The 116,315-nt window shown below is 40.1% G+C and overlaps 3 protein-coding genes across 12 annotated transcripts; 2 read left to right on the top strand and 1 right to left on the bottom strand.

Annotated features, from left to right (window-relative positions):
- Window positions 1-2,533: 2,533 nt before the first annotated feature.
- Window positions 2,534-16,170, bottom strand: POGLUT2 (protein O-glucosyltransferase 2). The gene is made up of 10 exons (XM_003413971.4): window positions 15,572-16,170; window positions 14,158-14,363; window positions 11,885-12,090; window positions 11,631-11,708; window positions 10,332-10,504; window positions 9,973-10,210; window positions 8,023-8,232; window positions 6,292-6,381; window positions 4,432-4,539; window positions 2,534-2,784 (listed from the first exon to the last, which is right to left on the bottom strand). Exons 1-10 carry the CDS (start codon window positions 15,751-15,753, stop codon window positions 2,767-2,769), a joined length of 1,509 nt encoding a protein of 502 aa, XP_003414019.1. The 5' UTR covers window positions 15,754-16,170; the 3' UTR covers window positions 2,534-2,766.
- Window positions 16,171-16,217: 47 nt separating this feature from the next.
- Window positions 16,218-60,828, top strand: BIVM (basic, immunoglobulin-like variable motif containing). Of its 10 annotated transcripts, none has more exons than XM_064275240.1 (11): window positions 17,713-17,838; window positions 24,257-24,430; window positions 25,065-25,662; window positions 32,866-32,992; window positions 39,959-40,054; window positions 40,333-40,437; window positions 40,658-40,752; window positions 52,477-52,609; window positions 53,104-53,190; window positions 56,537-56,633; window positions 58,132-60,822. In XM_064275240.1, the coding sequence occupies exons 3-11, from the start codon at window positions 25,185-25,187 to the stop codon at window positions 58,423-58,425; spliced, it is 1,512 nt and encodes a 503-aa protein (XP_064131310.1). In that variant the 5' UTR covers window positions 17,713-17,838; window positions 24,257-24,430; window positions 25,065-25,184; the 3' UTR covers window positions 58,426-60,822. The 10 variants fall into 10 exon arrangements, with proteins under 10 accessions (XP_064131314.1, XP_064131306.1, XP_064131315.1 ...); XM_064275242.1 differs by having other exon boundaries at window positions 24,257-24,454; XM_064275239.1 differs by lacking the exon at window positions 24,257-24,430 and adding an exon at window positions 19,892-20,186 and having other exon boundaries at window positions 17,714-17,838.
- A 1,297-nt stretch (window positions 60,829-62,125) lies between these two features.
- ERCC5 (ERCC excision repair 5, endonuclease) lies at window positions 62,126-98,052 on the top strand. The gene is made up of 15 exons (XM_064275235.1): window positions 62,126-62,733; window positions 67,633-67,808; window positions 70,361-70,476; window positions 70,979-71,065; window positions 72,454-72,514; window positions 75,361-75,504; window positions 78,879-79,086; window positions 79,584-80,699; window positions 83,348-83,610; window positions 83,954-84,073; window positions 84,237-84,450; window positions 85,924-86,068; window positions 93,199-93,401; window positions 94,031-94,113; window positions 96,225-98,052. The coding sequence occupies exons 1-15, from the start codon at window positions 62,646-62,648 to the stop codon at window positions 96,810-96,812; spliced, it is 3,612 nt and encodes a 1,203-aa protein (XP_064131305.1). The 5' UTR covers window positions 62,126-62,645; the 3' UTR covers window positions 96,813-98,052.
- The last annotated feature ends 18,263 nt before the right edge of the window (window positions 98,053-116,315 follow it).

Below are 116,315 nucleotides of genomic sequence, written 5' to 3'. Positions count from 1 at the left end.
AGTCAGTTCTGACTCATGGTGACCCCACATGTTTTTGAGTAGAACTGCGCTCCATAAGGTTTTCAATGGCTGATATTTTGGAAGTAGATAAGATTGCCAGACATTTCTTCTGAAAAGCCTCTGGGTGGATTTGAACTACTAACCTTTTGATTAGTAACTGAGCAGATTTTCTGCATAGTGAAGCATATTATCTGCTTTTTAATGACAATTTTATTTTTCATTTTTCAATTCTTATACTTTTTATTTCTTTTTTTAATCTTACTTCTAGCTTAGACCTCTATCACTTTATTTCCATGATGGCAGGAATTCTTATGTTGTTTATAATATCAAAGGGAATGGTTTTGGAATATAGAAGATTGTCTTAGTGACCTTGAGATAGAAAAGAATTTCTTAAACAAGACACAAAAAGCATTAACAAGAAAATACTGACAAACTCATTGACGTTAAAATCATAATCTTTTGAACATTAAAAGATACCAATGAATTTAAGACGTGCTAAAAATCAAGAGATTCTTGCAGTATATACAACACAAAGCACCAGTTCCAACATACATTAAGGACTTCTATGAATCCACTAGAAAATTAAACTTAATAAGAAAAATGAGAAAAAAGGAATAAAAATGTTATACAAATGCAACTAAAAGAACAAAAAAGCCCACCATTAGCTCATAACTGTATGAAAAGATGGTCAGCCTCCTTTAGTAAACAGAAAGTTATGAGTTACCATTTCATATCAATCAGATGGGTAAAAAATTTAAAAGCCTGTCAATAAGTGAAGCAACCAGAAATCTTGTATACCACTAGAAGAAGTGAAAACTGGGAAAATAAATTTGAAAACTCAGTTAACATTATCTAGTAAAATTGCAATTTAACTGGAAGGTGGGATGGAAGGAAGAACTGTTATATAAAGGAATTTGTTGTTGATAGCTGCCACCAAGCCTTTCTTCCTAGTCCATCTTAGTTTGGGAACCCTGGTGAAACCTGTTTGGCATCACCCAGACCCAGTGCCTTTGAGTCGATTCCGACTCATGACGACCCTATACTACATGCCAACCCTCACTGACAGATGGGGTGGTGGCTGGGCATGAAGAGCACTGAGCGGGAGTCAAACCTGAGTTTCCGGCATGGAAGGTGAGAATTCCACCAACGCCTCAATGGAATTTGGAAGACATTATATTATTATTTTTTTTATATTATAGCTCAGTGTTAGACTTTCTAGTTCCTTTTTAATTCTTTTAATTACATTTGGAAGTGATTTTCATTCAGTCATTCATCCATCCATCCACTATTTATTGAGTGTTTAGTAGTTCTAGGCACCCTATTAGACCTTAGGACTACATAGTAAAAAAAAAAAAGAAAAGTGTAATTCTTGCAGTCAAGTCACATAAAATCAGGTCAGGGAGACAGACAACCAAATCTGTAACTACCACATACCATGGTAAATACAGTGACACGAAGATACAGAGAAAGTGAGAAGAGAGAATTCCTGAAATGAGTATTGAAGGATGTCTAAGCAAGACTAAGAAGAGAGGGACAAGACATTCCAGACCAAAGGAAAAACTCATACAAGGAAGGTAAGAAAACATGGCATTTTAAAGAACGGTAAGGTTGGAGCCCTGGAGGCCTAGTGGTTAAGCCTTTGGCTGCTCACCAAAAGGTTGGCAGTTCAAATCCTCCAGCCACTCCTTGGACACCTTATGGGGCAGTTCTACTCTGTCCTATAAGGTCGTTATGAGTTAGAATCAACTGGATGGCAATGGGGTAACAGATAAGAAGATTGGTTTTGCTGGAGTATAGGGTATATATTAGGAAAAGGTGACTAAAGATGCAAGCAGAGGCCAGGTTATGAAAAGCCTTATATGACATATTTAGTTAGAATCAAGTTTGGCTGAGTTACCGAATATCCAAAATAATAGGGGCCTAAACAACTAACAAAACGCCTAAACAAAGGTGAGGATGGCACAGGACTGGGCAACATTTTGTTCTGTTATATGTAAGTTGACTTGATGGCAACTAACAACAACAAATGAGACAGAGTATATTGCTTTGTCCTATAAAACAAGTCTGGGGAGGTGGCTTGAGGCTGCAGTGGTGTTCGCACAATTCAGGACCCAGACTTTGCCTCTTTTTATTGCTCTGTGGTCCCTGGTGGGATAGTGGTTAAGAGCTCAGCTGCAAGCCAAAAGGTCAGCAGTTTGAATTCTCCAGCAACTCCTAGGAAACCCTACAGGGCAGTTCTACTCTGTCCAACAGGGTCACTATGAGTTGGAATCAACTTGATGGCAATGGGTTGGTTAGGCTGGTATGGTCCAAACAAGAGCCCTGGTGGTGCAGTGGTTAAGTGCTCGGCTGCTAACCGAAAGGTTGGCAGTTTGAACCCACTAGCACCTCCATGGGAGAAGGATGTGGCCGTCTGCTTCTGTAAAGATTTACAGCTTTGGAAACCCTATGGGGCAGTTCTACTATGTCCTATAGGATCACTTTGAGTTGGGACCACCTCAACGGCAATGGGTTACAGTCCAAACACAGCTAATAATTAGCAAAACATAGGGCTTTAAAATAAAGGTGGTTTTATTATAAAATTCTAAATGTGTACTTCAAGGACAGTCATAGGAATATTGCATAATAAGAATACATATCTTCGGAATCCAAACAAACATAGTAGATTTTATATTGTCTGTGGAATTAACATTTAAAAAACATTCTTCTTTTCAGTTAAGAAGAGTCTTCAGAGCACCATGATTTGAATGGAAGGTATTTTCCATTTTAGAGTTCATCTTTGGTCTGCAATTAAGAAGCAAAATATTTAGAATCATCCAGAAGTCTTTTATGACTACTTCATTAATCTATTTACTATTTTCCTATATAGATGAAATGGGGAAACAAGCCAAGTTACTGCTAGAGACTTTTACAACTTAGGACTATTTCTAAAGGATTGAAATCACCCAAGGGTAAAATCACATTGTGTTTCAAAGGGCTGATGGGAAACTTAAACATCTAAGGGCCTATACTATTGTAAAGAGCTTTGTGTTAGGAATAGTAGCAGTGAAGGGCTAGAGTGGGCAATGACTAAAACAAAGCTATCATCCAGGACCCTAACTTCTACTAATCAGGGTGGAAGGTACTGACGTGGTACCTCCTCAAAATCACTTAGACAAAGATAAAAAATAAAACGCAGGAGAACGGAAGCTGTCCAGTCTCCTTGGAGCCAACACAGATGTTCTGATACCAAATACTAACTTGGTGACGGAGTACCTTTCAATTTTGGTAATTCCTATTTTGTTATTGATTTTATCAGGTTTTATGGCCTTTCGGCATTGATAGGGGTTAACAGTGATGTACTATCTCCGAAGGCTAGCTAGTTAGTAGTAAACCAGCTTTCCATACGCACACACACATACATCCCATCCTGATTTGCAGCTCTGCTGATAACGATGGTGTAAATACTCCCACTCGGCTGACTGCAAGCTACCAAAAACTTAACTACTGTGCAAAATTCCTGAATATTTAATAATTGGTGAGTGTGTACTAGTTGGCTCCATCACACCACTGGGGCTAGTGGTTACTTTACTCCCTTGAAGCCTCCATCAGAGGTAGACACAATAACTGTCAAATTGGCCTTCTCGTCTTTGGTTACGATACCACAGTTTTGAGTTTGTCCATTCATAAATGTAATGATGTTGCCTAAAATAATGTCAAGCCAGAGCATTATATATAATACATATATATAATATACATATACCACAGTTCATGTAATGTTCCTTCAAACAAAGAACTACAATCAAAACAACCCTTCCCTGCCACACTGTGTCTTTATATACAAACACACACACCATCTGATGCCAAGACGCTAGTTTTTAATTCCTGTTTTGCTATAATCCAACTAGGTGATTTTGAGCTAAATTCTTCAGTGGGCTCAGTGTAAAATGAAAGCCTTTAGTAGATGATCTCTTGGGTCCTTTTCAGCCTTACAAGTGCATATGTGAATCTGACTTTTGCAAATGAAACTATAATGTAGTGGCATTCACAGAGATTGCTTTTAAATGAATAATCTGATAAAAGGGATAATCACGGTTACCTGTTTATTCATCTCTAAATCGGGATAATGAAATCTGCCAAGCCCACCTCAGAGGGCAATGAGGATATCAGAATACAAATGCCATGAGATCTGAATTTTCACATTAAGAAAGGGTTTCTTCACCTTTGCCAAGAGCTAGCTTGTCTTCTCACTTAGCTGCATTTTAGCGCCCTTTCTTTTGCACTGTGTTTATCTGTCTATTCCACCTGTCTCTCTGGTAGACTGAATTCCTTGGAGGCCCCAGGGGAAACTCAAACATTTCTTGAGTGACTGAATGATGGAAGGAAGGAATATGCTTTTAGATCAATGCTTGTTCCTACTTGGACGTTGACCAGCAGGTCAAATCTGGTTACCTGTTGTCTATGGCAAGTGCAAGGAAAGAGGTCGTCCTCATTCTGCGGCTCCACCCTCTTCATGCCCTCTCGGATTTTGGGCTCACTCACTTGTAAACTGGCATACTCCTGTGTAAGCAACACCACCACAGCGTTACTTATGTATACGGTGCTTTACGACGTCTGTACCAAATTAGATACACTGAAATTTGCTAGCATATGGTTCAGCTCGGAAACCCTGGTCGTGTAGCGGTTAAGTGCTATGGCTGCTAACCAAAGGGTTGGCAGTTTGAATCCGCCAGGCGCTCCTTGAAACCATATGGGGCGGTTCTACTCTGTCCTATAGGGTTGCTATGAGTCGGAATCGACTCAACGGCACCGGGTTTGGTCTTTTGGTTTGGTATGGTTCAGCTAACTTATTTATATATGTCAAGTCTGTGATATGTAAAATTCTCCACTTCCCTCTAGATACAGAGCTTCTGAGAGGCAGTTCACCTTTGAACACTGGCTGCCTATTCCTGACGCGATTTTCCTATTCCATCCTGAATTTATATGACTCACGTGGTTTTTACTACCTTCTGACTTGCAATGAAAATAACTGCGTACGCAATCTTCCTGATCATCCCTACCACACTGAGAATTTGAGGACAGAGACTATTTCTACCTTACCCTCCACCATGGCTTGCACAAACATCACTACCTTCATTTATTACGTGTTTACCTTGTATCGGGAACTGTGCTACGTTCAAGTAAACATTAGTTTAATGAATGAGCGTTATCCTGTGGGTCTTTAGAAATTCAGATAATTCCTCCTAGTTTATTCAGTTTACACAGTTCACTCTCTACACCTTTATCATCCCTTACCTATTGCTGTCAAGTCGATTCTGACTCATAGCGACCCTCTATGGCACAGAGTAGAATGGCCCCATAGAGTTTCCAAGAATTGCCTGGTGGATTCGAACTGCCAACTTTCTGGTTAGCAGCCCAGCTCTTAGCCACTGCATGAACAGGGCTCCTTATCATCCCTTAGGGAAGGTTAAAAAATTGGGAGCCCAATGTAAATCATAAATAAACCAATTTTGTTCTATAGCAGAGCCTAAGCTATGAGGTTCAATACCTGCAATTCCGAGATAAAAATCTTAATCTAGATCTGGTACTGTTATTAGCAAATTACTTTTTTAACTACTGAATTCTATCTTAAAGTCTTTTAAACTGTCAGATATGCTTCGATTACAATCCCGACATGGTTAGGTCCAGGAAAGCAATATCCAGGATAAATCATGGTTCATATGGGGTCAGCACGACAGGTCCAAACATATCTGCTCTGTTCAGACAAACAAATGGTAGGACAGGAACAATACTGTTAAGAGAAAAAATATGAACCTGTGCACAGTAACTCTGCGGATCAGATATCAATTTTCTAACCATATACCACATAAACCAAGGACCAAACCTGTTTCTGTTGAGTCGATTCCGACTCATATCAACAGGGTAGGACTGCCTGCCCCATATACTTTCCAAGGCTGTACACCTTTTTGGAAGCGAACTGCCGTGTCTTTCTCCCACGGAGTGGCAGGTAGGTTCAAATCACTGAACTTTTGGTTAACAGCTAAGCGCTTAACCACTGCACCACCAGGGCTCCTATATACCCCATAGTTCTAATAATAATACTTTTCACTTGATGTTGTAGCTTTCTCCATTAGCTAATCTTTGCTTTACAATAATTTATTACTATTCAATATTTGTCTCTGATTTTCATTCACAGAGATGCATATATATCTCCTCAAATTAATATACTTTTAGAAATTAAGTGAAATATTATTTGCTCCTGAGGACATGTCCAATTACAAGTTAGATGTTATTTTCTGGGAAAATACTCACCTCAAAAAGTTTAAAATAATAACAGAATATGTCATCACCCATGAGATTATTTCTTGCAAATTCTTGTCCGGCTTTTGCTATATTCTTTGCCTACAGGGGAAAAAAAAATTCTTTAATGAAACATAATTTTTCCCATGGAGACCAAGGTTGAATTGTACCCGCCAAAAAGACCCACTGAAGTCCTAACCCTAATATGTTTCCATGTGACCTTATTTGGAACTAGGGTCTTTACAGTTGCAAATAATTACTGTTAACGTGAGGTCATACTGGAGTGTGTGTGTGTGGGGGGTGGTTCTAATTCAATATGACTGGTGGTGTGGCGCTGTGATTAAGAGCTCAGGCTGCTAACCAAAAACGTCGGCAGTTTGAATCCATCAGACACTCCTTGGAAACCCTATGGGCAGTTCTACTGTCTTATGGTGTCGCTAGGAGTTGGAAGCAAGTCGACAGCAATGGGTTTAACAGGTGGCTTTATAAGAAGAGGAGAAAAGACACACAGGGAAGGATGCCAGGACCATGGAGGCAGAGGCTGGAGTGATGTTGTCATAAACCAAGGAATGCCTGGGACTACTAGAAGCTGGTAGAAACAAGGAAGAATCTTCACCTAGAGTCTTCAAAGAGAGCACGGCCCTGACGACACCCTGAATTTGGACTTCTAGTCTCCAGAACTGTGAGAGAATAAATTTCTGTTGTTTTAAGCTACCCAGTTTGTGGTAATTTGGCGGCACTAGGACATAACATACAGACATATGCAAACTGATCCCCTGAGTAAATAAACACCATATACAAAATACACTTTTACAATTTAATAACTCTACATCTTTATTTTATATACAAACGTAAGCGTATATATATGTGTATATATATATAAATATAAATGGGACAAGAATGGAAAAGATATCTTTGGGGGCAGTCTTATGGAGTCAAGGGAACACTGAATACAGTATATTTGTCCCAACCAAAGGGAGGTTTTTAAGGCTGGCAAGTTTAGAAAGTCATAGTGGACAGTAGAACAGAAGTGAATCAAAAACCCTGTAGAACTAAGCCTGGCTTGGAGAGAGAAGGTACACACTAAGTGAAGCAACATAGATGCAGGATGATGCTTAATTCTCTGCCCTGACAATTTCCCACAGATGCCTAGCTTGAGGATTAGTTTCACACAATCCCTTATTACAACCTCTAGCATAAGAAATACTTTTCCTGACAGACTGGTCATCGTAATTTTCATATTTGCAATTTAAGGCGGTGCTTGAGGCTCAGAGCAACCTGACTGAAAGAGAAACAACATATCAAGGTCAAGCTTTAGCTTTTGTTTCACACGCAGAGTGGACAGTTAATTAAGACCAATTGCCCTGTGTTCGCTCTGAAGAGAGCTGATGTGATTTTTATTCCACGGAAGGGCGGCTTCCCATTTACAGGTAAGATTCTATATTTGAGGATGGTGAAAGCTTCCCAGTGCAAGACTTTTAAAATGAACCCCTGATATTAGGTTACTAGTGGAATATAGAAGGAACCCTGGTAGTGCAGTGGTTAAGTTCTCCGCTGCTAACTGAAAAGTCAGCGGTTCAAACCTACCAGCTGCTCTGTGGGGGAAGGATGTGGGAGTCTGCTTCCATACAGCCTTGGAAACCCTATGGAGCAGTTCTACTCCGTACTAAAGGGTTGCTTTGAGTCGGAATCTACTTAATGGCAATGGGTGTGAGTGTAATGAACCAGGGAGACTGATCTTACCTCCTCATCGTGATCTTTTGCCCACTGAAGTTTTTCTAGGAGATCACTCAGGTTGCTTTTAACTGGAATATAGTGTTTCCAGGGCTGCAGCTCATTGTAAAAATGTTCATAGTAGATGGAGTCCTGCTTCAGCACAACACTGTCGCCGACCAGTAGATACGGCAGGCGATATGCTGCCACGGTGCCATCAACATTGATTTGATACTTATGCTGCAAGACAAGCAGTAAGGTACAAGAACTTCAGTTAAATTTCCTTTATTCCACTCTCTTCCTCCTCCCCTTACCATGCATGAACCGTCACCATCCCTAGATACAAACTGGCCAGATTTTGCTCTCTGCCTTTGTGTTTATAAATGTGATTGTATAACATGCGATCCAAAAGCTAAATACTCGTTTTGATGCTCCCTAAATACCACAAAGGAGGCAACGGTTCTAACACTGACCAAAAACCCGTTGCCATTGAGTCAATTCCGACTCATAGTGACCCTATAGGACAGAGCAGAATTGCCCCATAGGATTTTCAAGGAGCGCCTAGTGGATTTGAACTGCTGACCTTTTGATTAGCGTCGTAGCTCTTAACCACTACGCCACCAGGGTTTCCTCAAACATTGAAGTAGGCAATAAAATAATAAACTGTTCTCCTAAGGCTACAACATATGGAAAGATATATTTACTCCTGAGTTTGTAATTCCTCTACTACTCTATGGAATGCACTTGTGAACCTAATGATGTCATATTCTCTGCCATGATAACCATATCTTTTCAACACCAGATGGCTACACATATGTCTTAAGGAAATTAGCAAGCTCTGGGGCCAGAACATCTGTGAATATAAACATTCACAGAACTGTGATACACAATAACCTTTAAAAAAAAAAAAAAATTTTTTTTTTTTATAACCTTTAAAAAAAAAATTTTTTTTTTTTTTAGTTATAGAAAATTCAACAGGTTGGACAAAAGCAAAGAAAGCATGTAGTGCAACACACCTCAGAGAAGGTGTGGTCAACATCAGCTCTCTTTGGCTGTAATCATTTCTTTCAAAAATCTTTGAAATAATGCACGCAGAAAAAATACTGACAATTTATGGCATTATTTAGGTCCATACATTGCCATACAGGAGCCCATGGATTAAGAGCTTTGGGTGCTAACCAAAAGATGGGCAGTTCGAATCCACCAGCTGCATCTTGGAAGCCCTACAGGGGCAGTTCTACTTTGTCCTATAGTGTCTTATGCATCGGAATTGACTCGATGGCAATGGGTTTATTGCCGTATAATCCATCAAAAGAAAACCTGAGCATCTGCAGAGCAGACAGAGGTCACTGAACACTGGATTCTAACATACTGAGGGCAGAGAACTACCTTTTGCCCGTCTTTCTCTCCACCACTCAGTGGTCTAGTGAGCAGGGCAATGTCTCGCTGCTTGAAAAAGGGAGTTGTTAGAAAAAGAGTGCTCCCGAGAACACGAGTAATCCACATTCTAGACACAGAAAGCTATCCCTTATCTCCAGAATCCCCAGGCAAAACATGTGGTTGGGTTTCAATTTATTCCTCCACCAGAAGGCCTGATAAGAGATACTTGGTTTATATCTTCTTTAATCTGTTGTGTTGGAAACGTGGTTGTAAAATACCTTACAGGTACTTGTTAATTGAAGAGTATTAGGAACTGAAATTTGTTTATCTTGAGAATTAGTTGGAAAAAAATTATTGTGCTACCCAGGTCCTAGGTGCCCTCCATGTGTATTTAACATCAGTGCTGGGGACAGATGATAGTGCCAGGTTGCCAAACAATCCCAGGGATCCCCATGCCTTGATATTCATCAAGTTTTGTGCTTCCCTTATGCACTCCCTAGAGTTTATAGGCTTCGATTTCCCTCCCCGCAAAATGCTATTTATACATAAACAAAGGTATCTGGATATACAAAAAACGACTGGCCACCGGTGATGTCATACCTTGAAGAAATCAAAAAATGAAATGTGTTTCACAATGGGACCATACAGGCTCTCATCGTGCTTAAAGAAGAAAAAGTTGGTGAATGCAGCGTCTATGAGTTCTGGGTGTTTCCTACTGAGCTTCACCAGCTCAAGTCTCTCTTTGCGGCTATCCCGTCCTCTCCAGACAGCTGTGGAGTTTTTGCTTTCCCAAGGAGGACCCGTGTTAGCTTGCACAGACATCATATCCAGGCTTACTCTACAAGACAGAAAGTCCAACAGATTTGCCTCCCAAACCTTCACATCACAAATGTTGTTAGAAAAGAACTCACCAAGGAAAGAAAACCAATGCTCTGGGTCAACTGTAACCTGTCTCTCACCGGCCCATGGTTTCTAGAACAGAGTCAGTCAAGTCGTAGGTAGGCATCACGATATCTCTGGAATCTGTGGAGCCACACCAGGAAAAGATGGGATGGATGTTTGAATTGGACTTCTTTTTTTCCAAAGGCCAGTCTCCCAAATTAACAAAAAACTCAACATCTGGCATCTTCACCTAGGAAAAAGAAGAGTTCATTCACATTTTTTTCAATGCAGACTACTTTGGATTGATCAATTAAAATTAGAAATTAGCACCAAATGGCAGGCCAACCTTACAAGCTTCAGGTAATGATAATTGCCTCAGTTTGACTAGTGGGCAACTTTTCAGAATACAGTACCCAAGTGGCCAGTATATTTGCTGCCAAAGAGATGAAATGGCAAAGGTAATCTCTATTCTAATACTGCCAAGAGACGCTAAAATGGTCAGGCAAAGAGAGAAAGGAAATAATTACAAAAAATAACACTTGGGACTCTAATCCTAGTGTTTTGCTAATGATGCCTCCATTTCAAAAATGTGCACCTGGTAGATGGTGGGGCCAGGGTTTGACCGCAGGAAGCTCAACACCAAAGCCAGCGCTATTAATTTTCAAGGTATGCTGTCTCTACTGACAAATGACATGAGTATGTTGAAAGAACTTGTTTTATTTAGCCATGAAAAATGCTTGGAGTATTCGTTAAACGAGAGATTTATGTTTTAGGCCAAGAACTATATTGGTCAGTCTTTGGAGCCTCTTGAGAAACCAGAGTCTTGAAGATCATTTTTGTTTTTTATAGACACAGATGAGCAAGAAAAATTTGCCAGCACTTTGGCATTTCAGCTTCAAGGAGATATAATAACTGATGGTCTATAGCTGCCTACATTCAGAATTCACTGACTGAAATGCCTTGCAAGCTTGGGAAGAAACTATTATTTTCTACGGGTAATTCAATCAAGATGTGTACACCGATTATTCAATAAATAGCTATCGGATAATTGGTAAGAATACTGGTATAGTTTTTCATATCACTTTAAAATTACTGTATAAGTATTCCATCAGAACTGCTAAAGTACATTTTACCAAGAAACGAGGTTCAGTGTAAGTCTTCTTTGGACTCAAAATAGGTTTGGTACCAAAATAATTTTATTATTAATTATTTTCCTTTATAAGGTATCCTACATGACACAAAACTTCAAAATAGTAATACAATAAGCTTCCAGAATAGAAAACCATTTATACTGTTGTTATTGTTATTTTGACAAATTGTATCGTAAAACGGGCTGAAACTGTACATTACACGTAAGAGAAAATATATATACTTACCTTTCTAGTCAAAGAAAGCAGTATGGCATCCATGAAAATTCGAAAACCTACATGTTCACCATGAGTCTTGATGTAAACCTAAGAGAGGATTTACATTTATATTTAGTCTAAAAGTACTGCCAGGCCTCACTGAAGAAAAGCTCGTCATAATGATCACCATTAGAAGGGTTTTTAACAGAACTATTTAGCTGGTTGGATCCAAATGGTTCAAAAACCACCTGAGACAAACAAGTAACCTCAGCCATGTACTGTACCTTGTTATCCTTCAAAGTGTAGTGACACAAGCTCTGTCTTTGCCCAAATCTTTTGGGGATTTCTGCTGCAATCTTTTCCAGATCAACGGTAGGAAAATGGGCCAGATCTCTCTGAATCTGAGGAATGGTTTCTGGGCAGTTCATCTCCTGTAGCCAGGCTGCACTGTCTTCTAAAGGGCAGTCACAATTCTCATGGTAAACCGGCCCTAATCACACACAAGTAATGAAGTGTAGCAGTAAGAATTTCGCCGAGCAATTGAAACACATAACAAATCTCTGTAATAGAGATTCACAGATTTTGCCCAATCAGATAGGAAGAGTATTTTGATTGAGAAAATACTAAAAAAAAAAAAAATTCTATTACACTCGGGCTTTGCTAATAAGTCAGCTCTCTATTCTAATAGATCCTCACAGTGAAGTCTTACAATATTTTCATCACTGGGCCCACTTGGCATGAACTTTAAAGAAAGCCAATAGGGACACATTGCAGGGATTGCAACCAACATCACAAAACAATTTGTGTAAATTTTTTGAATCGGAAACTAATAGGATCTGTAAATTTTCACCTAAAGCACAATAAAATGTTTCAGAAAAAAAAACAAAACCCTAAAGATAAAGGAAGGGAGGTTTTGCTTGGGGGGGGGGCATTGAGTTTATGTCAATGGCGGCAGAATGATACAGAAAAGGATAGAATAGTTGGAGAACGTAATCAATGTCACTGAATTGTCAAGTAGAAATTGCTGTGATGGCATATGTTTCGTTATGCATATTTTCACCACAAAAAAAAAAAAAGGTAAAGGAGAAAAAAAAAAAGTAAGCCAATAGGTATTCATTTTTGCTCTTCAGTGGATATTATATTATTAATTCAAATATTTTAAGTACTTAGGAATAACCAACCATTGGTAAAAGGATGTCAGAGGAGTAGACCTGTTTTAATGAAAAGACAAAAATGATAGGAAATTAGTATTTGAATGGTCTATTATACAAAGAGCCTTCAAAGGTGTCTAAGGTGCTTTTCTCAAGAGGGTAAATCCATTACTTTGAAATACGTAACAAATACTATGCTTGGTACTTTTTTTTTTTTTAAAAGAGTTATAAAGAAGACAGGTAACCCTCAGAACAGTCCATTTCATTATTATTCTAATGAATTCATTCTATGTTTATAGTAATAACAGTAATATATAACAGGACAATCTGGATTGAGATTTTACTGTCATTACGTTCTAGAAGTCTCAGATATCCACCTGACCTAGGCAGCAGTTGAAAATGGCATCTTTTTAAGGTTTAGCAGGTTACACTGTACCATGTGATCCTGGTGGGATGTAGGAAAAAGGAATCCAGACACTTTAAAAAATATTTACTTTTCTCGAGCAGATGAGGAAGGTTTGTGCCTCTCTATAAACACTATGTCTCCACTCTTTTGGGGTATTTTTTCCTCTTAGGGGGCCCTGGTGGTGTAGTGGTTAAGAGCTTCGCTGCTAACCAAAGGGTCAGCAATTGGAATCCACCAGTTGATCCTTGGAAATCCTATGGGGTAGTTCTACTCTGTCCTATAGGGTCGCTATGAGTTGGAATTGAATCGAAAGCAACAGGTTTGGTTTGGTGTCTGGTTTCCTGTTACAAGGGAGGATATGGTTCTAGGTAATAAAGCTATACTCTCACGCTACGTAAGAGAGAATTCTCTGGAAAAATGGCATTGTAACAGAGATGAAAACAATAGGCAACTTTTCACCCACTCTGCTTCAAGCCCTCTCCCTTCCTCCAGTGATCGACCAAATTCCAACAACACTGGTTACTCAAGGCGCACATTTGCACACACGGCCATATACATAGCTTGATTATTCTCACTAGTGTTTTTCCTAAAGGGAGAAAATTCTCTATCGATACGTTCTTTCCTCTTTTGGGAGCCCGGGTGATGCAGTGCTTAAGAGCTTGATTGCTAACCAAAAGGTCGGCTGTTCAAATCCACAAGCTGCTCCTTGGTAACCCTATGGGGCAGTTCTACTCTGTCCTAAAGGGTCACTATGAGTCAGAATCAGGCAAACGGTTTGGCCTGGGTTTTGTTTCCTCTTTAGACAATTACACTTTCTGTTCAAATCTTGAATTCCTCTCTTTTACCAGGACTCTTAATTTAGCTTTCGAATAAACAACTTCTATGTTTTTCTTTCAATGAGAGAAAAAAAAAAAAAAAAAACCTAAGGTATTTTTGTTGATGGAATAGTATCTGTTATTATATTCAAATATTGTTGTTTTAAAATTATGTTCCAATTTACCTTTTAAAATATATGGAGATTTGGCCACATGTTGACCTTGAAATTTAACTTCCACCTTCATATTTGTGTAGCTTGCATACATTCTGTATCTTACTATGAAGGATCCATCCTTTCGGTCTAAAACCTGGACTCCAACTCTAGTGAACTGCTCATCTGGTGCTGATATTTTCACGTGGAACACCTTTTCACCTGGAGAAGATGTGAACCTGTGATGGGAAGTGATAAAATACAAATGTTATATCAAGAACCAAACTCACAAAAATTATGCTCTCCAGTCTGAGAACCTTTTTACTCCCCTCCAACCATATGCTTGTGTCTTCTCTCTTATGCTTTCAATATCAGAATGCATATGATGGATCGTAGAAGATTTAAAAAAAAAAAAGGATGACAATTGTCAACATCACATAAAGTTTTATTAGAATATCACGAGGGAATATGTGAGCCTACTAATCTATATACACATAAAACATATTTATGCTTTCCATATATTAAAATATTCTTATCAACCTACTTTTTATTTCCTGCCCATCAGATTTAAAAGTCTGTGACCAAATAGTGTCTCCAAAGAAAATGACCTTCTTTTGAAAAATTTAGCTCAATGAATCTTAAAAACATCATAAATCATGCTCAGCTTTGGAAAAGGGCAGCTTAGGTAGATTGTTACCCTAGTGACCCTGCATAAATGTTTTGCTAGTGTGAGTACCCTTCCTGTTAATGTGGTGTTTAGTTTCCCCGAGTGTATTCTATTTATAGCCAAGTGACAAAATTTATAAACTGCTTTTGCTTTAGAAACATAACATTCCTAAGATTCCTTTCATACCAAATATACATGGTCAATATTCACCAATAAAAGGGCAACCATTTCAGAAGTATGTGACTTAAAAAAATGAGTTTTAAGTATAATTTTAACATATCGAACTTATTAGGATGAAAGAAACCTCCGTTATAAATAAGTAGGGGATTCACACTTTGTTAGTTTCCCTCTAAGTTCTAAAGTTTCATTTTTCTTTCTGAGTTTCAAAACATGCTTACCTGCAGATGTCTACCTGAAAAGAGAGGGTAGCACCTGAGTCAGGTGACCAACCGTGTCTCTAATCATTGCATTTAAATTTCTTCTAACAGTGTATGCAAACAGTAATTAGAAATGGTACTTTCAGCAAAGACGGGGGGCTCTGTCTGCCCCCGGTAATGTGAGAATCTCTATCAAAATAGCTAAGAGAAGAGCCATCTCGGAATTATGTCTAAAGCTATCTTGAAAATTTGATCCGGATGCGGGACACTGACACAACCAGAAGGGGACAGCACCCGAATATTCCATAATTAAACTACTGTGTAGAAAGGAGTTTCTGAGAAGAAAAAAATAGCCACTTTTTACTGCAATCCAAAATGATTAGGGCGCCGTTTCTCCACTTACTTATTCCCTGATGTATCCACCGCCTGAATATAGAAATAGCGGGCAGGAAGAACGACATCTGCTTTTAGTCCGGGTCCCCATATTTCGCTCTTCTCGGGGCTCAGTCGCCTCTCTCCGCCGGTTTCGGCAAGTGCTGGAACTGTTCCCAGAAAGAAGCAGTAAAGCAGCAAAATGTTAAACATTTACAACACGAACTGTCGAGATGATTCACGGATAAAGAAAGAAAAGTAAGATGTAGGCAGGACCCAACCGCGGCTTCGACAGGGTCACCCTTGTCAATCACCGCAGCAAACACGGCTCAAAAAGGTGTCGGCTTAATGAGCAAAGCAGGCGTGCAGACCTCCCCGAAAATCACAACCGGAGGGTTGGCATGTTCAGGTTAAGGATGGCAGTCGTTCTGCTGAAACGGACAAGAACCACGCTATTCCTCTTTCGTGGGACAAAGATAAACTTCTGTTAGTTCTGCAACTGGAGCATCTTTTGGGGACGAATCCCTCCCAGGGTCCAGACCAAGGTGAAAGCCAAGGCGATTGGCCTGACTGTCGCGGCCAGGCTTAGTAAGGCCTTCTCCAAGTGGATGGCGGAGTGGACACGCGTCCGGGGCGCCGCGCGCTTCTTGGGATTTGTAGTTCGCGGCTGGGCTGGCGGAAATCCTGCCGGCTTTTACCCAGCTCTCACTGATTTGTTTACTTTTCGCTCACCGGTTTCGGGGAACGGATAAATACTACAGATGCCCGAAAGAGAGGCACGCAGGTCTGAAGGCACTGCTAAGATTTTATTTTTGGTCATCATAGCTTCCGCACGTGCAGAGGGCAGGTAGAAAACATGATGGGAAAAAAAAGGTTTTGTAGAATGTGCTCCGTCGACTGATCGTGGGGCACGGCCAGCCCCGGCGCGTCCCTGGCTCGTTTGGGTAACCGCAGGGCGCGTCGCGGGCGGGCTGTCAGCACGCTGGAGGCTGCAGTGCCGGGACCGTGCTCGGCTCGGCCGCGGCCGCAGCGACCCACCCCGCCGGACAGGCAGCAGAGGTACCCCTGGGCTGTGGGCAGGGTCCGAGGCCGCGGCCAGCTGGAGCGCACTCTGCGTCCCCGACGCGCAGGGCAACCCCGGGCGCATGCTGGCCGTGCCGGGTGCCGCCTTCCTTGTTAGGCGCCTCCAACCCCGCCTGGGCTGTCCAGGGGTCACTTCTTGTACCGTGCCCTGTGTCCATCCGAATGGAGGGCCATTGCATCTGTGTCTTTTCTTCCCGGGAAGGAGGCGAAACGCCGAGTTTAGATCTCCAGAGCCTGGGCCGCAAGGTGGAGAACTGGTAGGAAGAGAAAGGACGAGTCCGCTTGTGAACACAGCTCGACTTGGAGGAGCCCGGATCAATCTCGTAAATAGTGGGGGCTCCTGTCCACGCGCTCGTCTTCAGCCCAGACCCGACAGGGGCTCTGGCACCGAGCAAGCGCACGGTGGCCGTCCCCTCGCCCCCGCACGCCCGCTTCGGGCCAGGGGAGTCGCTAGCAAGGGTTGCGGAGCGGGCGGCCGCCAGAGCCCTCCCGGTCAGCTCTGGAGTCGGACCCGGAGCCGCCGTCTCCCTCGCCCTCTGTCGACCCGGTCAGCTGCCTGAAAACCTCGACGGGCTGTGCAGCCGGCTCCGTGATCCAAAGCGGGCCTGGCCGGAAACCGAGGCAGAGCTTTAATTTTGTAATTGTTGCAGTCATCCTTATTAATGATAGCAAATCGTTTATTAAAAAGCCTGAATCGGGGGCGTCCCTCTGCACCCTGGTGCAATGACTCTGCCCTCTTCACTCCCGCCCAGGCTCCTTTGGTACCAGGGAGCGGAGCCGGGGCAGGTTCGAGGCAGTCCTGCCTCCAGCCTCCCCACTCGGGCCTCCGTCTCCTCGCTGTCGCCGCGAGCTCCATCTTCTGGCCCGGCAATGAAGGAGGCCTCAGCGGCCGCCTCTCAGGAAGAGAGGAACGGGCGCGGCGCGGCGAGGGCGCCCACACCCTGGGCTCCTCGGCACCGCGTCTCCCAGCGCTGCGCCGCCCCGGGGAGGGGCGCGCGGCGGGGGCGCCGCCGGATCCCGCCTCTCTGCGCTGCGCCGCCTCCGCACACCCCGGCTCGGCAGCCCGGGCCTGCGCCGCCTCTCGCCTCCGTGCCCCGGCGGCCTCGGAGCCCGGCCCCGCCGCGGCCGTGCCGGAGCATCTCCGAGGCGCAGAGTTCTCCTCGCCTCCCCAGAAAGCTGGGCTCGATCCTGGCGTCGCGTGCAAGAGCCACCTCGGTATCCTTTCTAGGCCGGCGGCCTCTGCTCTCGGGAGGGAGGCTTTGGTCTGTCCGTGAAGAAACAGGGGTCTTGAGGGCGAGGGTGGGGGTTGGTTGGAAAGAATGGAGGAAAGACCTGGGCGGGGGGCGGGGGGGGGGATCCCATCGGTTCTTCTAGTCCTGTCCTTGGTGGATGTTCGCCCTTAGTCACTTAACTGCCCGTGTGCCTGAGGGGTTTTCTGTACAAGAATATAGCTCATCATAGTTGTCATAGGTGGAAGGCAGATTTTTAAAAATGTTTACCTCTCTAAGATACTTAGAAATATGGACTTAAAATACAGCCTAAGTGATGCTTGTTGACTTTAAAAATGGGACATTTATTTTACAGAATAATTCATTCCAAGGGCTTCTTTAGAAGATGGTTACTCCTGTGGGGCAATTAAAGCTTGCCATTTTATAAAACTTTGCTTTACACACAAACTTGATTAAAAAATATTTCTGTTGCTAGTGATATTTTATGAATAAATCGAGTTGAGACTTAAGTCCTTAAATAATTCTTATCGATAAATTTTAATATAGAAACACCTCATTAACCTGGATTGGGGAATCTCAGTTCTCACAGATGAAAATCAGGAAGGATTCCTGAGTAACCAAAATTTAGACTCCTAATCATTGTTTACAGTAGTGCCTGGCATGGTGTAGGCACTTAAAAAATACTCGTTGACTGAAATGTGTTCAGATACTAGGTCTTGGAGATACAGCCAAACCAAAACCAAACCCACTGTCCTTGATTGATTCTGACTCATAGTGACCCTGTCGGACAGAGCATTAGGGTTTCCAAGGCTGTAATCTTTATGGAGGCAGATTGCCCTATCTCTCTCCCTGCGGAGCAGCCAGTGGGTTCGAACCACTGACCTTTCCATTAGCAGCGAAGCGCTTAACCACTGCACCACCAGAGTTTCTCCTGGCGTACAATAGTCACCAAAACCAGACTTGCAGGAGGTAGCTGTTCATCATATAATCAGCATAAATGTAAAACTGCACCCTGGTAAGACTTGGGAGAGGAGCCCTGGTGGTGCAGTGGTTAAGCAGTTGGCTGTTAATCTGAAGGTCAGGAGTTCGAACTCAGCAGCTGCTCCAAGGGAGGAAGATGTGGCAGTCTGCTCCAGTATAGATTTACAGCCTTGGAAACCCTATGGGGGCAGTTCTGTACTGTCCTATAGTGTGGCTATGAGCTAGAATTGACTTACGGCACTGGGTTAAGACTTGTGAAGGAAAGATACCTGAGTATATACAGGGAGACCTTGCCTTACTTGAAGAGCAAAGGCTCCCCCTCTCCCTCTAAGAGGACATGTGACCTGAGATCTGAAGGATGAGTGGGAAGTAACCAAGTAAAGGCGAGTGAGTGGGTGGGGGGAGGCGGAGGGAACATTTAAAGAACCTGAAGGAGGTCAGTGTGGCTGAATCCAGAGGAAGGGGAGACAGTGAGGTGGAACTGAAATGATAGATCATGGGGCTAGACAAGGTATCAGAATTTTGTTCTCAAAGTTGAAGGGGGACCAGCTAGGGTTGTAGGCAGGCGAGTTACCTGATCAAAAAATGTAGTGAGTATTGTTTTCTAATGTGTATGCAGAAGGCAGATTAGAAATGGCAGACCATGAGGGTGGAAGGGGAGAGTTTGGAGTGGGAATGGACTTGTAAATGGTTTATAAAAATAGGGACAGAAGGAGATACAAAATGTGACAAAACTGCAAGCTGCAGGCTGTTTATTGGAGGGGTAAACTGCCCCTCTTTACCTCCTTATTTCCTGAGCCTATAATTACAGTGTAATAATATCTCATGATTTTGTTATTAATAATAAATATGCTTAGCTCACTTCAAGAAATCCAGAATCTGAGCAAAGCGTACTTGGTCCCTGACCTCATGGACCTTAAATTGTAGTGGGAAGGATAGACACAAATCAGACACTCAACATAGAAAGAAAATAACAGTAGCAGTGTTTGGGTAATGGGATTTTGGGTAATTTTTATTTTCTGCCTAATATCTTTTAGTACTTGACAGTTTTTCTCTAGTATATTTTAATTATAAGATCTATAAATATTACACAAATCTTCAAAGACAACTCTCCATCAAAAATAGTTCAAATGACGCTTCGGAGGCCAGCATAGCAGGGGCGGGGGTTTAGGGACCATGGTTTCAGGGGACATCTAGGTCAATTGGCATAATAAAATCTATTAAAACATTCTGCATCCCATTTTGGAGTGTCATGTCTGGGGTCTTAAAAGCTAGCAAGCGGCCATCTAAGATGCAACAATTGGTCTCAACTCACCTGGAGCAAAGGAGGATGAAGACCACCAAAGTCACAAGGTAAATATGACCCCAAGAGACAGGGCCACATAAACCAGAGACTACAACAGCCTGAGACCAGAAGAACTAGATGGTGCCTGGCTACAACCGATGGCTGCCATGACAGGGAACATAACAGAGAATCCCTGAAGGAGCAGGAGAGCAGTGGGATGCAGACCCCAAATTCTTGTAAAAAGACCAGACTGAGACTGGAGGGACCTCGGAGGGCATGGCCCCCAGACCTTCTGTTAGCCCAAGACCGGACTATTCCTGAAACTAACACTTCAGATGGGGATTGGACTGGACTATAAAACAGAAAATGATACTGGTAAGGAGTGGGCTTCTTGGATCAAGTAGACACACGAGACTATGTGGGGAGCTCCTGTCTAGAGGGGAGATGAGAGGGTAGAGGGGGTCAGAAGCTGGCTGAATGGACATGGGAATACAGGGTGGAGAGAAGGAATGTGCTGTCTCATTAGGGGGAGAGCAACCAGGAATATAAAGTAAGGTGTATATACAGTTTTGTATGAGAGATTGATGATTTGTCAACTTTCACTTAAAGAACAACAAAAATAAAAAAAAAAAAGGTTCAAATGAGAAAGTTAAGCTACCTATCACTGTAAGTTTACTGTTGGTTTTCATTGACAGTCAATAGGAAATAGGTCCTTATGTTGATGAGCACGTTTTTTTGGTAAAATTGCAAACGAGATTATTTTGTTCAGTGACTGTTAAGACAAACCTAAACATAAACAAAACTAGATGGTTATACTTTTTGTTAAACAAATGCTGTGTTTTCTTTTGTCTTTAGCTTTCAGGAAGCTCAGCCCCGACTTTTGTGCTCAAATGCAGTAATTTTCCATAGTCTATGCTTTTGATAAGACTCTTCCCCTATATATGTTCCCAAGTGAGCATAAGTCATAAAATCCCCACACTGCCACGCAGAGAGCTGGTCCCACAGACAGATTTCCATTTAGTTTGAGGAAGGAAGCTATGTCAGTGTGAAAGTTAAATTGAGATAGGAATTTAAAACATAAAAAGGCAGTGCCTGGAACATTTGTTTCCTCCCTCCCCCAGCCCCCGAATCTAAGTCCCACTAGCCTTTGCCCATTGCCCTTCATTATTGCTGTATGCTGTCTTTCATTCCTCATCCTACCCACAACCCACCCACACAGCCCCAACACCACAAATACCTCTATCCACCAGCCGGCTTTTAGAGAAAGAAAGGTAGGAGGATAACAGCTAAGAAGCAGGAAATGCTACTCCAGGACATCTGCTAAGAAGCAGAGAAACTGAATCTCAAAAAAAAAGACCAGACTTTGGTCTGTACCACCTTAGGTACTGAGTTTCCCTTTGCCTTTTCTACACATCGCAGTAGTACCATGAGATGAGTAAGAAGGAGAAAACATAAAAGCTACTAGTCTAGACCGGTGCTGTAAAACACCAAACCCAAGCTCGTTGCCATTGAGTCGATCCTGCCTCCTAGTGATCCTATAGGACAGAGTAGAACTGCCCCCATAGGGTTTCCAAGGTGGATTTGAACTGCCAACCTTTTGGTTAGCAGCCGAGCTCTTAACCACTGTGCCACTATACCTGCTCCTAGAATTCCTTTATCAAAAAAAGAAGTTTCTAAACTGAAACTATTGGAGGTTCTGTCTCTGGTGGTGACTGAGAAACGTCTCTCCTGCAGATAACTGTGATCTCTGCACAGATGATTCTTTTTTTTTTTTTGAATTGTGCTTTAAGTGAAAGTTTACAGCTTAAGTTAGTTTCTCATACAAAAATTTATACACACATTGTTACGTGACCCTAGTTGCTCTCTGTATAATGTGACAGCGCACTCTCCCCTTTCCTTCCCGGATTTTCTGTGTTCATTCAGCCAGCTCCAGTCCCCCTCTGCCTTCTCATCTCACCTCTGGGCAGGAGCTGCCCATTCAGTCTCGTGTATCTACTTGAGCTAAGAAGTACCTCTTCACGGGTATCATTTTATGTCTTATAGTCCTGTCTAATCCTTGTCTGGAGTTGGCTTCGGGAATGATTTTAGTTCTGGATTAACAGAGAGTCTGGGGGCCATGTCTTCCGGGGGTCCTCCAGCCTCAGTCAGACCATTACATCTGATCTTTTTACTAGAATTTGAGTTCTGTACCCCACTTTTCTCCTGCTCCATCAGGGACTCTGTTGTGTTCTCTGTCAGGGCAGTTGGTGGTGGTAGCTGGGCACCATCTAATTCTTCTGGTCTCAGGCTGATGGAGTCTCTGGTTTATGTGGTCCTTTCTGTCTCTTGGGTTAATCTTTTCCTTGTGTCTTTGGTGTTCCTCATTCTCCTTTCCTCCAGGTGGGCTGGGACCAATTGATGCATCATAGATGGCCACTTGCTAGCTTTTAAGACCCCAGACACCACTCACCAAAGTGAGAATCAGAATGTTTTCTTAGTCAACTTTGTTATGCCAGTTGACCTAGATGTCCGCTGAAACCATGGTCCCCAGACCCCTGCCCCTGCTACTCTGTCCCTCGAAGTGTTTGGTTGTATTCAGGAAACTTCTTAGCTTTTGAATTAGTCCAGTGTGCACAGATTCTTAAAGAAACAGCAACAACCAAACCGCTTCCTGACGGCTTTAAATGGAGAGAAAACATCCTGTAAAAATAAGGGAAATTGAACCTTGTCTATGCTATGCAGGTTTTTTTTTTTATGCTATGTAGAACCCTTCTTGTATGGAGCTATGTTTATTTCAGTTACAGAACCTTGTGACTTTTCTCCTCACAGACTCAGGATAACCAAGAGGCTTTTGAGTGAATTCTTTCTGTCCATTATTTCTTACAGAAAGATGGGCAGTCTGCTTCTGTAAAGATTTAGCCTTAGGAGCCCTATGGGGCGGTTCTACTCTGTCCTATAGGGTCACTAGGAGTTGGCATCGATTCCATGGCAATGGGTTTGGTTTTTTGGCTTATATGATCAGGTATTTTTTTATCAGTAAATAGCTCTGCCCATTTGCTTACTTAAAAATCATAAATAAAAATCACTTCATAGGTTATAGAAATATGATTATATAAAAACCATGTATACGTACTGAATAACAAAAACCTATGACTACCAAAAAAAAAAAAAAAAACCCTGCCAACGTAACCTTTTTTGGTAGTCCTATATCCTTTGATGTTGAGTCGATTCCAACTCATAGTGACCCTGTAGGACAGAGTAGAACTGCCCCAAAGGGTTTCCAAGGAGGGTTTGAATTTCTGACTTTTTGGTTTGCAGCTGAGCTCTTAACCACTGCACCACCAGGGCTCCTTGGTAGTCATAGGTTTTTGTTATTCAGTATGTATGTGATGATTTTTATATAATCATGTATCTATAACCTATGAAAGTGATTTTTATTTATGATTTTTAAGTAAGCAAATGGGCAGAGATCTTTATTAATAAAAATACCTGATCATATAAACCAAAAAAAACCCCTTTGCCTAGGAGTCGATTCCGACTCGTAATGACCCTATAGCACAGAGTAGAGCTGCCCTAGAGTGCTCCTGAGGCTGCAATCTTTATGGAGGCAAACTGCCCCATCTTTATTGTGAGGAGTGGCTGGTGGGTTTGAACTGCTGACCTTTCGGTTAGCAGCCGAGTGGGTAACCACTGTGCCCCCAGAGTGGGTTTAATTTCTAGAAGTGCTGCTCTGGGCCTAGAGCCTGTGAGATGGAGCTTCTTTCTCAGGGGCACACTCTGCCCTGACACCTGCGTCAGGTTGCCTCCCAGATTACCTGTAATGATTTCATTGACCAGGAACTTCCTTTTATATCAGTCTTTGGCTTCCTTGAATGCCCTCAGTTGCTATTTAAACTTTTCTCTGTTTTAATAATAAAAGAAAAAATCAGCTTAGACTTGAAAAGCGATTTTTCCTCTGAGACTCTTCAGAAGTTAGTGACTACCTAGATTGAAGCCTACCTGTTTTTTGTCAGGTGATGGATATTTGAAAATTTTAAATTCTATATTATTTGATGATTTAAGCATATGGTCATCATTCATTATGTATCCTTTATACATTTTAAAAATAATATGTCTTATTTTATTTCATAATAAAGACCTTTTTTTTTTTCTTAATAAGACAGATGGTCAGGAATATGGCTGAAGGTATAAACCAAAAAACGTGTTGCTTGTCCAGCCGATTCCAACTTATGGCGACCCTGTGTGTTACAGAGCAGAACTGCTCCATATGGTTTTCTTGGTTGTAATCTTTACAGAAGCTGATTGCCAGGTCTTTCTTCTGCAGCACTGCCGGGTGGGTTTGACCTGCCAACCAAAGGTTAGCCAAACCAAAAAAAAACCGAACCCATTGCCGTCCAGTCGAGTCTGACTCATAGCAACCGTATAGGGCAGAGTAGAACTACCCCACAGGGTTTCCATGAAGCACCTGGTGGATTCAAACTGCTTACCTTTTGGTTAGCAGCTTTAGGTCTTAACCACTACGCCACAAGGGTTTCCAGGTGAGCACAGATGGTTTGTACCACCCAGGGACCACCGTAGGTACGTTGTTGTTGGCTGCTGTTGAGTAGATTCCGACTCACGGTGACCCCATGTGGGTATAAAGTGGTTGCCATCAAGTCGATTTCGACTCAGAACGACTGCATAGGACAGAGGAGAACTGCCCCATACGGTTTTCAAGGCTGTAAATCTTTATGGAAGCAGACTGCTACGTCCTTCTCCTGCAGAGCAGCTGGTGGTTTTGAACTGCTGACCTTTTGGTTAGCAACCTGTGCTCTTAACCACTGTGCCACCAGGGCTCCCCATGTGGGTATAGTACTTGTAAAATATTTATTGGATGAAGGCATGTTAGTAACATTTGATATGCTTTTTAGTGCTGTTCGTGTGTCCAGTAGATTGTTGATCTTTCTTTCTCCTCCCTCTCTTCTTAGGAGCCCACTTTGCAGCTTTCCCATTTTTGTAGAATGCTGTAAACAGTTGTCAAAGTTATTCTTCGAGAAACGAAGAGTTGCAACTTCTTTCTAATAGCAGAACTTCTGTACTTTCATTCAATGCCTAACGTTGCGGAAACAGAAAGGTCAAGTGATTCCGGAAATGATGAGCACAAACCTGAGAGAAAGTCTCCGGAAGAGAACCTACCAGGTGCTATAAAATCTTTCTGCACAAGTGCCTCACCAGCACCCTTGGGTCCTAAAGGAGATGGTCATTATCCATGGAGTTGTCCGGTGACTCATACTCGGGAAAAAATTTATGCCATCTGCTCAGACTTTGCTTTTCTCAACCAGGCAGCCTCAATCTACACAACTCCGAATCCAGCCCGCTCTTCTTGCCTTCCTGATAACAGCTCTTTAGCTGCTGGAAATAATTCTTCAAGGTATACTGGCATCCCGACTAGTGCATCGGAAAGAATCTATAGTGAAGAAAATAGCTTGGAAAACGTATCCAGCAGCCTGGGCAAGCTGCCTCTTGCGTGGGAAATTGATAAATCTGAATTTGATGGGATGACTACGAATTTGAAACACAAATCAGGTGAGGAAGGAGTGGTGATGTTCACATGTGAAAATAATATAGCAAACAGTTTATTTTTTTAAATGTTTTATTAAATGTGTTTTCCTTTTCTAATACTGAGCCAGGAACATTGTTGTCATCTTGTCTTATCATTACAGTTAGGAAAAAAAAAAAAAAAAAAAACTTGAACATTTGGCATTTAACTTGTTAACGTGTTGCCCCTGGAAATGTCGTCAAGCATAACATTTGCATTTTGAGAGCTTTGAAAATCTAAGAATGCTGTAAAATACAGAAGTGTGCTGTAGCTTAGAAGAAGTTAATGACATGGCTAGAACAGCATACTACTATTTTACAGTTTTGTAGGAAAAAGAATTCATATTTCATGATTAAAAATCAAGTTTTGTTTTTTACCATATGACACTGGTTTTTTATTTTTTTCAGCAATTAGCAAGGCCTCCATGTATGGCTGAGTAGGTTGTGTACTGCACAATTTAAAAGAATGCTGTTCACCTACGGTGCAGTGCAGCCCTCACAGTTGCAGTGCGATGGGCCTGTGGCAGATACTGACGCTTTGCATTCTTTATCTTTTGAACTCACAGTATAGAAGAATTTTATGAGGCAGGTACTGTTATCCCCATTTTATAGGTGAAGAAATTAAGACTTAGAGGGGTTATGTAAATTGCCCAAAACTGTACAGTTAGGAGGGTGTAGAACTAGGATTTGTATTTTACTTCTAGGCATCTCAGATCATTTTGTAAAACCTCCATACCTCTACTTACTCATTTTCAAAACAACTTGTTTCACAGAATGTTATGTAAATTTGTAATTTTTAGGAGTGTGAGGGGATTTCACTTTGTGTCTGTTTGAGGGATATTGGTCTGTAATTTTCTTTTCTTGTCATGTCCTTTTCAGGTTTTGGAATTAGCTCTCCTAAAACAAGTTGGGAATTGTTCTCTCTTGTTTTTGGAAAGAGTTTGTGTAAGATGGGTGTGATTTTTCTGAAGTGTATAATAGATTTCATCAGTATAACTATCAAGGTCTGGAGTTTTCTTTGTAGAAAGGTTTTTGATAATGAATTCAAAATTTTTAAAGTAGTTATAGAACTAGTTTGATTTTCCATCCCATCATGTGTCACTTTGCAAAAATCTGTTGAATTGTTCTCTGAAATGGTGAGCGAGGGGTATTAAAATCTGACTGTGATTATGAAATGGTCTGTATCCTGTTAATTCTGGCAAATTTTAGTTTTTCCATTTCATCTAAGTTGTCAGATTTGTTGGCATAAAGTTGTTTGCAGTATTTCCTTTTTATTTCTCTTACTATCTGTAGGGTTTTTAGTGATAATGCCACTTTCATTCCTGATACTGGAATTTATGTTCTCTCTGTCCCTTTTTTAAAAATTCTTGATTAGTCTTGCTAGGGTTTATCAGTTTTCTTCCTGGTTTCAAATTACCAATGTTTAGCTTTGCTAATTTTCTCACTTGTTTTCTGTTTCATTGGTTTTTGCTCTTTGTTATTTCCTTCCTTTGAGTTTACTTTGTTCTTCATTTTCTAGCTTCTTAAGATGGACACTTAGATCATTGGTTTGAGACTTTTCTGATATAAACGCTTAATGCTCCATATTATTTTCTGAGTATTGCTTTAGTGGGAGCCCACAAATTTGGTTACAATGCATAATCTTATCTAAGTTAAAGTATTTTCCATTTTTCCTGGTGATTTCTCCTTCGACATATGTGTTATTTGGAAGTGTGCTGTGAATTTTCAGATTTGGGGGATTTTTCTAAAGATTGTTCTTGATTTCTAATTTAACTCCATCGTAAACCGACCACATGATTTCAGTCCTTTTGTGTCTTGTTTTCTGGCCCAGCATATGGTCTGCGTTGGTGAAGGTGCCCCGTGCACTTGAAAAGAATGTGCTTTCTGCAGGCCTTAGGTGTAAAAAAAAAAAAAACCTTAGGTGTAGTGTTCTATTAACATTCATTAGGCCAAGGTAGTTGGTAGTGTTTTCAGCTCTTCTGAGTCTTTACCGAGTGTTGTCTAGTTCTATCAATTGCCAAAAGAGGGGTTTTAAAAATCTCCAACCATGATTGTGGAGTTGTCTGTTCTCCATTTAGTTCTGTCACTTTTTGTTTTCATGTAGTTTGAAGCTTTGTTATTAAAAAAAAAATTGTTATTAAAAAAAAATTGTTATTAGGTGGGTATATTTATCATTTTTATGTCTTCTTCATAAATTGGCCCTTTTATAATTATGAAATGCCCCTCTTTAGCCCTGGCATTATTTGTTGTTCAGAAATCTGCTTTATTTGATATTAATAAAGCCATTCCAACTTCGTTTTTGATTAGTGTCTGCATGGTGTAACTTTTTCCATCCATTTATTTTCAACCTATCTGTGACTTTATATTTAAGGTGCATTTCTTGGACACAGCTGTTAAATCTCTCCAGTGAATTGCTTATTTCAGATATTGTTTATTGTAGTTTTAGAATTTTCATTTGGTTCTTTTTTATAGTTTCTGTTTCTCTTCTGATATTTGCCATCTTTTCATTTATTACAAGAGTAATTGATCTAATTCATACAGAGAGTTCTAATGTCCTTAGCTGCCGTGGAGTCAGCCTCAACTCATGGTGACCCCGTGTGTTACCTACGTGAAAATTCTTATCGGCAAATTTCAGCAGCGTGGTCATTTCAAAATTGGTCTTTATTATCCTTTCTCTTGAGAATGTGTCACATTTTTCTGTTTTCTTACACGTTCAATAATTTTGGGTTGTGTCCTAGATATTGGTGTGGAGACTCTAGATTCTGATATATTCCACCAGAGAATGTTGGTTTTATTATTTTTTGGTTTTGTTGTTGTTGTTAGGTGCTGTCGAGTCAGTTCTGACTCATAGTGACCCCATGTACCACAGAACGAAACACTGCCTGGTCCTGCACCATCCTTACAATCATTGTTATGCTTGAGCCCATTGTTGCAGCCACCGTGTCAATCCATCTCCTTGAGGGTCTTCCTCTTTTCCTCTGACCCTCTACTTTACCAAGCATGATGTCCTTCTCCAGGGACTGATCCCTCCTGACAACATGTCCAAAGTATGTGAGACGGAGTTTCACCATCCTTGCTTCTAAGGAGCATTCTGGTTGTACTTCTTCCGAGACAGATTTGTTCGTTCTTTTGGCAGTCCGTGGTATATTCAGTATTCTTTGCCAACACCACAATTCAAAGGTGTCAATTCTTCTTCTGTCTTCCTTATTCATTGTCCAGCTTTCACATGCATATGATATGATTGAAAATACCATGGCTTGGGTTGGGCACACCTTAGCCTTCAAGGTGACATCTTTGCTTTCAACACTTTAAAGAGGTCCTTTCTGGCAGATTTACCCAATACAATGCATCTTTTGATTTCTTGACTGCTGCTTCCATGGGTGTTGTGGATCCAAGTAAAATGAAATCCTTGACAACTTCAGTCTTTTTTCAGCTCATCATGATGTTGCTTATTGGTCCAATTGTGAGGATTTTTGATTTCTTTATGTTGAGGTGTAATCCATACTGAAGGCTGTGGTCTTTGATCTTTATCGGTAAGTGCCTCAAGTCCTCTTCACTTTAAGCAAGCAAGGTTGTGTCATCTGCATAACGCACGTTGTTAATGAGTCTTCCTCCAATCCTGATGTCCTTTTCTTCTTCATATAGTCCAGCTTCCTGGGTTATCTGCTCAGCATACAGACTGAATAGGTTTTGACTTAAAACTGTAAATTGTTTCTTGGGTAGCAGCTCAGATCTCATTTCCATTCTTTTAGCCTTAGTTGTGCTGCCTGGGGTCTATTCTGTACATGCCTGGTCCGGGGTTCAACCTGAGATTTGGACCAAATTTATACACACAATTCAAGGCTCCCCGTTCTTTTCACTCTCTTTACTGGGACCCCTCACCACACTTTCCAGTGACTGCGGTTGCCCCGAACTCTTTCCTGTGGTTCTTCATCAGTAAGACTGTAGGTTTTCTACTTCTTGTCCATTATCTTCATACCTTTCTCTAAAAGCCAGTGTGGTGGGTAGAGGTGTATACGTATTTTTGGTGTCGTGGGTAGGGTGAGGAATGGAGGAAGGAGTATAACAATGATAAGGAGCAAAGGACAAAGGGTACTGGAAATTAATATGATGAGGGGACAGAAATGTTTAGGCCTTGTTCTTTTATATTCCTATCTCAAACTTAGGTTCCACTTTGACCTAGCTTCCTTCCCTCACACTGAATGGAACTTTGCCTATGGGATCAGTTCTCTGTGAAGTGTGCAGATTTCATGAAGAAGTATGTTCATTTGGAACATGTAAGCCCATTTATCTCAGGGGAATCATAGGGGTAAACTAGAAGAGAATACAGGGAAAGCTGACATAAACCATAAAGTATGAGTACAGACCGTTGTGGCCTCAGTTGAAGTAGCAGATATCGGTTGGGGCAAAGGATGCTTTATTTGCCTCTAAAATTTTAAATAGCTGGGAAAACTACTTAGGGAATTAAGTTGTGATTGGGCAGTGAGACCATCTTAAGAAATGGTCAAAAGTAGTTTTTCTGTCTTCTGACCCTAGGATTTATTTCATCAGTGAAGGAAATTTGGCGGAATGAGGTTTTGCTAATGTTGACCAGGGGTTGTTCAGCTCTGGGAACATGTACCCTTTGTAAAAGTCTTAGAAAGAATAAAGTGAAGGAAAAATAAACCAAAAAACCCTCGTTTCTTGATTTTATAGTTTTTATTATTATGACATTTTACAAAAACTATGGCAAACCCTTGTGTAACGATAGTTCTTGAGTTCCAGCTAGTTTTGGGCTGCCAAATGGTTTCATGATGGAGCATCTGTTCTTGAGTGAATAAAATATAAAATGGACAGTTTCCCACTTTTATTTTCTAGGGGTCTGTCTATAATATCTGCTTTTTAAAATTTAAAAATGACTTGTAAAAATAAAATTTTACAAAAATTTTGTTAATTTTTATGACAAACTCAGTTATATTATTTAAAGTAGAATATGTACAGAAGATTAAAACATTTGAGCACAGCAGTGGTATCACTAAGGTTGGTGAAACCCAGTGCGGTAACTCACGGTATTACTCCCCCATGCTAATAATGCCAATTACCTTAAGACTGTAGCTAAAACACCAGAAAATTTGACAAAATCAGGGACTATAAAAATACTGAAAACAACAGTGCATGCTTATAGCGCATGCAGACGAAACCACACAATTCGAAGCATCATTGTTAATTGGGTAATAATTACAGCTCTGACCGGAGTGCACTAGAAGGTTCAGAAAGTATATTAGGAGCCTTGGTGGTACGGTGTTTAAGTGCTTGGCTGCTAACCAAAAGGTCAGTGGTTCAAACCCACCAGCAACTCCGCGGGAGAAAGTTGGGGTAGCCTGCTTCCGTAAAGATTCCAAACCCAGTGGCGTCGAATCAATTCTGACTCACAGTGACCCTATAGGACAGGGTAGAACTTCCCCACAGAGTTTCCCAGGAGCGCCTGGCAGATTCAAACTGCTGATCCTTTGGTTAGCAGCCGTAGCACTTAACCACTATGCCACCAGGGTTTCCCCATAAAGATTTCAGCCTTGGAAACCCTGTGGGGCAGTTAGACTCTGTCTTACAGGGTTGCTGTGAGTTGGTATTGACTCGACAGCAGTGAGTTTCGCCTTGTGGGTATATTGATATATGTAAGCTGGGCTTCCGAATTTTTTTTTTGTTATAACTAACTACAGGGATGTTTTTATAAAAAATAATAACTTTCTGCGGAAACACTGCACAAGAATTTTATAGACAGTCATTTTGGTGTCGCCCCCTCTGACTTTGACAGGTTCACCCGGTGTCCCAAACACCCCTTGGTGATGCCACTGGATCATAATAACTACCTGAAATGTTAATAATATTTTAGTGAAATGAAGCTTGGATTTTTATTTATTTTTTAAAAAATTTATATAATTTTTGACTGGGTAATCCATTAGTATGGTTCAAAAATAAAAAGCACAAACACCAAACAGTGTAAAGTCTCACCTTCACTCCTGTCTCCCTTCTGTCCAGCTCCCACCCCAACCCTCACCCATAGGTAACCACTGTCGTTTGTCTTGTGTGTTTTTTCTTTTGGAGACACACACACAGACACACACAAAGGAGGTGGACTTTTTTCCTTTCTAGTTCCTGGAGCTGAAGTTGCATTTTAACAGTGTACACGGGAGCATCATTCGTCGTCCATTTTGTGGTCTCTGTGGGCCTGGACATATTTTTAAAGCATGACATCATCTCATTATTGGATCCAGTGCTTTTACTTCCTTAACCGAGTTGCACTAATGTGGTTTTATTGTTTTACAGAAAGCATTCATTTGCTGGAAAGTGCTCTAGTTAACTATTTTACTGTTGGCAACTCGATTTTCTAGATATAACTTAAACGATTTTGTTATGGATTCCTTTACCGGCTTGGTGACTAGCTCTGGAATGGGAATATATGCATTCCATAGGAAATAATATTGATGGTTGTTTAAATTTATTTTTGTTCTCTCTCTTTTAGGTAGGGGGAGTATCCTTTTTTTTTTTTTAATCGAACTTTAGATTAAGGTTTACAGAACACACTAGTTTCTCATCAAACAGTACACACACTGTTTTAAGACATTGGTTAACAACCCCACGACATGTCAGCACTCTCCCTTCTGAACCCTGGGTTCTCTATTACCAGCTTTCCTGTTCCCTCCTACCTTCCAGTCCCTGCCCAAAGCTGGAGTGCCCCTTTAGTCTTGTTTTGTTCCATGGGCCTGTTCAGTCTTTTGGCTGAAAGGTGAACCTTAGGAATGACCTCATCACTGAGCTGAAAGAGTGTCCAGGGGCCATACTCTTGGGGTTTGTCTAGTCTCTGTCAGGCCAGCAAGTCTGGTCTTTCTTTTTGAGTTAGAATTTTGTTCTCCATTTTTCTCCAGCTCTGTCTGGGACCCTCTATTGTGATCCCTGTCAGAACAGTTAGTGGTGGTCACTGGCACCATCTAGTTATACTGGACTCAGTCTGGTGGAGGCCATGGTAGATGTGGTCGATTAGTCCTTTGGACTCATCTTTTAGGGGGAGTATTCTTGAAGGTACATGTGTCAAATGTGTTGGCAAATATTTTGAAACTAGTGATAGTTGTAAATTCTGGTACATAACTGATTTTGTTATGGCAGTTTACTTTGTTTTAAACATTTTGCTTATCTTATGCTGTTGTTTTCTAGGCAATGTAAAGAAACAAATTTCTAAGAAAAAGACTTCAGATAAAAAAGGAAGACATCAGAGAGAATGTCCTCAGCATTTTCCTCTTGAAGATATTAAACAGCGGAAAGTATTAGACCTCAGACGATGGTAGTGTTGTTATGACAGTTTTTTATTTTTAAAATATGGATAAAGTATATATTTTGGCAATAATTTTGCTGTGTAACAGTAATACATAATAAATGTTTTTAGTTCTAACATTGTTTCTAGGATTTCCAAGTATTCAAAGCGTACCACAAATGACTAAAGTAGATAAATATATTGAGCTATGCTGTTGTTGTCCAGACTTTCCTAATCACAAGAATCGTATGTTTATTCCACGTATCTGTTTTCTGCACTTAATATTTGTAAAAATTTTTATAGTTATGTGTCTTTTTTTTGGCTGAAGAATTTTAAAGTAAGGTACAGATAACACATTTACCTGAAATTACCTAAGAATGCATCTCTAAAACATGAATTTTTAAAACAGTTAGCCACAATGCTATTGTCATACCTAATAAAATGAACACTATTCACTTCATATCTCATTTCCAGGCTATATTCAGATTTCCCAGATTGTACTAAAAATGTCTTCACACTTGGTTGTTCAAAGTGGGACTCAGCCATGAGCCATACATTATATTGCTTGTTGTAATCCACAAGTCTCTTAGTCTAGAACAGCTCCCATTACTTCCCAACCCCCCACTATTTTATTTTGTTTTGTTTTCAGGAGATTGACTTGTTGAAGAGATTTGGGCTGATGTCTTGTAGAATGTCCTACCTTTGGGATTCGTCTGATTTTTTTCCATTTAGTTTTCTAAATTATTCATCCAGCCTCCTATAAACAGGAAAGTAGATACAAAGGCTTGATTAGATTCTGCTTAAGGCAAGAACACTGCTTGGGTGATGCTGTGTACCTCATATAGTATTGCAGCAGGAGGCACTTCATGTCTTGTCATTCAGCATTAGAGATTCTTAGAGTGATTATAAGATTAACATGGTGACAGATAGCCTATCCCATATTTCCTACATTATCCCATATATTTTTTTTTCCTTTTTCTACCATCATGTAATCAGTGGGGTGATAGAGTGGCATTGTGCTAATTATCTCTTCCCCATCAACTTTTTGCCTAATTTTTTTTTAGCAGAATTCAGCGATGATCCTTGCTTGAATCTTTACTGCAAAATGGTGATCTTTCAGAATTTTGTCTTTCCTTCTACCTTTATTAGTTAGCATTCTTCTGATAAGAAGAGCTTGTTAACTGGATATAGCTTTTATTCTAGAGAGTAAATGCTTTGTTCATGATAGCTTGTAAATATTAGTAACCTCTTGATCTGAGTTTTTTTTTTTTTTTCTTTAACTCTTTTGTATGAGGTTTTAGAAATATTAGCTTGAACCCTTTTTTGTGGGCAGAGAATACAGAGATACACAAAGCATGGCCTTTGTTCTCCCAAGGTTTAAAATCTAGTTGAGAAGATGGGACCAAGGAGAGAAAAATATTTTTGGTCATTTCCCAATTGATTGGTATGAATAAATAATCAGCATGAGAGGAGTTGTCTTAGTCATCTGGTGTTGCCATAGCAGAAATACCACAAGTGGGTGGCCTTAACGAGCAGCAATTTGTCCTCTTACAGTCTGGGAGGCTAGAAGTCTGAATTCAGTGCACCAGCTTCAGGGGAAGGCTTTCTCTGTCTGTTGGTTCTGGGGGAAGGTCGTTGTCCTCAATCTTTTCCCAGTCTAGGAACTTCTCAGTGCAGGGACCCCAGGTCCAAAGGATGTGCTCTGCTCCCAACTTTTCTTTCTTGGTGGCATGAGGTCCCGCTCCTCTCTTTTATATCTCAAAAGAGATCGATTCAAGATACAGCCTAATCCTACAGGTTGAGTCCTGCCTCGTGAATATAACTGCCCTTAATCCTGCCTTATTAACATCATAGAGGTTAGGATTTATAATACATAGGATAATCACATCAGATCACAAAATGGAGGACAACCATACAGTACTGGGAATCATAGCCTACCCAAGTTGATACACATTTTTGGGGGATGCAATTCAATCATAACAGGAGTTAATGATTGCCAGAAGGCTTTACTAAGGAGCTGGGTCTTAAGGGATCAAATAGAACTCCTGTGAGGGGAGGGAGAATCAAAAGGTCTATGAACAGATGGTAGGAAATTATATGGCAAGCTGATAATAGTGAGTAGACCAGCTTATCTGAAATGAGGCTCAGAGAAGAAGCTAAAACTTGCCCAACATCCCATGGCAGATATTGAAACTAAAGAGAGTCAAACTCCCAAGTCTTTTCCTTCTTTCTCTCTCTCTTTTTTTTTTTTTTTGGTAACACATCATCATCTATTTCTTGGCTATTAGGCTAAGGATTTAGATTTTTTTCTGAGGTAGATGGCAACCATGGAAGATTTCTTAGCAAAAGGGTATTTTATAAGGGTAAATTGGTAGTAGTATGTAGGGGATATTGGAGAAGAGACACCAGAGTCAGTAACATAAATGTTAATTTCTTTTGAGAAAAACTTTGGCCATTTTTGCTTCTTGTCTCTTGGATTTAAGATTTGTTTTGACAACACATATGAATAATTATATTTTAATAGTGTAACATGTAACATAGTAAGAGTTTAGACTAGGAAGGACAGATGGGAAAAATAACATGAGGGGAAGATCACCAAGATAACAAGCTTATTCCCCATTGAGAATTAGAATATAGGATTAGGATGGGAATGGAAAGAGCCATAGGAGGTAGTAGAATGTCAGTAAAAGTTTAAAGCTGGTATGAATAATATCAGTAAACAAGTCTGGTTTGATGAAGAAGTATAAAAATTCTTGAAGGAAGCCTCCTCTTTTTTTTAACTTTAAGACCAGAGTTAATGTTATAAGAAAGAATATATGTGTGCACATAATACTGTTATTTTTGTAACATATAAAATACTATATAGTAATGGACTTGTAAAACAGTCCTAAAGATTGAACTCTGGCAAATATGTGCACAGCAGAAAAAAAGAGTAAGTAAATGAATTAATTGTCCTTCATTAGGGTGGACCATCAAAACCCATTGCCACTGAGTCGATTCTGACTCCTAGCGACCCTGTAGGACAGAGTGGAACTGCCCCATAGGGTTTCCAAGGAGCAGTTGGTGAATTTGTATTGCCGACCTTTTGGTTAGCAGCTGAGACCATACAGCATGTAATAACTAACTACCTGTCACAAAAATCTCTTAGGTAGGTCGCACTTATATTTAAACAACTAAAGCAGGAGGTTACTTGAATAAGGTCACAAGTAAATTGCCCAGCAGTTTCCTGGTGGCCTTTTTGTTCTCACTAAAACACTGAGGAGTATCCTGATGGATTAGTCACCACCTTGAATCTTAAAAGGATAAAACATAATTGGGGGAAAAACTAGCTTTAATAGGGTATCTAGGGTTGATCCCAAGGATGCGTGAGGTGTTTAAAATGTAAGGAGGGAATTTAAATATGGCAGGATAAGAGTATTTCTTATTCCTTCTCTCAAACCCATGAAAAGAACGCTACCAACAAAATGAAAAACAGGGAGAATTCCATCCTCGTTGAAACGAAGAGCAATGTCTCCAAACCATAGGCTCCAAAACATGTTTATCACATCTGGGCACCCTGGACTAAGAGAACTTGCTAAGAGTGCACAGACTGCCACAGCCTCCAACGATGCAGGGTTCCTTAGAAGTACCTTTCAGGGTCCTGAAAGGCCCATTCAGTGACCCGTAGGATAGAGTGACTACATTTAGGGTGTGAGCAGTCACATCCAGGCAGAAGCAGGGGAGTTTTCTGTACGCATCTAGTTCAGCACAGCAGAAATGCAGGGACAAATTGCAGAAGAAGGCACCGTGCTCATGGCCACTTTATTCTTACCACCTACCTTCCCAGCCGAGGATACTGCCTCTCGTGAATTGGGTGGAAGGTGTTGGCAGCGAAACAGGCTGCCTGTATTTTTGGTGTGAGAACACCTCTACCCTCTTCAGAGTTAAAACTAAGAAAGGACCTGACAGCATTGGTGTTGAAGACAGCAAACCTGAAATAAAGTTCAGGCTGTCTCAGATCCCATTTTCAGGTCTGTTCTCCAAACATTCTTCCATAATAATTAGTTCTGTGTAAGGATGAGTGATACTCAGGAAGCCACTTCATACCTGTGTATAAAAATTATAAACAAAAACAACTCACTCATACATCTTGGAAAGAAATGTAGGCGAGAAAAAGAAAAGTATTACAGATAAGAAAATCACGTCAGAAGCAAAAGAAAGACATTACAGTGATGAAAGCCACATTAGAAACAAAAAGAAAAAAAGCAAAAGTGAAAAACATAAGTCTATGGTGGGCAGGTGTGATGAAATCACCAAATGGTATAAAATAAAGATATAAAAATGATTCTAGAATAGATAAATATGGATAACAGACGAAAGATCCAAGTATGAATAACTGGTATCCCTGAGGAGGAGATCAGAACAAATAGAAGAAAATACGTAAAAGACACACTGAAAAAATGTTCCTGAAGTAAGGCAGGTCTACAAATTGAAAGGGCAGCTTGTGTCAAGGAAAGGAAAATTGATAGAGACTCTTCACTAAGTCGTATTCTGGTGGAGTTACTGAACTTCAACCATAAATAGTTACGGATATCCAGGTAGAAAAATAAATCACACAGAAAGAAAATACCCCTTTGGCCTCCGTCTTGACCATGGCAGCACAAGCTGCCTGGCTACAGTGGAGTTAAATTTCTCAGGGAGAGAAACAGTTATTCAATAGTTTTATTTTCAGATTATTATTAGAGTGTTAAAGTTACAGACTTGTAATCATACAAGCATTCAGGGAATGCACCGCTTACAAGCTCTTAATTACTCAACAAGGAATCTAAACCAACCCAGATATTGGAAAATAAAAAAATATCAAGAATGGAAAAGCCATGGAAAACATTCGATGATGAGCACCAAATCCATGTGTAGGAATTTTGGTTATACAACAGAATGTTTGTTAGAACGGTGAATATATGAGCACTTACAGAAGTTAGCTTCTCAGTCTGAAATATGAGAACTACATAATCAAACACTTTAAAGCCAGGGTCATTTCTGTGAGTAAGAATTCTTATTTAAAGAGCCTTGCAAATAGATATAAACAAAATTACTCAAAAGTGTGCTACTGTTGTTGTTAGGTGCCATCGAGTCAGTTCTGACTCATAGCGACCCTATGTACAACAGAACGAAACTGCGTGGTCCCGTGGCATCCTTAACAATTGTTCTTATGCTTGAGCCCGTTGTCGCAGGCACTGTGTCAATCCATCTCATTGAGAGACTTCCTCTTTTCTGCTGACCCTGTACTTTACCAAGCATGATACCCTTCTTCAGGGCCTGATCCCTCCTGACAATGTGTCCAAAGTATGTAAGATACAGCCTCACCATTCTTGCTTCCAAGGAGCTTTCTGGTTGTACTTCCTCCAAGACAGACTTGTTTGTTCTTTTGCGGTCCATGGTATGTATATTCAACATTCTTCACCAACACCACAATTCAAAGACGTGAATTCTTCCGTCTTCCTTATTTATTTTCCAGCTTTCACATGCATATGATATGATTGAAAATACCATGGCTTAGGTCAGGCACACCTTAGTCTTCAAGATGACATCTTTGCTTTTGAACATTTAAAGAGGTCCTTTGCAGCAGATTCACCCACTGCAACGTGTCTTTTGATTTCTTGACTGCTGCTTCCATGGGTGTTGTGGATCCAAGTAAAATGAAATCCTTAACTTTCATCTTTTCTCTGTTTATCATCATGTTGCTTATTGGTCCATTGTGAGGATTTTTGTTTTCTTTGTGTTGAGGTGTAATCCATACTGAAGGCTGTGGTCTTTGATCTTCATTAGTAAGTGCTTCAAGTCCTCTTCACTTTCAGCAAGCAAGGTTGTGTCATCTGCATAATGCAAGTTGTTATTGAGTCTTCCTCCAATCTTTATGCCCTGTTCTTCATATAGTCCAGCTTCTCAGCATACAGATTGAATAGGTATGGTGCAAGGATACAGCCCTGACACACACCTTTCCTGATTTTAAAGCACTCAGTATCCCTTTGTTCTGTCCAAATAACTGCCTCTTGATCTATGTACAGGTTCCTCATGAACACAATTAAGTGTTCTGGAATTCCCATTCTTTGCAACGTTGTCTTTTTTCTTCTGTGGCTATAAACCAGTTTGTACTCTTTACTACGTGGTTATTTGTATCTTATGTTAAATGGCGATTATTATCTTTTGTATCTCAGGTTCTTAATGATCAGTGTATGGATAAGATACGTCATTGTTGATTTGTGTATATATCAATATGAATGTTATATATGCATATACATAAATATATATGCATATATTTTATAAATATATAATTTTTCAACTCATAGTGACCCTATAGGACAGAGTAGAACTGCCTCACAGGGTTTCCAAGGAGCATCTGGTGGATTCGAACTGCTGACCTTTTGGTTAGCAGCCGAGCATTTAACCCCTGAGCCACCAGGGCCCCTAAATGGACACACACACACACACACACACACACACACACACACACACACACACAACCCATTGCTGTTGAGTCTATTCCAACTCATAGCAAAATGGACATAAAAGTAGATAATAAATGAATTTTTTGAGTTTAATCTCTCTGAAAAGCTGGTACATGGGGGGAGTGAGTTTTGTTTTCTCTAATATTGTTGGTGTTTCAGATAGTTGTGCATGTAGCTCAACTAGGAGTTTACATAAAAATTTAAATAGTTGGTGTCTAAAGTTGCATAGAATTAATTTTTTAAATTGTAGTTTTTAATTATAACATCAACTTTAACTAGGATTTGGTCAAACAGCCATTGTTATTAAAATGCATTATTTATTGTTATGCATGTATGACTGGTATTTAATAAATATGAAAGTATTTTAACTGAATAAAGATTGTACATTGGTTAACATGATCAAAGTTGTAATTATGCTAACACTTTTCATTATCATGAGGTTTAGATATTTCGATTATGTGTAACTTATAATCATTCAAGTGAAGAAAACAGCCTTTTATTTTCTCAGGTACTGCATAAGCCGGCCACAATATAAGACTTCTTGTGGTATCTCCTCATTAATTTCTTGTTGGAATTTCTTATATAGCACAATGGGAGCTGGAAAGTAAGTATGTCCATTTACTGGTATCCCCCAATTTCAAATTCAGAAGTAATTTGGTGTTGCTTTTTTATAATGCAAGATTTTTAAGAATAGATTTTTATAAATTAAGAAACAACTGCTGTACTTTTTAATAAGCCTTTTATCCTAAAATACATGCATGTATTATTTTTGATGAAATAAAATTTAATTAAAAATATTACTGAAGTTGTTTGCAAATCAGACGGACATTCAAGTTGTGTGTGGTTGGAATTGTAAAATGAAAGGCAATGTTTCTTTTGTAGTCTTCCACCTATTACCCAAGAAGAGGCTTTACACATTTTGGGCTTTCAACCCCCATTTGAAGATATTAGGTTTGGCCCCTTCACTGGAAATACAACACTTATGAGGTAGGAAGCCCCGACTTAGAGGCAATACCTTATTTCTGGGTCTATAAAGAAGTAATACTCTAGATATATGTTACATAATACACCATGTATCTAGCTACTGGGGCCCCAACCTCTAGTAGACATGCCAAACTTGGACTATGCCTAAATTTCTCTAGAATTAGAATAGCGCCATCTTCGTTATAGAACTGTTGCTATAAGCAAATCTTCTTCTTATTTTCAGATGGTTTCGACAAATTAATGACCACTTCCATGTAAAAGGATGTTCTTATGTTCTGTATAAACCTCATGGGAAGAATAAGACAGCTGGAGAAACCGGTAGGTAAACATAGGGAAGATTTAATACCCATACTCAAGTCCCCCCATCCATAAAAAAAAATATGTACATACATATATGCTTTAGGATATATCTCAAAGATTGGCTGTCAAGGGACAATATGTAACCCCTAAACATAGTCTGTTACTTTTCTCTCACTTTATGTAAGGGAGAAATCTGTAATCTGCAGGGAACTTTTCAATGTATAGTTTAACAATTTTACCTCTTCTCATCTTTGCATGCAGAACTTTTAGGACTTTAAGACATGTCATAAGCACTACTCTAACACAGTGTTGTTTCGTTTTAACACGTGTGTGCATGTGTAGAATGTTCAGGAAGCAGCATGGAATTCCCTGTAAAGGAGTGGAAGGATTTTAGAATATTTGTTGGTAAACCAAAAACGAAACCCATTGCCATCAAGTGAATTCCATCTCATAGGGACCCTACAGGACCGAGTAGAACTGCCCCATAGGGTTTCCAAGGAGTGGCTGGTGGACTCGAACTGCAGACCTTTGGGTTAGCAGCCAAGTTCTCGTGTAATAACATACAAACAGGATAATGGACTGTGAAAGTGACCGAGTTCTGCTATATAATAATCTGAGATTTATGGAAACAGGTTTATAATGATCTGTTATATAATAACAGAGATTTATGGAGTTGATTTTAAGGATTGTTTTACTTACCCGTTGCTGTCAAGTCGATTCTGGCTTATAGTGAACTTATAGGACAGAGTAGAACTGCCCCATATGCTTTCCAAGGAGTGCCTGTGGATTCGAACTGCCGACCTTATACTTGGCAGCCGTAGCTCTTAGCCACTACACCACAAGGGTTTCTAAGGATTGTTTTAGATAATGCAAGTTATTTCATTAGCATATTTATTTGAAAATTTCCATTTTTTAAACTGGCACAATCTTTTGATTTTATAAATCTGAAAATTGTACTACAGAGAGGGTATATGTTTACTAAGGTTTAGGATTGAACATAGAGTAGGATGTATTTCTGATAACCTATACCTGGCCAGGAAACCCTGGTGGCATAGTGGTTAAGTGCTATGGCTGCTAACCAAAGGGTTGGCAGTTTGAATCTGCCACGTGCTCCTTGGAAACTCTATGGGGCAGTTCTACTCTGTCCTATAGGGTCTCTAGGAGTTGGAATCGACTCGATGGCATTGGGTTTGGTTCTGGGTTTTTTATAGCTGGCCAACCAGTCCTTGGAAACCCTGTGGGGCAATTCTCCTCTGTCCTGTAGGGTCACTATGAGTTGGAATCAACTCAATGGCAACAGGTTTTTATAGCTGGTGTATTACATTGATTAAGAGCTAGGCAAACTTGAAATTTACATCTTGGTTCCTACATGTACTAGTTTTGTGACCTTGAACAAGTCACTTAGCCCCTCACTTGCTGAGCCCCAGTGTGGACCTTGGGTTTCCATATTTGCAGCCATTCCATAGGGTTGCTGTGATGGTAAAAGGATATATATTTGTAATGTAGTTAGCGCCATGTTTGACACACAGTAAGGACTCAACAACAAATGTTCGATATTCTTACTGACTGAATTCTGTACATTTGCACTGGGCCTGTCCCTGTGGAAAGGGCAGCTTTAAATGACATATTAGTATTTTTTTCTGTTTCTGGTGAGACTGCTGACACACCTCTCGTAACTGATCAGGCAGTTAAAAACTGAGAAAGGATATGTTTTCCAGGTTGCTAATTTTTCTCTTCAGCCCTGTCTAGTTTGCTTTTTAAATTGTTCCTTGAGTTTGAGTTAAAAAAAAAAAAAATTGAATATTTTTCATTTTTAGAAATCTCTACTTCTTTTTTAAAAATAGTCTCATGTTCCTTACTCCTGTTTTCATGCCTTTTTTATTTTTTTTCTGTGTTTGATCTAATATCTGAAATTTTTATGTATCTGATTCTGCTGTCTCGAGTCTGTTGGATCTCACTTGAGGTGCCTTTTCCCCTTCCCTGTTTAATTGTTTTAAACTGTAATCTATTTTACTGGGTCTTTTTCTGTAAGACGTCTTTGAGGCCTGGATTGAATTTAAGAGTCATAAAATTCTCCAGAGATTTCCATTTAATTTTGCCTGTTTCCTGGAGTACTTACTATCAATCCGGAAGTGTTTTTGTTTCTCTTCTCGAGGACTTTTTTGTACCACATAAGTAGCATGAGTTTTACTGGCTTATGGTTATGAATTCTCAGGGAAAGCTTTTCTGCCTCTTCCATACCAAAACTCAAAGGGGGAAGATTTCTTTACTCTCTCTTCTGTGCGGTCAGCTTATTTCTCCTTTACTTTTACACTGAAGGTATGTTGCTTTATGGCGTCCCAGCTTTTCATGACATTCTCTGTTAGACTCCATCTCGGATAAGCCCTAGACGTTAGTTTCTGTATTGCATACTTTATGGAGTTATTAAAGTAAAGCTATATTTTCTGGGGTTTGGCAGAGACTTTCAGAACAAAAACCAGCTTTAAAGCTCACTTAGCTCCAAGTATCTCTAGTTTCATTCCTTTGTTAATCTCTGGGGCCTCTTCCATATGTATCTTAACAGGTCTTTTTACATTTTATCCAGTATCTTGTTATTTCCCTGGCAGTGTTACTCAGTGCATTTTAGAGCTTTTTTTTTTTTTTTTTGTAGACTTAACGCACATCATTTTCAACAAAAAAATTATGCACTAATAGAAACATCATTTCTAAACATTTTTTTTTACGCAAAATGCTCTGTCTCTCCTTAGCATAAATTTTATTGTGGTTATTTTATTTTTAGTTTACTTTTTTTAAGTGTCTGCTAGGATGAATGTTACTGGCAGCCACTATCATCCAGTTGGCATGTCCGGGATACATGACTTTTTTTAAGCTCAAAAAGTCAAGTTCAAGAAGAATGCATGATTCATCTCTATCTTTGCAACCTCTTTTCTGGTCATTCTCCAATTATTATAATGATTATATTTATTAAAGATATTATAAAATATACACCTATGACAGTTTGTATTCTGTAAATTGACTACCAAGAAGTTCACTGAAAGCAAGGTTGTCACGTTGTTGTTGTTAGGTGTCGTCGAGTCAGTTCTAACTCATAGTGAACCTTGTGTACAATGGAACAAAACACTGGCCAGTCCTGTGCCATCCTTACAGCCTTTATTATGCTTGAGCCCATTGTTGCAGCCACTGTGTCAGCCCATCTCATTGAGGGTCTTCCTTTTTTCCCTGACCATCTACTTTACCAAGCATGATGTCCTTCTCCAGGGACTGAAGACGTGAGATGAAGTCTCGCCATCCTTGCTTCCAAGGAGCATTCTGGCAATATTTCTTTGAAGACAAATTTGTTCGTTCTTCTGGCAGTCCATGGTATATTCAGTATGCTTCAAAAAAAAAAAACCAAGCCCTTTGCTGTCAAGTTGATTCATACTCATAGCTACCTTATAGGTCAGAGTAGAACTGCCCAATTGGGTGTCCAAAGAGCAGCTGGTAGATTCGAACTGCCAGCATTTTGGCTAGCAGCTGAGCTTTTAACTTTTAACCACTGTGCCACCAGGGCTCTGCAACACCATAATTCAAAGGCCATCCATTCTTCTTGGATCTTCCTTATTCATTGTCCAGCTTTTGAATACATATAAGGTGACTGTAAAAATACCATGGCTTGGGTCAGGCGCACCTTAGTCCTCAAAGTGACGTCTTTGCTTTTTAACTCTTGAAAGAGGTCTTTTGCAGCAGTTTTGCCCAGTGCAATGTGTCATTTGATTTCTTGATTGCTGCTTCCATGGGCGTTAATTGTGCATCCAAGATTGTTATAGTAATTGGTAATTTAAGCTAGCACCATCATTGTGGTACTCCTGCAATTTCCTTCAGGATACTCTGTGTGTGACACGGCACTGACCTTTTGGTGTTGAATGTGAATGCCAGGGCCAATCCACATAATAAACATTAGTAAAGCTTGATTTTTTAAAATATGATAATAAATATAATTAAGTGTTCTAATATTTTGTTCCTAGCCCCTAAGGGATCATCTTGTGCAACCACTTGGGTGTGTCCACATTGAAAATCATTAACCTAGAGCAGTGGGCCTGACAGTAAATATTTTTGGTTTCACGGACCAGAGGATTTCCTGCTCTTGGATCCTGAAAGCAGCCAGACAGTATGTAAGTGCGTGGACATGGCTGTATTCCAGTAGAACTTGATTTAAGGACACAAAGTTTGCATTTCATGTAAGTTTCACGTGTCACAAGATCTTCTTCTTTAGATATTTGAAAATGTAAAAACCATTCTTAGCTCACTGGCCATTGAGATACAGGTTGCAAGCCAGATGGCATGTAGGCAGTTGTTCACCAACCCCTGGCCTGGGGTTGAAGTCCAAGCCAGTCTCTGGCTTCGGAATACCTTTCCAGCCTTCTTCCCAGTCTCTAGTCTAGCCACATTAGGCTCCTTTGTGTTACCCTCTTCTTTACAACATACAGCAGCTCATCTTCAGGCCTTTATGCCCTGCTAATGCTGTAGAATGTATTTCGTCTTTCTTAACCATGGTGAATTCCTATTCATCTGTCAGTCTTGAACTTAAATGGAAGGCAGACTTTTTCTTCTGCTTGCCAGGCAGAATTAAGTCCCTCCCTCCTCTGGTTTCTCACAGCACTTTGTGTGTGTCTAGTAGAACTTTTATTTCATTGCTAGGTAATTCTTTGTATACCTGATGATTTCTTCCAGAAAAACCCAAGCTCCCGTCCTTGAGGACTGGGCCCAAGTTCTTACTCATTTATGCATCACAGTGCCTGGTATTTAGGTGTTCAAAAATTAATTTAATGAATCCTTGTTTGAGGAATGAGACAGGAATTTAGGAAATTCAGATTAGGAAACTTCTAAAAGAGAATTTTGTTTTCTCCATCCCCAAATTGGCTGTCTTCTTTTGGAGTGCCCTTTCTAAAGATATAGAAAAATCCCCCTTTCTTTAGCTTGTCTTTTCATCTGGCTAGTGCCTGCTCTCTCCTTACCCATACCCTAAAAATATATCATCGTTGCTTGTGTATTAATTAGCCCAGTCACTGCTTTTCATCACAGTGCGTGGTGTCCTGGGCCATCTCCTGGAGTCTTTGAGCCATTTTTCAAATTTCTAGATGTCAACTTGTTCTAGATGTTAATTGGAGCCCTGGTGGCATAGTGGTTAAGAGCTTGGCTGCTAGCCAAAAGGTCAGCGGCTGGAATCCGCTGGCCACTCCTTGGAAACCCTATGGGGCAGTTCTACCCAGTCCTATAGGGTCACTATGAGTTGGAATCAACTCGACGGCCACGGGTTTGGTTTTGCTTTAACTTGTTCCTAAGGATAGGAAGTGAATCGTTGTCTCTATGTTATTAGCACCTTGAACATTGTCTTCTACATTATGCCTCTTGCCATTGAGTCAATTCCGACTCATAGCAACCCTATAGGACAGGGTAGAACTGCCCCATAGAGTTTCCAGGGAGCACCTGGTGGATTCATACTGCTGACCTTTTGGTTAATAGCTGTAGCACTTAACCACTACGCCACCAGGGTTTCCTCTACATTATAAGTGTTCAGCAAATGATTAAGAACTTTTCAGGATAATTTTTTACTGATTTGTAGGAATTTCTTTTTATCAATTTTAATGGAGTGTGGATTTTTAGACCAAAATATATGCCTGGAGGTAGAGAATCAATGGAGGTGATTAACCACGCATTGCAACGGAAGACTGCTGTACCGTTTTGACGTTCGTGTCCTGAGACTGCGTTATGAGTAGGACCCTGGGAGACTACATCCTAGACAGCGCAACACTCATAATTCCTTTTACTTGCTCACCTTATTGCCTTCTGATCATGAAGGATTTCATTGGAGTAGTTTCTGGCTTTTGTTGTGTTGGCATCACGGGTGTCTAGATGGAGTGGGAGGATCTATGAAGAGAAGGATCAGTAAAATTAAATCAGGGGAAGCAATAAATCCTGGAGAAATGACGATATGAAAGAAAAGCTGATAGCAAGGAAACTCTGAGTATAGAAGAAACATCAGATATACAAATTCACTCAAATTCCAAAAGTAATAAAATTTATTTGTTAATGGAATATAATAAAATACTACAAAAACCCTGGAGAGAGCTTTTTTTTTTTTAAATTCTGAAACTTAGGGTTGCTGTGAATCAGAGGGAAACCCTGGTGGTATAGCGATTAAGAGCTATGGCTGTTAACCAAAATGTCAGCAGTTCGAATCCACCAGGCGCTCCTTGGAAACCATATGGCACATTTCTACTCTGTCCTAGAGGGTCCCTATCTGTCGGAATTGCCTCAGAGGCAACAGGTTTAGTTTTTTTTATGAATTGGAGCCGACTCGAAGGCAACAGGTATTCTGGAATTTTAAAAGATTTTCATCCAAATGTTCCTTCCAACTTTAAGATTTTATACCGTTAGTAGACCACCTAATTTCTCATTATTTTCTTCCCCTTTCTTTACACCATTGAGATCATAGCTCCGCATTTGGTAGTGGTTGCCTTGTGACTTAAGTTTCAGATTTTTTAGATATACCCGCTTTTGGACTGAATAAACATATACAGAATTACGTCTTGGATAACCACCTTACTGTAGTAAATTTTGTATTTACTGTTTTTTATTTCAGAGGGTGACCTTTTCTGACCTTGTCCTGAAATTCTGGGGGTGCCCTACGGTAGACTTCTCTATACTGTCATTCCCCCTACTCTGTTCGCAACTAGACTGCTTGCTCTTCCCTAATTATATCCACCGCCCCCCCCGCCCCCGGTGGTTTTGTTCTCTTCTCCTGCTCTTTCCCCTGTCTGGATTGTTGAAATCCTACTACTACTTCAAGTTCCATCTTGAATGTCGCCCCTTCTTGATTCCTCAAACCAGATGTGCTCTTTCTCCTTTGAATTCTGTACCTCTTTTATGCCACCATCTTATTCCACCTTTTATTAAAATTATTTACTAGAGTAGCTTGAGGTACTGTGTATTACTTGTCTTCTGACTGTAGTACCTATATAGTTAGTAAACTCGTTGCCATCGAGTCGATGCTGACTCATAGCGACCCTATAGGACAGGGTAGAACTACCTCATAGGGTTTCCAAGGAGCAGCTGGTGGATTCGAATTGCCGACCTTTTGGTTAGCAGCCGAAGCTTGCTGTGGCTCTTAACCGCTGTATCACCAGGGCTCCATATAGTTAGTAGATGCTCAAAAATCACTTATTGGTTTAAATTAAAATTTCCTGTTACCTCAGACCAGTAGCTCTCAAAGTATGGTCCCTGGACCAGCATCAGCATCATCTTGTAACTTGTTTGAAATACAAATTCTTGGTTCCCCCTCCTCCCCCCAGATCTCCTGGATCGGACACTCTCAGGGTGGGTACCAGCAGTCTGTTGTCTTAACAAGCCCTCCATGGTCAAGTTTGAGAACTATTCTCATCTTTCTTATCAAGAGTTTGTTCTTCTGGTGATGAGAAATTCAGTGATTTTTCAAATTGTGCTCAGCTGAGCCCTAGGAATCCTGTGGAGGTACCACAGGGGCCGGTCAGGGAGAAGGTTGAACACCAAGATTCTCTACCTCCTTTTTGACCACAGCAGCTCTGCTTTGCTCCTTTTTATGGACTAGCCTGCCTTGTATGTTTTCATTGCAGAAGGAGTTTCATGTTAAAAAAAAAAAAAAGCTTGAAGAGTGTTGATTTAAATTAGAGGTTGGCAAACTACAGCCCATTGACTAGCCTCCTGTTTTAAATAAAATTTTATTGGAATACCACCAGACCCATTAGCTTACCTATTGCCTGTTGCTGCTTTTCTCTATGGCTACTTTTGTGTGTGTGTGCTTCAAGTGAAAGCTTACAGTTCAAATTAACTTCTCACTCAAAAATTTATGAACAGATTCTTTTGTGACATTGGTTGCAATCCCCACAACGTGTCAGCACTCCTCCCCTTTCCACCCAGGGTTCGCTGTGTCCATTCGTCCAGTTTTCCTGTCCCTTCTTGCCTTCTTGGCTTTGCTCTTGGGCAGGTGTTGCCCATTGGCTCTCGTATACTTGATTGAACTAAGATGCATGTTCCTTACGTGTGTTGTTTGCTTTATAGGCCTGTCTAATCTTTGGCTGATACGTGGACTTCAGGAGTGGCTTCAGTTCTGAGTTAGCAGGATCTGTGGCTACTTTTAGGAAACTTTGGTGGGATAGTGGTTAAGAGTTACAGCTGCTGGAATAGTGGTTAAGAGTTACAGCTGCTAACCCAAAATGTCAGCAGCTTGAATCCACCAGGCACTCCTTGGAAATCCTATGGGGCAGTTCTACTCTGTCCTATAGGGTTGCTATGAGTCAGAATCAACTCAGCGGCAGTGGGTTTTGGTTTTTAGTGGCTACTTTTGTGCTACAATGGCAGAGTTGAATAGTGCCTGTGACCTACAAACCTAAAATGTTTACTATCTGACCCTTTCAGAAAAAGTTTGCTGATCTCTATCTAAATCAGTCAGGTTGTTATTTTATGCTTTGAAGTTAGAACAAAACATCTTTCAGCAGCAGCTAACCCTGGTGGTGCAGTGGTTAAGTGATACGGCTGCTAACCAAAAGGTTGGCAGTTCAGATCCATCAGCTGCTCTTTGGAAACCGCATGGGGCAGTTCTGCCCTGTCCTCTAGGGTCGCTATAGGTTGGAATCAACTCCAAGGCAATGGGCTTTAACTCTATTAAGCCCATAAACTTTCCTCCATAGGAGAAAAACCTCCTTCATGCCTTCTAGAAGACCAGGATGTGGTGAAGAGTATTTGCAACAGCCAAAATGAAAAAAAAAAAAAAAAATGTGGATATTTAATGGGGGCAAACTTTCTTCTCTATCTCAGTTGTCTCTGAAATCCTGAATTATTCCAGGACGTTAAAGTAATTACAACTATTCATAGTCACAATCAAGAAGTCAGCTGATGTATTACATTTGACTTAAGAAAGGAAGAAAGTGTGAAATAACTAAAGATTTCCGTTAGAAAATTACAATAAAAGTTCTTTTATTTAAAGCTTAAGTTATTTGAGAAAAATTTCCATTTGACATTTTCACCATTTTGAAACGATTTCAAGAATTTGTCTAAGCCAATTATTTGTATAAACATCTTTTTGTAACGATCGAATTTATAAGGAGTTTAAATCCATACATTTATATTTGTTCATGCTCCTAGAACCTATTAGCAATCAATCTCAGTATGGAAAATGAAATAGCAACTCTTAAATTTTAGTTCTTAGAATTCTTCATTTAGAGCTGCCCTTGGGTGTCAGGGGCCCTGGTGGCACAGTGGTTAAGAGTTTGGCTGCTAACCAAATGGTTGGTGGTTTGAATCCACCAGCTGCTCTGTGGAAACCCTATGGGGGCAAGTCTATTCTGTCTTATAGGGTCACTATGAGGCAGAATTGACTGGAAGTCAATGGATTTTTTTTTTTTTTTGGTTTTGGGTGTCTGAGTTTAAATTAACATGGGAATTCAACCACAAAATGCAGAAAGACTTATTTTTACTTTGTCATTATGAAAGGGAGATTGTAGCAGAAAAGATCCCCTTGCGGTACAGTGAACCCCTGGTGGTAGGTCTTGGAGTAAAAGTCCATGGGAACAGTGTAGTGGAAACCTTGAAGGAAGAGTTTAAGCCAGTTACTTTCTCGATGCGGATCACAAGCTCTGCCTGTGTGTGTGTCGGGGGTGTGTGTGGTGGGATTATGGAGACTTTTGTCTCCTTGGCTCGCTGCTACATCTATTAAGCATGCTGTTCTTAGGTCTTCAGCAATTTCAGTGTCCAGAGAGTCAATTATTAGAAGTGTGATTTGCAAGCTTTTATCTACTTCACCTATTATTAGAATTTCCAGCTTTAATGGGCTATTCGTTAATGAATAATTTACTTTCTCCTGGCAGATGCAAGTTAATGAAACCTCAGTTAATGGCTTTAAGTACTGAGAGCTGGTAAAACTTGTTTCTTATGGTAATACTTCTGAATTACTTTACAACTAATATAAAAACTCTATGCCGTCCAGTGGATTCTGACTCATAGTGACCCTAGAGGACACAGTAGGACTGCCCCATAGGGTTTCCAGGGACCGGCTGGTGGACTTGAACTGCAAACCTTTTGGTTAGCAGCTGTCTTAGGCTGGGTTCTCTAGAGAAGCAAAACCAGTCAAGCATATAAATATATACACAGAGAGAGATTTATATCAAGGAAATGGCTCACGTGATTGTAGAGGCTGAAACATCCCGAGTTTGTGTATCAGGATAGAGGCTTCTCTCAATTCATGTAGCCACAGGGGCTGGTGGACTCAAGATTGGCAGGAGCAGGGCTCCTGCTCTCTGGCTGTGAAGATCTAAAAATTTCAAGTTCTGCAGATTAGTTGACTGCTCAAGTCCCAAGAGCCAGAGGTCAGATGAACAGGAGGCAGGGCAGGATCCAGAGTGAGCAGAAAAGCCAGAAGGTCTGCTTATATTTGGATGCAGGCCACACCCCCAAGGAAACTCCCTTTCAACTGATTGTCTACTCACGGCAGGTTCCATCATGGGAGTGATTACATATAAGCACTGAGAATCATGGCCCAGCCAAGTCGACACACAATCTTAACCATCGTAGCAGCCGAGCTCTTAACCAGTGCACCACCAGGGCTCCCGACAGTGAATATGGTCATGAGAACTATATACAAGGAGAGCTTCTAAGGGGTTGTTGTGGCACTCCAGTGTATTTCTGTAGAGATGTTCCCATCGCTTGGTTCATGAAAGCTGCCCCTCTAGTCTGTGGACCTTCTGTGGAAAGGTTAAAGTATTAGTGCAAAGGTTTGCATTTTTGGAACTTGTCTCTTATCTGGAGTTTATATTTGTCCATATACATCCATGGTCTTCAGATTGGGGTGTGTGCACCACAGAGGCTGTGCAAGATAATCACTGTGCATGAGAAGAAAATATTGTCTTTATTTTAATCTAATTAAAAAAATTCCTGCTTTTAAAATGTCTTTTATAAGGACATATTCATATATAAAAACAAACAAACAACCAATTCTGACTCATAGCAACCCTATAGGACAGAGTAGAACTGCCCCATAGGGTTTCCAAGAAGCACCTGGTGGATTCGAACTGCTGACCTTTTGGTTAGCAGCCATAGCACTTAACCACTATGCCACCAGGGTTTCCGTTCATGTAATAGTATGTGTATATCATTTATAAACAAATAAATATATTGGGGTACTTATTCAAAAACTTTTAGGGACCGTTATGGACACCAGAAAATAGGTACTAGGTTTTATACGATAATTAAATTTTATAGACAAGTATGTGTGTTACTTGAAGGTCTTGGTAAGCAAGTATATCAGTTCCTTAGTTTGCTGTTCAGTCTATTTGAATTTGTCTAAACAGTAAAACTGAAAATCAATTTATTAAAATATTTTATTATCTTTCAATAGCTTCTCATTTTTGCCCCAGTAATGTCGATGTGAAGGAGCCCTGGTGGCACAGTGATTAAGCACTTGGCTGCTAACCAGAAGGTCGGCAGTTCAAACCTACCAGCCACTCTCCGGGAGAAAGATGTGGCGGTTTGCTTCTGTAAAGATTTACAGCCTTGGAAATCCTATGGGCAGTTCTACTCTGTCCAGTAGGGTCGCTATGAATCGTAATCAAGTCGACGTCAACGTATAATGTCAGCGTATTCCAAGTTATGTCTTTAAATCCTTAACTAGTCCTTCATGTAAAGCATAGATATTGCTTTAGTTTCCTCAATTTTGTTCATTTTTGTTTTTAGCTTCAGGGGCCTTGTCAAAGTTAACCCATGGATTGAAAGATGAGTCACTGGCTTACATCTATCATTGCCAAAACCATTATTTTTGTCCAATTGGCTTTGAAGCAACGCCTGTCAAAGCTAATAAAGCATTCAGGTAAGCCCTTGAGTATTGTTTGTCGATATTTCACCAGGAAGTGTATTATTGACTGCTTTTAAGAAATATTTAGTCCTTAAAATTGAGGAGACTTGATGATTTGATTTCCTTATATCATGTCAGACTGCTGAAACCATACATTCTTTAAACATTTTAGTGGTTTTTTTTTTTTTTTTTTTTTCAGAATTACATTTAACTAATTGTGCTAGGAGTTTTTTTTTTTTTTTTTTCCCCTCCTAGGATCTGAGATGCAGACTATTTCAACTTTTTTGCTCTAGATTTTGTAATAGGGGACTAAGACCTAAATTTAATTTTTCTCTTTCATGGCCTTCAGAAGTTTGCCCAAACCTAAACTCTAATATCTATTCTAGCTTTAATGAATGCCATCTTTGAATAAACTTTAATGTATCTTTTATTGAAATATAGCTGAAGCAGTATTCTCGAGGGAGCCAGTGACCTTCATTAAGTATACTGTGAATGTATTTTATATTTAGCAGGGGCCCCCTTTCAACACATGAAGTAGAGTATTGGATCTTAATTGGAGAATCAAGTAGAAAACATCCTGCCATTCACTGTAAAAAGTATGTGAAGTTCCTTTTTTTTCTTTAATTGAGGTAAAGATTTACGTATGGTTAAATGCACAGATCTTAATTATATAATTAGGTGAGTTTTGATAAACATATACACCTGTGTAATCACCACTCCAGTCGAGATATGGAACGTTGTTGTTGTCATTACTGTAGAAAGTTCCCTCCTTATCCATCCCTATCAATACCCATGGACAGCCTTTGTTCTGATTTCCATCACTTTACCTTTGCCTGTTCTTGAATTTCATGTAAATAAAATCATACATTACTTTTTTGTGTCTGGCTTTTTTCACTTAAATGACGCTTTTGAGATTCATTCATTTTGTCATGCATATCAGTAGTTTATTCTCTTTATTGCTGAGTAGCATCCCGTTGTATGAATACGGCACAGTTTGTTTTTCCATTCTGCTGTTGATGGACCTTTAGACTGTTTTCAGTTTGGGGTTATTATGAATAAAACTCTTGGGAACATTCATGTACAAGGCTTTTATTAAAACTTAATAACAACTTTATCAAGAGATAATTCACATACCATAACGTTCACCGTTTCAAAATGTACACTTCAATAGTTTTTATTTCCTCACAGAATTGTGCGTCAGTCACCACTGTCTAACTCCAGAACATTTTCAGCACCCTTAGAAGAAACTCCACGCCCAGCAGTAGTCATTCCCAGCCTCCCCAGGGCCTGGCAGCCACTAAATCTAGTTTCTATCTTTATGGATTTGCCTGTTCTGGACATTTCATATATATGGAATCATACAATATGTGGTCCTCGGGGACTGGCTTCTTTCAGTTACCGTATTTTCAGGGTTCATCTGTATTGTAGCCTGTCTCAGAGTTTCATTCCGTTACACTCCCAAGTAATTTTCCGTTGTATTACACGAATATATCGCATTTTGTTGCACAGGCCTTTCAGAGGATGTATGTTTTGTTTCTCTTTTTTAAGCACCTAGGAGTGGAATTGCTGATTTATAGGAGTGATGAAGAGAGTTCTCCAAAGTGATTGTACTCTTTTATACTCCCACGAGCGATATGTGAGAGTTCCAGGTGCTCTTCAGATTTTCACCAATATTTGATGTCACTCTTTTTGAGATTAGCAGGTTTCTGGGTGGGAGTGTCCATAGGGCTAAATTCAAAAAGAATGACATTTAATATTGGTGAAAATCTGTTGTAGTGTACCTAGGGAGCCCTGGTGGCGCAGTGGTTAAGAGCTTTGCTGCTAACCAAAAGATTGCAGTTCGAATCCATCAGCTGCTCCTTGGAAACCCTTTGGGGCAGTTCTACTCTGTTCTATAGGGTCGCTATGAGTCAGAATCGACTTGACAGCAGTGGGTTAGTGTATATATGGTTCCTCTAAGTCAGAACCAACTCTGTGGCAGCTAACAACAAAAGTGGTTGTAAAATCGAATCTCACTGTGCTCTTAATTTGCATTTCTCTAATGACTGTGAACATCTTTTCATGCTCTTACTGGTCATTTCTACATCTTCTTTTGTGAAGTGTTTGTTCAAGTGTTTGGCCTATTTTATTTGTAACTGGGTTGTCTTTTTGTTAGTATTTATTCGATGTATGTTTTGTCAGTATTTTTTGCCAGTATGTGACTTGCTTTTTCCTTTAGTGATATCTTTTGATGAACAGAAGTTCTTAATTTTTACTAAGGCCATTTTAGTTATTTTGCTCTTTTATGTTTAGTGCATTTTGGGGCCTCTTTTAGAAATTTTTGCCTATCCCAACATCACAAGGATAATCTTCTTTTAGAAGCTTTGTAATTTTCACTTTTATGTTTAGATTTATGGGCCATTTTAGTTAATTTTTATTTGTGGTATGAGGCGTAAACATCAACTTTCACTTTTTTCCCCAGTTTTTATCCAGTTATTCCAGCATCATTTATTTATAAGATTTTTTTTCTCCTGTTCAATTTGTGGGTGCCTTTGCTGAAAATTGACTGTATCTATGGTCTATTTCTGAATTCTCTCTGTTCCACTGATCTTTTTGTCCATCTTTTCACCAATACCATAGTTTCAATTGCTATAGCTTATACTAAGTCCTGAAATTAGGTAGTATGAGGCCTATGAATTTTGCTGCTGTTTCTTCAAGATTGTTTTGGCTCTTCTAGGACTTCTGCTTTTCCATATGAATTTTAGAATCAACTTGTCAATTTCTGTTAAAAAGCCTGTTGGGATTTTGATTAGGGTATAATCCATAGAATTCATAGGTTAGTTCAAGGAACATTAACATCTTAACAACATTGAGTCTTCCAATCTTTCATTATGTATATTGTTGCATTTGTTTGGGTCTTTGGTTTCTCTTAGCAAGGTTTTATATCTTTAACAAAAGACACACAAGTATAGAGTCCTGTATGTCTTTTGTTAAAACTTTTCCTCAGTATTTTTTTTTTTTTTTTGAGGCTATTGTAAACGGATTTGAAAAAAAAATATCTGCTGATGTTGTTGTTAGGTGCCGTCAAGTTGCTTCCAACTCATAATGGCCCGTGTACAACAGAACGAAACACTGCCCAGTTCTGTACCATCTTCACAGTTGTTGCTATGCGTGAGCCCATTGTTGCAGCCACTGTGTCACCCCATCGCCTTAAGGGTCTTCCTCTTTTTTGCTGACCCTCTACTTTTCCAGGCATGATGTCCTTCACCAGGGACTGGTCCTTCCTGACAAAATGTCCAAAGTCTGTGAGACGAAGTCTCACTATCCTTGCTTCCAAGGAGCATTCCAGCTGTACTTCTTCCAACACAGATTTGTTCGTTCTTTTGGCAGTCCATGGTATATTCAATATTCTTCACCAATACGTAATTCAAAGGTGTCAACTCTTCTTTGGTCTTCCTTATTCATTGCCCTTATTCATTTTGCCAATAGTGCAAAAATTACAATTAATTTTTCTATATTGACTTTGAATCTTGCATCTTTACCAAATTCACATATTAATCATAGTAATTGTTTTGTAATTCCTTTGGATTTTCTACACAATCATAATGTCTGTGAATAAAGATATGTTAACTCTTAAATCTCTTAAAAATTTACTTGACTCTGGTTAAAAAGGAAATATGGAATATTTCTCCTTTAGCCTGCAGAATGCCCTGTAACATGTTGATATATATTTATTTCATAGGAAATCTACCATTTTAAAACTGAAAACTTTAGCATTAGTCGAAAAAAACAGATTTGTCATAAAAACAAGAATTTACTAAAATTTATTAGATGGAACAATCCCGAGATAAGAAAATTATTGTCAGTTATTTCCATGATAATATTGTTACCTCATGTGAAGAGTTCCATTACAGTGGAATTTTGGGCTTAAACCTGTGCTTTATCCTTTCCTTTTAACTCTAGATGGGCAGATATTGTTACTGATCTAAACACTCAAAATCCAGAATATCTAGATATCCGGCACTTAGAGAGAGGACTGCAGTATCGAAAAACAAAGAAGGTAAGAACACCATTGTACCTGAGCTTATTTCCCAGTTGACCGAAAATGAATTATTTTGCTCAGTGCTCTTTAGGCTGTCAGCAACACAAACCGAGTTCAGACCATCTTAAATACAAAAGGGAAAATTAAGGGCAGAGGTGTATCTTTAAATCCCAAGGGCAAGGAGTATAGCCTGGACTCATAAGGGGTTGTCTTAGTTATCTAGTGCTGCTATAACAGAAATACCGCAAGTGGATGGCTTTAACAAACAGAAATTTATTCTCTCACAGTCTCGAAGGCTAGAAGTCTGAATTCAGGATGCCAATGCCTTGAGAATGTTTTCTCTCTCTTTCAGTTCTGGGGAAAGGTCTCGTCATCAGCCTTCCCCGGGTCTAGGAGCTTCTTAGCACAGGGGCCCCAGGTCCAAAGGTTGCCATCCACTCCCAGTGCTTCTTTCTTGGTGGCATGATGTCCTTATCTTGCTTCTCCTTTTGTCTCTTGTAAGAGATTGACTCAAGATACAACCTAATCCTATAGATTGAATCCTGCCTCATAAACATAATTGCCTCTAATCCTGCCTCATGAACATCAGAGAGGTTAGGATTTACAACATATAGGATAATCACATTAGGTCACAAAATGATGGACAGCCACACAGTACGGGGAATCATGGCCTAGCCAAGCTAAGAGGCATTTTGGGGGACATAATCCATTAACAGGTTGTTACCCGATACTGGAACGATGGACCAAGCAGCTAGTCAGCCTCACTCGTTTTTGGGGTACATGTTATTCCTGTCTCTTTTTGTCTGATTGTTTACTTTCTGAAGATCATCCTCTTTCAATTTATGTCTCCTTTTCAGGTGAACAGTCCATACTGGGACTGGCCTGCCTCAAGGCTAATTTTATAGTCCTGAGAAGGAATGAAAAGATTCGCTTAGCTTGGGTTGAGTGTTTACTTCTGATCCATATTAACTATGGCCATGAGACAGGGTCATGTGGTACAAATAAGGCTGCTGGGGGCAGTTGTCAGAGAAAGGTAGATACTGTGAGTTGAGTAGACATTCCATGGATATAACCCTACCAATATATAGAGAATATATAAAAGATTATGGGGAACAGTCTTGGTATTTAAATTAGGCAGGTGGGGAGATGTGTGTGAAGGGTAAAGGCATGTGGGGGAAGCTGCTTTGGCTCCTGTACCTGTTGCTGTCAAGTCGATTCTGACTCCTGGCAACCCTGTAGGACAGAGTAGAACTGCCCCATAGTGTTTCCAAGGAGCAGCTGGTGGATTTGAACTGCTGACCTTTGGTTAGCAGCTTAAGGCTTAACCATTGCGCCACCAGGACTCCTGTGGGCATTGTTACATTTCATGAAGGCAGCTGGTCAGGAACAATGCAGGAGAATGCACACTGATGATGTCTGAAGGGTAAAGTACTATTCTGAGGCAGGTGAAGGGGAGAAAGCGTTAGTACAAGTAATTCCCCTTCATTTTCTTCACCCGACTCTTTTTTCCTCTCAGGTTGGGGGAAATCTGCATTGCATCATAGCATTCCAGAGACTTCACTGGCAAAGATTTGGCCTTTGGAGCTTTCCATTCGGAACCATTAGACAAGAATCACAACCTCCGCCGCATGCCCAGGGAATCGCCAAATCCGAGAGTGAAGACAACATCTCCAAGAAGCAGCACGGGCGGCTGGGCCGGTCTTTCAGTGCCGGTTTCCACCAGGACTCCTCGTGGAAAAAGGTGTCTAGTGTCCACGAGAGAAGGAACAGTGGCTACCAGGGTTACAGTGATTATGAAGGGAATGATTGACTGTGCTGGCTTCTGAACAACTGGTGTATCCAACTAGTTGGTGTATCCAACTGGTATCTGCAGCTGTGTTAAGACAGTAGGAGATTTTATTAATCTGCAGTACATATGAATAGATTTTGTGGTACAAACATAATCTTGTAGTTCTCCAGTAAATAAGCTTGTATATGATTACGATGGATAACCTCAGATATATGAGCAGATAAACCTAGATTATTGTCCTTTTAAAGTTAAGAGTAATATGGACAACCAGAATAAAAAGTTTCACAAAATCCAATTAAATTATGACTGCTATCTAAAAAAAGTCAAACACAAATTCACATAGTAGTATCGAGACATGAAATACTCAAGCATGAAATTATTTCATTCCTTAGACAGTTTTATCCTAAGATCAAGAAGTTAAGGGACCATCTGCCCTTTTAAAAAAAAGTTGGGGCCGTCAATTTCTAGTTTTTTCTCTTACAGTAAACGCTCATTTAAAATTATTTAGTGAGTCTGGTAGTTCTTTTGCTTGTAGCAGTATCTTGCCTGACTCATTTGATTTGCTGGTTAACTTTCTCAGGATTCTCAATTAAAAGGCAAAAGAGAAGAGACTCAAGAAACTGATCTTTTCTAGTGGTGCAAGAGAATGACTTAGCACATTGATTCAGGATATTCTTGACTTTCTTGACTTGGTATGTTACCATCAAATATTGACAAGAGCTTTAGGTCTCGGAAGACTTCTGTAAATTCAGAATAAAAACTTTTTTGGGGGGGGTGGAGGGGGTAGAGTAAAAGAGCAAGGGAATGTGAAGTTTTTATACCCAAGGTCATGTGCAAAATGAGATGCCGTATTTGATTGGCCCTTCGATATGGGGTCGTTTGGTGACAAAAGCATTACAGCTGCACTGGGGATGCTCAAGCCACTCAGAAGACAGCTGTCCATATTCCATTTCCAAACTCTGAGCTGTTTGTTTCTTTAAACCATATAGACGATGAGCTGTTAAAAGTGAGTGTTACATTTTAAGAAGGTGTGAATTTCCTATATTTGAGTTCTCTCTACCTGCTGTAGATTTTTCTTCCAATGCTAACCTGTGACTCACAAAAGACCAGGATGTCTTGTTCCAGGACTCCAATCGGTAACTTGATTGCTACAAGGTGCTGAATATGTTGGTAACCATATTGCAATACACCTCAAAGAAAGGGTCCAGATCTTATTTTTAAAATATTTTCAGTTTTTTGTCTTTTGAATTTTGTATCCATTTATCCACTCACACGTGCTGAGCCTACAGAAAGGGTCACGTACTATGAAGTGGTCATTTTTCTGAAGAGAATATTTTGCTTGAAATGCAAAGGATTGAAAGAGATTTGTAGGTTGTTGATTTTGTTACTTCATACTGGGACTTTTAAAAAATTTTCACCAAATAAAGTTTTGTTTTCTACTTTTATTCATGTGAATGTTTTTGAACCTTTGTTTTGGGCAGGGAGTACCCTTAAGATTTTGTTTGAAGTGCATAGTAATTTGCAAATTCTGCTTGAGTAATGTGTTATAAGAAACCACCCTGTTACCTCTTTTATATCAGTGAAACAATAGTCAACGAAATGATGATTATAATTTTAGATTTCTCTAATACTTTACAATAGGAAATAGAACATGTAATTCTTGTATTAGCTCGAATCAAATGAAGATGCCATTTTTGTAGGTCAGACATATGGTCGGATATCAGCAATCTCATATAGTTCAACTGAATATTTCAGAGAAGTAAGCAGGAAGAGCCAAGAGGAAAGGAAACAAGTGTAATTCAAAGTAAAAAAAATAATAGGGTAACACTGAGGAAAGGAGGATGAGTTTATGCAGACTGCGTATTGACCATGATCAAATTTTATAAGTCTTGATATATATGATCACTGAATAACTTGGCTTTCAAGTTTGGCAGTTATTAAGGAAAGACAGATTTACAGAGGCTGCTTTTCCAGAAATTTTAAGCAAGAGTTACTGCATACTTCTCTTCAAGAGCAATAACATTCCTGTCAGACTTGATTTCTTGGTCATCTCTTTTTAGGGATCTCCATAGAAGCATGAAGGTTCAAATCTTGGCTCTGTACGTGCTAACTGTATGACCTTGGGCAAGTTAAGATTAATTTTTCTATGTTTATTATTTGTAAAATGGGGGTGATAATAATACCTGTTTCTTAAAATGTTCTGAAAAATAAATAAGTTAATACATGTAAAGCGTTGAGAACAGTGCCTCAGGTATAAAAAGTGCCATTTAAGTGCTTTCTATTGTTATTATCCCAAAAGGTGTATATTTTACTGCTCAGATTCTTTATAGAGAGCCCTTTAAACAGCAAAGAGCCAATTGATTGTAAATCAAATATACAGCCCTTAGTTACTGCTCCCTCAAAAGAATATTTTGTTTTCAAGAAATGCTGCTGTTGTTTTAAAAGCACTTAGAGTACTCAAATGCCCACACTGGCTATTTGTTTTTTACCCAGTTTTCAGGCAGAAAAAAAAAAAAAAAGCTAGTTTAGATGAAATTTTGTAACTCTTCCCTTTCCCACTGCTATTACTGTTTAATAACTATGCCACAGCATTAGGCCAAGCTCATACAGTAACTATACTTCCTATCTTGCCTTTTCCCAGACAATGGAGAGGCTCTGGCGGCTGCTCCAGGAACCAACACATTCTGTATCTCAGTTTTACCCAGAATCCATGTTAAATCACTGATCTCAGAACATCTCTAAGAAGGGGTGGCATCCTCGTTTTACTAGAGAGGACTGAGGCTCTCATTGGTGAAGAAACTTGTCTCTCACAGGTTATATGCTGAGATGGGACCTAAGCTAACATCTGTCTGACCTTCAAGCAAATTCTCTTTTAGTATGGTGCAAGATGCACTGCAGAGCTTTGTACTGGAGTCTCGAAGAGGTCATTTGGGCAATATTTATGGAACCCCTATTGTGTCAGGAGTGGGGAATATGAGTCAACAAGATAGTTCTCTGCTTCAATAAATTTAGGGTCTACTGTGGGAGAAGGAGGAGATAAAAACTGAGCAGTTATATTCATGTCAGTGAAACACAATTAGGAACAATTTCTGGGGATTACATTATATACGGAGGAAATGGAAAATACACTTAATTAGGATTATTCCTGAGAGATACTCAGTTGTAACTAGGTCAGCTAAACATGGCTACTATGCGCCATCTGTTGGGGCAGAGAAGTGGCTTTGCTTAAAGCTGATTTTTAGTATAGCTTTGTCATAAAGGATTCCTTTAAAAAATTACCTGCTCATTTCAATCAACCCTTTCACTAAGTGTTAGTTGTTCAATTTTGAATTAATGTGTGTGATAATACCACCATTTCTTGATTAACTACTAGTGCCAAATGCTTTGCATACATCACCTCAGATCCTTAATAAAATAGGCTGCTGGACTGGTTCCATGCCCATCTGACAGGTGAAGAAACGGAAGTTCTGAACAAATCTGACTGGAACAATGCTAAACATGATGTGTTAAGGTCGGAATTTGAATCTGGGTCTGAGGGCTCCAAGAACTACTCTGGCAGTAAGTTTATCATTTGTGACCCCAAGCCGAGGAATCCTAAACGTCGATGCCGGAGAACACTAAAGGGTTAAGGGACCGACCTGATAAAAACCACGGAGCTCAACCCAATCACTTCCTGAGCGCGCCAGGCGCAGCATATATACGTCACGCAGGGAGGACGTGACTTCCGTCCTGCGCTTCGTATTGGACGGAAGTCGGAAGGCCCGAATTGAGGTGTGGGCTTATTGACGCGCTCGGGGAGCCTGGCCGTAGCCGAGGCCCATCTTCTGGTTGTTTACGTCGCTTGTGCTGCCCCTTCTGCCCTGTCTTCCATTCAAGTGGCAACTTTTGGGCCAAAACGCGGGGCAAGACCAGGACCTGTTCTCCCCGACGCTGGCCGTTCTCTGGTCCCTCCTTTCTTCCGGGAGGCTGTGTCAGCCGCCGGAAGTGCTCCTGCGAGCATCCCTCCCCCACATTCACGCTCCTGTGAATGTCGCTTTGCCCTGGAAAACCGTGTCTTTGTTTTATTTTATTTTTCCGTCCTTTCTGAGTAGGAGCAGGGAGCCTCTTCCCGGCGTCCGTGGCGGTGGCGCGAGCCGCTGTAGGAGAGTTAGAATCCAAAGGCAGCGGCTCGGAGGAGCTCCTCCCTGGTCGCCTGTCTGCCGCGGACCCCGCTCCCGAGCTCTGCTGAGGACACCTGCCCCATGGGAGTCCAAGGGCTCTGGAAGCTGCTGGAGTGCTCCGGGAGGCAGATCAGCCCGGAGTCGCTGGAAGGGAAGATTCTTGCTGTTGGTATCCTTAATGCACCGGTGATACTTGGGATGCATTGATTTACATTCGAGTTTTACTCTCAGCTCTCGTTTGGTCGTAGAGTGGCATTTGTGGGGTGACGGTCTGACCCAGTGGGTAGCTATGGAATCTCCTGGACGTTCTCTTTTCTGAGTGTCTGCTTTTCCCGACTTTGGGATCAGACTTATTTATGGCTGGTGTGACGTGCCCCTCTGTTTTAGTTCTCATCTGTAAAGTGGAGTTGATGATAGTAGTTACCCACAGAGGTGGTATGAGGCATAAAGGAGTTATTTAAAGAGCGGAAGCTCAGGAGGGTGTTGGCATTGTTAAAATTATGTCTTAAAATTATTACTCCGCTGGGATGTCAGGGCCGAGAACTTCCTACTATTAGTTTTGCCTACTGTACTGAATCTTGCTGTATTTGTTACTGTGAAATATTGATAATTTTTAAATAAAGTAAGTTTTTTGGCAGTGATAATTATTTTCAAATACATATGTAATAAATATTTGGGTTATTTAGAAGTTTTGATACAGGGTGCCTTGTGTGGGGAAAAGTGACGTTTGTAGTTTATTTTTTAAGACCCGTATGCTATTGCTGCCCTCCAGTGGTTTCTCGGTATCATTGCCGTCTAAAGATTTTCTTCATAGCCGTGGATGTGAATCCAGAGGAAGTGTCAGAAACCCTTAACACTTGAGCAGAGATTTAAACCATTTCATGTTGCAGTCTGTGCGAAGAAATAAGAATTTGGAAAATCATTTAAATGACACATGAAATTCAGCATTCTGATTTTTAAGAAAGTTGTCAAAATAAGGAACGATAAAACGTTTAATTCAGATTATTTTTAGAAGGCTCAAAGAGGTTGTCTTTTGGAATATGAAGTCATTTTTTGGGGTTAATTAAATTTGTCTGAAAGAGTGAATCGTTTATCTAAGGAGAACTGTTAAATATGCTCTCGTTGTAACGACAGCTCTCTCTGTATACGGAGAATATCTGATTGCCTGCTCTATAATTGATTTTACTTTGCTTTGTTTTCATGGGAATTGAGACACCTGGAATATATTCAGATTTCTTGTTTTGTTTTGTTAGTAACAGTTTATTCATTATTATACTAGGGTCTTCGTTTACTCTTGGATCCCTAAAATAAATGGTTTCATCTTTTTTTACCATCCCTATAGCTAAGTGTCTTGTGTATTTACATAATAAATGTCTATGCCAAATAATACAGAATTAACAGTTTAGCTTTGTCTCTTACCGACCTGAACATTTGTGAAATGCCTTTTAGTGTATTGGCAAAATAGTACACTCCATTTAGGCAGTGTATACGAATGGGGATTAACTAAATTTTACGTCACTTAACTGCAGACCTAAAGTAATTTATTTTTTGTTTCAAAATGTTATTCATCCTTTGGGTTTTGTCTTTAAAGTGATTTTGGGCTTTGCTGCAGATTTTAACTTTTCTAGCGCCAGAAGAGATTTAATTTTGTTTTGTATAAATTTATTGAAATTTTAGTTGTTAGGTGCCGTCCAGTCAGTTCCAACTCATAGCGACCCCATGTACAGCACAACAGAACGAAACACTGCCTGATCCTATGCCGTCCTCATGATCGTTATTATTGAAATTAGACATGTCAAATTATATAAATATTTTCAGTTTGCTTAATTTTACATATTTCATACTTCACTATAAAAATTTCAAGCTAGAATTCTCAACCCTAGTTGAGAATGTGAGGATCAGCACTACCTATGGTTAATTAAAAAAAAAAAGACCCCATCCCAGTCCCTATGATTTAGAACTTCAGGCATATGGGGTTCAGTAATCTATATGTTTCAAAACTTTGTAGCAGAGTCTGGTGGATTGCAGGGTTGAAAGCCACTGATCTGAAATTAGACTTTCTCAATTATAAAACTGATGGGCTGAGTAGAAACTTACTTAACCCTATACAGTAGTGTCAGAGGAAGCCAGGCATAAACGTTTATCCAGCACAGTACAGGTCTAAATTAACACCACATCCCGCCTGCATCACTACCATGCGCTTTCACCTGGGCCCTCGTTACTAGCTTTGTAACTGGCTTCCTTAGAGTCTATTCTTTACTGTCCACCAGAAGGACCCTTAAGCCCCCTTCAGGAAACCTTCCAGTGGCTGTCTGAGATGCTGTATGACCCCACCAGAGTCTGTAAGGTCTGACAACCCACATTGGCCCCTACCGCTCCTCCTCTCACTGTTCTCTTGCCACGTTGGACGCATGCTCTGTTTCAGGGCATTCACGCTTGCTGTTGCCTTTGCCTCACAGTTTACTCCTGTGTTCCTCTTTTCATTCAGGCCTCTGTTAAAATGTCATTTTTTTAGATAGGTCTTCCATAACTTAAGTAGTCCTTGGCCCTGAATTATTCTTTTGCCCCTTCACTCTGCTCTATTTTTTTCATGTCATTTGCCAATGACCTAACATATACCTGTTACTTAATTTTCTTGTTTGTCTTCCCTACTAGAATGCAAGTTTCCCTGGAACAGGGACTACGTCTGTTTCGTTCACTGTTACAGTGGTCACTGCTCAATCCCTCGAGTCTTAGATATGCCTGGCCCGTGTTGTTAGGTGCTGTTGAGTCGATTTCGACTCAGATATTATGGAACAGAATAACAACAACAACAAAAATAAAACTAAAGAAAAGCAAGCTATTACTGTATTCATTTCTATAATACTTGAGTGTCAGTGTGTGTCATAGCAGTATGTGTCAGGCATATTTCATTGGGCGAATCTGCTGCAAAAGATCTCTATAAAGTATTAAGAAGCAAAGGTGTCATTTTGAGGATTAAAGTGTTCCTGGCCCAAGCCATGGTATTTTCAGTTGGCTCATATGCACGCAAAAGCTGGACAACGAATAAAGAAGACCAAAGAAGAATTGATGCCTTTGAATTACGATGTTGGTAAAGAATACTGAATATACCATGTACTGACAGAAGAATGAATAAACCTGTCTTGGAAGTACAGCCAGAAGGGTGCTTAGAAGCAAGGATGGTGAGACTCCTTCCCACATACTTTGGACATATTATCAGGAGCGGCCAGTGTCTGGAGAAGGACATCACGCTTGGGAAAGTACAGGGTCAGCAGAAAAGAATAAGACCCTCAAGGAGATGAACTGACACAGTGGCTGCAACAAAAGGTTCAAACATGGCATCGACTGTGAAGGTCATGCTGACCTTTTGGTTAGCAGCCGTAGCTCTTAACCACCAAGCCACCAGGGTTTCCGTGACAGGGCGAGCAGTGCACAAAACATGGTCCAGACAAGTTACGGAGCTCACCATCTTGGTTTCCCCCAACAAGATTGTAAATTTCTGAAGAGCAGGGACTCTTGTGTTTTGTTCAGTGCTGTATTCCCAGCACCAGAATTTGTTTTATGCATTGGGGAGTAGGATTTTATAACTGGAGGTCTTAATCTAAGCTGAGGAAGTGACCCATAAACTGAGACCTAAGGTTAGGAGATAGCGAGGCTAGGAGAGGGAGAAACTGTTAATAGCAGAGGACAGTGTGTGTAAGGAGACCCTGAAAGGAAGGAGCTTAGTAGGCAAGAAGTTTTGGGTATTATGCTAAAGACAGTGCAAAGCTTTCAAAGAGTTTTAACCAAAGATGTAGTGGCAAAATCTAGTGTATACCTTCAAAATATATTAGAAGGTGGAATTGATAGGACCTGGTAATGGCTGGATGAAGGGAGAGTATATGAGATGACACCCAGAATTCTGACTCCTGCACCTGGGTGAATAAGAGTGACAGCCACTGATACGGGAAAAAGGAGCAGCCCATGGGAAAACAGTGAGCTGAGCTTTGATCATGTTAAGTTGGAAATGTCCGTGAGGAATTAGGTAGGGATGTTAAGTAGACCACTGGCCCCGCCTATTTGGGGTCAGGAGAGAGCTCTGGGCCAGACACAGACCTATTGGGATCTGCATCCAGAGGATAACAGCCATGGTTGGGGCTGGGAGGCTGAGATAGGCCAGTAGGTAGTGAAGATGGGAGAAAAGAAGAGGGCTTCAAGAGATCATTGGTGAAGCTGGAGAAACTGCCAGAGACATTGGGAGCAAGAAAACCAGCAGAGTCTCCTGTCCTTCTTTCTTATGGGCAATCTAAAAAAAAGCATTTTTTTAGAAAAGTTTAAAAACGCAAGAAAACCCCAAGAAGAAAACAACCTACCTATAATGTCAGTGTATCTAAGCTTTTAGTTTTTTAAATTTTGATAAATTACGTGTAAAACAATTTACATACTTTTGTAACCCGTTTTACCTCCTTTAATAACATTTTGTGACTGTCTCGTCACTGTATAAGCTTCTGCAACTTCCGTTTTTAATGGCTACTTAGTATTCTAGCAAATCAGTATATCGTAATTTAGTTTTTAAAAATGACACATCGGGAAGCATTTAAATCGTTTCCCGTTTTTCGTTATTTGTAAACACTCATTCTTATGAATAACTTATTGTGAATCCATGGTTATTTTCTTAGGATACATATCTGGAATTGGAATTCTTTGGTTAAATAGAATGCAGGTTTTTAAGGTTTTTGTGCTGAATTGGCAAGTTATCTGCTAGAAAGTTCACGCTAATTTACTGAAATTTTTTAGAGATCACTGGTTTTCTTATAGAAACAAGTCTTTGCAATTAGACTTTTTAAAGGATGCATCTGTCTTTGCAAGATAGTAAAATTCAGTATGTGGATAGTAGCATACAATAAGGGTACAAATAAAGTTAACTGATTTCGGGGAAATTCCATCAAGGCCAAACATTTTTCAATTTTATTTAAATAGCCATGAGTGTCTGGTGTTCAACATTTGGATGTTATCAGTTGTGAGGAATTGGAAATTGTGAGAACGGGGGAAGAGATCCACAAATATTTGTCCTTAACAGTTCGTGCAGATATTAGCATTTGGTTAAACCAAGCACTTAAAGGAGTCCGAGACCACCTTGGCGGCTCCATAGAAAACGCTCATCTTCTCATTTTGTTTCATCGGCTCTGCAAACTCTTATTTTTTAGAATTCGTCCTATTTTTGTTTTTGATGGGGATGCTCCACTGCTGAAGAAGCAGACTTTGGTGAGTGTCATCTAATTATCCTTTTCCTTCTTTTTCTGTACTTTAGGTGAAGGTGTACAGAACAAACTAGCTTCCCATTAGACAGAACACATATTGTTTTGTGACATTGGTTACCAACCCCATGACATGTCAACAGTGTCCCCTTCTCCACCTTGGGTTCCCTGTTACCAGCTTTCCTGCCCCGTCCTGCCTTCTCATCCTTGCCCCTGGGCTGGTGTGCCCTTTTAGTCTCATTTTGTTTTATGGGCCTGTCTGATCTCTGGCTGAAGGGAGAACCTCAGGAATGACTTCATTACTGAGCTAAAAGGGCGTCCAGGGTCCTCCCTCTCGGGGTGTCTCCAGTCTCTATCAGAACAGTAAATCTGGTCTTTTTTTGTGGGTTAGAATTTTTGTTCTACATTTTTCCCCAGCTCTGTCTGGGACCCTCAGAGCAGTTGGTGGTGGTAGCCAGGGACCATCCTTTGGACTAAATTTCCCTTGTATGTTTAGTTTTCTTCATTCTCCCTTGCTCCCGAAGGGGTGAGACCGGTGAAGTATCTCAGATGGCCACTCACAGGCTTTAAGACCCCAGACGTTATTCACCAAAGTAGAATGGGAACATTTTCTTTATAAACTATGTTATGTCAGTGGAGCTAGAAGTTCCCTGAGGCCATGGTCCCCACAGCCCTCAGCCTGATAATGCGGTCCCTCAGGAAATTTGGATGTGTCTATGGAGCTTCCATGACCTTGCCTTGTACAAGTTGTGCTGGCTTCCCCAGCATAGTGTAGTGTCTTACCCTTCACGAAAGTTGTCCCTTAACTTATTGTCTATTTAGTGTTTTTCCATTCCCACCCCTACCCTCACTCGTAACCATCAAAGTTGTTTCTTTTTGTGTGTAAACCTTTTCATGAGTTTTTATAGTAGTGGTCTCATACAGTATTTGTCCTTTTGTGATTGATTGATTTTCCTCAGCATAATGTCCTCCAGATTCATCCATGTTGTGAGATGCTCTGCAGTTCATCATTGTTCTTTTTTGTTGCATCGCACGCCATCGTGTATGTGTACCACAGTTTGTTTATCCATTCATGTGTTGATGGGCATCTAGGTTGTTTGCATTTTTTGTTATTGCAAACAATGCTACAGTGAACATGGGTGTGTAATTATCTTTTTCTTGCTGCATTCTTAGAAACAAAACAGAAAACTGATTTTCTCTGTAGAATTTTAGGAACTGAGACTGATTTTGAGACAGAGGCAATTTTATTTCAGCTACATTTTTATTTATCTTGAACAAATACACAATTGTTTTTTTGAAAAAAAGTTTAGTTATAAAGTATATTGTGAGTGAAATGAGAAAATTTAACTTTTAAATTACTGGAATTCTTACAAATGACAGTTTTCCTTTTAGAGGATATTCTTAGAGATTCTACATTTATTCTAGTTATGCTGCCATTGTTTAGAGCATTATGAGATACCTCTTTGGGGAGTTTGTCCCTGAATCTGAGATTGGGTATTCTCAGTGATAACAAACCCTCTTTGAAAGGCGAATTGGATTTTTAGAAGTAAGCAGTGTTACGTAGTGCCAAGTGGTAACTACAGTAGGTTATCAACAGAAGACATGTGATATGATATGAAAAAGTGAGAATTAATATCTTTGTTGTTCTGAAGGTAGTTTCAGAAAGTGAAATATGTTGTTATCTTTGTAATAACTGTTACCTTCCAAATGACAGCATCCATTTGGATATATGACTTTTGTATGTTGCAAATGCTAGCTCATCATTTTATAATCATACCAGACAGAGATTATCTACTTAAGGGAGGATATAGGATAAAGGTAAGAATTTGTAAATCTTTGGGGACATTTCCTCCTTTAGTAAAAGTGTCTAGACTTGAATGTTGTAGTTTTTGGTTATTCAGGGCATACTCTGTGTCAGGAACTTTTCGGCAGGGTTAGAGAGGAAAAGAGAATGTCTTGATTATTTCTGCCTTCTATTCAAACATAAGCATAGAGACTATTCCAGTTTTCCCCTCCTTGGACATTTCTTAAAAGGCATTTCTATATATTTTAGGATTTCTTATGATGTAACCTTGAATGTTGAGGGACAGACTTATGAGTGGGGCCAGCTGGACAGCAGCTAACAGCAAAAACAACAATGTGTTTTTCTAAAAAACAGCTAACTTCAATTTGAGAAATTGTCTTTAGCATAACAGTGACATTGTAAAGAATATAGTGGTTGATAAAATAATTCCTTTGCAGCATTTACTTGATTGTATATCATTAAGTTTTAGGCTTCTTTGCAACATTAAGGAACATTCAAAGGCAGTAAATTAATAGTTTCCCACATACATTGTGTAGTAGCCAGTCCTTGAAATAGTTAGGTGGAAACTATGGGTATCCTTTGTACAGCTGAAACCTGAATGTGATTACATCTTTGATACAACAATTTGGAGGAGACGCTAAAACGGCCATAGTCTGAAAACTCAGACCAGCTAAGTTCTATGGGAGAAATATCACAGAAATGCTTTTAATATAGTAATACCTGCAAGTAAAATCTTACATCCATTCTTTTCACAGGCTAAGAGAAGGCAGAGAAAGGATTTGGCCAACAGTGACTCCAGGAAAACTACAGAGAAGCTCTTGAAAACATTTTTGAAAAGACAAGCTATTAAAACTGCCTTAAGAAGCAAAAGGCAAGACACATATTACATTGATCTTAAGGACTGTTTTTTTTTTCAGGTTGGGTTCCTGCAGTTCCCCTTCCCTAATTTTAACTCTCAACTGAAAGTAGAGGATGAAATGAGCAGGAACTAGTAGGATGACATTCAGCCTAGTACCTTGAAGTTGTGAAAATTCTCCTTTCTCTGGAAATTACCTTTGGTAATGAGAAAGAAAAGATGAAATGTTGCATTGCATACATTTTTTACTTTTATAATACTCCTGTTCGTGAGTATTGTTAAGGCTGTGCTCCATTCTCTGAGGGGCCATAGCCAGTTTCCTTTTTTCCCCAGCCTGTACTTATTTTGCAAAGCGGTGATCTAGCTCAGAGCTAGGTTAGTAAGGGGAGAAGTTCATTGCTGGTGTGTTTTCTCCTCCTTCACCTCCTGAGTAGGATTGGTGTCATCCATAGGTAGTATGATTAACTCAAAATACCACTCCATGTAATCTCCGTTTAAATATACGTGTATGTTTCAGAGATGAACCGCTGCCCAGCCTTACTCAAGTGCGGAGAGAAGATGACATCTATGTTTTGCCACCTTTACAAGAGAAAGAAAAAAATAGGTAAATGTTTAACTGTTTACAAGCATAATTGAAATTATTGCTGTATTCAAACAGACTTAAACCTTTTTATTCATCTATATGATAAGGCCTGTGGGAATGAAAGCACCTGAAGGATACACTCTGTACATCTTTCAGGATATTTTTCACAGGCTAAATTTTCTATTTGTTAACTTGCCTTTGTGTTTTGGTGATTTGTGATGGTTTTTGATACATTATTCTTTTCTATTCCGAACAGTGTCTGCTAGCACCGCCGATTTAAATTTCATAAAGACATGGATTTTAGTTTCCCTTGCACTTTGCTTCAGGTGCACATGCTGTGTCAACTTCTCAGTCCAGTATTGTCTCTCTTTACACCACGACACCAAGAGACCACATAGCCCATCCTGGTTGCTAAATCCAGTAGAAGCTTTTTAGTTCTCAGCTTCTTTGATTTCTTGGCACCATTTACACTGCTGCCTGCTGTCCTGTCTTCTCCGTACCTCTCGGATCACTTTTTCTCAGGCTTCTTTGTGGACTCCTCTCGTCTGGTTGTCTGGTAGTTGTTCGTGGCTTCTGTGGTTGAAATGAAGGTGGAGGGCTAGAAGCCTTGACAGTTTGTCTCTGTCCCCATCTGCCCCTAGTCCTTTTCCAGGAGCTCCAAGAGGTCACATAGCTGTAGATTCAGCCCAGTTCTGTTTATCTCCATTGGCACCACCTTAGATTAGGTCACTATCTTGTTTTATCTGGATGGCTGTCATAGCTTCCAGACTTCTTCCTGTGTCTTTGTCTTTGATCTCACCCCTTTCGCAGTAGCCCCTCCCCACCTGAGTCCAATCTCTGCTTTGCGTTGTAGTGTTCTATTTAAAACACAAATCTGATATTGTCATTTCCCTGCTTAAAACACTTGCTAGCATCTCATGTCTTTAGAATCAGACTTCAAAACTATGCTCTTCTCTAGCCATATCTTTTGCCTCTTCCATCCACAGGCAAGCTTTCTTTTCCTTGTTTCCATATGTTTGTAGAACTGATTTCCTCTGCTGGGAACACATGTCTCCGTGACTCTCCCCCACACTCTACACCTAGAAGCCCCGCTTTTTCATGGCTAATTCCAAGCAGTGTAATTGAAGGAGATTCCAGAAAGCTTTCATGACCTCCAAATTGGGGTGAGGTGATGCTCTTCATTGTACCCATAGCAACCTGCTCTTTCCTGGTGATGATAGTTATTGAATTACATCGTAATTATTTACTTATAGTGCTTTTCACTAGACTATAAGGTCAATGACAGCACAGATCTTGGTGCCTTGTTCACCACTGAGCTCCTGTAACTATCAGCACCTGTCACTGAAGAAATCTTTATGCCAGGTAGTGATTGAAATCATAGATGTTGTAAACGTATGCTTGGCTTTCAGTTCAGAAGAGGAAGATGAGAAAGAATGGCAAGAAAGAATGACTCAAAAACAAGCACTACAGGTACTTAAATACTTTTTGAATTATTTAATTTTTAAATCTTTAAAAATATTTAAAAATTATTTTAAAATAAAAAATGATTTCCAAAATTAAATTTTAGAATACCTTTTGAATTATTATTTTGAATGAATTTATTCTTTTATTTGAAATGAATGACATGAAAGTGATTCTCAGTGATGTAGTATGAATTCGTGAAAGTCTTGATAAAGATAAAGACAAATGCCTTCTTTATTTTGTGTGCAAATATGTATATGCATGTATATATGTGTATGTGTATACATGTATATATAAAATACGTGCACACCCCTACACACGTACATGGAATTTACCGTTACCTATGTCTGTTGTTGTTGTATGCCATTGAGTCGATTTTGACTCAGTGTGACCCTATAGGTCAGAGTAGAACTGCCCCGTAGGGTTTCCAAGGAGCATCTGGTGGATTTGAACTGCTGACCTTTTGGTCTTAGCCTTTGACCTTTTAGCTCTTAACTAGGGCTTCCCAAAATAGGGCCATTTTTCTTTTCCAACCAATAAGTAAATAAATAAAAATAATACATGCTTGTGTAGACAATAAATAGCTTCTAGTAACATTTTAGTATATTTTATGTTTTATTCAATTCATTTTCCTATCTTCTGTATGGATGAATGTGTGTGTGTGTGTATGTATGTGAGGGTGTATTTAGGTGCGTGTATAGGTACCATAGAAACCCTGGTGGCGTAGTGCTTAAGAGTCCGGCTGCTAACCAAAAGGTAGGCAGTTTGAATCCACCAGGCACTCCTTGGAAGCCCTGTGGGGCAGTTCTACTCTTTCCTATAGGTTCACTCTACTTGGAATCCACTCGAGGGCAATGGGTTTTTTTTTTTTTTTTTTTTTTTTAGGTACTATATATATGTGTATATGTATGTCTTGCTTATGTTCCAGCTATCTATTGTTGCATGATGAATCACCCAAAAACTTAGAGCCATAAAACAACAGTTATTTATTTTCTTCATTTCTCATGCTTCTGGGAATTGACTGAGCTCAGCTAGGCAGTTGTCTTTTAGGGCATCCTATGCGCAAATGTAATCAGATTGTAGTTGGGACTGAAGTCACCTCAAAGGCTTCCTCACTTTCTTGTCTGGTGGTTGATCTGGCTGTCGGCCAGAACACCTGCACGTGGCCTCTCCACGTGGCCTGGGCTTTTCCACAGTGTGATGGCTGTGCTCCAGGAGCAGGCCTCTGAAGAGAAAGTGACAGGCAGTAGGAAGGCATTGCCTTTTCCAGCCCTGGAAGCTGATGCAGCATTTCTTCCAGTGCACTCTCTTGGTCAGAAGTAAGTTATCAAGGCCAGCCCCCACTGAAGGGGAGGAGAATGAGGCAGGAAGAGCATCTGAAGAATTTGTGGACAGGTTTTTAAATCACCACCACAGATATTTTAGCGAATAACACTTTTCCAAACTGAAGTTGTACTCAATATACAAGACTGTTTAATAAGCATTTTTTTTCAAGTTTCTTATTCTAGGTGATAGCATTCTTTGATTCCCAAATTCACTATTTCTTATTTACTTGTATCATTTTCATACATCTAGAAGAAGACCTTTGAGCTAAAACCATGGGACTGACCCATGGAGGTTGTGCAATATTAAAACAGTAACTGATAGCAACTTTGGTGAAGAACATGGATCTTGTAGTGAGAAAGACCTATATTTCAGTCTGGGCTCTGCCCTTTACTAGTTCTGTGATCCTAGTCAAATTAATTAACTTCTCCAAGGCTTTATTTTATTTTATTTTTGTAGAACAGAAATAATAATGACAGCTTCCTCATAGGGTGGATGCGAGGGCTAGTAGGTGAAGCATGGGAAGTGGTAAGCATAATGACTGGCTGTCATAAGTGCCCAGTGGATTTTTACACACATACACATACATATAGGCAACCAGATTGTGTTACCTTATCTTGTATAGTAATGAAAAGCCTATTGCCCTCGAGTCAGTTCCAACTCAGTAACCCTGTATGACAGAGTACAGGTGCCCCATAGCATTTCCAAGGAGTGGCTGGTAGATTCAAACTGGTGACCTTTTGGTTAGCAGCCAAGCTCTTAACCACTGTGCCACCAGGGCTCCTATATAGTAATGAAGGGGTTTTAAATACTTCTGAAAATTAATTAAATTTTAGAAAAATTTTGCCTTTTTCGTTGCCTGTGAAATTTCTCCCTTTTAATTTCGCTTTTCATTCAGGTTCAGAACAAAACGAAAGAAATAATTAAAAAATTATAAACATTCAAAATCATAAGGCTCTCCTTGCCATAGGGACTTTGCCCTTGCTGTTCCTTCAGCCTGAGAACTCTTTCCCATTCACCCTGTGACAGGCACTTTATTATCCTTCAAGTCTCTTTCAAATGTCCTCTTTTCACTGGGGCCTTCTCTATTTATCAAACAATTTTTTTCTTTTCCCTAATTCTCCTAATCACTCTCTTACCCAATTAACCTGTTTTATTCTCTTCAAAGCACGTACTGTTACCTTTTTTATTTACTTATCATATGCCTTCCTGCATTGCTTAACACCTATTGTCCTTGAGTTGATTCCAACTCATAGTGATGCATTGCTTAAAGTGGGAACCTTATGTAGCTTGATCGCCACAGCACTCTAGCGTCTAGAGTGGTGGCTGCACAGTAGAGGTGCCTGGTAAATGTTTTTTCCTTTTGAATGAATGAATGGCTACATTCCCTGATCTGCCTACTCACTTCGATGCCCGTCGTAGATTATGTACAACTATATATTTATGTCATAAGCACAGTAAATATCTGTAATGTTGAGCAGAATTAGGCGTAGAAAGTGTAATTCTATGTTGTCACATTTCGCTCTTTACAGGAGGAGTTCTTTCATAACCCTCAAGCAATAGATATCGAATCTGAAGACTTCAGCAGCCTGCCCCCGGAAGTAAAGCATGAAATCTTGACTGACATGAAAGAATTTACCAAGCGAAGGAGGACATTATTTGAAAAGATGCCAGAGGTAAAATACACAGAATACGTAAATGTTTGGAATTAAGACCTTCACCAAAACTTTTCATTCAAAAGAAGAGAAAATTGATGTGCATTTCTTATAAGATACTTCAGTTTTCAGTAAACAGCATTTGTATATCTCAGAGATTCTATGAAGCATCATGTAATTAGAAGTTTGAACTTATAAACACTTTCTCAAGGAAGTGTTTCTTGACTTTCCACCCAAGACTATGTATGTCTTATCTCTGGCCATATGTTCTCATAGCACCTTGTAACGTCTCTTTATAGCTCTTAGCATAATTAGTCTATTTCACCAAAATGTGCCTGTCTTTCTCACTTGTATTCTCAGCACCTAGCTCAGTATTTTTCACATAGTAAGTGCCCGTGTATGCTTAGCAGGCCAATTCTCAGGCCAGCTCATAAAAGATCTATTTAATTCATGACATAGGCTATCTTTAGAGTTCCAATAGGAGTATAGAATCAAATCAGAATGGAAAAATATGCTCTAACTTGGAAGTACAGGTACATTTCCCTCTTTGTGGACAGTGGTAATAGGGCTTCCTCATCTTGGAGCCTCTGGTGGTTCTTAGTGATTAAAGCCACAGAAAGCAGGGGTGGGGATGGCGCATGGAGTTGGGTTTTATTGAGCATGTCTCCCACCTCCTGATCATGCTATATACCATTATTTATTTTCTTTAGTTGGTGAATAAGTTTCTTTCCCTTTTTGCATCTACCACCAGTTATTTCTAACGTTGCTGTTAGGTGCTGACGAGTCAGTTCCAACTCATAGCGACCCTGTGTACAACAGAACAAAATGCTTCCTTGTCGTGTGCCATCGTCACCATCATTGCTATGTCTGAGCCATGGTTGCAGCCACTCTAGTTCTCCTTTAATCTACTGTAGAAGAGAATATAATTTTTCAGTGTTATTATCTCTGGTGAATGGGTGTGGTGGTGGTGGTGTTATTGTTTTTTTCCTACAGATTTTTGAACGTTTTAGAAAGTGATACCAAAAATATGAAAAAGGCAGGAGATATTTCTTTACACATCACTCCCTCCTTTTTTTCCACTAAGAATGTGAAGGTAGGAAAATACTACGGCACACAGAAGTGATATTTTTTGGGTATACGAAGGACATTTACTCCCGTTTCAGGGGAAAATCCCAGACTCAGTCTGTCTATCAGGCACTTTATTTCTTAAATGTGAAAGGATTCTTGAGTGGCTCTTGAAGAAATGGAGTTCAAGTAATGTAAACAGTAGTGGGAAGGAACGGGGGAAAAAGAAGCAGCTCCTAGTGATCTGCTCTAGTTTATTCTTTCTGCCACCACATAGTCTCTTGGACTGGTAGACCGTGAGGTAGTTTGGGGTAGAGACTGAGTTGGAGCCGTAATTTTGATAAAGTGGGGAGGTTCTAAGTCAGCAGGTTGGACCTTTGCATCATCTGTACATTGGGCAAATGTAATATTGATTGTTGGAGCCCTGGTTGTGCCATGGGTAAAGCCATCGGCTGCTAACTGAAAGGCCGGCGTTTGGAAACTACCAGCAGCTCCTCAGGAGAAAGATGTGGCAGTCTCCTTCTATAAAGATTTACAGCCTTGGAAACCCTGTGGGGTCGCTGAGCCAGAATTGACTCGACGGGAGTGAGTTTTCTTTAAATATTGATTATAGTAATGATGGTAAGTAATAATAGTAATATTGATTATCATAATGGAAACAGTTTCATATAATTGCTAACAGCCTGCTTTTAACCCTGGATCTGCCACTTATGAGCCATGTGACTCCAGGGTAGTTACTTAACCTATTTAAGTTTCAGTTTCTTTATTTGCGGACTGGAGACGTGGGTGTCCGTCCCATAGCTGGTTGTGAGAATGGGATGTGATAATACATGTAAGAGCACTTAGAAGAGCCCTCTACACACATGAAATGCTCTATAAATGTTAACTATTAGGGTTTGTAATTGCTGTAATTCGTTGTGCGTCTGTTAGGTGCCAAGGATTGTGCTGGGTACTTCATTGGCTTATTTTATTTACCTGCATTCTAGAATGTTTCCTGTTAAGCCGTAATCACAACCTCACAGGGACTGGGATGTAGTAGATGCTGTCTGAATGTTTTTGGATAAATGATCAAATCATACCTGGTGTCCATAGTTTCATTTCTCTTCCCCGATTAATATTATTATTATTTTTAAAATAATTTTTATTGTGCGTTAAGTGAAAGTTTACAAATCAAGTCAGTCTGTCACATATAAGCTTATATACACCTTACTACATACTCCCATTTACTCTCCCCCTAATGAGTCAGCCCGCTCCCATCCTCCAGTCTCTCCTTTCGTGACCATTGTTCCAGTTTCTAACCCTCTCTACCCTCCCATCTCCCCTCCAGACAGGAGATGCCAACACAGTCTCAAGTGTCCACCCTATACAAGTAGCTCACTCTTCATCAGCATCTCTCTCCAACCCATTGTCCAGTGCCTTCCATGTCTGATGAGTTGTCTTTGGGAGTGGTTCCTGTCCTGGGCCAACAGAAGGTTTGGGGACCATGACCGCCGGGATTCTTCTAGTCTCAGTCAGACCGTTAAGTCTGGTCTTTTTATGAGAATTTGGGGCCTGCATCCCACTGTTCTCCTGCTCCCTCAGGGGTTCTCTGTTGTGCTCCCTGTCAGGGCCGTCATCAGTTGTGGCCAGGCACCGTCCAGTTCTTCTGGTCTCAGGATGATGTAAGTCTCTAGTTCATGTGGCCCTTTCTGTCTCTTGGGCTCACAGTTACCGTGTGAGCTTGGTGTTCTTCATTCTCCTTTGATCCAGGTAGATTGAGACCGATTGATGCATCTTAGATGGCTGCTTGTTAGCATTTTAGACCAGAGACGCCACACTTCAAAGTGGGATGCAGAATATTTTCATAATAGAATTTATTCTGCCAATTGACTTAGAAGTCCCCTTAAGCCATAGTCCCCAAACCCCCGCCCTTGCTCCGCTGACCTTCGAAGCATTCAGTTTATCCCGGAAACTTCTTTGCTTTTGGTCCAGTCCAGTTGAGCTGACCTTCCGTGTATTGAGTATTGTCCTTCCCTTCACCTAAAGTAGTTCTTATCTACTAACTAATCAGTAAATAATCCTCTCCCACCCTCCCTACCTCCCCCATCTCGTAACCACAAAAGAACGTGTTCTTCTCATTCCCCAATTATTTTTGTTTTAAAGATTGTCCTTTAAAAGGTCAGTTACAGATTTCCTACCATTCAGACTTTTCTTTGATAATAGGAAAATACTACCAATGAAAAAAACTCAGTTGCTCTTTGTCCCCTCTTGGGGAAGAGGATGGAAGAATGGTAATATTACCTGTGTTTCAGTTTTCTAAAAATCGTTTTTTAAATTTATTTTACCTTTAGGAGTCCAATGACTTTTCACAGTATCAGCTCAAGGGCTTGCTTAAAAAAAACTACTTAAACCAGCACATCGAAAACGTAGAAAAGGAAATGAATCAGCAACACTCAGGGCAAATCCAAAGGCAATATGAGGACGAAGGGGGCTTTTTGAAGGAGGTGGAGTCAAGGAGAGTGGTCTCTGAAGACACGTCACATTATATCTTGATAAAAGGTAGTACGCACCATCACTAATTTGACAGTGAAAAACCAAAACTGGGTCATGTCTCTGAATTCTATAAGTTACCATCCTGGATAATGTTAAGCTCTACTTATGTAATAATAGTTTTATAGAGCTATTAATGGATTACCAGAAACCCTGGTGGCGAAGTGGTTAAGTGCTACGGCTGCCAACCAAAAGGTCAGTAGTTCGAATCCACCAGGCGCTCCTTGGAAACTCTATGGGGGCGGTTCTACTCTGCCCTATAGGGTTGCTATGAGTCGGAATCGACTCGACGGCAATGGGTTTGGTTTTGGGCTTTTATTAATGGATTAACTACTGTCATGCCAACCTACTTTTAAATTAACTAAAGAATTCACCCTTCATTGCTAATAAAATGAAAATTTAGAATTTTGTTGATGAGAACCAGTATTCTCTTGTTCATCCTGCTAGAAGCATCTTGTCACACTGTAAGACTACTACATAATTAGAGATGTTTTCCTTTTTTTAAGGTATTCAAGCTAAGAAAACTGCAGAAGGAGATTCAGAGTCTCTTCCTTCCTCCAGTAAAATGCATAGCATGTCCTTTGACATGAAGCCACCTCCATGTGAAAAACTGAAGCCAGAGAAAGAGACCGAGGCTACCCCTCCTTCTCCAAGAACCTTACTAGCCACGCGAGCAGCCATGCCGGGAAATAGCTCGAAGGAGGAGTTGGAGAGTGAAAATAAAAGGCAGTATGACGAGAAGAATGCATCTGCTCCTGTGGACAAAGGCTCTGTATCACCAAGGACTCTCTTAGTGATTCAGAAAGCTCTTGATGACGATGAAGAAGTGAAAGTGCATGTTGGGAACGATGTGCAGACAGCAGGGTTGGGAGTGAGAGAACAGCCTGTGAAGAGTCCTAACGAGGAAAATGATGAAGGCCTTAAAGATGAGGGAAAAGGGATGCTGTTTACAGCCGTGTCTCCTTCAGCCGGTGTGAACCGCGTAGAGGAGAGTGCAGCTAGCGCTCATAATGAGAAAGAGCTGAGCGACTCCGCTCGTCTATCAAGCACTGCCTTTTGTCAAGGCAGTGAATCCGGTGTTCAAAAAGAACAAACATCGTTTATTCAGACAGTGAGCAAAGACCTTCACACAAGAGATGAATCTATGGAAAAGGATAGAAAAAGTCCCATTTCTGTACAGAGTACAGTGGTTCTGAGCAGTGATGCACCCAGGCTCCAGACCAAAAAAGAACTGATAGCAGCATCCTCACCAAGTACTGTTTTTGTGTCACAGAATGAAACATACCCCAAAGGTCCTGAGCCCCAAAACGATCTTGGCACATCTGAGAGTAAACATGATGCCTCTGTTCTCTCAGGTGATCATGAACTGGAATGTGAAAAAAATCATGCTTCTGAAGTCACCGGCACTGTCAATACGCAAGAAACAAGTAGCACAGCAATTGTCCCTTCAGAGCCATTAAATAACTTAGGAGATGTGGTGTCACTTAATGATAAACAGCACGAGAATTTGCTGAGAACCATCCAAGAAAGTGAGGTAATTGAATCTGCAGGTCAGGAAGTAGTTTCAGTCCCAGAGTCCATGGAACCGAGGGAATCTGACTCTGAAGACAGTGAATCTGATGGTAGGTGCTATACTCTTTTAGGGATAAGACCCGTTACCATCGAGTCGATTCTAACTTGTAAGAGAGGGAGTGGTAGATTTGCATATCTGTAGGACCTGACAAACCTTTTAATCTAGTCCAGTTCCCACTTTTTACTGCTAATGAACCTGAAGGTCAAATGACTTTCTCAAGGACAAACAACTAGTCATTTTAGTCCTGAACTCTCTTGTTTTACCGTTCGTTTTCTTGGAAACTCTGGGGCAGTTCTACTCTGTCCTATAGGGTCGCTATGCGTCGGAATCAGCTCAACGGCACTGGGTTTTTTATTGGTGTTTTTAAAGGGAGAGAATGCCCTAGTTGGAGAAGGTAAAGGTAAGTCTCTCCTCAGTTTATCTTTCAACTTCTTATTTTTAGATAACTACAAACTTAAGAAAATTTGTAAGAGTATTAGAGATAACTCTTGCTCCTTTACCTGGTACCTCAATCTCTAGCATTTTACCACATTTGCTGTATCATTCTGTCTCTTGACATACGTACATACATGTACGCATACACAATGCTGTGTACACGGTACGTACTGTACCACACACACGCACATGCACACATGCCTTAGTTTTTTGTTCCTGATGTATGTCAGGTTTCTCCACTCTGCACTTACTGCAGTGAAACCCGTGAGAGCCAGAACTCCACGGGACCGCCTTTGACAGGGTGCCATCTTACCACTTTTTTGCCACTCTCTGTTAGCGGAAAATATTTGCATTTTTCTTCTCTGACAGATTTCCGCCTTACACAGGTTCCGGCTTTTGCAGGTTTCCCTGTATTTTAAGTATTTTGTAGAAAGATATTTTTAGGGCTTTGTAAAGATGCTGTTCCTGAACTGACTCCCATCCACTCGTTTTAACATCCTTTGGTGATTTTCACCTGCGTGAGGTACTGCAGTACCTTACACTGCAGCAATAATGGTTGCCAAATGGTGGTTTTCTAATCCCGTCATTCCTTATATATTTATTAAGTTAGCATCCTACTGCAATGAAGATCTGCCCTTCTCTCCCGTTTATTATTTTTTATATTACTTTCGACTCATGGATTCCTATTTTATTTAGTGAGTTATAATCTGATGCTATCATAATTTATTTTGTTGTTCGAGTTTTTCCAACTTTGGCTAGTGGAGACCTCTAATACTGGCTTTTGTGACTTGTGACAATTGCTCATTATTATTAAAACTTTTTTTTTGGTGAAAATGTGCATAGCAAGAGATTACATTGTTTCATCAACTCCTACACATACAATTCAGTGACGCTGGTTACATTCTTTAAGTTCTACAGTCATTCTCACTCTCCTTTTTCAAATTACTCCACCACCATTAACATAAACTCACTGCCCCCTAGGCTTCTCATCTGATCTTTTGAGTTGCTCTTGTCAATTTGATCTCACATAGATCATTTTCTTACTTCCTGACAAAGATGTTCCAGGCTTATCTTACACTTTTCCTGCCCTGGCCCTAGAAACACCATCTCACCAGGGGAGCCCTGGTTCCTTTCTTTTTCTTTAATTTATTGTGCCTTAAGTGAAAGTTTACAAATCAAGCCAGCCTCTCATAGAAAAACTTACACACACCTTGCAACGTAACCCTAGCTGCTCTCCCCCTAACGAGACAGCACAGTCTTCCTCTTCAGTCTGTATTTCCCGTGACCATTCAGCCAGCTCCTGTCCCTGCCTCTGCCTTCTCATCTCGCCTCCAGACAGGAGCTGCCCACATAGCCTCATGTATCTACTTGAGCCAAGAAATTCACTCCTCAGTCCTGGTTCCTTTTAATAAAGCATGGTATTTAGAAAACAAGATCTAGGTGGTGGGTGTGTTTATTGTTACTGGGTGTTTTGGGCCCTCTCAGTTACAGGACCAGAAAATATGTTTATACACAAATACATACACATTTATATTTATGTATGTGTCTCTCTATTAAAATTAATGAGTTCACACTGGTATCTCCAGCTCCCATCTAATGTTACAGATTACATTCCAGCCTCCTCCCTTTATTTATGATTTCTGTTTATAGCAGTGAGAAACCTTGCTCCCATTATCTTCAATAAATTTACTTATTTGCTTATTCCTTACCTGTAGGTAACCAATCTCCCAATCCCACTGGCCTCCTCCTTGGCCCTGTATGCCTCCTCGGCCCTAGCCCCAGCCCCTGATAGCCCCAGCCATCTTCTCGGTCAGGAATTCTTCCTCAGACCCAGACAAGAACAGAGGAGGGAAGGAAAGCAGAGGGGGAAGTACTCAGCTTTATTCTTTGCTGCATTAATAGTGAAATAGCATAAAAACATTTTTAACAACTTGCATAATTGTTTACATACTCTGATAGTTCTCCTTTTTGAATTGTTTAAACAGTATTAGTTCACTTAGATCATATTTGTATGAAGGTAACATACCAATCTTCGAAATCTTTATTCCTCATTTCAAAGACAATGCTAGTTTACCTAATTGAAAAGACTTGCTTTGAACTGACAGGGGTTTTAAAATTAATTTTATAGTTTTAAATTTAATAGTTGTAAGTTATCATTAAAAGTCTTCTATTATATTCAAATGTTTTATTTTAGAGTAAAACATTTTCTTTAGGATAATTTTAATGTTTCAGTAGCAAAGTGACTTTATTATCTTGGTACAGGAAGTTTCATCGAAGTGGAGAGTGTAATCAGCAATGATAAAAGTCAAGCCAGATCATCCGAGAGTTCTAAACCTCCCTCTGAACAAGGTGACAAATCCGTTGCTGAAGAGGGACTGATAGAAACTGAGATGGAAGAAGCTACCAGTGATACTGAGAGCCTCCCAAGAGACAACTCCGAAAGCAAGGGCTTCGATATCGAGCCACGTAAAGAAGCTGAGAAAGATGCAGATGGTTCAGTCAATGAATGGCAAGATATCGATTTGGTAATAATGTAACATTGCGTTTTCACTTTCTGCTAAGGAAAATAAGCACTTTTAAGGAGTCAGCGGATGACTATTCATTAGTTATTTGCACGTATCTTCTTGTTCTTGGTGATGGCGCCTTCTTTATGTAGGTTACTGTCTGGGATAGACTCCGCTTTCCATGTGATTTAGTGAGGGAACTCAAAAGATATTACAGAATCTGGCCCAGAAATCCAAGTGGAGTACTTCATAAGGAGAAAAAGCATGTTGGTAATTTCGGTCAGACTACATGCAGGCTTTTTGTAACAAATGAACTTTAATTGGATTATTGATATGATTATCTACAAATGTAATTATTACTTAGGAAGAGCTGGAGACCCTGGAGAGCAGCCTCTTAGAACAGCAGAATTCACTGAAAGCTCAAAAACAGCAGCAAGAACGGGCTGCTGCCACTGTAACGGGGCAGATGTTCCTGGAAAGCCAGGTAGGCTGACTTGACCTTGGCCTTCCTTAAGCCACGCCTACTGATAACTTGGCCCGTTCGGCTCCCCGGGGAGAATGCGTTGAGTAAAGCACCGCTCCCGCTTCTGAACCCGGACTGGGTGACGCGTTTCCGTGGGCCTCACTCTGTGTCTGTAACCCTTCAGGAGCTTCTCCGCCTGTTTGGCGTTCCCTATATCGAGGCTCCTATGGAAGCAGAGGCACAGTGCGCCATTCTGGACCTGACTGATCAGACTTCCGGAACAATCACTGATGATAGTGATATCTGGCTGTTCGGAGCACGGCATGTCTATAAAAACTTTTTTAATAAAAACAAGTTTGTAGAATATTACCAGTACGTGGACTTCCACAACCAGTTAGGTAAGACTTCAGAGTGTGATCACTTTCTGAAACTTACCTTTCGAATTTGCAGTTTAAACTCTTTCTTTCCAAGGAGCTAATATGATGGATTAATGGGAATGGTAGGTCTATATGAAGTTTTATATAATCTTTTGCCTGTATAGAGTAACAGGCTTTTTAAAATTAGAATTAAGAACTTAAAATCCAAGCTTGTTTAAGTATTTCTGCAGTTTAATTGTCTGACTTGACTGGGCTGTGACTGATTACCCTGAGATCTCGAGAGTGAAGCAAAAGGTGGGAGAGAGAGAAAACAGGTGGGAGTCACTCCCGCTAGAATCATGAGCCTCATGGTTCTGTATTAGTGTTTCTGGCATTGATCATTTGTTCTTTCTTTCATTCAGCAAACATACATTGAGTGATTCTTATGTACTAGTTGCTGTTCCTGGTAGTGGGGGTACAGCAGAGAATAAGACAGTCTGGCAGGTAAAACAGATGGTAAATAAATACATAAATAATATATATGTATTAAATAGACTATCTAAATAACATGACCTTTGGTGGTATGTACCATATGGAAAAATAAAGCAGTAAATGGGAGAGAGAGTGACAGGGAGTGGGGTGCTGTTTTAGACTGAGTGTTGGTCAGGAAAGACTTTTCTAATAGGCAAGCTTTGGACAGGGACCTGAAGGAAAGGAGGCAAGTATCTTGGTGAGCGTGTCAGACAGAGGGGCTACTGGATGCAAAGGCTCGAGGCGGAAGTCTGCTTGGGGTGTTGTAGGAGAGCAAGGAGGCCAGTGTGAAGGAAGCAGTGAATGAGGAGGAGGCCGAAGTTGAGGTCAGGAGGAGGAGGAGGCCCAAATCAAGTAGGCTCTGATGTGCTATAGCAAGGACTTGGAGGTGAATTGGGTGTGTGATGTGAAGGAGAAAAGTCAAAGGGGACTCCAAGTCCTGAAGAACTGATAGAGTGGACTTGCCATTTAACAAGATGAGGGAGGCTGTGGAAGGAGCAGGGGAGAGAACTGGAGAAATGAAGAGTTCGGGTTTGGACATGTTGAATTTGAGATGCCTGTTGCACATTTGGCATGGTGGTTAGCGTTAGGCTGCTAACCAAAAGGTTGGCAGCTGGACTCCACCAGGCGCTCCTTGGAAGCCCTATGGGGCAGTTGTCATCTGTCCTGTAGGGTCCCTATGAGTCGAAATTGGCTCAACGGCAATAGGTTTGGTTTTTTGGTATTGCGCATCCAATTGGAGATGTTAAGTTAATAGTTGGATATATGTGATTGTAGTTCAGAAACCAGATCCAGGCCAGATATCTAAATTTGGGGGACAGTGTATATTTAAAGCTATAGAACTTCATGAAACTTAAAAAAAAAAAAAAAAAACCCTTAACAATTTAAAGTAAAGAATCTAATTTCAAATAGTAAAAAAGAATTGTTGGGTGGGGATATATACATATATAAAACTCTATATAAACTTCATTTTTGCTTTTATAGGATTGGACAGGAACAAATTAATAAATTTGGCCTATTTGCTTGGAAGTGATTACACAGAAGGAATACCAACTGTAGGTTGTGTAACAGCCATGGAAATTCTCAATGAATTCCCTGGACATGGCCTAGAACCTCTCCTGAAATTCTCGTAAGTTTATATAAATACCTAAATTAACAAATAGAACTATTATTTACAAAAGGAACTGTCACAAATCGTTATGCATTGAGAAAACAGGAAGAAGTATTTGTTGGGGTTACAAAAATTTGTTCTCTCTTTTCTAGAATTTCATGAAGTGGGAGTCAGTATTTTTAGTGGTGGTGGGCTTATCCTAGTTCAAAAGTACAAAGCCCAGCCCTCCATAGGGGTGTAGAAGTTGCCATTTTATTCATTCAGGTGTTTATTGAGTAGCTCCCTTGTGCTAGGCACCTGTGTGTGTATATATATGTAAGCATATGTATAGTCAGGTAGTCCCTGACTTAACGATGTACAGCCGCGTGTCGCTTAATGTCCACCATATATTCTGTGAAATAGGACGTTACACACCTTGGACGTTGTGCGAATACTGTATTATATACAGGCAGTCCCGTGTAGTCTGTAGTTATGAACCAACCCCCGTAAAGCCTGTTATATTAAAATCTTTTGGGAGCCTGCCAGACAATGCCGAGAGATGTATCCACTGGATATAGGAGGCTGGGCTTGCCAAGTGTAAGGGTTCGGGCTGGGCAAGGGCTGCGCTGGCAGCCAGATTGGGACTTCACTCACTTCCGAGTGCAGGTGGGGAAGGCACGGGAGGCTGGAGGAGGGAGGCACAGAGAAGCAGCTGCGGTGACTGGTGACCGGGTGGGGAGCAGGTGTGCGGGAACGTGGCCTGTAGTGGCGGCCCTGGCTGCTGCTTCTCTATTGGTGCGGCTGCTTCCTGGTCATGTATAGCTACTGCTGCACCCAGAGCTGGGAATCTGTGATCGCCTTGGCCCGGCCAGCACCCATGGCAGGAGCAGAGGAACCACGGCTGATGGTGTCCTGCCCTGGGAGTGAACAGCTGTGGCTGCTGGTTGGGTGAATGAGGCCAGGAGGAGGTGAAGGAGGAGGTGCTGCGGGATCCGGAGGCACCCCGGAGCCCTACTGCTTCTTCACTCTGGGGGTTTAGGGTCTTTAAAATCATGACGGGGAAATAATAAAAGAAGGAGAGCTGCTTTCCCTTCAGAAACAAAAACAAACCCTCATGGGACCATGGATGTATATGCGATTGGACTTTGTCCTAACGGACATCATGTGGTGCATGGCTGAATTCCAGTCACGAGGAACTGTTCTTAGGACCATGTGTTTTTTCGTACATCTTATTGTTAGTAACATGTACTACATACAGTGTTGCAGCGTGTAATTTGCCGATGTTCTCATTCTCATGCCTACCCCCAAAGAGAAAACAAAGATTGGATTTATAGAGATAATGATAATAAAAGGCAATAATAATGAAAACTTAAAAAAGAGGTTTCAACTTAAGTCAGAGCCAACTTATGACGGAGCCATTAGAAACAGAACCCCGTCGTAAGTCAGGGACTACCTGTACACACACACATGCTTTTAACAAGAATGAGATGATGCTACGTATACTTTTTATGTTGCCTGCAGCCCATTTAGTGGTACAGCAAGGCATATTATCAGCAATGTATAGATTTATATTTTTTTAATATTATTTTTGTACTTCAGATGAAGGTTTACAGAAAAACTAGCTTCTCATTAAACAATTACTACTTGTATTGTTTCGTGACATTGGTAACCAACCCAACAACATGTCAGCACTCCCCTTGTTGACCTTGGGTTCCATATTTCCAGCTTTCCTGTCCCCTCCTGCCTTCTCATCCTTGCTCTGGGCTGGTGCGCTCATTTAATCTCATTTTGTTTTATGGGCCTGTCTCATCTTTGGCTGAAGGGTGAGCCTCAATAGTGACTTCATTACTGAGCTAAAAGGGTGTCCGGGGGCCATACTCTCAAGGTTTCTTCAGTCTCTGTCAGGCCAGTAAGTCTGGTCTTTTTTTGTGAATTAGAATTTTGTTCTGCAGTTTTCCCCAGCTCTGCCTGGGACCCTCTTATTGTGATCCTTGTCAGAGTAGGCAGTGGTGGTAGCCGGGCACCATCTAGTTGTACTGGACTCAGTCTGGTAGAGGCTGTGGTAGTTGTGGTCCATTAGTCCTTTGGACTGGTATTTCCCTTGTGTCTTTGGTTTTCTTTGTTCTCCCCTGCACCAGATGGGGTGAGACCAATAGAGTGTCATAGATGGCTGCTCACAAGCTTTTAAGACCCTCTATTGTTGTTTGTAATGGCTCCACAGTAGTCTGTTTTTTGGGGGTATAACAATTTTTTAAAAATTTGTGTTTTTTAAAAGCATAAACAAATACTGATTTGAATGCCCTTATGTATGTCCTTCAGTTGTTGCCTAATTATCATTTTAGGAGAAGTGAAAATGGCATCTAACTTTTCAATGTGGTTTCCTAATTAGCATTGAGAGTTAATTTTTTTTCACGTATATTAACAATATGCATTTCTGATTTAGTGAATGGCCATTGTCATTTTCCTTTTCTTTATTCAACAGTTTTTGCTTGTTTGTTGCCTGTTGAATTGTTTTCGTTTTTGTAGAGTCAGCTGAACATCTAGAGTCAGTCACAATTTCCGCCCTTGGTCTTCTAGCCTCTCTGGCTCAGGGGCAGCCTCAGCCCTGGCTTGGGTGGCTTAGGAGGATGCAGAGCCCGAGAGCAAACAGGAGCAGAAGAGCAGGAGCCCTGAGAATGCCGACTGGCTGGCGTTTCTGCTTTCTCTTTCTCTTGACCGGACTCCGGCTAGTAACTCCTCCTTTAAAGCAGAGGTTCCCTGGGTCTGCAGGTGGAACTCAGCCTCAGTGTGTTTGGTTTGGGCTACGTGGTATACTCTTCTGTAGAGCTTTAATCGTGAAATACCTACCAGACGAATCTGGGGAGATTTCACAGAAAATTTTGGATTCTCTTGAGGGAAAAAGAGATCTGGCGATGCTGGGCCCAAATTCCCAGATGTCCCCAAAATAGCTGGTATGGAATAACAGCAGTTCCCATCTACTGCCGGACCACCTTAGACAGGCTGTGAATGAATGCTTCAGCTTCATCACAGTTGTCACCACTCTCTAGTGTCTCCCCCACAGCTAAGCTAATTGACAAATGCCATCCTTTATTTTTATGTAAAGTACCCAGCTTTCTTACTATAAGGAGGCTTGCTGGGCTCATAGTGTGTTGTGCTATACTCTTAGCTGGCAATCATGATTACTGTTTCAAAGAGAAAAGACAAAAGGAGAATGGGGGAGAATTACAAGTGAACTCTTGGAAACAGTATTGTAAAACTGATGAAAAAAGATACTGTAGGGTGAAGACTGCAGTTACGCATTTTTAGTGCTAGATGGCACTCCTGCATCAGTGAGGTGAGACGCTGGCGGAGACAAATATGAATCAGTTGCTGGTACTAATAAACACATGGAGCAGTGGAACAGGAGGTGTAGGGTTTCTTTTAGGTTCCATTGAATATGTGGATTGATGAGGGTTGTGTTGTGTTTTTAACTTTTATGTCCTTTTTCTAATTATATAAGTTTTTCTGATTATCCTTAAACCTAAGTGGCTTAAAACAGCAGCAGTCACTTATTTTGCCCACGAACCCACAGTTTGATCAGCCCTCGGTGAGGATGTCTCGTCTCTGTTCCATGTGGCGTCATCATCTCATCTGGTTGGAGGATCCACTGAGATGCCTTAGGCACAGACATGGCTGGCAAGTTGGTGCTGACTGTGCGCTGGGGCTCGGGCAGAGCTCTTGGCCAGGGGCCTGGGATCCTCTCCATTTGGGCCTCCATGAGCTTGGGCTTCCTCACAGTAGGTCCACTGGTTCCAAGAGAAAATATTCCAAGAGACAGGAAGTAGAAATCCAGTCTCTTAAGGACTGGCACAGTGTCACTTCTAAGTATATTGGTTAAGCAGTGACAGAGTCCGCCCAGTTCAAGGAGAAAGGACGTGGAGCCCACTTCCTGGTGAGAGAAGTGTCAAAGAATGTGTGACCACCTTTAACCTGTTGTTGGGTGCCGTCCAGTGGGTTCTGACTTATAGCAACCCTATGTACAACAGAACAAAACACTGCCCATTCCTGTACCGTCCTCACAAGTGTTGTTCTGCTGGAGCCCATTGTTGTAGCCACTGTGTCAGTCCATCTCCCTGAGGGTCTTCCTCTTTTTCGGTTACCCTCTACTTTACCAAGCATGATGTCCTTCTCCAGGTACTGATCTCTCCTGATAACATGTCCAAAGTATGTGAAATAGAGTTTTGCCATCCTTGCTTCTAAGGAGCATTCTGGCTATACTTCTTCCGAGACAGATTTGTTCATTCTTCTGGCAGTCCATGGTATGTTCAGTATTCTTTGCTGACATCATAATTCAAAGGCATCAATCTTTCCATCTTCTTTATTCGATGTCCAGCTTTCGCACGCACATGAGATGATTGAAGACGTTACGGCTTGGGTCAGGCTTACCTTAGTTCTCAGAGTGAGATCTTTGCTTTTCAACACTTTAATGAGGTCTTTTTGCAACAGATTTGCCTAGTGCAATACGTTGTTTGATTTCCTGACTGCTGCTTCCATGGCTGTTGATGGTGGATTTGTTGATTTATGCCAAGTAAAATGAAATCCTTGACAATATCCATCTTTTCTCCATTTATGATGTTGCTTATTGGTCTAGTTGTGAGGATTTTTGTTTTCTTTATGTTAAGGTTTAATCAGTAAGTGCTTCAAGTCCTGTTCACTTTTAGCAAGCAAGGTTGTATCATCTGCATATTGAAGGTTGTTAATCAGTCTTCCTCCAATCCTGATGCCTCATTCATCTTCATATAGTCTACTTTCTCTGATTATTTGCTCAGCTTACTGACTGAACAAGCATGGTGAAAGGATACAACCTGATGTACATCTTTTCTGATTTTAAGCCACACAGTATCCCCTTGTTCTGTTCGAATGACTGCCTCTTGGTCCTTAACCTACCATAATAATTTATGTTCATAGTAAAAAAAAAAATTGAAAAATAAATAAAACACAAAGAAGAAAATGAACAGCTTTTTCTTACCTCTTAGAGAGAGCCACTTTAACAGACATATTCCATTCTAATCTTTTATATTTGTAAAATGAGAAAAATGAATAATACTTAAATATTTGAGATATGAAAATTAAATGGGTTAACAGGTAAAGTGCTTAGAACATTGCCTCGCCCAAAATAAAATGATAGTCATTGTTTTTTATTATGGTAAATATTTCTGGTTACTTCTTTTCAACACGTATGCATTTTTTTTTTTCAAAAATTGGGATCATGCTTGTTACACAGTTATGCCCTCCACTTTCAAAATTTAACATGTTCTTAGCATTTTTGCGGAAACACTGGTAGTGTAGTGTTTAAGTGCTATGGCTGCTAACCAAAAGGTTGGCAGTTTGAATCCACCAGGCGCTCCTTGGAAACTCTATGGGGCAGTTCTGTTCTGCCCTGTGAGGCTGCTACGCGTCAGAATTGACTCGATGGTGACAGGCTGGCTGGCTAGCATTTTTGCATTTTATTAAACATTCTTGGGTCCGTTATTGATTCAGTATTTGATTCAAGCTAGATAGAGCAGTCAGGAAATCAAACAACATATTGCATTGGGTAAATCTGCTGCAAAGGGCCTCTTTAAAGTGTTGAAAAACAAAGATGTCACTTTGAAGACTAAGGTACACCTGACCCAAGCCATGGTATTTTCAATTGCATCATACGCATGTGAAAGCTGGACAATGAATAAGGAAGACCGAAGCAGAATTGACGCCTTTGAATTGTGGTGTTGGTGAAGAATATTGAATATACCATGGACTGCCAAAAGAACAAACAAATCTGTCTTGGAAGAAGTGCGGCCAGAATGCTCCTTAGAGGCAAGGATGGCGAGACTGCGTCTTACATACTTTGGACATGTTGTCAGGAGGGATCAGTCCCTGGAGCAGGACATCATGCTTGGCAGAGTACAGGGTCAGCGTAAAAGAGGAAGACCCTCAACGAGGTGGATTGACATAGTGGCTGCGACAATGAGCTCAAGCATAACAATGATTCTAAAGATGGCAAAGTACAGGGCAGTGTTTCGTTCTGTTGTGCACAGGGTCGCTATGAGTCGGAACCGACAGGACGGTACCACCACCACCAACAGGTAAAGCAGATCTGTTGCTCCCGTTTTACCATTGAGAAAGAGTCTGAGAAGTTGTGACTTTTCTGTTATTATGAGTGTGGACTCTGGAGGAAGGTGGCCAGGTTCTGACTGTGCCAGTTCTAGCTGTGCAATCTGAAGCAAGATAGGCACTTCTATTTGAGTTCCGTTTTCTCATCTCAGGAAGACCAGGTTAATGATAGGACTCTGCTTGTGTAATTATTGGGTGTCTTAGTCATCCTAGTGCTGCTATAACAAATACCACAGGAGGATGGCTTTAACAAAGAGAAATTTATTCTCTCACAGTAAAGTAGGCTAAAAGTCCAAATTCAGAGTGTCAGCTCCAGGGGAAAGCTTGCTTTCTCTGTTGACTCAGAAGGAAGGTTCTTCTTGTCGATCTTCTCCTGGACTAGGAGCTTCTCTGCGCAGGAACCCAGGGTTTAAAGGGCGCGCTCTGCTCCTGGTGCTTCTTTCTTGGTGGTATGAGGTCCCCAACTCTTTGCCTGCTTCTCTTTCCTTTTTATCTCTTGAGAGAGAAAAGGCGGTGCAGGCCACACCCCAGGGAAACTCCCTTTACGTTGGCTCAGGGATGTGACCTGGGTAACGGTGGTGTTACAATCCTACCCTAATCCTTTTTTAACATAAAATTACAATCACAAAATGGAGGACCAACCCATGATGCTGGAAATCATGGCTGGCCCAGCCAAACTGATAACATTTTTAGGGGGACGTAATTCAGTCCATGACATTGGACATGTAAGATAGCTAACACAGTGCCAGGCAGACAGTAAGCGTTCAGTACATGTTACTATCATTTTGTATTGCTGTTAATAACATTAGAAGTAATAATATTAATAATAAAAAATATTTACCATCATTTTATGTGGCTGGTAATAATATTAAAAGTAATAGTATTGTTCTGTAGATGGTATAATTCGTTTTGGAATTGGAACTTGAATTCAAGTTGGAACCTACTCGACAGCAATTTTTTTTTTAAGTCTAGCTCTTTTTTGTCTACTACAGTGTCTTTATTGCTTTATAAGTAATTATTTTCCTTGTACCTTACAGAGAGTGGTGGCATGAAGCACAAGATAATAAGAAGATAAGACCTAATCCTTATGACACCAAAGTGAAAAAAAAATTACGAAAGCTGCAACTTATGCCTGGTTTTCCTAACCCAGCTGTGGCAGAAGCTTACCTCAAGCCCGTAGTGGATGATTCAAGGGGATCATTCTTGTGGGGAAAACCCGATCTTGGAAAAATTAGAGAATATCCTTTTACTTATTAAAACATAAAGAACATTGAGCTAAATATGTGTCTTGGTATAAAACTTAACGAAACATGAACTTGGATCAGTTTTTTTCTCATATTCCATTTACCTAAGAATCTTCCTTTTAGTTCTTTTTCCCTCTCCTTAATTTTAAAGAGGATATTTATTTAAAATACACAGTGATAAGCATTCACAGATACAACCACATACTTAAGCATTAGTCTGAAGGAGAAAAGATGATTAATTTTGTCCTTTTTATTACTGGTGTTCTTTCTGGTGTGTCATTTGAATAGCTGCTGAAAAGACTGCAATAGAATTAATTGAACTAGAGTCTTTTTGTTTTTTTATCCTCAGAGGAATTAACTACTGTTTTCTTTTCTCAAGAGTCTTTGATGTCCTAAAATAATAGTTGGATATATTTTACCTTAGAGGATATCGAAAAGAACACAGTGCTGGATAATTATATTGGTGTAATTTGTTTTGTTATTCTTTTCTTTTCCCACTTTGATCTTTATAACCATGAAAATCTTTGACAATATGGGGATTCAAGGGTGAGTTCTTTGGACTTTTTGATTTATCATTTCTTTAAATATCTTTAAAAACATTTATAAGCCTTAACTGCCTGCATATTTTGTCAGCGGTATTTTGGCTGGAACAGGACCAAGACGGACGAATCTCTGTTTCCAGTATTAAAGCAGCTGAATGTCCAGCAGGTAACCATAGTGGGCTTTGTCCTCAGTTCAGGAGAAAGAATAACCTTACTAAGGCTGTGATTAAAAAAAAACCCACTGCCATCGAGTTGATTCCAACTCATAGCGACCCCGTAGGCTGTGATTAGCAGCTACTAAAGACCAGTTAACTCTTTTACTTTAGGGCATAGCACATACATTTTGAAATGATGATACTTCAGATAAGGGAACAGGAAAACAGAAAAATCAGACTTTGTCTTCATTTTCTAACACCAAACTCGTAGGGCTGAACTTTGGTGTACTTTCTTGTTCTTTCTGACTTTGAGACAAACAAGCAGACAAAAAAACGGTCTATATAGGTAGGAGTGCCGTGATTTTCTAGAGAAAAGAGAAAAGTTTGGTTTTTAGTTTATCCATGTAGGTACCTATATCTTGCTCTACTTGTGAGTGTGTTTGTACTTCCTCAAAACCAAACCTTCTCTCTCCCCAGAACAAATTCACAAAACATACATACAGATAAATCATTTAGCAGAAATGAGGCCATATCGCTTGAGACCATGTATTTAAATTAAATAAATTTCTATTAGATTTGGTTAATCTTGGAAAACAAACAAACCCCCAAACTGGAATAAATCACATTGCCAGAAAGGGTTCCCCCCTTTTTGTCTGGTGACTTTCTCTACTGAAAATATTGTGAGCCAACAGAGAAGGAAATCTGTTTGGCTTAGTGACTGGTTACCCCTTAATTTCAGATGAATTTTATTTGAACACTTTCCTCCTTTTCATTATAGAAGTTAGTATAAATTTATTTCCCCCAAATTGGAAAGTAAAAAAATAAATTGTTCATTATCTACCTCCTCTAACACAGATCTTAACATTTAGCTTTATTTCTTTGTTTTTTCCTCCTTCACCATTCACCCATTTATTTATTTATTTTAATACTTTTTGTTGTGCTCTAAGTGAAAGTTTACAGATCAAGACCCATTTATTTATTTTTAAATTATTTATAAAGTTGTGTTAATGTATGGTAACGAATAAATGCAACTTTATATTCCCCCCCACTTATTAACATAATTTTTTTTTCTGTGTTACTGCATAGTTTTCATAATTTCAAATGACCAGATTACATTTCATCAAGGGAACTTGACTTAATTAGTTCAGTTTGTTTGTTAGATCTTCACATTTCAGTTTTTCATAAATAATGCTGTGATGAATGTTAGGCATATAGGTTTTCTTATATGTAACTATTTTTTAATAATAACTTCCTAAAAGTAGATTTGCTGAACCACAGACATAAATATTTATTATGACTTCTAATGTAGACTGTGAAATTGCTTTCTAAAGGAATTGAATGATAATAAAGTTTTGTAAAGAGTGAAATAGCAGAATTTAGAAATACCAAAAAACAAAAACTCGTTGCCATCGAGTCAATTCTGACTCATAGCAACCCTACATACCAAAACCCAATCCAAACCCACTGCCGTCAAGTCGATTCTGACTCATAGTGACCCTATGGAACAGAGTAGAACTGCCCCATAGAGTTCCCAAGGAGTGCCTGGTGGACTTGAACTGCCGACCTTTTGGTTAGCAACATAGCACTTAACCACTACACCACCAGGGTTTCTAACCCTACATAAACCAAAAAAAAAAACCAAACCCACTGAGTCGATTCCGACTCAGAGAGACCCTATAGGACAGAGTAGAACTGCCCCATAGAGTTTCCAAGGAGCGCCTGGTGGATCTGAACTGCCGACCTCTTGGTTAGCAGCTGTAGCACTTAACCACTATGCCACCAGGGTTTCCCAACCCTACATAAAAAAAAAGACCGCCTAAAATTATGTTGCTCCAAAGGAAGCAATAGATGTGGCTACCAAAAAATGTTTAACACCTTTTGAGTGCCTGGTAAGAGATTTTCATATTTGAGATGTAGACATTTGCCAGGGTTGGTATAAGTACTACTTAAAATACGATATAGAAAGTAAAATTTAATTCATTTGGGAGAGAACTGGTGTTCGAGAGATAATAAATTAGTATTCTCTGACATAGTAATCCAATGCCAGTGATCAAGGTAGAGATCTTTGAGATTTGTTTTAGAAACTTTGATTGTCTAATTTATTATTATTCTGTTTTTTTAGACGCAGCTTCGAATCGATTCCTTCTTTAGATTAGCTCAACAAGAGAAACAAGATGCTAAGGGTATTAAGAGCCAGAGACTCAGCAGAGCTGTGACATGTATGCTGAGGAAGGAACGGGAGGAAGAAGCCAGCGAAATAGAAGCAGTTTCTGTTGCTATGGAGAAAGAATTTGAGTTACTTGATAAGGTAAAAGGAAAAACCCAGAAAAGAAGCGTAGCAGATAAATGGAAAGACTCATCAAGCCTGAAAAGAAAGAGGCTTTCTGATTCTAAACGAGAGTATGAATGTGGTGGGTTTTTGGGGGAGGCCTACCTCTCAGAATCTTCTGAAGCATCTTCAAATGAGGATGCTGAAAGTTTGCCTTTAATTAACATCCAAAGGAGAAAAGCAGCTAAAGAGTCAAAAGCCAGCCCTTCAAATTTGCAGAACACAGTGAAACACGATCACGTAAAGGATGGAGGTGACACTACCAGCAGCTCTAGTGATGATGAAAAGAAAACAAAAGTGATCATGGTGACTGCCAGATCTGTGTTTGGAAAGAAAAAAGGGAAACTGAGAAATGCAAGAGGAAGAAAAAGAAAAACCTAATGTAAGAATATGTATTTTCTGTGTGTATAAAATATGTATATATTTCTGTAACATCTATTAATGAATTTGCTGTGAGGAAATAATAAAATTAAACAAATTTGCACAGTCTTTGTATTTGGTGTTTGGGTTTTAAATATATGGGTGCTAAACTTTGCGGTTATTTGTTTCTCAATATGTTGCTTTTCTTGGTGTTTTCTACTTCATTGATTATTTCCTCATATTCACAGGTGTTGTCTATTCAGATTTCCCATGTCTGATGCTTTCTGACCGTGTTTTTTTTTAAAGAAGGATTTATATTGATCAGCACTCACTCTAAATATGTGTTCCTCTGACTTGCAGACGTAAGAGAAAAGGTATCCTTATTTTTCACAACACAGTAGTGGCAGTTCCACACAACCAGTAAGTCCTGTGTCCTGCCGCTTCCTGTTTTCCCTCAGGCTCCCTTTGAAAGAATAACAAGAGGGAATCTCACTGCTGAAGCATATTAGAAGAATAGATTGTCTGTGGTTATGGCAAATAATGAGAAAACCTATATAGGGAGCACCATTCCATTGGTGAGCACTAACTGTATGGGAACCTCTGTACCATGATGTTGGGCTTTTAAAGTACATCCGTTGTCAAAAGGTGACTTCTGTGTAAATGGATTTGGGGTCTCAGGTCTATGATAGAACTGGTATAGATTGGCCAGTTCTAGGAGTGGCCTCCGGGGGTTTGTTATTGTTAACACAGGCGTTTCTTCAGAGTGGATCAGCCAAGGTTACTTTAAGATTGCTCCTGCTGAGACATCTCACAGTAACAACACCCAAACTACTGGTTGCTTAGGTTAAGAACAATCTGATCAGGCACAAAATGGATTCAAGACTGGTATGCAGAATCTAAGACTCATCTTCTCATTTTCCCCCCATTCCTAGAAGATAGTTTTCCAGGGGTACCAACTAATAGCCTGGTGTTTCTCTCTTCCTTTGGGCTTTCTCTGATTTTAGCTACTTAATGCTTCTCAAGTTAGCCACATGACAGCTTCATTAGGAAATGCCTTGAGTAAAAAGTCAGTGCTCAGCATCAGGCTAGCTTCTCTGTCCCTTCTTTCTACAATCTCAGGCCCTCAATTCCTGGCTGCCTTGACAGCCCTAAACACTATTTCGTCTCCCCTGTTCTATGAGATTCCCTAAAGTTGTGCTGGCATCTTTGAGGTTGTCCTCTCTTTGGCTTCTCAGCTTCTTTCCCTGCACTCGGGAGCAAACGCACAGAATTCCGGGCTGCCTGGGCAGCTCTAATGGCTTCTAATATATGTGTGTGTATGTGTGCACGTGTGTGAGCTTAAAATCAGCTCTTTCAGTTCTCAACAGAAGCAGAGGTCTGCTGTAAGCAACTCATGTCTGGAGGCAGAAGTCTCTACGTACTCATTAAACAGTTGAATATAACTGAAAGAATCATTGTCATCGTGTTGGTTAAGATGACCGATTTAAGGATTCTGTCTGTGGAGAAATCCAACGCTGAGGACTGCATGATCTTTTTTTTTTTTATTAACTTTTATTGAGGTTCAAGTGAACGTTTACAAATCAAGTCAGACTGTCACATATAAGTTTATATACATCTTACTCCGTACTCCCATTTGCTGTCCCCCTAATGAGTCAGCCCTGCCAGTCTCTCCTTTCGTGACAATTTTGCCAGCTTCCAACTCTCTCTATCCTCCCATCCCCCCTCCAGACAGGAGATGCCAACACAGTCTCAAGTGACCAGTTGATATAATTAGCTCACTCTTCATCAGCATCTCTCACCTACCCACTGTCCAGTCCCTTTCATGTCTGATGAGTTGTCTTCGGGGATGGTTCCTGTCCTGTGCCAACAGAAGGTTTGGGGACCATGACCGCCGGGATTCCTCTAGTCTCAGTCAGACCATTAAGTGTGGTCTTTTCATGAGAATTTGGGGTCTGCATCCCACTGATCTCCTGCTCCCTCAGGGGTTCTCTGTTGTGCTCCCTGTCAGGGCAGTCATCGGTTGTGGCCAGGCACCAACTAGTTCTTCTGGTCTCAGGATGATGTAGGTCTCTGGTTCATGTGGCCCTTTCTGTCTTTTGGGCTCTCAGTTGTCGTGTGACCTTGGTGTTCTTCATTCTCCTTTACTCCAGGTGGGTTGAGACCAATTGATGCATCTTAGATGGCCACTTGTTAGCATTTAAGACCCCAGATGCCACATTTCAAAGTGGGGTGCAGAATGTTTTCATAACAGAATTATTTTGCCAATTGACTTAGAAGTCCCCTTAAACCATGGTCCCCAAACCTCCGCCCTTGCTCCGCTGACCTTTGAAGCATTCATTTTATCGCGGAAACTTCTTTGCTTTTGGTCCAGTCCAATTGAGCTGACCTTCCATGTATTGAGTGTTGTCCTTCCCTTCACCTAAAGCAGTTCTTATCTACTAGTTAATCAGTAAAAAACCCTCTCCCACCCTCCCTCCCTCCCCTCCTCGTAACCATAAAAGTATGTGTTCTTCTCAGTTTATACTATTTCTCAAGATCTTACAATAGTGGTCTTATACAATATTTGTCCTTTTGCCTCTGACTAATTTCACTCAGCATAATGCCTTCCAGGTTCCTCCATGTTATGAAATGTTTCACAGATTCATCACTGTTCTTTATTGATGCGTAGTATTCCATTGTGTGAATATACCACAATTTATTTACCCATTCATCCGTTGATGGACACCTTGGTTGCTTCCAGCTTTTTGCTATTGTAAACAGAGCTGCAATAAACATGGGTGTGCATATATCTGTTTGTGTGAAGGCTCTTATTTCTCTAGAGTATATTCCGAGGAGTGGTATTTCTGGGTTGTATGGGAGTTCTAACTGTTTAAGATAACGCCAGATAGATTTCCAAAGTGGTTGTACCATTTTACATTCCCACCAGCAGTGTATAAGAGTTCCAATCTCTCCGCAGCCTCTCCAACATTGATTATTTTGTGTTTTTTGGATTAATGCCAGCCTTGTTGGAGTGAGATGGAATCTCATCGTGGTTTTAATTTGCATTTCTCTAATGGCTAATGATCGAGAGCATTTTCTCATGTATCTGTTAGCTGCCTGAATATCTTCTTTAGTGAAGTGTGTGTTCATATCCTTTGCCCACTTCTTGATTGGGTTGTTTGTCTTTTTGTGGTTGAGTTTTGACAGAATCATATAGATTTTAGAGATCAGGCACTGGTCGGAGATGTCATAGCTGAAAATTCTTTCCCAGTCTGTAGGTGGTCTTTTTACTCTTTTGGTGAAGTCTTTAGATGAGCATAGGTGTTTGATTTTTAGGAGCTCCCAGTTATCGGGTTTCTCTTCATCATTTTTGGTAATGTTTTGTATTCTGTTTATGCCTTGTATTAGGGCTCCTAACGTTGTCCCTATTTTTTCTTCCATGATCTTTATCATTTTAGTCTTTATGTTTAGGTCTTTGATCCACTTGGAGTTAGTTTTTGTGCTTGGTGTGAGGTATGGGTCCTGTTTCATTTTTTTGCAAATGGATATCCAGTTATGCCAGCACCATTTGTTAAAAAGACTATCTTTTCCCCAATTAACTGACACTGGGCCTTTGTCCAATATCAGCTGCTCATATGTGGATGGATTTATATCTGGGTTCTCAATTCTGTTCCACTGGTCTATGTTCCTGTTGTTGTACCAATACCAGGCTGTTTTGACTACTGTGGCTGTATAATAGGTTCTGAAATCAGGTAGAGTGAGGCCTCCCAATTTCTTCTTCTTTTTCAGTAATGCTTTGCTTATCCGAGGCTTCTTTCCCTTCCATATGAAGTTGGTGATTTGTTTCTCTATCACCTTAAAAAATGACATGGGAATTTGGATCAGAAGTGCATTGTATGTATAGATGGCTTTTGGTAGAATAGACATTTTTACTATGTTAAGTCTTCCTATCCATCAGCAAGGTATGTTTTTCCACTTAAGTATGTCCTTTTTAATTTCTTGTAGTAGAGCTTTGTAGTTTTCTTTGTATAGGTCTTTTACATCTTTGGTAAGATTTATTCCTGAGTATTTTATCTTCTTGGGGGCTACTGTGAATGGTATTGATTTGGTTATTTCCTGTTCGATGTTCTTTTTGTTGATGTAGAGGAATCCAAGTGATTTTTGTATGTTTATCTGATAACCTGAGACTCTGCCAAACTCTTCTGTTAGTTTCAGTAGTTTTCTGGAGTATTCCTTAGGGTTTTCTGTGTATAAGATCATGTCGTCTGCAAATAGAGATAATTTTACTTCCTCCTTGCCAATCCGGAAGCCCTTTATTTCTTTGTCTAGCCTAATTGCTCTGGCTAGGACTTCTAGCACAATGTTGAATAAGAGCGGTGATAAAGGGCATCCTTGTCTGGTTCCCGTTCTCAAGGGAAATGCTTTCAGGTTCTCTCCATTTAGAGTGATGTTGGCTGTTGGCTTTGCATAGGTGGCCTTTATTATGTTGAGGAATTTTCCTTCAATTCCTATTTTGGTGAGAGTTTTTATCGTAAATGGGTGTTGGACTTTGTCAAATGCCTTTTCTGCATCAATTGATAAGATCATGTGGTTTTTGTCTTTTGTTTTATTTATGTGGTGGATTACATTAATGGTTTTTCTAATATTAAACCAGCCTTGCTTAAAATTTTTTTTTTTTAATTTAATTTTATTATTATTATTTTTTTTTACCTGGTATAAATCCCACTTGGTCGTGGTGAATTATTTTTTTGATATGTTGTTGAATTCTATTGGCTAGAATTTTGTTGAGGATTTTTGCATCTATGTTCATGAGGGATATAGGTCTGTAATTTTCTTTTTTTGTAATGTCTTTACCTGGTTTTGGTATCAGGGAGATGGTGGCTTCATAGAATGAGTTGGGTAGTATTCCGTCATTTTCTATGCTTTTAAGTACCTTTAGTAGTAGTGGTGTTAACTCTTCTCTGAAAGTTTGGTAGAACTCTGCAGTGAAGCCGACCGGGCCAGGGCTTTTTTTGTTGGGAGTTTTTTGATTACCGTTTCAATCTTTTTTTTTTGTTATGGGTCTATTTAGTTGTTCTACTTCTGAATGTGTTAGTTTAGGTAGGTAGTGTTTTTCCAGGAATTCATCCATTTCTTCTAGGTTTGCAAATTTGTTAGAGTACAATTTTTCGTAATAATCTGATATGATTCTTTTCATTTCAATTGGGTCTGTTGTGATGTGGCCCTTCTCATTTCTTATTTGGGTTATTTGTTTCCTTTCCTGTATTTCTTTAGTCAGTCTAGCCAATGGTTTATCAATTTTGTTAATTTTTTCAAAGAACCAGCTTTTGGCTTTGTTAATTCTTTCAATTGTTTTTCTCTTCTCTAATTTATTTAGTTCAGCTCTAATTTTTATTATTTGTTTTCTTCTGGTGCCTGATAGATTCTTTTGTTGCTCACTTTCTGTTAAAGTTGTAGGGACAGTTCTCTGATTTTGGCTCTTTGTTCTTTTTGTATGTGTGCATTTATCGATATAAATTGGCCTCTGAGCACTGCTTTTGCTGTGTCCCAGAGGTTTTGATAGGAAGTATTTTCATTCTCGTTGCATTCTATGAATTTCCTTATTCCCTCCTTGATGTCTTCTATAACCCAGTCTTTTTTCAGGAGGGTATTGTTCAGTTTGCAAGTATTTGATTTCTTTACCCTAGTTTTTCTGTTATTGATTTCTAGTTTTATTGCCTTGTGGTCTGAGAAGATGCTTTGTAATATTTTGATGTTCTGGATTCTGCAAAGGTTTGTTTTATGACCTAATATGTGGTCTATTCTAGAGAATGTTCTATGTGCACTAGAAAAAAAAGTATACTTTGCCGCAGTTGGGTGGAGAGTTCTGTATAAGTCAATGAGGTCAAGTTGGTTGATTGTTGTAATTAGGTCTTCCCTGTCTCTATTGAGCTTCTTACTGGATGTCCTGTCCTTCTCCGAAAGTGGTGTGTTGAAGTCTCCTACTATAATTGTGGAGGTATCTATCTCGCTTTTCAATTCTGTTAAAATTTGATTTATGTATCTTGCAGCCCTGTCATTGGGTGCGTAAATATTTAATATGGTTATGTCTTCCTGATCAATTGTCCCTTTTATCATTATATAGTGTCCTTCTTTATCCTTTGTGGTGGATTTAAGTCTAAAGTCTATTTTGTCAGAAATTAATATTGCTACTCTTCTTTTTTGCTTATTGTTTGCTTGATATATTTTTTTTCCATCCTTTGAGTTTTAGTTTGTTTGTGTCTCTAAGTCTAAGGTGCGTCTCTTGTAGGCAGCATATAGATGGATCGTGTTTCTTTATCCAGTCCTTGACTCTCTGTCTCTTCATTGGTGCATTTAGTCCATTTACATTCAGCGTAATTATAGATAAGTAAGTGTTTAGTGTTGTCATTTTGATGCCTTTTTATGTGTGTTGTTGACAGTTTCATTTTTCCACTTACTTTTTTGTGCTGAGACGTTTTTCTTAGTAAATTGTGAGATCCTCATTTTCGTAGTGTTTGACTTTATGTCTGTTGAGTCATTATGTTTTTCTTGGCTTTTATCTTGAGTTATGGAGTTGTTATGCCTCTTTGTGGTTACCTTAATATTTACCCCTATTTTTCTAAGTAAAAACCTAACTTGTATTGTTCTATATCGCCTTGTATCACTCTCCATATGGCAGTTCTATGCCACCTGTATTTAGTCCCTCTTTTTGATTATTGTGATCTTTTACGTATTGACTTCAATGATTCCCTGTTATGAGCATTTTTGTTTTTAATTAATCTTAATTTGTTTTTGTGATTTCCCTATTTGAGTTGATATCAGGATGTTCTGTTTTGTGACCTTGTGTTGTGCTGGTATCTGATATTATTGGTTTTCTGACCAAACAATTTCCTTTAGTATTTCTTGTAGCTTTGGTTTGGTTTTTGCAAATTCTCTAAACTTGTGTTTATCTGTAAATATCTTAATTTCACCTTCATATTTCAGAGAGAGTTTTGCTGGATATATGATCCTTGGCTGGCAGTTTTTCTCCTTCAGTGCTCTGTATATGTCCTCCCATTGCCTTCTTGCCTGCATGGTTTCTGCTGAGTAGTTTGAACTTATTCTTATTGATTCTCCCATGAAGGAGACCTTTCTTTTCTCCCTGGCTGCTTTTAAAATTTTCTCTTTATCTTTGGTTTTGGCAAGTTTGATGATAATATGTCTTGGTGTTTTTCTTTTTGGATCAATCTTAAATGGGGTTCGATGAGCATCTTGGATAGATATCTTTTCGTCTTTCATGATGTCAGGGAAGTTTTCTGTCAGCAGATCTTCAACTATTTTCTCTGTGTTTTCTGTCCTCCCTCCCTGTTCTGGGACTCCAATCACATGCAAGTTATCCTTCTTGATAGAGTCCCACATGATTCATAGGGTTTCTTCATTTTTTTAAATTGTTTTATCTGATTTTTTTTCAGCTATGTTGGTGTTAATTCCCTGGTCCTCCCGATTTCCCAGTCTGCATTCTAATTGCTCAACTCTGCTCCTCTGACTTCCTATTGCGTTGTCTAATTCTGTAATTTTATTGTTAATCTTTTGGATTTCTACATGCTGTCTCTCTATGGATTCTTGCCACTTATTAATTTTTCCACTATGTTCTTGAATAATCTTTTTGAGTTCTTCAACTGTTTTATCAGTATGTTCCTTGGCTTTTTCTGCAGTTTGCCTTATTTCGTTTCTGAGGTCATCCCTGATGTCTTGAAGCATTCTGTAAATTAGTTTTTTATATTCTGTATCTGATAATTCCAGGATTGTATCTTCATTTGGGAAAGATTTTGATTCTTGTGTTTGGGGTGTTAGAAGATGTCATGGTCTGCTTCTTTATGTGGTTTGATATCGACTGCTGTCTCTGAGCCATCACTAAGATATAAAAAAAAAAAAAATGGTTTATTCTATAATTGCTCACTGAGTCTTATCTTGTTTTGTTTTCTTTCAATATACGTGGATGGGCTACTAGATTGTGCTGTCTTGTTTGTTGTAGCCCTTGACTTACTTATGACCTATTACCAGCTGGTTTGGGCTGTTGCTAGATATATATGCCTGAGTGTATTCACTGTTCTTGAGTAGAATCTGATTTTGGGTCATCAAGTGTGTGCTGCACCCTAACACCTATCCACCTCGAGAAGTAGTGGTGATAGTTGTGTGCACCAGATTCTATTAGCAGCTGGGGTTCACCCTCCAGGGGGGCAGGATGCTGACAGGCTTCCCCCAAGTGTCAGTGAGGTAGGTGTGTCTCTATTCCTATAGCACCTTGGTGGGAGGGCACTGTAGCTGTACCTTAGGCCCCCAGTGCAAGTACCTCTACTGATTGGTAGGTGTCACCCTCCTTAGACCCCTAAGGTAAGAGGCTAGACGGTCTGGGGGGAGCTTCAGCCCTCAGTTCCCTGTTGTGGGTCAGTTAGGGCTCTGTTGAATAAGCAGAGATATCAGACCTGGGAAACTTGTTTGTCCAGAAAATTCGCTAAAAAAAAAAATGCAGTCAGATCCCTATCAGATTATAGGGATCTGACTTTGGATTATAACCGCCACCTTGTTCCCTGTAAGGATGAGAGTCCGAGATTTGGATCATATATGCTTGGCTGGAGCTGGTTCTGTGTTTTTAGTCCAATTAGGGATGGATTTTTGGTCCCATGGTTTTTTGTGGTTCCTTCTCTCAGGCCGGAAAAATGGGTTAGGAAAAGACCAAAAAAAAAAAAAAAAGGGAAAAGCAAAGCTGCTGCGGAGCCGGAGCCGTTCTCCCTCTGGCTCAGGAAACTCCAATGTTAATGAAGCTGCCTGGGAAGGGTGGGGGAGGGTTCAGAGAAACAGGAGAGTAGCACCCCGGAATATAGCCAAAGTTGCTTATCTTGCTTGGAATGACTATTTTATCTGAGATTCCAGAGGGTCGTGTCTCCTATGTGTGCTGGCTGTGTAGAGATTGCCCCTGAGGCTCTGCCCCGCTGAAGCCACAGTCAGATCCTCAGCTGCCAGTCCAAAGCCAAGCGTCAAGTTTCCCCTGCTGGGACGCGGCACTCCCGGCTCCAAAATCAGTCGCTGCCTCCCGGGGACTTCTCATCCCGGCAACCGCGTCGCCGCGCCGCCTCCGCGGACCGGCTGAGCCCCCTCCCGGGGTTAGGTCAGGGGAGTAGGGCTGCACCCCGTGCTTGCGCCGTGACAGCACCCGGTTAAAAGCCCCGCGCCAAGGTTCCCCGGCTGGGACGCTGCACTCCCTGCTCCAAAACCATCACTGCCTCCCGGGGACTTCTCCCACCAGCCACGTCGTCACGCCACCCGCGTGGACCGGCTGGGCCCCCTCCCGGGGTCAGTTCAGGGGGGTAGGGCTGCACCCCTTGTTGGCGCTATCACAAGATTTTGTGTTCAACTCCCCTGGTCCCAGACCTAAGCCCTGTGCCAAGGTTACCTGACTGGGACGCTGGCTCCAGGCTCTGAAAACAGTCGCTGCTTCCCCATATTTGTTCGTTCTCCATCTCTAAATCTGTGTTTGTTGTTCAGGGTTCGTAGACTGTTATGTATGTGATCAATTCACTTGTTTTTCCGAGTCTTTGTTGCAAGAGGGATCCGAGGTAGCGTCTACCTAGTCCGCCATCTTGGCCCCGCCTCCTCTGCATGATCTTTTAAATAACCCCCTTGAAAATGACAGGTGATTTTTTTTCAGTAAATGACACTTTCTCCTTGTTTTAAAAAGATCCGATAAGAGGGCAACCCTCTGTCCTGAAATAACTGCCTATGAATAATACTTTCCATTGTTCAGGATTTTCAGCTTTCCAGTGTTTTTTACCTATAATATTCATTACACAGATATATGCTGTGTGCCTTTTATATTGCTCTTTAATAGATGAGCTAATTATTGACAGGAATAACTAAAATCAGGGCCTAGACGCCTAGTCCTGTCCAATATATTAATAATGACCTTGATTCAACTTTATATAAATTGTGGCATATAAAGTGTTTCTTAGAAGCTATGCTTGCCCTCTTCCTCCTAAGTTTAACTTCACAATGCTGCTTGATTTTGTTACCCACAGTAGCTATTAGGAATACCTTCAGTGAGAAGAGAAATTTATACATACCCAGAGGCACATATATGCTCGTGTGCACGTGTACAGACATCCACCTTCAGTCTTCCTGTTCAGTGTGGAGAAGGAGACCTCCTAATCCGATTCCTAATTTTTGCCCAATGCTGCACACATTCTCAAACATTTCTGGTGCAGTTGTCTCATTCAGAAAACGATTTTCACACCCAGGCAGGTGACATGAAAAATCCACAGTCTCCATTTGACAGCTCCACACAGCCATAGAGTCTTAGAATAACTCTTGGCATCAAAGCTAAAAAAATAGGTTACCGCCCCCGGATAGTTTTCACTCACTTGCAGTACTGGTTTATATTCACCTGTTAGCTCTTGCTCTGTTCTTATCCTAAGACACTCACATGGAATAACCCTACTGTCCTTTAGCCCTTTACGGGTGTTCCAAAGCTGCCTTCCTGTATACACAGGGCTCTGAAGCTGCAGCTGTCAGGGTTCTTAATCCCTTCTGTGTGGGTTTGCTGCCAGTGTGTACAGGACTAAACTACTTGCTTTATTGCTGTTCTTTCAGGCACTATTAGAGGTCTCACCAGGAGAACAAAAGTTGTGGATGATACTTCTTAACCTTCTAGAAACTCAGCCTCATTTAGGTATGTTCAGATTTAACATTTAACAAATATTGGACTTCAGGCAGACATGTATAATAAAGACTGCTGTATTTGATGGAAGAAATGCTAAGTAGGAAACAGAACGTGTGACCACTCTTACTGTTGTTTAGTATGTGGCCTCAGTGACTTAATTTAACCTTCTTCTTTTTCTCGATTGTAAATTGTAGGGAAAATAATTTGTCTTCTAACTAAGGGATACCGTAAAGAAAAGTGTAGTGACTGTGAGAAGTGTTTTGAGATCCTTAGAAGAAAGGAGTGCTATATTAATTCATGGTAATGTAATGATTATTTACTATAGGACCCAAAATTAAGATGTAAAACATCAAATCATTGTTTTCCCAAGTTTGAATAGCAACATATTTAAGCTTGCTCCAATTATATGCTTTATTTTAGAGGCATAAAATACCTTAATTTCTTCATTTTTCTATATGTTTGTTGAGGTTGTATGGACTCTTTAAAGTACAGGCTACTCAAAAGAACATTTGGCAGGTGGGCTGTTTGATATTGCATGGGGGCTAATGATGCATTAGAGGGAACGGCCGAATTTGTCTTTATTGGTCTGAAGAAGACCTGGTGTTAGATTAATATCATGGTTTTCACAACTTTGTACTGAACCCATTTCTTCCTAATGTTTTAATCACCTTTTAAATTTTAGGATTGCTATCTTACTAGTCAATGTAAAGATGATACCTTTATATAAAGATGATACCTTTCTTCAGGTGAAGATTTTTTTTTTCTAGTAGCTTCTGAAATTTACTGACTCTGAAGTCTTTGTTCTAATTTAGATTTGTACTATTTAGATTGTGTCTAGATGGTCTTTCTTAAATCACAATTTATTAATATATGATGTTTTAGTATAGTTGTCCCTGTTATATTTGAAATTAAACATTAATAGACAAATATTAAAGCACTCAGTACACATTTTGGATTTATTACCATTTGATATTCTCATATATTATTTGCCTAGTTTTCAAGAAATGTTCAAGAAAACATCAAATTATAGCCATCCATTAATTCATCACTTAATGGATCCAGAGGCTCAAAAAGGTAAATCAGTTTATGTGTCTTTTGTAACATGACCTGTTCTACAGCAAAAAATAGAATATCAAATCTTACCCTTGCAGTGTTTGTTAATGTCTTAAAGGGACCTGGGTATTTTATCACCTGCATTTTAGATCTTGTCTTGTGTTTGCTAATCTGCAAATATCTCTCATAATGCTTGATGTCTACGGTTGTGGTACCTGTGGTCCTGATGGTAGGTTAGAGAGAAATCTGACGGTAAATCGCATATCTAGACTAACAATTACTTGGAGTTTGTTTTTTGATCTGCAAAAGTAGAATGCATTTTTCGCCCAGGTGCTCTACCCTGAATACATGATTATGACTTCTAAGTTACTTCATTTCAGATAAGAAGATTGCAAGAAAGACACAGTTTTATGTGAAACTACGAGCTCTCACTAATGCTTAGATAAAAGATGAATTTAGACTACAACAACATTGATAGCTCGCATTGATGGTCCTCTGATGTACTAATTAGAGGCAAATACGTATTGTAATTTGACCTCTAGGCACGAGGAGCATCCACAGTTTGAATTCTACTACCCGTGAAGTTCTTTGATATTGGTTCCCTGTTCTTACTAGTACCGGTTGCTGTCGAGTCGATTCTGACTCATGGCGACCCCACGTATGTTGGAGTAGAACTGTGCTCCATGGGGTTTTCAGTGGCTGATTTCTCAGAAGTGGAGAGCCAGGCCTTTTTTCTGAGGCACCTCTGAGTGGACTCGAACCTCCAACCTTTTGGTTAGCGGCAGAGAACATTAACCATTTAAACCACCCAGGGACTTCACTGTTTTTACACAGCCTTCAATATCAAGTGCAACTTTGCGTAGGTTACATAGTGTAACTCTCTGCCTTGTCTTGAGATGAAAAATGTGCAGACATAACACTTTTGATATAGAATCATAGAAAGATTACCATGTTTTTGTAGAACAGTTGTAATACAAATTATCTTGGTTTCTTTCTTATCTGCACACACTGTAGATCTTTTCTAAGAATTATAATTCTGTTACACCTCCCCCCCCCCCTTTTTAGGACATAACAGGTGGCTTCCACCTAGGTGAGCATATCTTTAGGCCAAGATCGCTGGGTGCATGCCCAGTGTTGGCAGTTTATGTGGCTTAAACATGAGTGGTTTTACTGTAGTGATTTTTGCAAACCTAAACATTTAAAGTTGTAATCACTTAGAGCATTCAACCATTTAGAAGACTGGAGTGAAGATGTAGTTTCTGTGAGGTTTATGAATAAAAGTACATCATTATCATCACCATTAGTAACTATTCTTGGTTTCAACTGTGCACGCAATAATTTGGCAAATTACAAAGGAAATGGAAGAAGTTCAAGGTAAGGTTGAGACAGAGCTAGTACTAAAATATTTTGGAACAGGAACAAACACATCCCATAATCATTATATAGCTAATTAAAACTTTAAAAACATGTTCATAAGTACAATGCTAAGGGGATTGAGTGTGTGCTATTGGAGCACGGTCAGATAGCATTTTGTTGGAAAGGCTTCTGCTAGCTTAGAGGAACATTCAGTTCTCAAGTACTGAAGCACATTGACTTTTCCTGTCCTAACTCTTGTATACGTCTCATCTTGCTCTTGGAAAGGGTGGAGCAAACCCATATCCAGTTCTCATATTTCAGTACTGGCATGAAGATCCAAGAATCATAGGATGTCACCTATTTATATACAGATTAAAGTTAGGACTATGGTGGATTCTAAAAAACTGTCCCTATGGTTTCTAATGCCGTATTATAACTTAAGTTTTCTGAAGCCTCATCCAAATATCCTATGTTGTCTGCCTCTTGCCGACAGCCACTCTCCAGCTGTTAGCACTTTCAACAACGTGTTGTAAAATGGCAGAGGACTCCTTGCAGCCTTGGGATAGGCTCATTCTAATCCAAGTTTCAGTGGCTCCTCTGCGTAACGACTCACCTGTCTGTCACAGCAGTTGCTTACTTGACATCCTACTGGAGACCTCGGTTTGTAGCATTGTCTTGTGTCACTTTGAGTCCTCTTAGGAGCAGATGCTAAAATGGGATTAAATATGCAAGAGATTTATTGGGGGAATGCTTGCGAAGGAAGGAAGAGAAGTAGGCAGGAAGAGCCTTCGCCATGCAAGCCTGACACCTGTGAACAGCAAGAAAGATAGCTTGGGTAGGAAAAGGTTCAGCCTGCAGCATGGTTCTGAGAAAGTCCTGGGGGGCTGATGAGGAGTTTCCCAGCAAAAGTTGTCCACTAGAGGATTACTGTAGGAAGCAGGAATGGGCTGGCTTTAGTAAGCAGCCCCAGGGGGAGGCATGGCCTCCTAGGAATCACAGCCATGGCAGCTGGCACTGTCAGCTGTGCTCCCTGCAGCAGGTTCTCTTAACCTGCATGGCACACCTTCATGGCTGGCACATCATGCCACGGAATATTATGCACTAAATGATCATTTCCCTTTGCAGATTTACCCCTCCACCTAGATTTTTCTATTTCGGTGTATGGCAACGGAAACGCTGGTGGTGTAGTGGTTAAGTGCTATGGCTGCTAACCAAAAGGTCGGCAGTTTGAGTCCACCAGGTGCTCCTTGGAAACTCTATGGGGCAGTTCTACTCTGTCCTATAGGGTTTCTATGAGTTGGAATCGACTTGACGGCAGTGGGTTTGGTTTTTTTTATGGCAACATCATTTCCCCAGCTACCAAAGCCGAAGACCTGGAATCATCCTAGTCTTCTTCCTCTTTGCCCTTCATCCTTATGTCCCATTGATTTTAAGTCACTAGCATCTTTTCCTACCCCCATTTCCACTGTCAGTTGCCTTGATGCAAGTCTTTGACTATTTCTTCTCCCAAGTGTTATGACTTGGCTGCTCCCACCCTGGTGGGCATCCTTTCTTTACCCTCTCCAGTTCAGTCTCCACACCCTAGCCTGCATGATCTTTTACAAATCCAAATCCTGTCATAGCCATCTTCTGCTTAAAATTCTTCAGTGCTTCAGTATTTCCTATGGGATGAAGTCAAAACTTCTTAGCTACTTCACCCACTTACCCTGTATTCTAGTTCTCAGATTTTCCCAAATAGGAAAATTGATCCAGAGAATTTTTGCCAGTGGGTTTTTGTGGTTTCCTGTGAGTAGAATGCCTTACCCTCCCTCATATGACTGACAGACTCATAATCAAGACTCGGGTAGTTCTTCCCTGAGCTTTCTGAGATGAGACCTCTTTCTTTTCTATCGTTGAGTCACCTAGTTAAGCCTCTATAGTAGCACTTACATGTTGGTCTGTCTTTGTATTCAGAGTGCCCAGGTTCTTAAAAAGTGGATGCTTAATAAATGAGTGAATAACTGAATGAGCTATAATTTCATTCTGTTGGCTCGATCTGACCTTTGTTCATCAGTGATCATCTTGCATTTCTGCTCACTAGTCATTTGACTCCTTTCAGAACCTAGGATACTACATCCAAATCTTTCATGAGGACCTTTGTAAGTCTGTAAAGTTGGGTTAATGGGTAATGCAACTTTTATAAAAACTATTGCCTTAATGTATGAATGAGAAAGTATATTTGAGTAATTTTACTGTTTAAGAAACATAGCAGACTGCAGTTCAAGGTAATATATTTAATGTATTAGTTGGAGTACTATAAAAAAACCCAAAACCAAACCCATTGCCATCGAGTTGATTCTGACTCATAGCGACCCTATAGGACAGAGTAGAACTGCCCCATAGGGTTTCCAAGGAGTGGCTGGTGGATTTGAACTGCTGACCTTTTGGTTAGCGGCTGAGCTCTTAACCACTGGGCCACAAAGGCTCCACTGGAGTCCTATAAAGAAAAAAAAAATTTTTTTTTTTCTCAGCAGATGTATATTCTATATAGCACATAGATGTTCTTTCACTATACATTTTAAATGTTTAAAAAGATAACCTGGATAAAACAAACAAAAAAACCAAACCCATTGCTGTTGAATCAATTCAGACTCACAGCAACCCTATAGGATATAGTAGAACTGCCCCACAGGGTTTCTAAGGAGTGGCTGGTGGATTCCAACTGCCCACCTTTTGGTTCGAGGCTGAACTCTTAACCACTGCGCCACCAGGGGATAAGTATCTGATAAATAAGACTAACACGTTTTCCACAGGTTGAGTAAAAATAAGTCTTAAACATAACAATTTGGCTCAGATGTCTTAAAAAACTCAGGTTTGAATGTCAGTTTTTGCCCTCTGGGGGAGATATCTCTGTTTCAAAAGCACACACATTCCTACTTTACTCCTACGCCCAGTGCTGCTGCTTTTAGTTCAGACTCCAGTCGTATTTTATCCAGATGATTGCAACAGCCTTCTATTGGGTTTCTAAGTTAGCCAGTCCTTCAACTACACTGCTGCCAGAGCTAAGTTCTTCAGTATCAAATCTGATCATGTCACTTCCTGTTAAAAACCTTTGCTGGCTCCTCCTTACCTTACAGAGTAAAGGTCACCATTGCACTTAAGTCTGACCATATCCTACTTCTGCCTGCTTATTCTCTTTAACTTCTCAGCACATGCCTTGTACACCAGCCCCACCCAGCTTCTAAAGGCGCCCCAGCCAGCCTCCATGCCTTGACAGGTATTTCATCTCCCTTGACTGTACTTCCTCCTGGCAGCCTTTTTCATCCCTCGAACTCAGTTCAAATGTCTCCTCCTTTAGAAGGTACTTCCTGATTCAATGAACCAGGGTCCTTCCCATTGCTCTTTAGAAATCTCTCTCTCTTTTTTTTTTTTTATCACACTCCTTGAAATTTGTTTAGTTGTCTATCCCCACCATGCTCTCAGCAAACTCTGAGTACAACTAATTTTTGTTTTTTTTCCCCCCTGCTGAGAAGTCTTGGTGAAAGATGAATTTTCTTCCTTCTCTAAAGACATAAAAATGTAGTATTGTTTGGCCTACTTGGTTGGAGTTACAATTTCTGCACAATTATTGAAAATAAACAGACCTACAGACAGAAGATATTTGTGGAATCTTCTCAGGAATTGGTTTGGGCCCAAGAATTTGATATTGCTGAGGCATTCAAACCTGGATCTTTCAGGTTAGCCTGTGACCGTTTACTAATCTGAAAATATCTTTAAATTTTTTTTAAATCTCTAGGCATTTCTAAGAAGCACAAAACATTCATCTCTGAATAGATATTTTCGTTGAATGACAGTCTCTTGCATTTAGTAGAGGGTTTTTACTTTAAATTTTGCTGACAGCTTTTTCATGACGGCCCTCAAGTGGAAGCTTGAATTCACTTGTCATAGTTATTAAAGCATGTGTGTGTGTGTGTGTGTGTGTATTTCTGTACTGACCCTTCCATTTTTTATTGTTGCTGTTGACCTTAAAAACATAAAAGAGAAGAATATAGACAAAGCCTCGATTTTTGCAGGCTTGCTGCAGGCCTGCGTTGGAAGCCAATTCACTGTTGAATCTTCCTCTGAAGAAAATCATTATCATAATGTGTTAAAATCTTGCTAATTTTCACTTCATACTTGAAACCCCTTTAGTTCTCAGGAGAAGAAGAACACCTGGTAGGTTTTTATTCACTATCAGCAAAGATTTAATAGCAGGAAAATGATGTTAAATCTTTTTTGTATTTATAATACGAAGATACGGGATCAAAAGCCTTAAATAGATAAGCCCAAGCTGTCGACATATTGTAATATTATGTCTTGATTTTGTTTTGTTTATACTTTGTTTTAATATTTATGTTTCAATTTTAAATTCATTAATAAAATAATATTGTAAGATTATGTTGTTGCTGTTGGGTGCAGTGGAGTCAATTCTGACTCATAGCAACCCCATGTGACAGAGGAGAGCTACCCTCTAGGATTTTCTTGGCTGTAATATTCATTTGTTTTGTAATATTTATGCGAGTAGATCATCAGGCTTTTCTTCTGGAAGCCACTGGGTGGGTTTGAACCACCAACCTTTCAGTTAGCAGCCGAGTGCTTAACCGTCGTACCACCAGGATGTCTTTCTAAGATTATAGTTGGTAGTTTTTATCTAAAGGTGCAGAAAATCAGGGTTTCTCCTTTTTCACGTAAGGAAGCCAAGATGCAGTATTCTGTGGAAGGTTACCCAGTTTCAGGGGGCCTGAGTGCTAGATAATAAGGGGAGAATATATGTGGAAAAGTGGATCGCTGGTGGCGCAGTGGTTAGGAGCTTGGCTGCTAACCAAAAGGTTGACAGTTCGAATTCACCAGCTACTCCTTGGAAACCCTATGGGGCAGCTCTACTCTGCCCTATAGGGTCACTGTAAGTAGGAATCGACTGGATGGCAGTGGGGTTTTTTTTTTTTTAACGTGGAAAAATTAGTCTTCAGAAATATATATTAGAATTTCATTATATGATAATACTGTTAATTTTTGGAGAAAATTGTTCTTCAAATCTTAACTAAAAACCAATAAATATTAATTGATTTTCTTAACATTTAGTCCTGTATTCACCAAATAACTAAGCATGCAAGTTGAGGAACTTGTTCCTTGTATATTATGTTTGGAGAATGGATCTCTCCTTCTTATTATAACAAGGCTACTTCAGGAACGCCTTCTAACAGTGCAAATTTTTCCATTAGATTTTAGTTCAGGTATTCTTGCTATCAATGTTGACAGGGCAGTGCTACTGTAAAACTTAAAACTCAACTTCGCCTTTTGATTGAAATAAAAAACATTACTGCTTGAATTGTTACCTCAAAGTCTTTAAACAGAAGTTCATGCTGGAAAACAGCAGCCAAAATTCTTAAAATGAAAACAATTGTATGCGTGTGTGCTTTTTTTTTTTTAATCCCATGTATTATAGCTAGACAAATTACTTTAAGCAACCAAGTTGAGTACATTTTGGTTTTATGCTATTTATGTGCTAATTATTTTTATGGAAGACCTATAGTATTCATGATGGTATTTAAACCCAGAATGGTATATTAACATAAAACATTTTCAATTAAATTTTATTTAATCTGATACTGTTTTCCATATAATACGTAGGTATCTTAGTTGTATATAACTAATTTTGAATTACCATGTATGATGGGATAGAGTTGTCTGTTTTTATATATACAACTAATAGTGTCTAGGGAGCCCTGGTGGCCCAGTGGTTAAGAGCTTGGCTGCTTACCAGTTCAAAGCCACCAGCCACTCCTTGGAAACCCTATGGGGCAGTTCTACTCTGTCCTATAGGGTTGCTATGAGTCAGAATTGACTCAGTGGCAACGGGTTTGGTTTTTGGTTTTGGTATGGTTGCTTTATGACACTCTTTGAAGGTACTTAATTTTGAGGGTACAAATACTTTTCAATTATAATATATATTTGCATATTAAAAAATCTCATTCTCCTTAAAAAGGTAAAGATGTGGTCATTCTTTAAAAGAAATGGGTATCTCTGTGTATTTAGAAAGACATAGTGAAAAAAAAAAAAAGAAAACAGGACTTCATTCGTTATCACCCTGTGGCTGCTAGGACAGCAGCCCTAATCTGGCCAACTAACCTTTAAAAGAAAGTGCAAAATCAGAGACATCAGATTGTACCAGTAAATATTCACTGGCAAAGTTTTTATATCAAAGATGGGAACTTTAGGAGATTCTCCTGGGATTTACTGTAACATCTATTAATCCCTGATACCTTAGGTGACTTGTCAAAGAAGTGCCACATTTACAATGAATGTGAAAGGAGGCCCTAGAGGACAAATTCAGCTAAAGGTCAAAGAAGCTATTCATGTTCTCTACTTTTTCCTAAAGAACTTCCACAGCAAAGTTGTCTCCCCTCCCCAATCTTAGCAAA

Source organism: Loxodonta africana, chromosome 23, assembly GCF_030014295.1.
Source record: "Loxodonta africana isolate mLoxAfr1 chromosome 23, mLoxAfr1.hap2, whole genome shotgun sequence".
Lineage (NCBI taxonomy): Eukaryota > Metazoa > Chordata > Mammalia > Proboscidea > Elephantidae > Loxodonta > Loxodonta africana.
Note: the sequence above shows the minus strand (reverse complement) of the source record. Positions and strands in the feature narration are given on the sequence as shown.

What these genes read in the sequence shown, in the direction of transcription:
- BIVM (XM_064275236.1), top strand. Translation starts at nt 25,185, where the DNA reads ATGCCTAACGTTGCGGAAACAGAAAGGTCAAGTGATTCCGGAAATGAT. An exon ending in GAATTTGAAACACAAATCAG is followed by an intron (nt 25,663 to 32,865) that starts GTGAGGAAGGAG and finishes GTTGTTTTCTAG; the next exon opens with GCAATGTAAAGAAACAAATT. An exon ending in TAAGACAGCTGGAGAAACCG is followed by an intron (nt 40,753 to 52,476) that starts GTAGGTAAACAT and finishes TTTTGTTTTTAG; the next exon opens with CTTCAGGGGCCTTGTCAAAG.
- POGLUT2 (XM_003413971.4), bottom strand. Translation starts at nt 15,753, where the DNA reads ATGTTTAACATTTTGCTGCTTTACTGCTTCTTTCTGGGAACAGTTCCA. An exon ending in GTGGATACATCAGGGAATAA is followed by an intron (nt 14,364 to 15,571) that starts GTAAGTGGAGAA and finishes TTCCCATCACAG; the next exon opens with GTTCACATCTTCTCCAGGTG. An exon ending in TGCTTTCTTTGACTAGAAAG is followed by an intron (nt 10,505 to 11,630) that starts GTAAGTATATAT and finishes TCTTTTTCCTAG; the next exon opens with GTGAAGATGCCAGATGTTGA.
- ERCC5 (XM_064275235.1), top strand. Translation starts at nt 62,646, where the DNA reads ATGGGAGTCCAAGGGCTCTGGAAGCTGCTGGAGTGCTCCGGGAGGCAG. An exon ending in ACATTATATCTTGATAAAAG is followed by an intron (nt 79,087 to 79,583) that starts GTAGTACGCACC and finishes CCTTTTTTTAAG; the next exon opens with GTATTCAAGCTAAGAAAACT. An exon ending in GAACCTCTCCTGAAATTCTC is followed by an intron (nt 86,069 to 93,198) that starts GTAAGTTTATAT and finishes TGTACCTTACAG; the next exon opens with AGAGTGGTGGCATGAAGCAC.